The sequence below is a fragment of the Rhagoletis zephyria genome, unplaced genomic scaffold (genome assembly GCF_001687245.7).
Source record: "Rhagoletis zephyria isolate East Lansing unplaced genomic scaffold, Rhagoletis_zephyria_1.1 Rzeph_scaffold_00668, whole genome shotgun sequence".
Classification (NCBI taxonomy): Eukaryota; Metazoa; Arthropoda; class Insecta; order Diptera; family Tephritidae; genus Rhagoletis; species Rhagoletis zephyria.
This window is the reverse complement of record NW_016157752.1, coordinates 18,491-132,317: the sequence shown is the minus strand read 5'-3', so window position 1 is coordinate 132,317 and position 113,827 is coordinate 18,491. Positions and strand designations below refer to the sequence as shown.

Genomic DNA, 113,827 nt, shown 5'->3' with positions numbered 1-113,827 from the left:
CTTGAAACGTCAATATTTCGAAATTTAAGGACGCTAATTTATTCAAAATTGATACACCCCGGCTTACCATGTAGCGGTAGCTTTCGGAAAGGTGAAAAGGCATATATGTAATACTTGCGCCGGGTATTTAATGTTCGGCCCCGCCCGAACTTAAGACTTTCTTACTTGTTTTTTTTTCTTTTTGTGGCAATAACACCAAAGCGGCTTTGGTGATAAAGCTCAGCAGTTTCCTGGAACTGGAGCATTTGTGTACATTTGCTTTATAAAAACATAAAAATTATGTGTAGTCGTTGGATTGAATCCCAGTTGAAGAAGTCTGATGAGGAGATGTGGTGATCTCCGAAATAGCAGCTGTAACTTTTACGAAAATGCAAATTGTTTTTTCGCAAAATTTTAATTAAAAACGGAATGAATATTATTTTTTATAGAACTTAAAACTCTCTTTCAACGTGATTTTTATCTTTTAGTTGAACTTAAAAAATAACCGTTATTTGCGCTCCCTGTTTAGAACATTTTAACCAATTTTTTTATAACTTTTAACCCACTGTGCTTACCACAAACTGCCTTATTTCTGTTCTGTTTTTTTGTTTTTTGTTTTTATGACACGAGTGCGTGCCGTGTTGCATACGCCGACTGCCACCGCATTTACTATGAATACGATCATGTATGGCCACATTCATACCGACATACATACTTCATATTTGAGGTCTTTACTGAGTTACGGTGCTACTGCTGTTAGCGTTCGCTTGCATTTTTTATATGTAAATATATGTATATGTGTAAGTAAACTGTTATACATTTGTATGTATGTATGTATGTGTATATGTATTCACGTTTTTTTTATTTACAATATTTTTTTACAAGTAAATGTGACTTAGTTTAAATATGCCAAAGAAAACGGGAAGAATTATGCCAATAAATGTATGTATGTATGTAGATATGTAAAATGTTAACTATGATGTATGTATGTAAAAAGCAAATGGAAAAAAATAATATTGCATTGTGTAGTTATTATTACACCTTATTGTGAGTAGATAAATTAATAAATAAAATAATGATAATAAAATGTTTTGATCAAAAGTACAAGGTGGAATAAATTCAATATTAAAATTTTAAATTTGAATGTGGGTTACAAAGCAGGAAATGTGGTCATGGGAATCAGAGCAGCTTACCTACAATATAAAATTGAGTTCAATATTTTATTATTATTCTTTTTTTTTATTTAGAAACGTTTTAGCATTCAAGAATGTTTTAACTTCTGGTAACCTTTGTTTAATGGTAAATGTAAATCATGACCTTCCCTTTATTTTTTCTAGACCAATGTTTTACAGTTGGGCCACTGGGGAGGATTTCTTTACATACAGTCAACCACAAAAATTTTTATATTTCGCTAATTTTTTATACAAATATAGATAGTTCGTACCATAAAAAAAAACAAAATTCAAATTTTTTAAACCATCTGCAAAACTGTAAACTTTATATACGACAAAAAAAATTTATACAACAAATAATTCAACTTTGTCCAGAATAACTCGAAAAATTTTCAAAAAATGTTAAACTAAACAGAAAAAAAAAATTCATAAAAATTTAAAACCCTTTTGCCAGATTTTTTAGAACTCGTTGCTTTTGGTATTTTTTTTTTTTTGTTAACCGTGTTGCGCTACAAAACTGTATATAGGTACAATCCAAATTTTTTCTATAAAATCTGTGGAGTTTAAAATTTTTATTAAAATTTGTTGAGTTTTTCTGTTTAGTTTAAAACTTTTTTTTTTAATATTTAAATTTTTCTGCGTTTAGGTCAAAGTTTAATTATTTTCTATATAAATTTTTTTGTCGTAAAAATATAGTTCATAATATTTTTATAACGAATTTACAAAAAAACAAGTAAGAAAGTCTAAGTTCGGGCGGAGACGAACATTAAATACCCGGCGCAATTATTAAATATATGTTTTCCACCTTTCCGAAAGCTACCACTACACGATAAGCCGGGGTGTATAAATTTTAAGTAAATTAGCGTTCTTCAATTTCGAAATATGTCAGTTTCAAGCATTTTTGAAATATACCGTTATATGAAAAGCGGTCGTAATTTTAGTCCGATTTCAATAATTTTCAACGGTTTGCTTTTATGTGGCAAGCACAATAACCGTACCGAGTTTGGTTCAAATTGCTAGAACGGTTGGCGAGATACATATATGTGATCATAAGTGGGCGGTGCCACGCCCATTTTCCAAAATTGTATCATAAGCGTATTTCTTGGTAAAAATTGTTGCAACCATCAATTTTGAATNTGTGCCGAGACTTTTGTGGTTGACTGTGTGTTTAAAACAAAACATACATATAAACATACGTAGGGTGTGTTCGAAATGTTAGCGAAAAAAAAATTAAAAATCAACGCGAACTCTTAGCCACTTGAAACTTGCACTTTATTATACTAAAATTTAATGGTCGCTAAAACTGCATATTGAAAATTTTTCTAAAAACTAAAAAAAAAAATTTTATTTTTTTTTATTGTGGTGAAAATTTTTTTAACATTCTAATTTTTTTTTGTGAAATTTTGTTTAAATTTGGGGGAACCCCACAGTTGTTTTAAACTAGTTTTTATTATGTAACATTTATTAACTGGGACAGGAGAATCGATCTTCTTCAAAATTTACTCTTTTTCAGCATTCGCACTAAAAAATTTAATATAAGCAAATAAAAAATTAAAAATCGAGCTCAACTAGTCTCTTGCAAATTGTATAAGCTTTCATTAAAAAAAAATAATAATCAAGTTGGTTGAGAAATGAAGGCTCCAGTGAATTGTGAACATAAAATTCCATTTTTTAGCCACTGTGCGACGCCTCTAGCCACTGAGGGTCTCGCCTTTAAGCTATCGCTGAAGTTTTTTTTTCATTCCCCCACCCCTACGCGAAATCCTGGCTACGCTACTGCTAGTGACGATATGTAAGTATGTACGTAATTATGTCGTATGAATGCACATTTCTTTATTCACATCTCTAGCTGCTGCTCTGCATTTAATTCGTTTATTGAAATGTATTGTTGTATTTCATCAACTAAATAAAAAGCTTCAACTAAATCGTGATTTCATTAGTTAATTTGTAAAAAAGAAAATATGTGCATATAAAACTTATAATTACATATACACGTGCGCTAAATATTTAGTTACAAAAAACTTTGTGAAAGCAAAAAAATTATAAAAACCGTAAAATCGACGTAAATAAATATATACGAATGTATGTACATATGCATGTAAGCGTGTAGGTGTGTTTTATTTCCACATTCGTAGATAAGTAATTACCAGTAGTTTTCATTTTTCAATTTTCTTGTGCATTTTTCATTTTTATTACAGCGATGGTTATTGCTTTCGTTGTTTATGTTTTCTGTGTTTTTGTTTCTGTGTTTTTGTTTCTGTTTTTTCATCAAATTAGTCGCACTACTGTTCGCGGTCGGTTGTCGTTCTTTTTTCATACATTCGTACATATGTATGTATGAATATTAGGGTGGTACAAAGTAGAGTCGGAATTTAAATTTTCTCACCCCCTAGGATTCTTCTTTGTCGACAAAAACTTTGCCTTATTTTTTTTTTTATTTTGAAAAAAAAAATATTTGGAGGTCGCTCAAAGCGCTCAAAGCTTTCCATGTATTTTATATGGAAAAAAAACAAGTTTTCGTAGAAATAATATGGAATTCTTGGAAGTCTCCTGAAGAGAAATAAAGTTTTCTGAACGAAAAATATTGATTTTCAAGAATTCCATACAATTTCTACGAAAAGTGTTTTTTTTTCGCCATATAAAATACATGGAAAACTTTGAGCAACCGCTAAATATTTTTTTATTTACAAAAACAAAAAACAGGGGTATAATTTTTTTTCGGTATAGCACAATCCTAGGGGGTGAGAGCATTAAAATTTCGACTTTACTTTTTCACATGCATTTGTGGACCACCCTAATATGCATAGAGACATATCTCCGCATGGTTTTCTTCCATTTTTCGGTAGTTGATATCCCGCGCGGAAGCGATAAACACCGCTCATAAAGGTGGTAATGTGTGTATGTAAGCATAAATTTCAGCGTGAGCGTGTATGTGTGTAGGCGTCTAGCTGAAGTAATCGAAAGATTTACTGTGTCTTTGCAACCATGCTGACAGCTGAGAATATAAATACCTGGCTGGTAGCAAGCGAACCGGTGCGCAGACACAAATTCACGTGGGCTCTAGCGATCTGCCAGCGATCCTCGATGATGATCGCTAACGATCGGAGTTCAAACCGGGAGAGTTCAATCAGAAAGGCAGCAAGGTATGACAGAAAGGAGCAAATAAGAAGAGCCAAAGAAAAAATAAGAACGGAGTTGACGGACGCGCTGTCGAGAAAGTCGAAGAAGAGATAATTTCGTTTGCTACTCATTTTTTCACAGAAACACAAATACACACGCGCGCACCTTTGGAGGTGAAAAAATTATTCATATGAAAATATCTGCAAGATTCACCTATGTACATACATACATAGTATCTCTCGGCCGCCATAGCTGTCTCCAATGTATGTAGATAGCAGCCTTGCCACATTACTGTTGCATATTTTGGCAGTTGTGTTTTTGCACAGGCGACAGCACGCACAGGCACACACACCTACGACGCACACATATCGAAATTAGAGGGAGCGATCTGTCGCCCAGCTTCCTCACTGAGCCAGGCAGCCAGCTAGTGATGTCTGTGGAAGTAAGAAAGTAAATGTATATATGTATGTATATGTACATTAACCAGTTAGCACAAAATTTTCGAATCGCTATCGCACGCACTTTTTGGCGCACGATATAAATTTTTTTGTGTCAAAAAGTGCGATAGCGATTCGAAAATTGTCGCTTCCCCAGGTCCTGAACTTCTCCGATCTTTTGGGCAATCGTCACATTGCCTGGGGGATAAATTTGTTCAAACCATTAAAATCGCCAGGAACCGACTGCAAAGGACTCTGAAGGTGTCGTGCAATTGGTTAGATCCTATTTATGCGAACTGCGTGAGGACCGGGTACATCCCCAAGGCTTGGAGGGTAGTGAGTGTTGCGCGATTCCTCGTGACTGTTTTTCAAGAGCTCAATATGTATGTTGCAAGAAAAGGTCGGTGAATACTGATTACACTGATTACATTGGTAAAGTGGTCAGAGGAAGCCTTCACGCATGAAGATTATCACGGCGCCTGCGGATATTGCAGACAGAATTGTCGCAGCACGAACTGCTATTAGGCTAAGGGAAACCGGATCCTTTTTTGACATAAAAAGGAAAAGAAGACGTTTTTCTGATGCACCAAATGTTTTTATAGGACACTTTAAAACACGTTACCTCTTAAGGGCTAGTGATGGGTGTTCTGACAGGCCATTGTGCGATTGGTATTCTTGCGGTGAGACTAGGAATTTCAACTGATCCTTTTGTATCAGCTGTCAAGAGGAAGATGAAGTAGAATCATCTCCACACTTTCTCTTAGACTGTCCAACCTCCGCGAGGCTAAGATGGAAGCATTTTGGACGGTACTTCTGAACAAACACTGAGCTCTCAGGGATCGAAATTAGCCGCATTTGAAATTTCGTAATTGGCTCACTACGTTCACTTAACCCAACCTAACCTGTACTTCTTTGAGCTATGAAATAGTTGGTCACATTAGGCATTTCTTTAAATGAAATTAACTGCTGATATATGTATGTATGTACCTTTGGAATTTTTTTGACAAAAGTAGAGTATCCATTCTACATTGTTCATCATATCTTCGACATTAAGAGTCTTAACTTAAAGTACGATATATCTGCGTTTTTGTGTCAAGGAAGCAACTTCTTTGCTTCAAAGTTCATTGATCTCAAGTACCCCGTTTTAGTACTTACCCAGCACACTCAGTTCTTAACAGCCTAACGAGCCACCCTAATGTGAGTAAATTGAAGCTCTCCGAAAATCATAAAATCTTTGCTATGGAAGTATTTACATATATTATTCCTGTAAAACTATTTACAAAATATAAAAACAAATATGGCCGAATGGTCACCGTAAAGTGTAAATGGCGAACTTTTTTTTTTTAGTTGCTTGTGATGTGGTACGGTCTAATGTACATCCATACATTTATGTGGTAGCTCCACGTATCTTACATACATGGAGACCTCCAACGCTATCGCCGTCACCGCCATGTGCAAGGTAAGAACAAACTATTATGAACGCAATAATCATCGCACCAACAAAACGCAACTGATAATAGCCACGAAATATGCCAGTAATAATGTGTGCAACAACAGCAACAATAGCGACGCATATTGAGTGAAGTGACAACCGAACAGACAGTAATCAGCAGCAGCGAGTAGCAAAACGGCAGCCGCGGTAGGCAACTACAAAAAGACATACAACAACCACAAAAACACGACAGAAAAAAATTAACAGCAACAACAACACCTAAAAAAAAAAGGTAAAAAAGAGAAAAAATTACACAAACAATAGCAACATGTCGTATGTTTTTAACAAAAGTAACAACAAAAACTTCAATACCATTTCCAAAACAACAACATAGCCATCGTCAACCAACAGCCAAAACAGCAGCAATCGGCAGTTGGCAGCCAGCAGCAGCAACGGTCATAAAATGGTAGCAGTATCAAGTTTTATATACTGGAGGGTAGGTAATCCATGCAACCATGCAACCATGCAATGGAGCGACCGAGCAAACAGTGCACCACCGCGGCTCACAACGAGTCAAGCACACCACGCCACGGTCGCGCTACCTCGATGTGCCCCTCTCTCCATTCACCATTCACTCTACCGCCATGACCAACATCACCAACGTTCGTCAAGTAAAGCGTACGTACCTCCTCTTCGATCGAGCTGTCGAGGTGGTCGTAGAAAAACAAACAAACGACGAGCAATACAGTGGGCCAGCAATGGAGCTGGTGTTTTCTTTTATTATTTATTTTTCAAATTTAAGATCGGCTCACCACGAAGTTCTTTGAATTATGACCTTAAACAGGCGTTTAAATGATCAAACTGGCCCGTCAGTAACCTCAACAATACCTTCTCGGTCGCTACTTCCCCTCATCTTGAACATGGATTTAAGGAGTTATCCTTATATTTAGGTCAACTAAAGCCATCAATTGTCACTGATATAAAAATACTTTCGAAGAGTGTAGATGTTTGATATGCTTATAAGTACATACATATAAATAGCTACAGGCTTAGAAAAGCCTACTTAAAAATTTGGCCTGCTCAAATGTTCATAAACATGACTCATGCTCTGGAAGTTCTTTACCTGCCTTCCAGTGTGAAATAAGGCCGGATTCCGCGACCCGGTGACGTGACGAGTGCTTAATGCACCCCAATCAGCACTCAGAACGTGCCGTTATAAATCACATCTCGCAATTGAAACTACAACAACGGCCGCTCCAGAAGAGTTATCCGCTAATTTTTGTAATCCAGTCTCATCATAGCATCGTAGGTCCAGACATGTTGCTACCCAATTTAACCAGTGCCGGCCTTAAATACTCAGTAGCATAGCAAATATATGACGACAGTTTGAGAAATGAGTGACTTTTTAAATAAAAGATATATTTTTCGGCAACAAACCGTTTTATTTCTCAACATATATATGTGCATATGAGGTCTCCTTTTAGTTCGATACATTTAGTTCAGCTTTTTTTAAATTCCTACCATAGTAGTAGGGTTTTTTTCAAAGCCTTCAAAATAACCGTTTGTTTTGGTGATTGATTCGACCCAAATCTCTTACCACCCAACTATTTCCTAAGGGTTGCAAACAGGAAATTTTCGTTGGGGGCTAAATCTGGTGAATATGGTGGGTGAGATAAGCAGTTCGTAGCGGAATTGATGGGTAGATAAATGAAAGAGTGCCTAAACAATAAAATAAAATTTAGTGATGTGCTGAATTGCCAGTACCCAATACTCTGTGCCCAATAGTTCAAAAAGATTTGGGTGGTACCCAATACTTCCTTTTCAGTACCCAATACCGTCTATATATAATTGCTGCTTTTTGACATAATTTTCAACATTATATCTGTAAAGCAAGCTGCATCGACTTTTTTCCGATTAACAATTAGTACGAATAAGATGATCCTTTTCCAAAAGTTGACCAATATGGAAACCAATATTAATATATTGCCATCGGACCTTATGGCAACAGTAAAATACCATTTGATAGTTTCAACCTTCGTAAATCTAAAATGTAAAAAAAAAATGCTTTGACGGATGAAGAAGTCTTTCAGGCTTACAAAGATAACATTGTCCGATTTATCTAGAAAAAATTTTTCAAATAAGGAAGAGTTTTTCCGCATTTTGGCGATGAAAAATTTGTATATATTTTTCATTTAAATCAGCATTAACATCTCTATTAGCCCCTACACCATTGCCAATGATAGGCAAGGCAGGCTTCCCTGAACCGCTTTTATTTTATGGTCTACATGTGTTCTTATTGGAAGCCTAAACGTTTCGGTACCGAATATCGAAAGAATTGCATACTTCTCAAATCGGTACTGAGTATCGATCAATACTTGAAAGTATCGACTGAGCACATCACTAATAAAATTGTGCAACCAAAATTTCAATTGCTTAAGGCTAAAAGAATACAGTGAACTACTTAGTTACCTTGATAAAAAAAAAATCGAGTGGTAACAGATAACAGATCACGATTTTGGCGTTCTGCCATTTTTAGTGTTCGCAATGCTTCAAGAATAGTTCAATAAGTTAAAACTCTCTTGCAAAACTGAGCAAGCTTAAATTTCTGTTAGCACGGAGACGCTCTGATATTCAGGCAACGAACTGACTCATGAATTGACGAATTGGAATTGTTTGGAGCGTCCAATTGGACCAGAGCCAATTATAGGATCAAGCATAGCAGAAACCGTCATTTATATCATTGTTGCCATGAGTGAGTCTCATGAGGTCTGGACCAAACATAAGTTGTGGAGACTACTTGCAAGGGCATGGTTGACCTTACCGACGGTTCAAAGATGAAATTAGGGTTCATGCATTTTCTTGAGTAACTCAATTTCATCGTATACTTGCGCCTATCGGGTTACCGGGCCACGTATACTATGAAGGAGAGGGTGAGACACTTGAAACATCGCTCGCATGCGAGAAAGCAAATCCATATTTTCTCAGATAGACAAGTGGCAATCTCGAATCCAAATTTGATTTTGGCATCACGGTATTCGATAGCGAATGCGCAACTCATAATTAGTTATGGATTAGTTTACGTTAGGAAGGGAATTAAACATTTTCGCATTGCTTGGAATACGAGCTTACTTTCAAATTTCTTTCTTAAAACCTTATTACATATCGACGGCTGAGTGGAAGATCGTCCTAACTGGGCAGCCATTTTTCAAGAACGCCCTATTACAGAATTTGGTTGAACACCGCCTATCTACCTTATCCGTTCACACTAGGGTGGTCCTTAAAAAACCAGCATCTATATTTTGTATGGGGCACTTCTTTATTTTGTTCCAAGTACAAATTAAAAACATACAGGAAAATTAGAAAAATTTTAATAAAAGATTTAGAGGTCGCTACCTGGATTTGGATATTAAAAAGTGCAAGAATTTTTCAACATTTTGACGTGAAATCGGATAAATTTGACAAATTATTGAAACCTATTCATATAAATTAATAAACTTGCTATTTTTTAGCTGGTCAAAGTCAAAACTTTGTCGAAGTTTTCTCGATTTCACAACATAAAAAATTCAAACCCTTGCAAGGGCCCAAAATTTTTTATTTTTAATTTTGTAAATTTCTTGAATTGCTTTATTTCATAGGTAGAATAAAATAAAGGGATGCCGCCATGATATTAATATTTTAAGGACCACCCTAGTCCACACCACAGCATTTCAAGTAACAAAAAAAAAAAAATAAATACCAACGACTGGCAAGTTTCGTTCCCACTGTGCGTCAATGTCTGGTGGTAATATCTTAGAGTTATTTCCAGTTGCTGTTATTTTGTATCATTTTACTGGTTTATGTGTTTTCATATATTTCCAATGTGTGAGTGCATAGGTGTATGTGTTTTATCGTTACTCTCACAATTCGTTATACTGAATTCTTCTGGTTTTTAAGCCGTTTCCACGCCGCTAACGTATCGTATATGCGGTCGCAACCGACAAATAGACGCAAAGACTAACCAACTGACGGCCGAATAGATGAATCAACAGACGAACGAGCACACCAACCGACAAATGAATGGGGCTCCGTCCGACAAACGCTGAGACAGTCAGACAAAGTATATAGACTAATGGACACAGCGACAGACGGACAAACGCTGAGTACAAACAACCGAACTATAAACAAATAAGAGCTAACAAATTCATCACATATGCTGGCCAACGCGACGAGTAAAAGCAAACTCAAAACTTGTTTCTCTCCTACTAGCCAAGTTGTGAACAGACATTTTGCGCCATACGCTCAGCCACGGCTTGGCTTGTTGAACAGGTAACGGGCAGTTAAATTACCTTGTGGAGCGATTGCAGAACGCTAAGAGAGGAAGGAGCCCGACAATCGCATGAAACGAGATGAACGCGCAACTCAAACGTACAATGGCATCTCGGCTGCTCACATGAAACTCAAAGGAAAACAAGCAAAACAACCGATTGGAAAACCAGTAGATGACAACAACAAAAACAACGGCATTACGCTCCTACTCTCGTGTAGTGACGGTGGCAGTGTCAGTGGCAACAGCGGCACCACCAGTAGTCAAGTCAATCCAGTCAACCGGTGGCTCAGCGGTGCCTCTTTTGTCTTACGTTGCAACTGGTTTTTTTTTCGTTTTCTTTTGGCTTGTAACTTGGCTGAGTGTGCTTCGCTTTTGTGAGCGTGAATCTGACAAAGAGGCCACGCTATGAAGATCATATGGGCTGGTGAGTATGGGTGAGGTGAATAAAAAGTGAGCACTCTCTCGTTGGGTACAAAAGGTTTTGTGGGCTCGTTGCCCCCAACGGTGCGACTCTCGGATTAGTCTTGAAGAGTTGATCGTCGAAAACGCACCTGTAGAAAGTCGGAACGGTCGAACGACGTTGTGTTAAACCATACGGACGGATTGGTTTTTTTTGTTGGATTTTTTTCCGAACGTTTTTTGTTTTGTTTGCTTAATTATCTGTGTGCTCAGTGCAGTTGTGTGGAATACAATACGGTTACTAATATATATATAAGAGAGTCTACAACAACAACAACAACAACACCAACTATATACTGTGTATGTGTGAGAAACAACAACAACAAGAAATAGTATATTAGTGTGAGTTTAGGTTTAAGAAGATTAAAGTGCGCAGTAGCGGCAGCGGTGGCGGCGATGGAAAGGTGCAGAACCTGGACAAGGTTGTGTGTGCGACGGCTAAAGGGCAGGCCGTCGCACGAAAGGTTTGCTTCGCTAGCTTTAGCGCTTGGGAGGGGGGGGCGGAACCAGCCGCGTGTTAAACAGCAGCATGGTGGGATTTGTGGTGAAGTAGTACGGAGTTGTTGGGATGCCAGTGAGCGTATCTTATTTGAACTTGTTGCGCCGTCAAACGGCCAACTCTCCAACTCAATCAATTGCATCTCATCTCCGACAGACGTGCGGACGGACGAAGAGCGGGCGGGCGAACGGTGGAATGGTCTGCCGATTGGTGAGGCTGGTGAGCTCTGCTGCTTGGACGTTCATTTTTTCGTTTATGTCTCGACTTGCGAACTCGTGTAGCGAACTCACGTCTGTTGCACTCTGACAAGTAGACTAGTATGCGAAGTTGAATAGAAAATCACACATACATTGAAATAGTATGGTTTATGTGTCTGTTGTACTTAGAATACGTGCCTATGGCTATTTTTTTCTAGCAGTATCTATGTTAGCTACTATACAACTGTCTATATGTTTGCATGATCGAAGCGATTTCGACAATTTTCTAGCATCGTTCAACGTTTACCGTGTCAGCATAGTCGTTGTCGTTGTCGTTGTCGTTGTCGAAGTCGCTTTCGTCGGCGTTGTCGTCGTCTTGGCCGTACTCCATAGTCGTAGTCACAGTCGTGTGGGTAGAGATTGGGACTACTTGAGGAGCGATTTGGTAGCTGCACTGGCTTCAGCTCCTATTTCAAAACAGAATGTAGAAAAACACATTTCAACTGCCGTTTGGGCAGCACCACCAAGCGAGTTGGAGTTTCAACTTATAGCTTTTGTTTTTTCTAAGATTTTTTTTTTATGATTTTTTTTTTCATGGCTTTCTTGCTGATACCAGAGGGAGTATGCCAGGTTAGAGGAAAATGTGTGTGTGTGTGTGTGTGTGTGTGTGTGTGTTTATGCATGGTTGTATGTATGCAAGTATGTAGCTGTGCTGACTAGGCAACTAGGCGGCAGTATAGGCCATGGCAGACGGGGCGAGACGAGACCAAATACTTAGCGTTAGGGTTATAGAGCCAAGTTGTATGTACGAGTATAGCTGTTTGGAGAAAAAGCAAAGGGGTAAGACGTTGTACGAGCAAGTAGAGAATGTAGAGAATGTATTTACACTTGTATGAGTGTGTGTGTGTGTCGTGTATGTATGTATGTAAAGTAAATGCTGCAGTGGCTGGATTTATTTGAAACTCTATTAGATGGGTATTTTACGGTAGTGAAAAGGGTTGCAGTGGCGTAAAGGTATTGGAAAATTCCACAGCTATGAAAATAGTGAATCAGCGGTAGCAATAAAATGAAAACTGTGAAAACCGAATTAACCGAATTAAGTTTGAAGCATAAAAAATGTGCGTGCAATAAAGGATATACTGTAAAATTAAAACGAGCAATAAACATGAAAATTAAAAAAAAATCAACAAAAACTATTAAAATAAATTAAAGGAAAGTGAGTTAAAAATTCGGGAAAACAATTTAGAACCTTTAAGAAGTAAATTTAAGCAGAAATAAAATTTCTGAAATTTTTTCTTACTTAAAAAAAAAAAAAGATTCTCAAATATTTTAAACATATCTATGTATGTATTTTGACAACATAAAAAAGTTTGAAATCCAGATAAGTTTAATATTCTTGTTGTAGTGCTTAAAATTAATTAGAATAAATAATTAAAAATCATAGAAAAATTAACAGCGTTCATCTTTTTTATGAAAATTTTAAAACTTTCGAATGAGAGTGGGGAAACGTGAAGCAATCTATTAAAAAGTGGCGAGTAAAAATGGTTAAGAAAATTTTTTAATAAAAATAACATGTAAATTTTAAACAAAAATTAAAAACCGACTACAATTCTCATGTAAACATTTAAGAGTTGCGTTAATTTCTTCATTATCCAATGATCGTATCTAAACCAAATTAGTACGAGACCGCCCCTGAGGTACCACCTTACCTTTAAAAGAAGAATTATAGATAGATATAGATATGCAGTAACATATGCGGTAACATACATGAAAAAAAATCCACTGAATTGATAACCTCCTCTTTTTTTGAAGTCGGTTAATAACTAGTAAAGTAAATTAAAAAGGGTGACTTAAACATTCGCGGAAACACCTTAAAACTAATAAGAAGTAAATTCCGGCAGAAATAAAATGTATACAAATTTTGCTAAAATTAAAAAAGGTCTACAACTTTTTAAAAATATTTTTAGAATTAAAAAATTTTAAATCCAGATAAGCTGAATGTTTTTGTTGTGTGAATAACTAAAAAGTACTAAAGTAACCAAAAAGTACGGGAACACAAAAAACAATTGAAGGCAATCAATTAAAAGTTTAATGTTCGCCAGGTACATTAAATTGTAGACGAAACAGTAACACTACGGTAATATTTTTCGCTATCAACTCGACAACGTACAATTTTTTTGTAATTTTTGTGCAACAGCTGATTGCTTGACACTTTTCATGATTTTATGGGAACAGGCGAATAATCGAATCGTCAAAATTTGACTTCCGTTTTCTCCGATTAAATTTGACTGTTAGTTTAGGATTCTCTTTTTTTGATTGTACCTTAACCGTTATTTCAAGGTTTAATATTTCCGATCATAAAAGATTTTAAACGATCATAAAAATGCAGTCCACATTATAATGGTTAAAAAGAAAAAAAAAAGAAAAATTAATAAAATAACGACTATATTTGATCGAAAAATTCAAAATAACAAATTAAAGATTAAATTTCACCTAAAAAAAAAAGACCCAACTGAGCGATTATTTCTTTAATGAAAAAAATACAATTTTGCAATGATCTAAAAATAAAAATCACTATTTTCGGTCCCTCCAAAAAATAAAAACTCAGGACTTACTTTATTTTTAATAACAAAAATAAAGTAGTAAATTGTGAAAACCTTAATTTTAATAAAAACGCGGAAAATAAAAACTATAAATTAATATTAAAAAATTTATTTAATTTTAATAAAAAAAAAAAATCAACTTTTTAATTCCAAAAAAAAACAAAAAAACATCATACACTTAAAAAGGTATAAGGAGTGTCCTAAAGCTGGGTAAATTAGGTTAGGTCGTATTAGCCAACCTCAACCAAATTATATATAGTTACACACTGGGATCAATTTGGCAGTTGTAATATCGTTTTTGCTCGTAAATAATTCCCTCAGTATAGAAATAAGACTAATTGAAAAGTTTTAAGAAGCGTTTTAAATATTTATTGCACCGAAGAAATTTCCTAATGTAGCTTATACATATACGGCGCCATGCTGGGCTTCGAAGGTCCTTATACTAGAAATCGACTCCCAAGTTAGGTCAAGGTTGGAAAATGAACCAATTGTTTGGATAAACCGATTTAATCCACGCAATCCCACATAATCGAAGGATTTCAACGTCAATTAATTCATTTCGCTCTTCAGTCGCTTAAGTTAGTAGAACCTCTATTGTTTTACGGTTCACGGTACTAACTTCAAGGCGCACTATGTATACTGTCCGTAATGTTTAACTACGACATGGTCTGTGGTCTCGTCAATTGTCCAGATCTTCTTGAGCAGATAAGCTTCAACATTCCTTACAGTACCACTGCGTTTCATCCTTCGTTTTATGAAAAGTTGCCAAATCAAATTATTTTCACTTTGCTTCCATTACAAGAGGCCTTAGTGAGCTAAACACAATCTCCAGAAGCATAGATCTAGACTTCGTTCACCACAGATTGCGAAAATCTGTTCAATGGTGAGTTTGATATGATAGGTCTGATGCCACAATGTTGCGGTTGAATCATCTGGTTCATGAAGGGTTTCTGCCTTTCATATGTTAACGCTTATCCCGCGTAAATGCCGCAAACAGCAAGATCATCCTACTTGTGAGTTGGCCAACTAGTTATTCGTCGCCGGCTTCAAGAGCTCAGCTGGCATATCGTCGGCCCTGAGCCTTTGCTGATTTTAAGTTGCATTATTGCTGTTTTCGCTTCGCCTGAAGGGACGTGAGCCTCGGCTCTCTATATGGGTTGGGTTCCTTTTCGTCAAATGCGCAATCTGTCCGGGTCCACTACTTAAGGCGCTGAGAAATTATACCTCGAATGTGCTCTGAAAATCGGTTACCAGATTCCCAGCTTCGCCCTTACAGCAGCTTAAACCAGTCTTAAAACCGTTTAACCTGACAGAATTTTCGGCTTCCTGGCCGCCAGCATTTCAAGCTCGCAACACTCACATATTTCTGCCTATCTTTTCTTCTGTCTATGTTTCTTCCGCTTCTCCACGCGCTACTCCATGTCACACCGAGCTTTTTTTGCTGCAGTACGAAGTGATTGGCAGATGGAGTCCCACTGCTCATTTATATCCAGCGGTGAGGATTGGTTTTTTAGACTGAGCTGAGACTACAGCTTTTGGATATCGAACTATCGTCTCCCTAAGTCACGTACGTTCTACGTACGATATCTGGTACCAATAACCACCATGTGTCGTGCCGTAGTGAAGCCGATCAGCCTCCCTAAATCGACGGAAATGTTGTCGGGAACGCTAAAATTTCGCACTGCTCATGGGGGTGAACCTGGAGATAAGGTGTCGCAGTCCCCGCGCTTGAATTTTATGTAACCACACTCCGTTCATTACATTAAATCTGCACTGCGACGGCATCCGCCTTGTATTTCTTTATAACATAGAAGCACCTACCTTATAGAGGGCTCAAGCATTTCGGGTAAATCGAGAGATCACTATTTGAAATTATATTAATCCTTTCAGTAGATTTGTCGTTTTACGTAGCGGGTCCCAGCGCGCCACAAACACAACCACATGGGTGAGGCGTGGCAGTAAAGAATAGCTTTTCGAAACCAAATCAAACAAATAAATAATGTTGCCTAGTGATATAAAAATCTAAAACTAAAATTTTAGCAAACTAAATTTCGAAACCTAAAACGAAACCAAATCCAACGAAATGAGGCGAAAGATGAAAGAAATACTTTCACACACATAAGCATGTATTCATATACCCCGTAGGAAATATGAAGGAGCACGTAATAATGCCTTACCAGGATCTGATACTTCGCCTGGAGGTCGTTACTACTTACTTCCCCGCCGAATCTCTCTTACTTTAACAAAGACGCGGAAGGCGCCTTATGGAAGTAGAAATTTAGAATTTACATTTGGTACCAGACATACATAACTACATACTTCTGAGCTGCTTTACCAAGTAAGATATGTAGAATGTAGAGCAGTCGCTGGGAGTAGTTCAGCGATCGGAAATAGCTACGGCGTAATCGGAGCTGTTCATTTTATGCTTTACCAATACATTACATTGGTAATGATGACAATTTTTGGTACTAAAAGCTGAAAGAAAACATGGATTACCTATTTTCCCTTTTCCCAGTGGGATGTAGAAAACATACTGACGATTCCACACATTTATAGGAGGTGAATTTGCTTGTGTACGAACAGGTTTCTTTCGTCGACGTTCGCTTGAAAAAAATGAAGTATTATTTGCCTCTCTACAGTAGAGTTGTGGCCAAGAAGAACGCTGTTCAAGTGTGTGGAAAGGTGAAGGAAGGCGCAAGTAAAGAGTGACGATTTTTTTGTTGTAGACACAAACAGACACACAAACGAACAGACACTAAATTGGAATTGATTAAACAAAAAAAAAGAAGAAAAAAAACGGTACATAAATACTTGCACAAGTGAGGCTGTGTCTTGTCTTGCCTTTGGCTTCGTGGAAGTTTGGCTACAAGTGTTTGGCTATGTATACGAGTATAGTATATGTGTGTGTGTGTGTGTGTGTGTGTGTGTGTGTGTGCATGCGGCGGTATGCAATGTGGCTTGTCTCCTGGCTATAATTTTCTTCCTCGACCGTCAATGCAGCCGGACTTGGAGTTAATTTTCGTGTTTCTTTCGTCTGTTTTTGTGTTTTGTGGCTGAAGTCAAAAGTGAAGGCTGAAACAATTGTTAATTTTTGTGTTTTTCTTTTTTTGGTTGCTGGCATAGTGACGCTGAAGGTGGACAGAGTGAATTAAAAAATTTAATTTTGAAATAAAAACAATATGAACAGGTGGATTAAAAAATGATTTAAGAACTATTGTACATACACCCACCAGAATAAGTCTCGGTGCAGTGTTTTTTTTTTAATATTTGCAATGTTTTTCGTAATAAATTTTTTTCGTTGATTTTTAATAGAAATATAGTTCATTTTACATCAAATGGCATATAAATTAATGTTTCTAAGTTTTTACAAAATTTTGGAAAATTCGACAAATTTTAACCAAAATTTTCAACTTCAAAAAAAAATTATATGCAGTTTTGTAGTTCACTCAATTTTAAGTTTTTACAAAATTTTTAAAAGTTCGACAAATTTTCACCAAAATTTTCAACTTTAAAAAAAAATTTTTAATTTTTTTTGCGTATGTAGTTGTGTATTGCCAGTTTTAACTGGCTATAAGCTAGCGTTAATTTCTGAGAATTTTTTTACTGGCGCTCTCCGGCATTTTTCCTCATACAAAAAAAATTTTAACAAATTCGTTATATGGAGAAAAATGTGTAACATAATCAGCGAAAAAAGCTCTCAAAAATCAAGGGTAGCTTATAGCCACAAAATGCAAGACTGCATACTCAAAAATATGTAAAAACAAAAAATTTTGTTTAAAATCTTGCAGAAAATTTGTCGAATTTTTAAAAATTTTGTAAAAACCTTGAATTTATATGCCATGCAGCATGAACTATGTATATTTCTATAAAAAATTAACGAAACAAATTTATTATGGAAAACATTGGAAATGTTAAAAAATACACTGTACGGAGACTTATTCTGAACTGATTAAAATTACAATGCAAGAGATACAAAATCAGTTCAAAAATGGGTAAAAAAAGAACAGAGCTAAATATGAAGTAAAAAACCTAAAGTAATACATGTTATCAAAAAAAAAGTACCTAACTCAATTTATCGAAAAAATTAAGTTTTTTAATACTTTTAAATAAGCATAACCATGACGATCCAGATATTTCTGTATATTTTTTGACTGTCACTCAAATAGGATTTCTTTGCAGTCTCGGGGTCATATTTCAAGCTTGTATAACAAAAAAGTTGCGAAATTTTTTTGCTTGTGAATGTGCACACAAATGAACATATATCTGCATACATATGTACGTACATACATACATATATCATTATGTACCCACCTTTATGGTAATCGGATTACTTGGGTATTAAAAAATAGCTGTTTTTTTGGGGGGAAAAAAATTAAATACATACCTACATATATCTTAAACCAATAACCTTTTGCAATAAATGCAGCTAAAAATAATCTACAAATCGCGAAAATTTAATTGTGTGCTGAATTTAAATCTGTGTTAATCAAAATGGAGATTTGTTTTATGAAATATTTGTGCAATAATAATAAAACTGTGCTCGAGTCGAAAACTGTTTTTTTAACACTGCGGCAAATATAATTCGAGTACGCTGAATTCAGTTGTCATAGTAATTTATCTTTTCGCATCTAGTTTTCGAGTTATTCGAGTTTGAGAATTTCACCAAAAATACCTAAACGTACATCGGCAAATCCGAATAGCTTGCGCTAACTTCCTATAGCAAATAATTGCGGAAATCGAGAAGACCTAGCTGGTGAAACCACTGCGAGGAAATAAAAAGCCTCTCAGAGGCAGTAGGCCCCAAACGGCTCTAAATAGGGAACGCAAAAATACGATTGACCCTCTAAAGAAATCAGATGGTAACCGGGCTGCAAAGCAGGCTATTATTTACGGAAATTGGGTGTCCCAACACACAGTGGTAGAGAAGAAAGCGTTGCAACTAAACTCACTACGGTAGATAGATTGCAATGGGTGGTATTTACCTTTAGCGCATATAAATCATCAGGACCACAAGGGGTCTACCTTTGTATATAGCCCCAGTCCTATGCAGACTATACAGCGCGTCGCTCTTGTACTGTGCGAGTAGATGGACAAAGGCTATGGTCGTATTTTTGCAGATGCCTTCATTCTACAGACCAATTAGCCTCAGCTCCTTTCTCCTAAAAGGCATGGAGATAATCGTGGATAAACATATCAGAGGAGTCAACGTAAGTGGGAACTACCATTGAATAAGAACCAATTTGCCTATCAACCATGGTAATACACTCACACTGTCATTCATGGACTTATGTGCTTTCATTGACATTTCAGAGATGCCCTGATATGCAAGGCAGTAAGCCCCATCAAAAATTGAGTGCTTTCTATGCTAAAAACAAGGATGGTCAGTATGGAGCTAGGACACACGAAATAATCTATTACAACCACAATGGGGTTACCCTCAAGGGGGTGCACTCACTCCTCTGCTGTGGACTGCGGTTATAGACGAACTCCTCTTCCTACTGAACGACCATGGCTTCCAAACAAAAGGCTATGCACACGATCTGGTGATCTGCGTAACAGTGCTGCATGGCGAAACGATCTTCAACCGCATGCAAGAAGCCCTTCGCATTACGCAAAGATGGTGTGACAGCAAAGGATTATCCATTAATCCAACTAAAACTACTCTGGTTCCGTTTACCCGGAGGAAAAAGTTTTCCATGACTGAATTTACTCTGCGCAGCAGTTGAATAGCTATTTTAAATAAAGCAAAATAGCTGGGATTGAGGCTGGCTAAGCCACTCACATGGAACGTGCATTTGGATGCAACCGTCAACAAGGCAATGAGAGCCTTCTTCGCATTGCACGCGACTTTTTGGGAAAACCTTGAGGACTCTCCCCCAAAATGATTTACTGGTCCTTTAACACGGTTGGGCGGCTTATAGTCACATGAAGGTCCTAATGAAATTCACAAGTAACCCCATTATGCACTTGAGGCACGCTGATACATATATGTATTTGGGCCGAATTTTAAAAGATCGATACCAATGAACAGCTACCCCACGATTTTCCAAGCAGTGATTCATGCGGCGGAGAATGCCTCAGAAGAGGCACAGCGTATAAATTAACATCTGCATTATGTCGTACAGTCAGGCTGCCTTGCTAACGCTGAAGCCCCACACGATAACATCAAAACTAGTGTACGACTGCCTCAAATGCCCTAAATGCTCTTGGAATCAAAAACACCGTATGACTGGACTGGGTGCCACGATGGCAATGAAACGGCGGACCGCCTAGCAAAACACGGAGCTACCACAATATTCCATGGCTCGGAACCCTTTTCTGCGCTCACCAAAGCACACTTAAGGGAGGTAATAAAGAAGTGACTGGACCAAAAATTCAATAGCCACTGGAGTGAATTTTCAGGGCAAAGACAAGCTAAGCGGTTCATCTGTCAATCACAAGATGCTTCAAAAGAGCTCATAAATCTAGGCACGGAAGACCTTCGAACTCTCACTGGGTATTTCACAGGACGCTGTTCGCTGCGTTATCACCTCAGTAAAATGAATTGTTCAGACACGAGCGTCGGTCGCTTACATGAGATGGACGAAGAAACGCCACAACATATGCTTTGTGTATGCTTTGCTCTCGCTAGACGCAGACTTGCTCACCCAGATGGTAATCTATTCGAAATATGGAACAAAAGCCCACGGAAGTGCTAGCCTATATTTTAAAAACCGGAGATCCAGAATAATAATTATTAAATATATTTTAAGACTTATATAATAAAAGTCTTTTCATAATAATTATCAGCGAGATAAATATTTTTAAGTCTTCAAAGACTTTTATTTTGGGACTTTTATTATAAAAGTCTTTTCATAATAATTATGAGTGCGAAAAAAATTGTTTAGGTCTAAAATGACGGGGCTTGTTCAGGTCCATTTCGGGATTAGTTCGGGACCATTTCGGGACCAGTTAGGTCCAAAGTAAGCCCCAACTGGTCGCCAACTATCCCCAAGCTGGTCTCCAAGTAATCCCGAAATGGTCCTGAACAAGCCCCGTCTTTTAAGACATAAAAAATTTGTTCACATTCATAATTATTATGAAACGACTTTTATAATACAAGTCTCAAAATAAAAGTCTTCGAAGACTAAAAAATATTTAACTCAATGATAATCATTAACAAAAGACTTTTATAATATACGTCTTAAAATAAAAGTCTTTGAAAACTTACAAATATTTATCTCTCTGATAATTATTACCAAAGGACTTTTATAATTATTATCTTAATATAAGAATTATTGTTTGACTTTTATAAATTTATGTGTGTGATATTCTAAAATGCAAAACATTAAAATCGGCCCAGTAATTTGGAAGTATATCGCGAACAAAGAATTTGCGGGTAATTTTCATATAAAAAAATTCGAGTTGTACACATTTCCAAAAGCAATATTCAAACAATAAATGCAATAAATTTTAATAATACAAATGCATTAAAAATAACATTTTCTCATTAAAAAACAAAATGTGTTCGCTACACGCCGTTGACCCAAACAAAGGCAGCAACTTGAATGCAAATGAATTGGCCAATAAATTACAATAAAACATTCAAACAAGTGTAATTAATATGCGAAAACCACCATTTCAAGCGCGCTACTTGCGCATTGATGAGACGTATTAAGAAAATATATATAAATATATGTTTTTTTTTGCAAATGAGATTTATGCACGAATGTACAAAACTATGACTCAAATCGAGTTTTGCATAAAATTTACAATTCAATCACCAGCTACGATATACCGCCAACTAAGTAAGCTCATCAAATCGCTGCGCAAAACAGCAGCGAACGCATTTAGTAGCCGACTAACTGCTGCTACTTTACTTTAGCTGTTGGGTGCACCACGCAAAGCTCAGGAATTCAGCGAAGCGACACGGCTCAGCTCGGCGCAACGCAACGCAACCACAGCACAGCAACAAAGTACCAGCGAGTTCGCGCTGCACGGGAGCCGTTTTTTTACTTCTCGCTTAATTACTTTAAAGTGCTACCAACTTAAATTCAAATTCCAAAGTGTGGCTAATTAATTTCGCCGCAGCGCCGCAGCACCGCACGCCGCTCGCCATGCCACGCTACCAGTTTTGCAGCAGCAACAGCAGTCACAAAACAAGTTTTATGCGCTGACGAGTTGCTCCATTCTCATTGTTGTCGTTGTTGCTTTTGCTGGCATAGCTGCTGTTACCCAGCTACTCGTTGCTTCCGTTGCTGCTGTCGACCCGCCGCGCGCCGAAGACACGAACAAGCACACCGGCGGTTACGGACAAGTCAAAAAACCAGAAATGAGGGAGAAAAAGCAGCGACCAAGCAAAAAAGAACCACCATAACAGAATAAGGAAAAAAAGAGATTCACCATGCGCCATACAAAACGTTTAGAGCAGCGCGCTCACCACTCGCTTCTGCGGGTATGTATGTGCGCGTGCGCGCGCGCTTGCCACTGTGTTGGTGTAAAATGTGGTCATGGTAGCAAGCGCCGCTCTACACCGTGCCGCACCACGATTCCGATTCACTCCATACACCGAATTCACTGCTGTGCCCCAATGGCTCCACTCTATAGCGTTTGCTTGCAACGCTTGCCGCCCCATTCAGTTCAGTTGGGTCGGTCGGTTGTGGCACGCCACCACAGCTACTATTACGACTTCTTCGACTGCTGGCACTACTACCAATACAACAACCAACAACTGCAGCTGCCACTGTCATTGCCACCGAACACAGTGTGGTGCCGCGTTGTGCAACCACCAGCCACATGTGAGCAAAGGGCGCACGGCGGCGGCGGCGGCGTCCATGCAGTGTGCGGCATCCACAAGCCATTCGATGCGCCTGACGTACAATGGCCAGTAAAGTAAGCGGCAACAACGACCGATCGTCCCTGCAACCAAGAAACGAACTCTAAGCGCAGTTGTGGCATAATATGTTTTATTCATAGCCATGCTAAGCGCATCTCTGGCGGGTCTCTAAGTCAGTCCACGGCATGGCATGGCTTAGCATGCAACTTCAGTGCCTTTATTCTTTTTCCTTGGGCTCCGTTGCCTTAGCTGTTCTGCATTGCAGCTGGGGTATGCGTTTTGGTTTTGTTCGTTCACCTTCACTGGCCGCGGCGGTTCACTGCGCTAGAACACGTCTTTAGCAGCAGCAGCAGCATCTGAGTGCGCGCGCGCCGTAGCTGCAGCAGCTCAGACACGTCTTGGCATCTTCATTCGTGTTGTCGTCCTCACAATCTTCAGTGTCAGCGTCATTATTTCTGCTGCATTGCCTCTCACATAGATTAGTGGTTATTGGTCCAACCGTTGTTTAAACAGTTTGCAGTGGATCTTATTTTGCAAAGATTGCGTTTTTTTATTACTTTTATCGCTGGAAGTTGTATCATGCACTGGTGTGCTTAGTCGCCGCCGATGCGCGATGTGCGCGGAAGAAAACTCAAACTCAAATGAGTTGAATAGTAGACGTGAGTTATTTCAAGTTCAGCTATATAGCTGTATAGCTCTGAATGCTGTCCACGTTCCCTACGTAACAAAAAGCTGGCGTTTTAGGTCAATCGCGTCAACCCACCCTTTTAGCGAATTTAACTAGGCTGTGTCTTCCAAAGAGACTGAATCGTGATAATACAGATTTTTCAGCAGCATTCTCCAGAACTATTGATATCATTATTGTTTTCTTCGCTCTCATAACCGGTTCTGCAAGATAATCGCTAATTGGAATTTCCACGCGCCTTCAGTAACTTTTCCGACAGGCATATCTTCGCTTCTTCAGAGTTTTAGCAAGCTCCCGCGGTACTAAGCAGCTGAGCAGATAAATGCTGGGGCGTTTTCATCACTACCTTCCTAATGAACAGTGTCCTTCGAAACGTCTGTGGCCGTTTAGAAAGTTGCAGAAGCTTCTATGTCCGCCCGCGATTGACCATCGGCCAGAGGGACTTTTCCACTTTGGTTCTAGAGATTTTCGCCCAGCCCTCGCTGAGTTGATTAAAAACCCCTTTGTCCAGGAGCAGTCCACAGGTTGCCATGTGAACTCTTGTGCACTACCTGTTGAGAGAGATTACCCATTCAGCAAATTCAGCAGTCATTGTTCACTGGGGTCCAAACCAACTTGATTTGAAAGTAAACCGATCCGATCGCGCGAGGTTAGGCCTTTCGGGACGCATTAGGATCGCACCATAAATGATCTTAGGGGTCTCTTTGCCGCTTGTATGTTAAAGTAGATCAGCCTTAACATTACACCGACGGAGAATTTCTGACAAAACAAACCTCCTCCAACTTCGACCCACCAGAAGGTGTTAATTGGAGCTCCATTACAGAAGCTTCCAATATCTCATTTACCCTCTCTAGGCAGGCGCGGGATCAAACCGCGGCCACTCTCGGTATGCACCGATTAGTTTTTTCCAGTTTGAAGTTTCCAAAATGTGCTGTGTGCTCCTACGCTGAGTTGTGGTAGAAACCAATGTTTCTTAGCCCGACGATGGATCGCACTGCGGAAAAGATACCCACAATAATCATAACTTTAAGCGCTGCAGTATGAGTTTCCGGACATCCCGGTGATTCCGACAACGACGGCACTTCTTAACTAATGTATATGTACATACTTTCCTGGTAATTTCCTCCGGCCAAACTAATTCCTGGTTCCTCAATAGTTGGCTCAAAGAATAGTGTCCTCTCTGGGATCTCAGGAAAATGGTTGATCGTAGGCCATAATTCGACAGTCTCTCCTTTCCAGCTGATTTCATGTGAGTATCCCGATTACAAGTAGTTTAGTATATTTCTGACCTCATCAGGATCGGTTTAACTACGGAGTATGCTTTATAGGCCCTCTCAGAATAATCTATGCAGCTTCAGAGACTAAAACTTTTGATGACCGGCGTATTTTAGGATGAGACTTTTATTTGTTCCGGGACTACTGACTGCTTTGTGGCATTGATCTTTCTCGTTGGTCTACTCTAAAGACACGAATTTTCAATTTATAAGTAAATACGGAGCAAAGGATGAGCCATGCCATATCAGCTTTCCTTCAGTCATAGAGGTGTTCGGTTCGAATATTATCAGACGCTTATAATTTGTAATATTTGAAGAGAGCAGAGCTACTAAAGGGCAAGCTTGCAAAGTCGTAGAGATGCATAATGTTCTGGCTGAGCACAATACCCTCCATGCTATGGGTACCAGAGCACATGGAAGTCGAAGGCAACGAGGAAGCGGACCATCTGGACTGGAGCCCTTTCTTTCAATAGGTCCCAAGCGCTAAGGAAGGAAAACACCAGGCTAAGGGAACGGAATTGGGATAATACCATGGGACTTCGTCAATCCAAACGACGTCTTTACAGGTATTTTGAGGGGCCGCTGCAGTTTAGTAATGTATAATATAGTAATATCGTCTAGTGACCTATGCCGCTTCTGTAACGCTGTCAAGTAGACTCCATTACCACGCTTTCTGGAGTGTGAGGTTGTCGCACGTTGAAGGGAGAGTAGCATAGGACATTTATGGCCAAGAGTTAAGCACATACACCCTCTACCGTCGGGATCTATTCTGGAATTTCTAGAGCCTCTAGATTGCTAGTTGAGGTGCTATGCTTCCGAATTGCTGCTCCGTAGTCCTCACTCTCTGTACGGTTCTCTCTGTTTATAAGATCTTGAAGTTCATGCTCATCCTCCGATGGGTTACTCCCTCTTTCGCTGTTCGTCAATCCAACTCACAGTGCCCCGTACTTCGCTAGCCACCTTCTTCTTCTTCTCCTTCTTTGACAAACTTTGAAGGCAAGACAAGCAAAGTTAAACTGAAGCGGTCTTTTCTTTACACCAACGAACGACCGACACAGCCAAGTCGTTTTAGCCACCGCTTGCTACCTAAACTTTGCGCACAATAGTTACAGCCATACTAGGGGCTCGCGATCAACCAACAACCTAGCGTTGTCGGCTCATGTGCTTCTTTCATATTTCTTTTCTTTTCCTGTGGCCTGCTTTTAGACTGTTTATTTTTTCGTCTTGCTGCTCTCCTCTGAAACTGCTGTTTGCTGAATCTTCTGATACCGGTTTTCGGCTTTAACTGCCATCACTTTACCCCTCGTCATGTAGAGAAACGTTTCTCAAACCCAAACCCAAACCCAACCCCATACGTTAATCGTTTAGAACGTGGCCGGGGAAACGAGCAATTGCCGCGAGCTTCTGTATCTGAGGTTGCTGCCGTGCTGGCTAACTTGACTTTTGTATGAGCTCGCGGAGGTTTATGTTCGTTTTTTTTTTTTGGTTTGAGTTTTGTTTTTTCTTTTAGATTTTGCTTTTAATTTCTTAGCTGTGCCGCCATCAGCCGTTTCGTCGCAGAGCCAGAGACGCATTTGTGTGCGCTAGTCAGCTGACTGGTTGACGGACTGGTGGCCGGTCGGTCGGTCGATCGGGTAGTCTGTCTAACCGTTGGTCGTCTTGCTAGCGCTCACTGTTTACTTGCCAACGACCGCTTGCTTTTCGCTAGCTGTATGCTCTGTGCGTTTGTTTAGCCATTTGCCGCTTGTCCGTCCATCTTGTCCGTCTGACTACTGCCGGGCTATTAGCTGGATGTGGATCGTCGTTTGTTGGCTGCTACGCTGGTCGGTTGGTTGGTTGGTTGGTTGACTGGTCGGTTGGTTGGTTGCTTGCTTGCTTGGCTGCCGCCTGATGTCTTGTCTTTGAATTTTGTTTGTCTCAGCCATTTGTGTGTGTGTGCGCGCGTTTGTTCATTGCCCGGCTGGGTACGACTAGCTAGCTAGCTGGCTGGCTATTTTTATGTGACTTCGTTTGTAATTTTGTGCTTAACGTGATTTTTAATTAAAAAATTTTTAAACTTCAAGTAGGAAAGTGTACCTGAATAGCTCGTCGCCTGAAGGTTTGTACTCACATGTGTACGCACATTCGCTTGCAGATACTTGTTCGTATCTCTTCAGCACGTTAATGATACGTGTACACAATGACTATGGAGAAACTTAAGTGTAGACCCACAGAGGAGGCGCACTTTTTTCGACAGGTTCGCATATGAGATTCAATTTTGATAACCACTTGTCTGTATATTATTTGTACATAAAAAGGGTATATCTATCCGTGTACATACATGCATACATATGTATGTATCTCTAAGTGCCTGTGTGCGCTTCGAAACAAGTCAGCTATTACGAAGTGCAAGCGTGTTGGCCAAGCGCTTACTTATTTTATTCTTTCTTATTATTTTATTTTTTTTTGTATTATTTGTATGCATGGCCAATGGATATCGCTTCTTATGCACTTAGAGATATTATCAAAGTGCTCCAATAAGTATAACTCAGCTACAACAAAAATTTAAAAATAAAAAATAATAATGTATAACAACGATAGGCAGCTAAGCGTGTAGAAAAAAAAATAAATTAAGTAAGCCAAATACTTCGAAGCACGCAGCTTATGGCGGAACGTTTATGATCAAGTAAGAAATATAATTACATAGCCCCAACATAGAGAGCGCAAACGCTGCGGCTATAAACAAGAAAAAGCAATAAATTTTAGATATTCTTAAATTTGTATGCATTCAATGCAAAAAAAAAATTATTATGTATGTATATAAAAAGTCAGATAGGCGATCACACCCGCAGGCTTAGATGTAAATGATTTATTTTCTCGCAGATATTTTTTAAATGCGAAAAGCCCTTGAATCAGATTTGAACTGAGTAGTGGCAAAAATCAAAACAACGTAGTATTGGCCAATACATATTCCGTTGTAGGAGTACATCGCGCTAATACAGCTGTCGTCAAAGCCATCCAATTTTTTAGGCAAACTGGACTTATAGTCCTAACAGACACACATATATCGCAATAGTTGGTACTCCGGGTTTTGTAAGAAGCAGGGACCGTAACAGTTACAACTTTTATTAAAGAAAAATCGCTCTTAAAAAATTATTATTTTTTTCAATTTTATTTTATTACTTTTTAAATAACCGCTACTTTCATTTTATAAACCCAAAATAACAATTATTTTTGATTTTTAACTAAATAATCTGCAAATAACAGTTATTATTGATTTTTAAATTATATGTCTTAGATAACAGTTATCGAAGACTTTTATTTGTAAAAGTCATCAATAAAAATCAGTCAGTGACTTTTACTTTTAAAAGACGGAGTTGGAAAACAAAAGTTTACTACGACTTATACAAATGACTTTTATAAGTATGTTGTTTAGTCTTCAGTAACTGTTATCTAAGACATATAATATAAAAATCAAAATTAATTGTTATTTTATTTTAATTTTGCATAAAAGTTGCAAATAAAAATTTATTTTCAAATTTGAGTCCCGCTGAAAAAAGAAATCGATTGGTATGTATCACTTGGTCGTAGAACATTTCCTTCATAGTAAATTTTTCGATGACAGTTTTCATTAATAACTGTTATGTTCAGTGTTGCCAGAACTTTTTGGGCCGACCGGCTAGATTGGCAAAAAAAAGCGGCTAAAAACGGCTAAAATGTTTTAGTGAAATTTCACATAGACTCTGGCAAAAAACGGCTGAAATGTTTTAGTTAAAATTCACATGCTTTATTTAAATAAATCGCAAGAAACGAAAGACTAGTTAACACCATTAATTTATATCGAGTGTATATTCCTCATCATCAAATGAATCACTATTGTATATATCACCTGAATTCATTAATTTTAAGAGATCGTCATCTACAGTAAAATTATGGCAGCATTTTTCTTCACGTTTTAAACCGTATCTTATATATAAAATAGCGTTTAACGTTTTAACGCACATTGGATTTCTTTGCTTAGTTTTTATTATATTCATTGAACTAAATATTCGCTCTACTTCTGCATTACTTATAGGCAAAACAAGAAAACTAAAAACTAGGTTGCAAAGGTCAGCAAAAGGGTTTTCTCCTAGGGCATTTCGAAATTGATAAACTTCGGCCCAAAATTTTACAGTTGAGTCTAAATTACTCCAGGTATGTAACGTTAACCGTTGCCATTGCATCTCTATGGATGTTATTTCGTCGGCATTATATTTGTGTTTTTGTTGCTGTAGTTGAACAAATACTTTTGGTTTAATTACTCTTAATGCATTTCCAACCGAAAAAAGTCAATTTTTTTTAGTGTGGCAATATTTGTAGGGAGGCGTTGGCGTAATTCCTTTATTAAAGTGATAATAAAATAGCGACCATTTTCTCGAATTATTTTCTCGGCTTCGTGGTCAAAAGCGTTTGTGCTTACTTTTGTTTTTAAATACTCTTCAAAACTGTGATAAAACTGAGGAAATGGAGCAAGGTATGGTTCCAACGGGGAGCATATAGGATCAAATGTGTCCGCGCTAATAACCACTAGGGAGCATAGATACGAAAGTAAAACATTGAGTTCATCAAAAATTTTCATTGGGTCTGCATTATTGCTTTCGAACAACTTGTTTACTTTTTGCACCTGAAAATTAGGCAAACAGTAAAATCGGCTAAAAACGGCTAACTTTTTTTTACAAACCGGCTAACAAATCGGCTCCCGGCTAGATCGAATTTTCTCCGGCTAGTTGCTATCAAAACCGGCTAAATCTAGCCGGAAAACGGCTAAAATGGCAACGCTGGTTATGTTCGGTTCCTGGTAGGAAGTCATGGAACACTCTACTGCCCTACACAACATTTTAGTAATTTTCATACTATGAACTATTTAGGTAATGGGTATTACAAAAAAGCTTGTACGAACACTTGGAACTCGTTCTACAAAATTTCTTCCTCTTCGCTATAGAAAATTAGGTTGCCTTATAAAGGCTCTTAATTTTGTGGCGACTAACTCGAAATATCTTCACAACCGTAATCTGCGTATACTGTCTACCTGTACACACAATTTTGTACGAAGAAACGAGAAAGCAGACTTGTTGGCGAGGAAATAATCTCAAGTAGAATGTGAAGAACAACCATGGCGACCTAGTGACTGATGTCCAAAACGTACTGAAATTATAGAGGGAACAATTTTTTGCACTAGTAAATTGCAGCAGAACTGATAGTTGTTGAGAAAAGAAACCCTTCGTCTGGAAGTTAAGTGTGCTCTGCCTGATCGACAAGAAGGCGACCCCACCATACGTATTGTGTAAAAGACTAAAGCCCACCGTTAACGAACTGATTGAGCCTTATCAGTGTGGCTTAAGACCTGGCAAATCCACCATACACCTGGTATTCACAATACGCCAAATCTTGGAAAAGACCCGCGAGAAAAGGATCGACACATAGATTTTCTGCAAAGTCTTAGAGATTGAAAACTTATAGTAAGGGTCCTTTCCACCCTTATACGCAGAAGTTAACTAAAACTTACATTTACAGGGATAAAGGCTCTCTACAAAAATGATAAGCATAAAAGATGATTAGATTTCAAAGAATATAAAAAATTATGCTCATATACATTTTTTTGTTCGGTTGAGGGCCTAACCTTCGAGAGCTCTGTCATACACATCAATATCGGCTCGTAGGCTTGTTGTTTTTTTCTGCCAAAGAAATCTAATTTAATCTGGAACCAAAGACTGTTTGGCACATGTTGCCTTATCATTTCACACGAATTAAGTAGTTATTAGAAGAAGTCAATCCCTCAAATATTATTTTTTAGCGATTAGATGAGATTCGGATGATTTTTTATTTATATTGGCTTATCGTGGTTTGTTTTTTTTTTTATTAGTAACTATTTAAGGCGCAAGTTTTTTCTCGTAATCATAAAAACTTCATTTCAAGCAATTAAACTAAGAGGCCAAGTTTTTATTATACGCAAATAAAATAACCTTTTTATAGTCGGGTGATAACATAAAAAGTGTTTAGTGATATAAATCATCTGCCAGCCAATTATGGTTAAGTCGCACTGAAAGGAAGTAAACAGCTTAAATATATGTACTATTTACTTAGTTTAATTATTCATATTCATATTTAAACGCTTGTGCTTGTGTTTTTGTGATAAATATAAAAAGTAGAGGAGGTGTCGTAAATATATTTGTGCCTACACATTAGGGTGCGCCCTATATTTCAACTTTAACCCACAAAGCAAGACTCCCTCTTTCATTATACCCGAGCGCACTTGTGCACAAGGGTATATTAATTTTGNATGAAATTGTGCTCTGCGAAAAATTTACAAAATGGGATAAGGGAGGGACGCGCCTCAAGAGCCCTAAAGTTACGCAAAAACGGCTCTATAATTCCAACCCTGACGAGCTATGAGTTATGGCAAATCAAGTTCAATTAACGTCTTAATCAAGAAACATACTTTAGGGAAAAAAGCGTTTCTCCATTTAAATAAGGCGCTCCCTAGTGTACATGCAATGTTGCCAGATGCACAGATTTAATTTATATACCTACAGTTTTTTTTCGAATTTTCTGAATTGAACGAATAAATGAAAAATTCTCTTTCGGTTTTTTGTAAGTAAATTTTTATGATAAAAGTGGATGATGATGAAGCTGCGTTTCCTCATTTGCCACATATATAGTTTCAGCTGTCCTTTTCCGTCTAGTCGCTACAGATAATGTGGAAAGTATTTTTTCCTAAATCAATTTGAATAAAACAAGAAATAATCTAGAAATTTCACCATTATCTGGTACTTTAAGAACAAAAGATTTGTTAAAAAAAGATGCAAAAAAATTAACAAAGCCAAAATTTGTTATTTTTTCTTATTTTATTTTAAATGAATCGTTTTTTGTCATTTATGTTTAATAAAATTAATCAACCTTATTTCTTAATTCTCTTCGTTTTTGAAGGTAATAGTTTTTTGGACGAAAATACATTTTTTCCGGAAATTTACAGCTTTGGAAAAAACAATCTGGCAACACTGTGCACATTTATAATTTTTTTTGTATGTATGCTCATAGTTATATGTATACATACAATCCACACACTCTAAAGTATTTTTGCAAGGCCATTTCGAATATTTTTTTTGCGAACCCAAGAGCCGCATTTTATACTTTTCAGTGACACTATATTCGGCAATAAAAAAATCATTATTCTGTAGTGTATTTTATTGTTTTAAACTGAATAAAAAATATAACGACATAACCGGATAACCTGATAACCAACCAGGTAAGTGTGAACAACCACCCTTATTTGATTGCCGAATATAAGTGTCACCGAAAAATGTATAAAATACGACTCTTAGATTTTTTAATATAGTTCTACTAGAATTAATCTAAATAAGTACTTGCTTAGCAAAAATCTAATAATTTTGGGTGAGCTTTAATTTATTGACATTAGGGTGGTACTTGATGTGTCAGTACTAGGACGGGGGGGTACTTGAGGTCTGTGTATTTTGAAACAGATGCAAGTGCCTAACCGCCAAAAAGACGAAAGCGATTATTAAAAAAAAAATTTTTTTTGATGCATTCAAAAGAAAATTTTATAAAAAAAAATTGTCGCTTGGCTACTTTTTGTTTGGGTCCGATGTCTTAAAATCGATTAACCAATTCACTTCTTCTTGCATTGATATTTAAATAAATTACCTTTGTGTCTAATAGCGTCTCAAAAAAGTTTTATTTTTCAGTTAATAAAAGCAAAAAAAAAAAGACCATAGGTCAATTCGTCTAAACACGTAAATGCCTCGCAACGACGTAAAAGTCGTAATCTTACTTAATTTTGTATGGAAAACCGGTTTATTTACGATGTTTAAGCGGTTACGAGGCATTTTGGGCGTTTAGATGAATACCCTTAATGAATTAAATAAAAAATTTTAATAATCTTTTTAAAAGCGAAATCTCATTGTTCGCCTCTTTTCTGCCATTCGTCTTTTTATTCTTCTGAGATGTCTTAATGACTCTGCTGGCACGCTACTGTTTGGACACTTTAGTAGAGTGCTCAGCGTTGTATCTTCATTTACCATGAATCTAGGTGCTCATGCCTTTACAAAAATATATATGTATATACATATGTATATACTTATGTATGTAACTTAGCGCAACATTCTCAAGTCATTTGTGAAGCATTAGTCGAGTTATTAGAAACTCTTTCAGGCAATTGTTTGTTGTTGTATTTTTAGTATTTATCAGTTAATAAGTTAAGGCTGATAATGTGAAAATATTTCAGTGATGTGTTAACACTTAACCACAGAGACGAGCGTACATACATACACAGAGATATATATATATATATATATGTACCTAACTATGTTTATATACATACATACATATTTACCTACCTGCACACAGCCACGTACATACATACGTCTCTATCATAAAGTCATAGATTAATGTCACATCATTTGTACTAATACTTGAAGTTATAGCCATTAAAATGAGCTTATAAAAAAGCAGCTAGACGCTGTTCAAAACTGCTGTACAACTTTAGCTAAAGCGTTTTTTTATTACAGCAATTAAATGAGCAGAGAGTTGCGTGAAATTTGGGTTTCTTTTTTTCATACCAATTATATTTCTTCATATTTACGGTAGCATTGTTAAAGCTTTGAAATACAATTTCGATTAGCAAAGAAATTTAAAATAAATAACTGCTTTATGATAATGGTTATAAAAGAAAACTTTCATCGGCAGGAAAATTTGCTGCAGTCTAATTTTTATGACTTGAATGTCTGCAACTCGAATTTTCTATACAAAACTATTTGTTTTTTTTTTTTATATAAGCGATAAACATATCGATATTCTAAGCGATAGTTAAAAAAATCGATATCGATAATTTTTTATCATTAAGTGCGTACGATAGATTAATCAGGCACGATGTCAAATTACTAATTGATAAACCTTTTATTGAACGAAAGTGTTCATAGAGCTAAGAAATAAAAAAATAATAATTTTTCAATATTAAAATATTAAAAAATGGGAAAAAATTATGACGGACAGTTTTATTTTTTTTTAAGTAACAAAACTTGTACTTAGGGAAAGGGGCTCCACTAGAACAAAAAATTTTGCAATAAGCAGCCCATAAGGACTCGTAAAATTCGATCATCACCTGGTACCGTAGAAACGAAATGGTAGGTATATGTGTGGCACACAGCCGGTCAGATTAACCTAAGCTAGCGAGAAGTAATACACTGGCTTCGTGACACTTGAAATCCTCTCGATTGGGTATCCGAAAAAATAGGCTTAGATATCGGTCAGGTACAGAGGACCGCTTCTATGCTCGTGACAGGAGCGTTACCACCCACACCAACCAAATCTCTGAAAATAATTTTAAATCTCCCGCCCGTGCAACTCTAAGCCAAATTTAGGGCTGGCTCTCCCCTTACTCTGTTTAGAAAACAAGCTCTTCATAAGAATACGAGAGAGGAAAGAATGGAAAGTGGCCATAGACTTACATCCAGCGTCGATGGCCATGTATAGAGATGGCGCAAAACTTAACGAAAAAGTGGGTAGCGGAATTCACTCTAGAACGAAGTTTTGCTAGGGTGCACCTAGGGTCTCTCTCGGTAGTTCTGTTTCCTCCAAATTTATGGGCGGCTGTCGACCGCCTAAGACGACGTTGTCTTTGAGCGTGCTGAGGCTCGTTCTGACCGCATCGCTGTGTAGCCTGTTGACCGCCGCTCTGTATCTTCCTGCGTCGAATGGATGGTCTACGTACGGCTCAATGTCCACCTTTCAGTCGTGCAGGTGTCGTCTTACGTGTCGTGGGGGCGGTTCGTTTCGAAGCAAGGCATTGTCGGGGTGGTTCCCTCGGTGACAACACACGAGGTATTGCTTCGACAGCATGGTGTTGTGTTCTTCCACCGCCAGCATCTGGCTTTCTTCATGTAGGTGATGCTCGGAGACGACATGAGATGACAACCTGTAGCCGCATGTAAAGCTCCGTTCTGGCAGGTTTGGAGATTCCTCCACTGAGTGTCGCTTGGGCCCACCCTCCACACTGGTGCCGCGTAGTTTGCCACTGAGCGCCCAATTGCCTTGTAGGTCGCGAGCAGAATTTTTTGAGGACATGTTCCTCGATTAGAATTGATTTTCCGATTTTGATATTTAACGGGGTAAGTTATTCCCACCAAGCCTTCTCGCTCACTTTGGTTCATTTGAGGTCTGCTAACCACGAAAACAACGTAAACAAAAATTTTTCTTTTTGATGCAGAAATGTGTCTATTTGCTTTAAGAGCAATTCTGCATAAAAAGAAAAATTTTGAAAAAATGTCGCTAACGTTATTGTGGTGTTTAATGCGGGATATATCGCCAGCTACCTACATAAATAAACATAAAACTCCATAATATTATGTCAAAAGAACAAAAAAAAAATACCTTATTTGGGAGCATATTGACGACCTTGATAACGAAAATAAATTTTTCGAAAAAAATAACGACTAACCTTAACTTTGAAAAAAATCAGTATCTTTCCGAAGCTAACCACACACTAAATTGTGGTAAATAGGGCCACAGCCACTTGTCGAGAAGCGATTACACACATTTTGAAGTTATCGGTGACTTAAATGACTTACAAAGTGATTCGCTATCAAAACTACCCATATGCATTAGGGCGTGTACAATTTTTTTTTACTATGCGCGCATAGCATAGGTGGATTCTACGTGTAATTCTAAGTAAATTTTCCCCAAGGAGCCATGGGTCTAAAAGTAATTCAAGAGTTGGCCAAATTGCAAAAATTTGTTAAAAAAAAAAAAAAAATTAAAAATTTTCACTGTTTCGCCCTATGGTGGAAGTTTTAGGAAAAATTTAAGTGCAGAAATTGATTCCTCATGCCAAAAAGAAACCACTTTTAGCACATGTTTTTTACAAAATTTAGGCACTTTTCTACCACACTATTTTCAAATTTGGCAAGCTCCGAATTTATTTTAGACCGCTGGTTTCTTCGGAAAATTTGCCTAGAATTATACGTAGAGTCCACGTATGCTAAACGGGCTTAGTCGAAAAAATCTCCCATACAAAGTGACCCGCCCTAATATGCATATATAAACACATATATGTACATATGTATGTATCTATTGATATCTGTATGTATGTATGCATAAAAACCCTGTATATTTAATTAATCCTATATCCATACATGTATGCATGCATGTATGTATGTATATAATTTAAAGTCGAAATGTTTGAAAGTGTCTTTTTGTCAACGCTGTCACATTTAAGAGTTGTTCATCTGATAAGCTTCACATCACAAAAGTGCTTATTTCTTCAACAAATTTTTTCACGCAACCATTTGTTTTTGTTTTCATTGCTTGTTTCGAAAAATAAAACAAAAAAAAAAACAAAAAAATTATCCACTATCGAACAGTGTTCGAAAATCGCTTATTTTCTTAGCCATTTAAGAAAGCATTTTCGCTGCATGCTTGAAGGCACATTTGTGTACAAACATACCAACTATATCAATGTGAGTCTGCATAGCTGTTTACTTAAGCCACTAAAACCACATCGTCATCAATGGTATTTGCTGCCTCCAAGGGGTTCATTAATTCTTAGGTTTTTCGTTTTTTTTTTTTTTGCCTGAAGCAATTTTTTCTTTCTGTTGCACGCATACCTTTTTTTTACGNTTTGTCTTAGCCGCTTTGTTGCAACCTTCAGTTGCGGCGGCACTCACGGCACTTATCCACCAAAATGGAAAAACAAAATTGAAGTTATATGTAGACTCACACATACACACAAACAAAAAAATTCCAATGTCCACTAGCCGCTGGCATTTGGGTTTTGAAAACTAAAAACAGGAAAAAAAGCAAAAAAAAAGAAAAAAAATATCCAATAAACGTAAACATATGTGTGTATGTGTGTAATAGCTGCGAAATGTGTCGGCGGTGTCCATAAGCCGGCAACCAGCAACCAACCGCTGGCATCAGTGTCCAAGATGAGCTCACTTCTTGGCTGCTCTTAAGGGCAAAGGAGGTTACTAATGTCACACAATGCCTCTTTTTTGGGCTTACAATTTTTTTTTATACCACATAGTCGATTCTTTTGGAAATCACATATTTACCACGTCGCCTAAGAAAATTTCTAGTCCAAATAAATGCTCCATACGGAAGCGGTTAATGCCAAAATATATTATTAGGAATTTTTATGGAATACCTACTTCGAGTAAGTTTCAGCGGTAATAACGACCTGTGTTCCATAATTCTGTTCCAAGTTGCTTATTAAGTGCTTAACATAGGCACGAAGAGCTCGTTTCCGTCTGACAATGAGAGGAGTCACACCCTTGGGTGATTGCTATCAAACCGCATTTTGTTCAATTTTGTTTCAGACAATCATTGTTGGAAAGCCAAAAATTGGCGACATGTTTACATAGCCGTCACTGCCGATCTAGTTAATATGGCAAATATTTCTACCAGATTGCGTATCCACTCATATGGGTCACTGCGGCGGCAATGAAAATACATACATATGACTGTACATTAGGGCGGTCCAAAATAATTAGAGTCGCAATTTAAATGTTCTCACCATCTGGCATTGTTCAATACCAAAAAAATATAAACCTCTATTTTTTATATTTTGAAATCAAAAAATATTTAGAAATCGCTCAAAGCGCCCAAAATTTTCCATGTACCTAAATACTATATTTTATATAAGGAAAAAACAACTCGTACAAATGCTACATATTATTTTTGAAAATCTATATTTTTTGATCGGAAAACTCTGGTTCTCTTCAGGCGACTTCCAATAACAATACCCAATTGTTTTACCAAGATTTTTTATTTATTCCCCCTATTGCATTTTCTGGGGGCTTTGGCGGACCTATAAAATATAGTTAATATGAAGAAGTGGTTAAATAAATAATAAATCCGATCGAAAAATATTGATTTTCAAGAATTCCATACCGTTTCAACGAAAATTTTTTTTTCCATATAAAATATAGTACATGAAAAACTTTGAGCGCTTTGAGCGACCTCTAAATAATTTTTCGGTTTCAAAATAAAAAAGGAGGGGTTTATTTCTTTCGGTATAGAACAATCCTAGGGCGTGAGAGCATAAATATTCGACTTTACTTTTTGACATGCATTTTTGAACCACCTTACCGTGCATACGCATCACTCTCTATAAAAAAAAAAAATCAGTACTGTTTTTCCCATCGGAAATATAAAATCTATTTTATTTTAAGACGCCCGCTAAAATATTTTGAAAAAATATTAACCTTTTCAGTACAAAAAATCAACCGTTGGAGCTAAAAATCTGAAAATTGGTATACCGGCTAATTTTAGGTCATCCATTTCAAAAAAAAAAACAATCAAAAAAAATTTATAAAACTGATAGTTTACCGCTAATAAGCGTCAATTATTTTGGACCGTGAATAATACTTAATTTTTTTTCAAATTTCAATTCCACCGAAAAATAGTCAGTGTTTTCGAATATATGTATATATAACACTGTTCACTATCGACTTTTCGGACACTTTTCACTTTTGTGAAAAAAACACAGTCAACTGTATCAAGAAAATGCAATTAAAGAAACGCGGAAAGGGAGAATCACACAATTTTCTCAAAACAACCCCTTTTTTAAGCTCAAAAAAAGTTTGTACTATATATTGGGCGCTTGTACTGAAAGGATTAGGATTCACGTGAGCTGAACCCATTTGAAAATACCGCCAAAAATAGTTTGAAAAAAAATTCTAAAAAATCGCCCCAGATGATAGAAGAATTTAAGCTTTAAAGTTTAAGCAAACGTTCTGCATAAAAATGTTTAAAAATTTTATCAACGGAATAAAAATACTTTTGGAGTTATTTTCAAATCGGTAAGTTTTAATTTTTTTCCGAAACAGTATAATAAAAACCTCAATATTTTTTGGTGATACACCCTAATGTAGTATACAGAAATATATGTACTGCAAAAATAAACAGTCCAGTGAGCGCTTGGTAAGACAGACAGACAATACCATCAAATAGATATCCATGGCAAGACAAATATTTATTTACAAACATACATACCGTATGTTTTGCATTGTAACTCAAATGCATTGCGTGTTATAAGTACTTTCGAAAAGAATAATTTCACACTAAGCGCTTGATGAGGCACAGTCATACATACGTATTTGGACCAGGTTTTGTAACATCTCCATTTTTACATTGTCGGAAGAGAATAAAGACCGCCGAATCTTCGCTGATGAGTTGAGACTAACTGACTTCACCGAAGCCCGAAACATGCCCGTTTTTGTTTCAAAATGAGCCACGAAGACTGTTTGCATATCCGATCGAGAGCGTTGTGTGAAAGTCTGAAATAAACTAACTTATCCTACTTTAGGTCTGATAAATCAGGCATGGAATATATTCACGTTTTCGTTTAAAGATCCATGTATAGGGGATTGAACGCATGTTTTCATATCCAATTTTGAAGCCACCTACAAAGCTTTTGAAGCTTCCTTTGACTACCTTCGGATTAACTCTTGGAAAGTGGGGTTACAATTGGACTAAGAAATCCTTGCCCGTTTTCTTTTAAGCTTTCTGTACATTTGGCATAGACGCGCACTGCTTCTATTCAGGGAAGCAGCAAGCATAGCTGTGTGCTTCCATATAAAACACTCACTTCCCAAACGAGTCCCGTTTAAGTTAAAAGCTCTTCTTTGTCTAAGTTGACAGAATAAAAGTTCTCTTTAATCGCCACTGCTCTAACGGGGAAATTGTGGCAAAAGTCTTTCGTAAGACAATTGTCAGTTCTGGCAACTATCTTGAAAGCTCTTTTCTAGTATCTTTCGAAATACTAATTGAAAAATCTGCGAACGAAGAGGCCTTAGCGTTATTCTGTAAAAACCAAAAACTAAAAGAAAGCAAAAATAAAAAACGAAATCAATTCAATAAAAAAACATTTTTCTTAAAAAAATTAAATCGAAAAATTAAAAGAAAATTATTTAAAAACAGGAACGAATTTAATTGAAAAAGTAAAGTTTCTAAAATATACATGCAATTTACACATGTTTTTTCTTAGAAAAAAAAAAAATAAATTAAATTAAAAATAAAAAAAAATGGATACAACTTTTTAAAAATTTAAAAAAATTCCAACTACCTTAGTCTGAATTGCACTGTAAATCGGTTATCAGTGCAATCAGGACGAACTTTTATATATACTAAAAGAAAGTCTTAAAACAGACGGCAGCGTTGATCCGGATAAACTCGGAAATCAATTGCAGTTGATCCGGGTTAAGTCCGAGTTAATCCGGATCAACGCTGCCGTCTGTTTAAGCTTTTATGCCACTTTTCGGAGTAAGTTTGTGTGATGGACACTGCCTTGCCTGCGCGCAAAGCTCTTTTACGCTTTCCATACAATTTGCATAGGCGCGTGCAGAGTAAAAGCTCTCTCTGCCCATCGCTGATATAAAGCGTTAAAAAGCTGCTCACGTGGGATATGTTTTTGTCGTGACGGTAGAATAAGCTTTGTAGAGCTTTCTATATATTTGCAAGGTCAAGCAACGAGTAAATGCTCGCTCTGATCGTCAACGCGGTTAGTAGACTATGTGAAGCTTTTTTTTTTGATAGCTATATGGGGCAATGAACTGGAATCAGTGCAATGCGCTGGAAGTTAGTGTCAGCCGTCTGCAGGCCAAGTTCTTTCTCAGTATTCAGGAATGAGTCTCCGGACCAAAATAACTTTCCAGAAGTGAGTGAATCTCCATAGACGTAAGCTAGACTTTACTATCTACTAAGACCGTGCCTTTATTGCGCGCTAAGCTTTGGCACGAATACATTTTCGAGTCTGTATGTAGACAATTACAAGATAATTCAGTTTTATTGCGCACTGCTGAAGAAGATTACTGCCAGTTGTGTGGCTTAGAATGTTCGAAAGTGTGTGACTGTGTTGTAAATTTGTGTGTGCAACGCTGCTTGTGGTAATAATATGACAGCAATACTAAGAGTAAGAATGGATGGACATGGAAAGAAACAGTGGCTATAAGTAGTTTTAACGGCCGATAAAGTCACGTCTACGACTGCGCCAGCAATTTCAAGCGGTGGCGGCTGCTGCGCTCGCACTACAATGTAGATGATTATAGCTGGCGCTGCAGCTGCCACAGTTGGCTGCTGTGCGGCAACAATCACAATATGTGCTTGATTGGCTTTTGTTTTACTCGTAAGTTGTTGGAGATTACGCAGGGCGGGGGAGGAGATGGATGTATGGGTCTGCTCTACAACGGCACTTGCTTTACGATTTGCTTCATGCAGTTTTTGTTTATAACTTCGTTTTGATTGCAGTGCGAAAAAACTGCAAACTCAGCGAAATTAGTGAAAGAAATTTTAAGATTTCGCAATTAAGTAGAAAAGCGAAAAATCATAAGTAAACAAGCGTTTCTCAAAGGCAGCAACAGAAAAAGCGTTCGCTGTCTGCTTAATTCTGGCGTTCGCGCTGTTTCCATGTCGCTCATAAGCTCATAGCGCGTACGCGAAATCAGTCGAACTAAAATTTAGTATTTGACTTTCGTTAGCACCGCGCGCGCGCGCGCTCTACTTGCCTTCGCTTCACAATTTTAGTTCAACTACTGCGCGCAGTGTTTGTGTTTACAGTAAGCTTATCAAAGCCATAAATTGCAGCTTATCATTATTGTTCTAGAATAAAGAATTTTTATATTTATGTCTGCGAAAGGTAACAATGAGCATTTTATTATGCCATCATTTAGATAAATACTAGAGGCACACAAATTTCGCAACCGCGACGCGCCGCGCCGCGAACGTTTATAGCAATAAGTGAAAAACTTCACCGAAAAAGCCAAAAAGTAGCAGCCAAAAACAATGCGCCGCTTATCAGCTGCCCTCACCGCCTACTGTTGTTTGAATCGTGCACATTTTTTTTAAATATATTTTCGCAACTAATTTTCCTTATTTTTTCTTCATTCTCATTCCAGTAACAACTTAGCCATGTCAGTGTTGCGACAGTGAGCTCCACAGCTATACACGCGCGCAAGATCGTCAATTGCTCCCCCCCCCCGAAATGCCTACCGAAAACACATTGCTGGAGGAGCGCGCTGGCGGCGGATCCATCTCCATGGTACGCCCTACGCGCCTGGAACAATTTTTGCAAGCGCCTGGTGCAGGCGGTGCCTCCGAACAACGCAGCGCTTCCAACGGTCGTGTACCCAGTGGCGCTGCAGCCGCCGCTGCAGCTGCGGCCGCGTACGAAACACAACTCGCTTACCAGCATCATTTGGTAGCGGCGGGTTTGATGAGCGCTACTGGTGGCGCCACCAATGCGCAGACTGCGCATTCTGCCTTCGTACCGGTGTTGCCCTCGCGAAATGCTTTGCGCGCACAAGGCGCTGCCGCCATCTATGGTGGCATGCTCGATGCCGCTGAGGTGGCGAAGGAGGCGAGCAAGCGCCATGGCAGCAATTCCAATTTTGAGATCATTTCCATGATGGCGGATAAGCGCAAGGAGTTGGCTTTGCGGGAGGCAGCTGCTGCTGCGATGTTGATGCAACGACCGCCTGGGCAGGGACCGCCACCGGGTGTACCGACGGCTGTAATGTATCCACCACCGCCACCGCCGTATTTGGGCGGTCCGGGACCGTCACCAACCGGCGCTGGCACCTTTGCATTTCCCTCGGCGGCTGCAACAGCGGCGCTCTTTCCTGCTGGGCTACCACCATCAATGCATGCCGGGCTGGATCGTCGTTTACTGCGCGCACCGGGACGTGCATCGCGTCCAAAGAAACAGTTTATTTGCAAATTTTGCAATCGTCAATTCACCAAGTCCTACAATCTGCTCATACACGAGCGCACGCACACCGATGAGCGGCCGTACTCGTGCGACATCTGTGGTAAGGCATTCCGCCGGCAGGATCATTTGCGCGATCACAGGTGAGTTGAGGGTCCCAGAGGCTCTACACTTTTTCTGCGCTGTCATTTATTTTTTAAACATAAGTTCTTTTGTATTTTTTTGATGTTGTTGTTTTTGTTGTTGCTGTGGTGAGCATCCATCATAAACTGTCAACCGCGCAAAAAAAAAACAAAGTTGAAACAAAAAAATCATACACGCGCGGTACGTGATTGTCTTGCCAACGACGAAATCAAGTTACCTTCGTAGAAAGAATGAGACATGAAAACAAATTATAAAAAAAAATACATATATAAAAGCTCATTAAGCGCTCTGCGGTCGAGCTTAACGACAAGGGCACATCGAAAACCCTACGCAACCGCAAAAAAAACCGCCGACCGTTGCGCACAACACAACAAAGCGGCAATGCAGTGCAGTGCAGCAAAACAACAAAAACAAAAACAAAAAAAGAGTACTGAAAAATTACCAGCCAGCAAAGGCATTTATCTTACGCGCATACCATGGCCCGTAATCAGCTTGCACGCGGGCGCGCTCGGTTACGACTCGTTGGATGTGCTTCCCGCGCCCAGAACCTGTTTCCATCTTGTGGCTTGAATGCCGTTTTTTTTCGCTCGGTACGCGCACCGGCCGTTTTTTGTCTGCCATTAGACTGTCGACTGTGGCTTGGATGGACTATTTGGCAAGCAATCACTGATACTCTGTGATAGAGCCAGCCATCTTAAGGTGGCTGTTGCGTGGCGATTCACAGCGGCGCTGAAGTGATTCTATTTATGTACTCAGTAATCTACTAGTTTTTTTCGGCTGACGCGCACAGGTTGCGTAGATGGCATTAATCATTCTTGGGCAGTAGTGCTTTTTATCTTAGCACTATCGGCGAAGTAATTAGGACTTCCTTTGAATTGAAGTGAAGTGTACAGTGACGCGTTTAGGACGAGCTTGTCGCATGCAATCATACAGTAAGATTTTTTTTTTTATCAGTATAGTTCGCAGAACTGACAAATGTCGCTTTCGTGGAAGCAATCTTTTCAGACGAAGATTTCACTACAATAAGCACTCCAACTACCTGGATTGGGCGTTGTTTAGAAGGCGTAAATAAAGTCTTTATATTTTTAACCGTTTTTCACATTCTAAGTTCTATCTACAAGCGCAAATTTCTCTGATATTCTTTACTTTGCTGATCTGCTTCACTTTCAAAGCAGCTCTTCCTGCTGAATAAAAAAGCTCAACTTACAGCTCTGCTATACGTTCGTTGTGTTCGCGAGCCCTTACTTTAGTACTATTAATATGAGCCATCCCAGCAATAAAATAGCCCGTGTAACATCAGTGAACAGTTTTCGATTTCAATACTTCCGAGTACCATTTACTCGTAAGCTTTCAAAGAAGCTTGATTACAAACAAATTATCCTTTAAAAGAGTCCTCCTACTCTATATTCGACAGCCTGCTGTTGTCTTAAACATTTTTTTGCAGAACAATCGAAAAGAGGCAGAACTCCGGTCCTTTCTCATTCTCATGGCATGGAATTGTGGATGGCTGGAGAAATCAAAAACAACATTTGCATACAAAGCCTTGTGTTTTTAACGTCTATTTATTGAAATACAGTATTTTATTTGTTCAAAGAAGTTGGCTATCGCTCGCCGCTGAATGGGATGAGCATTATCCCAGCCGTCAACAAACCCACCTTATAATGAAAGAAAGATTTAAATCAGTCCCATCCCGTCAGTTGCTTCTGACTATCTCGGAGGAGATTAATAAACCTCTTAGTACTTATCCACTCTTCTAAATAATGCGATATTTATGTCGTCTCTTCTAACTGAGGAAAACCCGAGAACGCCGTTAGTTAAGCAAAAACAAAAAAAAAAAGAAAATGCGTCAGTAGGCACTCATAAAAATGCCCATTTCGATGATGAGATAGCCATTACTAGTCAAATTTGGAAAATTGGAAACCCGACGCTGTAGTAAACCGTCAGGAGGTTGGCGCGCGACTGAGCTACAGGGCAGCTAATTCAGCCTGAAAGAACTATAGTATACCGAAAGCCGTAGACTGAGGCTTTGAGCCGTCAGTAAAAATGGCGATAGACCCTGGATACCTTCCGGAATTCTAGTAGAAAACCTGTTTTCAAAGCTGAATACTGGTCTGGTGTTATCAATTAAGCGAAGATAAGGTCACCACGATTAGCGTGGATGCAGCTCACCCGGCTAACATACGGTAACCGCGTAGAAAAGGCAGCGGTAAAGTTCGCTTAATATTTACTACAAAGTTCCAGAGCGGACTCCTCCCGAAGGGATACCTATCGTTACTTACCAATTTATGGACAAACCCCCCAATCTTAAGGCGATAGTTTTTCTCTCAAAAAGATGCCTTACGAATGAGCGTCATGGTTTAAAGCCTCCTTTATGTAAAAAATTGTTTATGCTAGATTATTTAAAGGCAATATATTTTCAATTTCAAGCACCATTGTGTCCTTTGATTTGTCTTTAGAGAGAAAATATGTCCGCACTGCTAGAAGAAAGATTATTGGGTTTGACATGCGAAGCCCTGTATTCCTTAGATATAAATACTATCCTTGTCTTACTTCTAGGAATAAGGTAAAGTTTAGAACATAACCTATAGATATGAGTGAGCAGCATTTGTTTGCTAGTTCGAGGAAGTTTTCCCTTGGAGAGAGTGCTTAAGGAAGATAGGGACGTACCATAGTGCCAAACAACTTATCTCATTCTAAGCACATTTGACGAAGTAACTGAATCATTGAGCGGATTCCTTTACCGTTAGATGTACATAGACAGTGGGAGAGATCGAGGGGATGAAATAGTTCACAAGACTTTAGTCGGCACCAGATGAAGGCTTCAAATAAGATCTTTAGTTAGGCTAAGTAACTCACTATCGCAATGGAGAAACCACTATCGCAATGGTAAAACAAAGCTGCCTTGAAAATTTTTATTAATGACGGTTGCAAAAGTTTGCGGGAGTGTTGAGGGCGCCGCGCACAAGCATCTACCCTGACTACACCAACCACCTTTGCTTTTGCGCCACACTTAATGAGCGCTGCTCGCCCAGCAACAACAAAACTCCAGACACAATGCAATTATTTTAGACTATGCGCATTCATAGATACTCTTTTTGTTACAACTTCATTAGCATTTTCCTTTTTGCTGTTATTTATATTACTAGCCCGAAGGCAGACTCATAAACACATTTCATTTCTTTTCCGCACACAGATATATACACTCCAAGGAGAAGCCATTCAAATGCACCGAATGCGGCAAAGGTTTCTGCCAGTCGCGTACGCTGGCCGTTCACAAGATCCTACACATGGAAGAATCGCCACACAAGTGTCCCGTTTGCAGTCGCAGCTTCAATCAGCGCTCCAATTTGAAAACGCACCTGCTCACGCACACCGATCACAAGCCCTACGAGTGCTCTTCCTGCGGCAAAGTCTTTCGCCGTAATTGTGATCTGCGTCGTCATGCGCTCACGCACGCCGTCGGTGATGTGCCTTCCGAGTATGTAGATGTGGGCGAGGAAGATGAGGGCCGACACCTGAGCGGTGATGAAGAGGATACTTTGTTGGAAGTAGATTCACCACGACAATCACCGATACATCGATTGCATAGCAGCACACCAACGCATGCGCTCGACGATGGCAGCGCAGCGGATGCAGAGACGGCAAGTGAAAATGCGCGCGCAGCTGCACGTATGCGCCTAAAGCGCAAAGCCTGTTACGATGCGGCGGAAATCTCAGATGAGTCAGACGAAGAGTTAGACGAAGATGATGAATTGGATGAGACCGAACTGGAGGATGCAGAGCTGGACGACGAAGAGGATGAAGTGCAAGCGGAACGCAATAATCCGAACGAAGGTTTGCTGGAGCCCAGACCTACTGGGCAGGGTGTGACGCATTGCCATCATGAAGGTGGTGAAACGTATACAATGCGTCCAACACACGAAATGCGTGATTCATACGATCCCATACAGGCGGCTAACTCACCGCACGCATTATGCGCGCCACCACCACCCGGTTCCGCTTTCATGCCGTCGTCACCAAGCGCGCGCTACAATCCGATGCGCGCGCTACCTGGCGCCGGCGAGTCCATACATTCGCCGTCAACATCGAATGGACCGGAACCTTACATACCAATGTTGCACGTACGCAGAGATCTCCATCCTAAAGCGCTGCTCTTGGTAGGCGCTGAAATGAAGGGCGGCGCTAGTATGTTGCCGCCTGGTGTGATGGTAGCAACGGCAGCGGCAGGCACACCGCCACCACCACAACAACCACTGCCACCACCACCGCTAGCTGCGCCCGCAATCGCGCTACCGCCTGGCCCAACAGGCGCCCCACCAGCAGTAGTGCAGCCGTCGCCGCCGCCCTTGCCGCCGCTTGTCGAACCCGGAAAGAATTTACAGCAGCCGCTACATTCACCGCTCGAGTCAATGCCCAGTTTTCTTGGCTCCATACCCATACGAAAGCGCATTGTGGGCCTCGAGCAAATGGTAGATGCGCAACGCGCTTACAGCGTAACAACTAATGCCGGCTTGTTGGCGCTCAACATGTCACGTTCGCATGCCGCCATGAAAGGGCTGCCGCTACCGCCACCGCCGCATGCACAACCTCCACCTACACACACGCTACTGCCCAGCAAGGCATATCTGGCCAGTCAACCGCCGCTGTTAGGGGAGAAATCTGTGGGAAATGGCGCCGGCGGCGATGCTACGAACAACGCGCCCACAGACGTCTTAACGCATAGGGGCAGAGAAAACGCAGGTGCTGGCGGCACGTCAGCAGTAGGGGCGTCTCACTTGCCGAGTGGCAGCGGTGAACGGCATTTTTTGCTGCCGCCAGCCAGCGCAGTGAATTTGAATACTCAGGAGTCTTTAGCTGGTGGCAGTGGTGCGCGTTCAATAATATCGGCAGCGTCTGCAACGATAACAACGCGACAACAACAACAGCCGGCGCCGCAGCCGCAGCAGCAGCAACCACCAGCTCCTACGCGTCGCACTGGTTTCAGCATAGAGGATATTATGCGGCGCTGAATTGACTACGATTGAGATCACATGTTCTCCTTGGTTCAGGACAGTGGTTGTTTCCTATGATTTACTTGCTTTTTCATGCAGTTCTTGCATTTTGCAATGATTTCTCTAAGAAAAATAATATATTTGACTAAGAAGTAGCTTAAAATTGAATTGAAAATCCTCAAGTGCCTTCTCATGTATTGATGTACACATGTATGTATGTATACTTATTCTAGTGTCTTAAAGCTAATCGTATACATGTTTATTTGTACGAGTTTACTATACTATGTACTTTCAGTTAAGATTTCTATAAAACTTAATTAAAATTTAAATTATATAGCCCATAATGTAAATATAAGTTCAATATCATCGTGAGATATGTATGTATGTTGTATACCTATTTGCCGGGCACTTAGTGCTCTATTAAAATGATTTCAATATTTTTAACATAAATACTACGTAACTATATATAATATTATGATAATTGGCAAAGGATATCTGAATATAAATTTGAAAGAAATTAACGCCGGCATGAGTGGCTTATTTGTTATGTAATAATTTAGATACACTTTTATGGCAGTGGATCTCTAAATGATGAGCAAAAGACAACTTCATTTCACTCTTTAGACCGGTGATGGGCACTGTCTTGCCCGCGGGCAAAGCTAAACATTTTAAGCTTTCTATAAATTTTGTATAGGCGCGTGCAGAGTAAAAGCTCTCTCTGCTTATCGCTTATTTAGACCGACAATCTCGTTTAATCTTTCTATAAATTTCGCATAGACGCATGCAGAGTAAAAGCTCTCTCTGCTCGTCGCTACTTTAGACTATAACTGCTCAACATAGATGGCCAACGAAAGCTTTTGCCCTTTTTCGAAAGCTCTAATAAGCGTGTACCGCATCCATACAATACATATAGAAGGCTTTAAAAAGCTATAAACACGGGCAAGGCCTTTTATAGACATGCGTCAAGAGCTTTTTTAAGCTTTCTACGAACGAACTAATTCCAGTTTATTTCCGGGCTCATAATTCGCTACAGAATGGCCTTATATCGTGCAGCGCCTGGATGAAGTGTCAGAACAAATTTCCTTAGCTAAGATCTGTCTCAACAGAGCCTAGATCGGTCTCAGTAGACAAGCCCTGGAATGCAAAATCTTGGCTCGGCTTGGTAAATAGCAAGGTTTTCCTTAGAATGTTATGTATCAGTTCATTTCCTGACGGGTTTTGCTTGACAATTCAAAGATGAATGTAGGTAATGCCATAGCGACCAGCAGAAGGTGGTTCGAAATAGTCGAACTGGTCCAAGTAGTAGACCTACTGGAATGCTTACTGACTTGTTTCACTTGTCACTGCAGCAGCCAACATATAACACCCGAACAGATACGTGCTGCAACAGAACCTTCGCCTAGGCACATCAGAAGACACCTATACGAACTGACGGACGAAGTCCAGAGGTTCATAAAACCACCTCTGGATGGACCGGACAGCATTTCGAAAGGCCATAAACGGCATCACAGAGAGTCGGTATCGACTTACATCGACCGGTTTGGGAACCCATAGCACCCGAGGTGGACGAGACAGGGCTTTGTCTGCCTAGGGATTCTTGCATGACCATAGCCCTGCAACAGGCTAAACTCGTACCTGTGTAGAATAAACTCAGTTGTGCCTAACGAATACGCGGCATGCGGATAGTCATTTCATGAATCACGGCACCTCTTCGCATGCCCCCAAAACCCCACTTAAATAACGCCCCTACCCTAGTGGACCAACCCAGTCGGAGTTGCTCAGTTCCTGTATCTTCAGTTAGTTGAACATAACGACACGATTGAGGGACAAACCGATCTAGGCAGGATTGAGTAGCCGTTACAAAAACCACAACAACGCGAGCAAAACTTTTCAAAACTTGTTGTAGATTTTAAATGGACAGCAATAAGGTAAAAGCGTTCTCTGGTTAACACAGACTTAAACTTTAAATCACTAACTGGCCGTGCATTCTCTTCAGGCTCTTCGCTGTAGCGCGTGTCTACTCTGAGCACAGGTTCAATGGCTTCCTCTTTGACAGTGAAAAGGTACGATGATGGGCAGCAAAGTCTTTCCAACCATTTTAATCCGCGGCTGTTGATAAGTTTTTTTCCATTTTTTCTAAAAATAAGATTTAAATTTATACTGAACTCTTTATTTTTCGATTACCTAATTGAAATTCCCTTTTTTGAAATCTGGAGTAAGGCCTTAGATCTAGCATTTCGTAACTTCTCTACAACAATTTATCATTAAAAAGTCAGAGGCCTCCGAAAATTTTCTTCAGAAACCTCAAAAGAGTAAAAAGAGATGAAATTATCTGTTTTAGATTTTTATTAAATAAATACGAATGTGGAACCTCCATCATTCAAAAGCCTTCTAGAGGAAAACTTAATGAATTTTAAATCATTTAGTGGCTTCACAAATCTACAGTTTCGACTATAACGGTCGAATTATTATAAGCTTAAATTCAGGATAGCCTCTAAAAAAATACAAGTATTACACAGAAGTAATTTAAAATTTAGTAATTGAAAGTATAAATAAAAGATTACATATTTTAATATGAAATAAAAAACTGAATAAAAGAAAATTAAAAAATTAAATAAAATTAAATTATATAAAAAGAAAATAAATAAAAAACCAAATAAAACAAAATAAAATAAAATAAATTAAAATAAAATAAAATAAAATAAAATAAAATAAAATAAAATAAAATAAAATAAAATAAAGTAAAGTAAAGTAAAGTAAAATGAAATTAAGTAAAATAAAATAAAATTAAATTAAATCAAAGTAGCAAAATAAAAAATTTCATCAAAAAATAATAAAAAAGAAAAACCAAATTACTTCAAATCAAAGAAGTAAAAAAGTATACGAAAATACATTGCAATATATTCAAAAATCATAAATAAAAAATAAAAACAGAATAACAAGTTACAAATTACAAATTAAAAGTTTGAAGCAAAACAAAATGGTCCAGTAATAAATGTTTTAAGGAAAACCTTTCCATGAAACATTAAAAATTTGAATATTTAAAAGCCAGCTGTAAAACGAGCAGCTTCATATTTCGGGCCAGTAAAGGGTGGGGACCTCGTTTAAATATGAATAAAAAAAAATAAAATTTTACAAAAAAGTAAATAAAGGGCTTTAAAGATTGAAATCTATAAAAAAAATAAACCAAGGAAAATTTTAAATCTAAGAGTAGAAATAAATGAAAAATTAGATGGAAAACTAAAGAAGAAAAATTGGGAACTCATAACAATGTGGGAATTATATTGAAATTAACATAATTAATTTAAGAATTCGAGAAATAATGGTAAAATAAAATAAAAAAATAATTAACAAATAAAGAATTAGAAATGAATAAATAAAAGATTTAAGTTATATAAAAGACAGCTTTAAAAATAAATACATAGATAAAAAAGATAAATAAAAATATAAAAAATAAAATAAAAACTTAAAAGACAACACTAATAGACAGCAACTGCATTTTCAAAAATTTAAAAACTGTTTTGCAAAAAAAATTAATTTAAGATAATTTAAATTTGATATAACATTAAATATATACATATATGCGTTCTAACCTAAAGGGAGCTACATTTATATTAATGAATGAAATTACATTTAAGGTACATAATTAATTAAAGTTTAAGAAGTTTTTAAGAAAAAATTGATTTTATTTAAGAAATTGAAAAAAAGACGCTGTCCTCTTGACAAAATACTTACCTACAATTGTATACAACTATGGAAAATGTATTTGTGCGTTCATAGAGCACATAAAAAAAAAAATATATTTTATAGACTATTTTAAACTAAGCTTAGCATTCCATGTGTCTTCCTCTAAAGTAACTTATAAGCACTTCTTTAAATATGATAAATAAATTTCATGCTGAAAATTATAATTTGAAATTGAATGGGGTTTTTTTTAAAGAGTTATAAGATTAGTGTGCGTATAGAAATTCCTCAAGTACCAAGTACTTTACATTCTTAGTATTCATTATTGAAATATGTATTTACAGTGGTCCACAAAATAATAGGAGTGCGTTATTTTGGTCAGTTTTTGCTATTTGTCTTTTGTTTATTTAATGTTTATTATTTTTATACAAAAGTCAAGCTGGGTATACAACAAACAACGAATAAATTCAGATTTCAACCTTTGTACAAAAATTATTAAAATTCTGTAAATTTTCACCAAAATATCAAACTTTTTAATCAGAATCTTCAGAGAAAATTCTGGTATGCAGTTTTATAGCCCATTCAATTCTAGTCTGAAGAAGTGCAAGTTTAAAGCTGCTAAAAAATTCCGTTGATTTTTGGCAATTTTTTTTGCTGGCACTGTCCCCATATAAAAGAAAATTGTCGAACATACTTTGTATGGAAAAAACGTGAAACACCTTCAACCGAAAAAATTCTCAAAAATCAACGGAATTTTTTAGCAGCTTGAAACTTGCACTTCTTCAGACTAGAATTGAATGGGCTACAAAACTGCATACCAACATATTTTCTAAAGATTCTGGTTAAATAGTTTGAAATTTTGGTGAAAATTTGCAGAATTTTTATAATTTTTGTACAAACTTGAAAATGTAAATTTATATGGTGTTTGTTGTATTACCAGCTAGGCTTTTACAAAAAAATACGAAACATTAAATAAACTAAAGACAAATAGCCAAAACAGGTTAAAATATCCCACTCCTATTATTTTGTGGACAACTGTATGTCGACGTATTTATTTATTACAAAAAGTCACCCAACACTTTGCAAACACTTACTTAAGCACGTACTTTTTTAAAGTATGTACATACAAACATCCACCTATTTGCAACTCCTCCCCATTTACATACGTACATATGTATGTATGTACTTCAAGTACTGGCGCAAAAAGGCACGTATTAATGCCATCATCGCGCAATTAAAGTGAATTTAATAAAATAAAATTGCAATGCCTTGAAAATATGCGAAAATCACTCACTGACACTGAAGGCGACAGTCCATGAAGCGCAACAGTCAGTCAGTCAGCTGCTTAGTTATTTGATTATTTATACACTTTTGTTAAAAGACAAATTTGCTGCCATTATTGGCGGTTTTCACCCGCAATGCAAAGATAGCATCTGCCACATGCAACAATGGATTCAAAAGTGTTTGTGTGTGTGTGTTTGTGTGTTTAATCAAAATCAACAATGATGAGCAGCATAGCATTGACTGAGAAATACGTGTCATGCATTACAATTAATTTTATAGTGGTACTTAGCAATTGCTTTCGTGAATTAGGGCGGGTCGTCGAAAATTGGATTTTCCCAAATCTCTTGGAACAACAACTACAAGCCTGTAAAAAGCACATTATCGATATTTTATCGATTTTGTAATCGAAATTTTTAGCGACTTTGTTACCGATATTGTCATTGGTTTGTTATCGATATTTTTAATCCAATTTGTTATCGGTATTTTTATCGACTTTGTTATCTACTTTGTTATCAATGATTTATCGATTTTGTTATCAATTATTTATCGATTTTTTTATAGATTTTATTATCGATATTTCCATCGATTTTGTTATCGATATTTCTTGTCGTATTTGTTTTCAATATTTCTATCGATTTTGCCATTGATTTTGTTATCGATATGTTTCTATCGATTTTGTTATAGATATTTTTATTGGTTTTGTTATCGGTATTTTTATCGATTTTCTAATCGATTTCGTTACCAGTATTATTATCGATTTTGCTATTGAAATTTTTTCGAATTTTCATCGATTTTGTTATCGATATTTTATGGACTTTTTTATAGATTATTTATCGATCTTGTTATCGATTTTGTTACCGATTTTGAGATCGACATTTTTAACGAATTTGTTATCGATATTGTCATTGGTTTTGTTATCAACTTTGTTATCCATATTTTTATCGATTTTGCTACTAATATAATTATCGAATCTGTCATCGATTTTGTTATCGATATTTTTATCGCTTTTGTTATTGATATTTTGTTGGATGTTACTATCGATTTTGTTGTCGATAGAGTATGAAGATAAAGGAAAATAGAATAACATAAATGTAATTAGAACGAACCGGGGTAGAGGTAGGGATCTGCATAGAAAAAAGACATAAAGTATATCCTTAAGCAAAAGCAGATGTTTGTATGTATGTACATATGTATGTATATTGGCTATGGGACAAAATAGATATGTAACGTAAGTTTCACTTCTCCAGTGTGGCATTTACTCTTTTTTTGCAAATCTACATATATCATGAACTTAACCGGCATCTCTCCCATCTCTTAGCAACATAAGACCCAAATATGCATTAAAGGGACTTTCTATGCGCGCTGTTCTCTTGTTGGGTTTTGTGTACTTTCATGTTCTTGACAATGGTTTCACGAATAATGAGCATGAGCATGTTGTGGGTACAGCAGACCAAATTGTTTCACCTTTTCCAGTTTCCTAGGTTTCACCTGGTAAATCATCATGTTCTTCATCATCTTCGAATTTCATCTTCCGGATCGTATTCTGATAACTGGATTGCTTCTATATCGGAGTCATCTGGAGTCGTTAATTAATTAATTAATCTCCGTTATCGTTCACAATCTGTTCAGTTGCCAAGGGCTCATCGTCACTATTCGCCTTTCGTAAATCTTTAATTTCTGACGAGGAACAAGGGCACACACTTTTTTTATAGCATTTCAAATTATTACTTATTAATTTTTTTTTGGTTTTAGGAGAACCCTACAATTGTTTTTAACTAATTTTTATTATGAAACTTTTATTAGCTGGAACAGGAGAATCGGTCTTCTTCAAAATTGGCGCAATTTCTGCACTTTGCACTAAAAAATTTAATACAAACAAATAAAAATTCGAAAATTGGGCTCAACTAGTCTCTGGCAAATTTTATTAGCTTTCATTTAAAAAAATAATTAATCAAATCGGTTGAGAACGGAAGGCTCCAGTGAATTGTGAACATTAAATTCCATTTATTGACCACTGTGCATCGTCACTATTTTCCTTTCGTAACTCTCGAATTTCTGACAAAGGTATTCTTGCGGCTCCTCAGGAACAAGGACACTAATTTGTCGTGGAGTGAGCCATTCACCATCTGCCTGATACTAAATTTAATAATGTTTTGTATTATTTATAACAATTCACGTATTCCCCAAATATTACCAGCCAAAGTTTCAGTTTCAAAATTCGTACACTTTGAATCAATTGGGCAGGTTAAAGATATGTTTTATATTAAACTTTTATGACCAATTATTATTGGCTTAGACCTGGGCCAACATAATATTACTATTAAAATACAATATCTTTTATTTTTCCCCAAACAAAATCGACCCTGCCTAATGTACATATATGCTAGCCTAGACTTTCTTGAAACTTGATGAATAATCCAGCCAGCCAGGCAATGGCCTCATTCAACTCATCAATGCCCCGACAAGACACAAACTTTGTCAGTAGTAAGCAATATTTTTATTTTATTTTTTGTTCACTTTATTGCAATTATGTGCGGCTAAAAGTTGTAAAGAAAGTATTTATAGGGAAATAAGAAGAGATACGTTGCATGTAAAGTGCTTACGTTTGAAAAGCACAAGTGCATGGAAGCGTATCTATCATAAATAAAATTTACATTAATGCACTGCAATACAATTGTCTGTAGCTATGTATGTATATTCACACGTCCCTACACGCATACTTATGTATCTATCCAAGTATGCCTGTGTACATACATATATCAACAAAGTTACGCATTCACCTGTAGTTTTAAGTGCCTCCATAAGCTTTTTTTCCCCAAGTACTGTAGCAGTAAAGTATCCGCCGCACGTTCCAGTACTTACCCGAACAAGTACGTTTTGCGGTTACTCCTTTCATAGATTTTGAAAAATTCCGATTAAAAGTTGTAAATGAAGAAATAATTATGCATGACTTGTTACGGTAATAAACAATTGGGAAATGACTCCGCGCAATAATTTTGATTATGTGTCATCCACTAAATACAACAGCAAGAAATTCCAAAAGTCAAAGCTCATCAGAGCTTAGGTTTTTTCCTGTAGAAAATCGCCTGGAATTGTTTATCACCTGCTCCTTAGACCCATTTCAATACCACAGATTGGCGTGGTTTTCCGAAAAATGAAGCGAAAGCATTGGTTAGGTCAAGCTGGCAGGTTGATAGGCCAATTGGATCCCTACTGTAATCACTCAATACGTGAAGTGGTAGTATTTTTTTGCCCATATGATTTACTAGGCTCTTTGGTTCCTTTTCGTGGCAAATTCAAATTTTCCGACCCGTACCTGGGGGGGAGTAAGACGAGAGGGCGTGACACCACCCATACGAACGGAATTTTTCATAGGTATATCTGAAAATATTTGTGATATTTGTGAAAATCAATTCCAGACTGATGGAGGAGAGCTGCCATATCTTCAAAAAAATGAATTTCAAATTGAATTAAGGGAATGCTTTACTTGAAAATTGTATTAAAAAATAGATGTCAAAAGGCATGAAAAAGTTGTAGTTTGAAGATATTTTAAAAATGGTTGCCACCTGTTTGAAAAGTCAAATTTAAATTAATTTTTCGCAATCTATCCGAAAAATTTAAATATCGGTGTCAAACGAATGATTGTTAAGAAACTTACAGATTGAACATTTAGAATATTATTGAAGTATTTTATAAGCGTTACCAACTGTTTAAAAAGTTAAATTCAAACTATCCAATAATTTCAATGAATTATTACAAAATGGGTATCAATGTAAATGGTTTTGAAAGGGCCTCATTAGTAAACTACATTTAAGTAACATAAAGTATCGCAGGAGAGATGTTAAAAAATTCAAAATCTCCTATTATTGGCATAGTTTATGTATTTTGAATTTTACTCAAATAAATTACACCTAATGTAACACGCACAAATTTCATATACTCAACGAATCGGGTAGCGATCTATGTAGTAAAAAAGAAATTTGGTTCATGCGTTGAGCAAATGCGCACATCCTCGAGAAAAAAATCGAAAAAATCTACGGTAATTTTTAGTGACTTCAAATTTGCACTTTATTGTACTAAAATTGAATGGGCTACAAAATTTCATACTCAAAATCTTTCTAAAAAATCGAAATTTTGATGAAAATTTTTTTATGTTAAATTAATTTTTTTTTTTGAAAATTGCGCAAGCTTTGAAACCTATATTTATGCGGGCTCTGTTACAGATCGATCCATATTGTAAATTAAAATTATTAACAATAAATAAATAAACATAAATTGCCAGCAGTATCATTTTGAATTTTACTGCTATTAGTTTTACTCGCAACTGTACACACGTAAATATGGATATCTATTTTCTCGACCCTATTAAGCTGGCATTTCAGGGTACTATTTTATATATATATAAAGAAAATTTGAAAGTTAGGGGGGGGAGGCTCGAGCACCCCCTGCCCCTACCTGGCTACGCCCATGCATGTTCCACATATGAATCAATCGTGACGTCTCAGCTTTCTTTACTTTTTGGCAGCAACCACAAAACGTATTTAATTTTTTTATTGAAAAACCTTCCACACAGCAAGTCCAAAAAAGTACTTTTTACAAAATCGAAATCGGTTACGCCGTTTGGTCAGGCATCGCCATTATACGAAAGATATTTCATTTTTATATGTATAAATTTTATTAGACCGAGCCACGGCAAGGCTCTAATAATACCGTTCGAAAAAAACCAAAAAAAAAATTCCTAACACACGAAAGAATCGATATACTACATACACGAAACGAAACACGAAACACGAAACTATGGCCAAATATAGTAAAACTGCGTTCAGTTTTTCACTCTAACGTCAGGATTTTTTTTCAAAGGACTTTAAAATTTTAAAGACATGATTAATTCAAAAAATTATTTTAAAAAACAGTGCAATGTAGAATAACAATATGGGTACCATGAGAGATAAAATTCCGTAGAATTTAAAAACAATAAAGTTTTTTGGTTTAAAGGGACGAATAGTTATTGAAAATACGCTTTTATTAAATTTTATCCTTTTAAGTTAAAAAAGTTTTCAGGACGAAATTCGATGATGAGGTCGTGCGTATATTAATCTTCAAACAATATTTAAGGCCAAATTTGTAAAGGACATTTTCCATAACCAGTCGTCCTAATGCACCAAAAAATGTATTCTGTTATAATTCTACAGATTTTTTTTTTATATGATACCCTTATTGTTGCACTGAATTTTCAAAATAATTTTTTGAAGCAATCATATTTTTTAAATTTCAAAGTCCTTTAAAAAAAAAAATCCTGACGTCAGAGAGAAAAACTAAGTACGCAGTTTTATTATAATTTGCCCATAGTCTCGCGAATATATTACTTTTTTTTTGTGTGTAAAATTTACTGTCGCACGGTGTACACAATAACTGATAATTATTGAAGTGAAACTTCTTTAGCGGCGGTTGGTTGGTTGGGAATAAATTGGCAAATTCAACGGAAATTGCACACGGAAATGGTGCAACGGAAATGGTTGGGGCTGAAACAAGTGCTTCTTGTGTGTGTGGATATGGTATTAATTTCACACAAATTTTGTAATAAAAGGTTAAAGTATAACACTTAGAAAAAGACCAATACAATGAAAGTAAAGGTAAAGGCAAAGGTAAAAATAAAAACATTAACAAAGATGCGTAAAGATAAAGGCAAAAATGAAGACCAAGGTAATTTTAAACACTTTACTTACACATAAGGACAAGGATATTTATCGATTTTGTTATCTACATTTATCGATTTTGTTATCCATATTTATCGGTTTTGTTATGGACATTTTTACCGATTTTGTTATCGAATTCAATATTGATATTTTTATCGATATATTTATCGATTTCGTTAGCGAAACATCGATTTTGTTAGCGAACCATCGATTTTGTTGTCGATATTTATCGATTTTGATATCGATATTTAACGATTTTTTATCGATTTTGTTATCGGTAATTATGGATTTAGTTATCGATATTTATCGATTTTGTTATGGATATTTTTATCGATTTTGTTATCGATATTTTCATCGATTCTGTTATGGATGTTTTTATCAATATTTTTATGGATTTTGGTATGGATATTTTTTCGAAATTTTTATCGAGTTTGTAATAGATTCTGCAACCAATATTATTATCGAATTTTTCATCGAATTGTAATAAAAATTAAGATAAAGGAAAACAGAATAACATAAATGTAATTAGAACGAACAGGGGCATAGGTAGGGATCCAGATAGAAAAAAGAAAAAAAAATATAACCCTAAGCAAAAGCAGATGTATGTATGTATGCACATATGTATGTATGTATATATATTGGTTATGAGACAAAATAGATATGCCAGTAACGTAAGTTTCACTTCTCCAGTGTGGCCCAGGCGCAGTTACTTTTTTAATTTGGTGCAAGATATGTGCAAATGCATTCAAATAAAATGTGAACCGTAGGGTACTTAAGCGAAACAATAATACGACTCGTTCACAATTTCGACGAAATTACAAGCCTCTTTAAGATCATGTGAATGCAGCAGCAAACCCAAAAGTCACAAGTTAAATTTAAACCAATGAAACACAGCACAGAAAGCTTGAAAGCCAACTCGAGTGTTGCCAACAAGAAAGCGCCAAAGAAACAGGTTAAGACAACGCTGAGGTAAACAAAGCAATGAATTCAAAAGAAAACTTGTAGGAGGTGCAAAATCCGTTAGCGGCATGCGAGGCTCACATACGTACGTATGTATGTACACACCAAAGTGCAAGTGGCAAAAAAAAAACTTTAAATGAGCGGGCGCGCATAATAAAGCTCAGCAAAAGCTACTTACGTACGTTGCCCATAAGGAATGTGTGCGCAAGATACAGTGGTGGCAATTGGACGCGACTGTCACCGCTACCAACACAACCAGCCAATATAGCTAACCGTCCAGATAGCCGTATCGCCTTACCAGGTGTATGCGCGCAACACTCACAGACCGCCAGTTAGTTTGATTCTTGGTGCTGAGCGGATTGGAAGCGATTTGGTGGAACGACGGTCGGTTGAACGGCTAAATTGTTGCTTATATATACATACATATATGTAGGTACTTATTGTGGTCAAGTTGAGGGGCCGCGCCTATTTTGGCAATTAAATTGCTCGAAAGCGTGCGAATTTTGCATTGCAGGTGCGTGAAAAGTGCGGAAGCCGATGAATGAAAGTGAAAATTGTGTGAAAAGTCATGGAATTTGTATGGAAATTTAAGTTTTTTAGCAAAGAAATGTGTGAAAAATTGTGAAAAATATGCAAGTGTGTGTGAGTGTGTGTGTGTGTGCAGTTTTGCAAAAGTATTTGTGAGTTGTTGGTAGAAACAACTTGTCAGCCAACTGACATCTCTATGGAGCGCAGACTACTTAAGATGGCTTGAAGAGAGGAGCTTATTGCCAAGACTTACAAGTCTTTGGGAAAACAGACGTTAATAACAACAACAACATAAACAACTGCAACAAAATTAAGAAATATAAGGGAAACAACAAAAGTGTGAAGAAATATTGAAGTTGGTGTATGTATAAAAATGTGACAAAAAATATGTAACGAAGTTGGTGGAAGTGGAAATAGACGAATATGAAATAGCTGAAAATGTAGAAGTTGGTGGCAAGAGGTGTTAAATAAAGTTCTGCTAGCCAACTTTATGCGTGCAAAAACAAAAACAAAAAAATACATACATTGAAATATAAAGTGTATTATGCAACAACAACAACAAAAATACAATAAATGAGTAACACCCGCATATGTATGTGATACAACAAATATAACAACAAAACAATGAGCGTTGCTTTAGTGTCGCGCGCATTAAAAACTGATTCATTTATTGAGATCGTCGATAGAAAAAAAAATTTAAAAAAAAAAACTGCTAATAATAACTGAAACGAGTTTCTTTCAGCATGAAAATAAAATAAATGGCAATAAAATGATATAATGATTTAAAGAATGAAGTGGAAAAGGAAACGAGTGAAAAGAGGTTCGGGTTAGGTTAGGTTGGAGCAGCAGCAGGGAGAGAGAGGTTGCTCCTATACTTGGGCTAAAGGTAGGCCCATTGTGATGTCATATTTATTTTTTATTTTTTTAAAGGTCACGTAAGTACAAATATTTCATAAAAGCAGCGTTTAAAAGTACCTATTGGTATGTATACGTATAATGCCTTATTCGGGATATGTGTGACAGTCGGGACCATTGTTGCCCACGCAAGTATATAGAGCTTTCAGGGCAGCTTTACTGTCAGAGAAGATAAAGACGTACCTGTTTTTCTTTGGGCCATCTTAACAAGCGCCATTTGGCATCCTAGAAAGCCAGCACCTCCGCATCTGCATTGATGGAGAAGCCAAAGATTTCCTTAGTTCCAGTTCGGAGAGAAACCTCCTCCTCCTAACTTTCCGTAGAGTTTGGAGTCATGAGTATATTTTTATCATGTTGGTATGGTAGTTTCATAGTTTTTGTGAGTGGAATTTGATGATAGGCGGTGGTCAGTACTTGCACGTATCGGTATGGGCTCCATCATTCCTACAATTTTCGTATGGCCGTACCGTAACGTGAGTCCAGGACCCTGCTCATCTGAATCATAAGGGTTAGCCCTCGAGCTATTACGTCAAACGGGGCCGATGTAAAATCGCAATCAGGTAGATGAGCGGCATACAGCTCTGCTTGTGTAAAGCTCCGCCCTCCTTGGTACCCTTTGGAGTTGTTTAAGCATTGCTGACTTATTGTGAGTTGGCCACCAGACCTAGGATTCGTAGACTAAAATAGGATGCACAAAACCATCGATTTATGCCCTCCGATGTATCGAAAAATATCGATGTACATTTCGATGCATGGAATCAAAGAAATACCTCGATGTATTTTTGCCACTGTATCTCATACCTTTGTCGTTTTCAAAGCACTATAAATAGTGGGAGTAGAGATATTCAATAAGGAAGCTGTATCTTAGACATTATTTGGATCGTTGTCATTCACAACGTTCTGGAGGTGTTGGCAAGAAGGTGCTAGCAGGCTACCGACGACGAAACGTGAGAAAAGTTTCTGGGCACTCTACAGGAGTTCTTAAACTTTGGCGCAGATACCAGCTGTTTACTTTCTCTTCACACTGAAAATACGAAGCTCGTCTTGTTTACCCGGAGATAAAGAGCGCCTAATGCGCAACTTCCCTAGCTCAGTGGTATTCTACTTACGCTCCCGCTTGACTAGTTTAGGTGTGATACTGACAGGAACCTATCTTGCAAGCAAAGCGTTGGGCAGCAAGTAAAATAGCATGCAGCATTTGCTCTATACTGCCGTAACAGCGCCAAAGTAAAGATATAGGAACTCTCCCCAAAGGTAATTTACTTGCTGTATGAAACCATAATCAAGCCAATTATTTGGTACACTGAGAAAAAAAAATTAACCATATCTTCTTTGTTTCAAACAAAAACACATATGATTTTGCGCCAAACAAGCTTTTGTTTACTTTGAACAGATTGCGCCGTATTAATAAAAAATAAGCAATTGCTTTTTCTTAAAATTTCTTACACTTTACTCGATTTATTCAAACAAAATTGAAGTAAGAGGTATGCAATTTTAAGAAAAAGCAATTGCTTTGTTTTTATTCATTCGGCCCATTAATTTTTTCGTTTGAGCCCGATTTTGTTGTGCACTTCATAGATGCTTTTTCATGATTAAGAAAAACCGAAAATTAAAATTCAAAATTATGTGTTCCGCCCAATGAGATTTGAACCTGGACATTCTTGACAGCAACCAACTGTAGCAAGCATCTCTGCGCAGTCAGCTACAGTTTTTGCTATTTACAAAGTGGCGTTGTTTAACATTTTATCATTGGGCTGAACTGATTCTTGAAGAAAATTTCTAGACAACACCACTCTGTGATCGATAAAATAAACTTATGTTGAAGTTTGTTTAAAAAATACTTTTTCTGTTCAAAAATTTCGAATGGCTAATATTGAAAAATCAAAAATGACGCTGTTCGAAGAAACCATGTTACTTTTTTCTTAGTGTATGAAGCCAATGTCTGATGGACTGCGAGTTAGTGCACATTGCCGACCTTCTTTTTCAATCGGCGAGGTGTTCCCAACCACTCCTAGTCTTTAAAGCTATGCTTAGCATCGTATCTGCAGACATTTGAAGTAAGGCTGCCGCAGCCCGGTCTGCGGTCGGGCTAAGATGTACTAGTGTCTCCTACAACTCGCAGTAGCAGCTCACAACAAACTTGACGTCTCTCTCGGTTTCCTGGGATTTTGAAATATATAGAAAGACTCTTGAGGTTATCTCTCTTGACAAGAAGAGTATAGGAGTTCCTGTGTACTTTTCTGATTTGGTCATGCCGTTCAAATAGAGGCAAATATGTAGTCCAGCACTGAAGGTATTCAAATTAGAAGTCTATGAAATGGAAATACCTCTCGCAGAAGGACTTGGCTTTACCTGGCATTTCCAATTGGCGCCAGTTGGCACAGAAAAAAAACTACTGGCGTGCTTTATTAAGCTTGGAAAAAAAAGTGCAATGTTCGCAACAATATTCTTATATAATTATGTACTTCATACACCGATGTACCGATTAGGGCAGTCCTTAAAAATATAAACATCGTAATTTTTTAGGAGCATCCCTTTATTTTATTCCACGCACAAATTAAAGGCATCGACGAAAATTTCGAAATTTCAAATACTTTTTAGTAGTTTAAAAAAATGTATGTTTTTTTTAATCGTAAAATTTTGTCTTTGACCAGCTACAGTGGCGAAAATATAAATAGGAAAGAGGCATTTTAGCATTCAAAGCTTGTACAAAAATTAGAAAAATTCGACCAACTTTCACCATTCATTTTGAGCTTTTTAATTAGGTTTCTTAGAAACATTTTGAGAATGTAGTTTTATAGCCCAATTAAATTTTAGTATGGTACAAAGTGCAACTTTTAGTTATCGAACATAATTTGTATGGAAGAAAATGCATTCATGCTTATGAGCAAAAGATTTCGAAAAATCAATTATTTTGATAAAATTTTGTTGGATATAAAACTGCATACACAAAAAAATTTTAAACAATTTGTTAAAAGTTTAAAATTTTTATGATCATTTTTTAAAACCCGTCGAATGTAAAAAAAACAACAAAAGCCTTCCAAAAAAAAATCTGAAAAATGAACGCGATTTTTTAGCCGGCTGAAACAGGCACTTCATTAGACTAAAACTTAATGGGCTACAAAACAGCATACTCGACAATTTTCTAGGAATTCTAAAAAATTGTTCATGAAAATAGTTGTGAACATTATATTAGAACAAGGTGTGCACTTTTATTTGTCGCCTAGTGTATAAGTGAGCAAGTTTTGGTCCGAAGTGGTGACTCATTTGACCCTATGTAGGCGTCTCTTGGTATTTTTTTTTTTAAGATTATCAGTTGAAAACCATTTATAAAGAACTTTTGACGATGACAATGAACGACTCACATAAACATTATAAATTATATATTATTCATTTTCTTCAAACCCTGCTGGCGAGCTTTAAAAATTAGTTTAAAATTTTAAACAAAATAAAAGGGCGCCCCATACAAAACGTAGATGTTGATATTCTTAAGTACCACCCTAATGTACATAAATGCATTTATGTATACAAATAAGTGCAACTATTTTCATACATAATTATGAGTCTATGCATAGTTTCATGGTTATGTACAGATGCAACGCAAGTTCATTAGCTTAGAAATCTACTGGCGCTCGTGCCTTATGGGGAGTATAAGAAATCTGAAAAAAAGAAAAAACTATATAATTATATGCGAACAGAAAATATATATGAAAACAGATAAATCTGATTGCAATCGTGTTCCGCTTTACTTTCAAGTCAATGCCTCGTTCGTCGCAAGGTTCAGTTGCTCCAGAAGCGCTTTTTCTCCCGAGTGGTTTTAGGCCACAAGCAACGTTGCGCGAAAAATGCCACAGGCAATCATGTCTACATACGTTTATGACAGTGACTATGTATGTACAGATATGTATAAAAAAGTAGACATACATATTTACTTAAATGCATGCAAGTGCCTGCCTATTCATATTGCAATTTACTTAGCGCGTAAGCATTTGTTGTGTGCACCGCTATTGTTTCTGCTACTTATGATTCAATGAATTCATAAAAAAAAGAAATAAAAATAAAGACAACATTTCCGCGCGTTCGGTGCGCTTTTACCAGCGCTTACCGCCACTAAATATTTACTTATACTAAAGCTGATGACTATGTTGACGACAACGACGCGTGGCGCGGAGCAATGGCACTGCAACGACAACAAATGGTTGCACACGCGGTCGTGCGCAACCGCAGCTACTATGTACTATGTGGTGCAACACATCGCTGCTGGCGGTGTCGTTTGGCGCGCCGTGCAGAAAATGGGTGGGCGACAAAGACTTCGCGGCGCGTAACAGGTGTTTTGCGCGATTTAATTGCGCGCAACTAACTGTAACCAATAAACCAACTGTCGATGAGGGAGTGAAAATTAAGAGGAGACATAAAATGCTTGAGTAGAAATTTTGGTAACGGCACAGCGTCAACTGAGGCTGGTACTGAGCACACTTACTTGCACTGAAAGGAGTTTTGGGGAGAATTTATTTTGAATTTTCTGTGGGTGCATATAAGCTTCGACTCTTGGCATATGGATTATCGAAAATTGTAGCGTTAGAAGCTATATAGTTAGAAGCTATGAAGGAAGCCGCTTTCCGGATAAGTGGTGACCCTATTTTGATACATCTCACCAAATCGCTATCCACGAAGTTGTATGCCTAGAAACTGTGTCGCAGCAAAGGAAGGAATTTTTGAATTTACTGATATCGAACTCCGCCGAAAGTGGCATTTTTCCAATGTGCAGCCGCTGGTCTATTTTTCGACCATCAACTTTGAAAGCCCATATCTCTGGAGTTAAGTGTAATTTTTTTAATCTTGTCTCACCAAAATTAAATTTTGCATTTCCTTCACGCGTGAAGTATAGTTTTTAGTAAATTTTTTTTAAGTGTTTTTTTTTAATTATTTAAAAAATGGGTAATGAAAAAAATGGCTTTTATTATTATTAATTGTATAAATGACAAAATAAAAATCAAAAAAAAAAAAAAATTTAAAATTGAAAGTCTTCTAAGATATAAACAAACGTCCTTTTTGGCGGTCAACCGAAACCGTTAAGTACGGTAAAATTTTTTTAAGTGTAATTTTTTGTACTTTCTTTAAAATATGGAACACGTAAAGATTTTGGCTTTATAATTTTTAAATGTACTCATTTTACTATTTTAGGCCTGGCAACACCTGTCCTTTTGCCCACTTTTTGTACTATATTGTTACGGTTATCCTTACATTCATCGAGGATTTCCCAAATCCTTCCAGTTCGTTTCACTGGAATGTTAAAAAGCTTGATCAAATTAACAAAATTTCATAACCTTGTACAGTCCATCCCGGTTAAATATATCGCGGTTTAGAGATAAAGCCTTCTTCCGCCTCGGTGAGGGCGTCCGGAACTCTTGTCTTTGGAACAACCATTAACCAACCGGCAATTTGAAATTTTGTTCTTCGCTGACACTTCCTTCCTGGTTGGACGTTTATTTATTTTTTAACAATTTGGGCATCAAGACGACTGAGGTGGTAGTTCACATAAGTCTGCACAATAACCATATCTAAGGTCACCCTTACGAGCTACAATAGAACGGATTCTTCTAAAGACCCTTCGGCGAATATTCTACCCGATGGAACGTTAAACCAGTTAGGTAGAACTAGACGGGAATCTCTAGTTAAAGCGTTCACTCGGAGGTCGCACTGGCTCACGAATAATTTTTGAAGGCCTGTCGCTAAATTTCTTTAAACCATCTTGATTTTCTTGTGAATCCGAGCATGCCTTCTAATGAAGTTCTTCCTAGGCTTACTGAGTGCACGAAGAAGCGGGCGCCCTATAAATATGAGGGGCTTGGGGGAGTTCGGGGCAGTCGCACTCGTCGTACAGCTTCAGCAGAAACCATTATGCGTGTGTACGAACCTGACAGGTATGCGAACACTGGTTTAGTGTACCATTGCGATACCGATGAGAAGCCAAAATTTTGATTTTGAGAACCTCAGCTAGCTCCGTGTACTTCATTCATCGAGCAGTGACTAGAGAATTGTGTACCTACTGATGCTAGTTGCTCTGGTCATCTCCTCAATTCGTGACTGTGTTCGAGAATTAAATAATGAAGGACTACATATAAGCCGCAGAATATATTTAAGAGATCTTCGGAATTTCTGAAGGCATATAGAATTAGTCGTTACCGACACAACGAAGGCAAGTTTAGATGGTACAAGTTAAATAATGGTTACCAGCTTCGCCGCTGCAGTAATATGGGAGATTATAGGCCCCTCTTAAAGATCGTTTGTGAGAAAAGACACCGCATCTTGTTCTAATCCCCAAATCAATTGCCCAGGGCTACTTCATCTCAACTGGTCGATAGCCGTCAATCTATCTTGCCGTGAAGGTCGTGCGAAAGACAAGCGTCAGTGCTGTCAAACAAACCATCCTATTTCAGATTTATCTGATAAAATATCCTATCGTCTGGGGTGCGCCTCTTGCTTGTGTCTTAACTCCATAGTTTAACATACGACACAAAAAATAGGCGCATCTGAGTTGAGATATTTCGTCAATTTAAGGAATTTTTTCGCGCAGGCTTCAAGATATATTATATATTGACGGCTATGTACCAGTTGATATTTACGCAGGTCATCGTTTAAAACGATACTAAGTTTTCTGTTACTTCTGTGTGGGTGAGACTCGCATCCTGTGCGATACCCTAGCTCTCAGGGCGTTCTTAGCTGAAGAGTATTTCAAGTATGTTTGTGCATGTCTATGCGTGGGATGTCCAGAAGTATATCGTATGCCCCTTGGGTAGTCGAGCCAATTGCTCCCGTTTTTAAACCCGTTTGTCGTTGTGCCTTTTTCACCTTTATTATATAGGATTTGGTGTCAACTGCCTCCTACCAAACCAAGGCAGAATAGGACAAAATAGGTTTAACTATCGTTGGGTATGTCTACCCAATATATTATCTGCGGTCGTAGCACCATTTAAGATCATATATAGCTTCATGAGCAGAACCAGTTTAGTATTTGAGAGTTTAAGCCGAAGACCGCTCTTTTCTGCCAGCATGAAAATCAATCGTTGAGTGCAAATTTGAGATGAACTACCCTACGGCCAGGACGACCTATCTTTGCTGTATGATATTGAACATCGTTGAAATAATCGTAAGTAAGGCAACGCGTGATCTACAGACTCAAAAGTCTCTAAATCACCTTGAGGAGAGGGTAAGAGATACTGAAAGGTCGAAAATCGTTTGCAGTGTTGTAGCCACTAGCACCTCCCTCCATTACGCTTGGATACAGACCTGTTTTTAATGTGGTACCTGTGTGTAATACCAAAGTAGAGAGGTCGCTCCTTTCAAATGGTGCAATCAATGGTATAAGTTGAAATGACAATCAATAACCAACAAATCGAGCTCTTGGCAAAATTATACTCTTAGCTTTGCCGTTGTCTACCGTTTTAATTGCAATGTGCAAAGAAATGTGTGAGCGCCAATTATTTTTTTTTTTTTAAGCGTACGTTACGCCTAAACTTCAGCGTTGCTCTTGACTCTCGTTGCTAATTAAATAATTGATATCACCTCGAAATTAAAAGAATTGTGTATAATAAATGCCCTATTTAAGTACTTGTTCTTATCGAATCAATCATTGCGATATTTTTCAAGGTTTCAAAATTTTTGTTTGGTTTTTAAACTTAGGCCTAGTGAACTTGCTTGAGCATTCATCTGTAAATAAATACATAAATATGTACCTATACTACATATGTATGTATATAAATATGAGTTTGTACAGACAAATCTCTGCAATTACGAAGCTTCTAAACTAAGCGTCACGCACCAAAAAACAAATTGCATATTATTCATTTATGTAATGGAGATTGCGAAATTGCAGAATATAAAGATTGGAGTATAAATGTGTATGGGAATGTAGTAGAAACTTCTCTAACAAAAAAAGATATGAGGTATGTACAAATTTAGATGCATGAAGAACATACATACGTACATATGTAGTTATATGATTGTTGAATTAGGGTGGTCCAAAAACAGTAAAATCGGAATTATAATGCTCTCACCTCCTAGGATTGTTCTATATCGAAAACCAGTATACCCCTGTTTTTTTATTTTGAAATCAAAAAATATATAGAGGTCGCTCAAAGCGCTCAAAGTTTTCCATGTATTTTTATAAGGGAAAAATAAAAATTTTCGTAGAAATGGTATAGAATTCTTGAAAACGAATATTCTTGATCGGAAAACTCTCGTTCTCTTCCGGAGACTTTCAATAATAATACCCAATTGTTTATTTAATAATTTTTTAATATTAACGATTTTTTATTGGTCGCCCACTTGCATTTTCGGGGTTTTTGGCGGACCCATAAATTATAGTTGGGATGAAAAAATGGTAAAATAAACAGTTGGGTGTTATTATTGGGAATCTCCAACAGATAAACAGAGTTTTATGGTAGAAAAACATTGATTTTTAACTATTCTATACCATTTCTACGAAAAGATGTTTTTTCCCCATATAAAATACATGGACAACTTTAGGCGCTTTGAGCGACCTCTAAATATTTTTTTTTTTTTCAAAATAAATAAATAGGGCTATATTTTTTCGGTATAGAACAACCCTAGAGGGTGAGAGCATAAAAACTCCGACTTTACTTTTTCACATGCATTTTTGGACCACCCTATTGTGCATACATATATGCATTTATGTATGTACAAATATGAAAACAGTAGATTGAAGAATATTTAAAGACATGCAAGAAAGTTTACTAATGAGCTTTCTTACCTAAGTAATCAAATGCAGTTAACAAAATAATTTCTAGTATTAAAAAAATAAAAAATAAAATTAATAGCACATTTTTTAAGACATGACATCAATATAGAAAGTTCAAAAATGTGTGCTATAACTTTTGGTCACATTTTTGACAATTCGAAATTGGACATACATTTTTGGTCATTTAAAAGCTGGACAAAATTTTTCGCTGGGGATACATTTTTCGCAATTTAAGAAGTGGACATCATTGTTTTTTTGTTCAATTTATAAGCTGCACATAACTTTTTGGTAGACAGAAATTTTGTAATTTAAAGATTAATCTCATTTAAAGACTGGACATAAATTATTAGTTATTTGAAAAGTGCACACACAAAAATTTATAAACTTTACATAATTTTTTTTAGTTCACATATATTTTTTCTAGTGTTAAATCGTGTTATAAAAAGTTGCAATTAATTTATCGCTTTAAAGTAATAATTGGACATAAATTCTTAGACTTTAAAAACTGGGCATACATTTTTAAAACTATATAAACTGGACATAAATTTTGGAAATTAAAAAACCGGACACAAATTGTTTATAAAAATTGGACACACAGTTTTGGTCACTAAAACTTTGGTTCGAAATTTTTGGTAATTTGAAAACTGAACACGCAATTTTGGCAATTTGTTAGTTGAACATGACTTTTAGAATTTGTACTTACATATCTATTTAGAAATTGGACATACTTGCATACATATTTTTTGTTTTTACTGAAAATTATAAATTTTCGAATTTGATTTTTTTGAAATTTACTGTTGACTTGGAATTTTTAAAGCATTCCTTTGCAGAAGAATCGTTCGATAATAAGGCTGTAAATATAGAATTTTCATATGTGCAGCTTAGGAAGCAAAATTTTTTTTAGTAAAATTTTTTTAGTAAAATTTTTTTTTCTATTTCGGAGTTCCCCGTGGGAACTTTTTGTACCAAATTTAGACAAACGCGTTATTTTCGTTGGTCTCTCAATATCCCTTGTCCTCTCTTCCTAGGTACTTTTAATTAAAAAAGTCAAATGCCTAATGTAGTTACATACGTACATACTCTTGTGCTCAACTACATAATTAAGCCAGCAACATACATACATACATACTTCCACATTCCTACATTTGCGATATCAATAGCACTACGATTAATCATATTGCAAATAAACGCGCATTAGCAAAAACAAAATCAGCGTCACCATGGCAACAGTGGTACTAGCACCAGTACATACGTATGTATGTATATAACGGAAGTGAGGAAATCACTCTCACACACACAGATCGGTCCCACGGGATGCATAGCGGAAGTGTAAATTGACCACGCAACAACTTCCAGCGGAAGCTGGCTAATGTCTGTCCATGCGCTTTAAGTGTGTGAAGAAGTAAAAAAAAATTATTGAGAGAAAAGTGTGGCTAATAAGAAAAAATCCATAAAAAAAGATGCAAGAAAATTTTCTTTCGCCAGGCAGCAGTCAATGTTTCTTGAAATATTCGATTTTTTTATTGTATTGCATTTGCATACGGTTGCATTCCTGAGCGTACACACGAGCACAACACATAAACCATTTGCGGTCATTCACACAATACATATATACTAAAAACTTGAAATAACTATTTACAACGTTTAACTATCAGCGCATAAATTTTATGTAAAACATTTGAAAGACGTCACTTTAAACAATAAAAATAAAGTTTAGGTTAGTGCGCCTTGTTGTTGTTGTTGTTGGGCTTAGTCATACTTTTTCTTACTAATATCGAGTGTCTGCTCATCAGCGCTTTGGGTGCTTATTTATTAACTTGGAAGTATGTATTACAAACCTGCATGTGAATGTAAGCATGTACATACATACATACATACATATATATAGCTGCGAGCAAAATAGTAGCAGTAAAATTCAAAATACAGCTGCTGGTAAATTTATTTATTTTTAATAATTTTCATTTAAAATATGGGTCGATCTGTATCAGTAACCGCATAAACAAAACTTTCAAAGCTCGTACAAAGTTCATAAAAATGAACTAAACTTAAAAAAAATTTCTTAAAAATTTCGATTTTTTAAATTGGATTTCGTAGAAAGATTTTGAGTATGCAGTTTTGTAGCCCAACCAAATTTATTTTCATATGGAAGAAAATGCGCACACCCTCAACAAAAAAAAAAAAATCTAAAAAATTCAAAAAAATTAATGGTATTTTTTAGCGACTTGAAACTTGCACTTTATTATACTAAAATGGGCTATAAAACTGCATACTCCAAATCTTTCTAAAGTTCTAAGTTTAATTAACTTTTGTGAATTTTGTGCAAGCTTTGAAACTTTTATTTATGCGGTTTCTGATACATATTTACCCATATTTTAAATTAACAATAAATAAATAAACAAAAGCTACCAGCAGCATCTATTGAATTTTACTGCTATTATTTTGCCCCCAACTGTATATTAAGATACTTGTATATAAACATGTCCACTCGCTCATATACTAAGTATAGTATACACTCTCTTACATTCTCCAAAAATGGTTATTATGAGTATACTCTGTACGTATTTCATCGCTACGTTGTATACTTTTTGTTATTTGTACTTTGTCGTTATCACTTTCATAACGGTATTCTATTCTATACTGACCGTGGCCACACATTCACCTTTGTTCTAATGGCTTTGGCTAGCCATATATACACACAAACGCAGTAGCTGTTAGATTTTTACTAATTTATGTAATACATAAATACATACATGTGTGCTTACTAACTAGAGATGACAATACCGCAATTTTCCAAAAGAACTTTTTTCTACTTCACGTAACAACTTCTATAATTTGAAGAAAACTTTGACTGCTTGCTATTAGTCGAAAAAATATATCTAATACGGTCGCTTCTACTTTATATCATTGTTTCTCTTAACAAGAATAAAAAATTCAGCAAAGTGAAAATCTTAAGCTTCTGCTATTCGACATTGAAAGACCATATTAGCTAGTTGTAAATCAGCGATCATTTTCGGCGCAAAAAGCTTGATAAAACTGTTTAATCCCGAATTAGGATTATAGAAATTCTAATATAATACTAGATAGACATCAGCTATATTTTATAGCATACCATATTTCATACTACATTTCGTAGCATACTTTATCTTAAAGTATATGATATTTAATGGCATACCATATTTTATAGCATGCCATATTTTATTGCATTCAATATTTCATAGCATACTATATTTCAAGACATACCACAGCTATTTCACAGCAAACTATATTTTACTGCTTGTCATATACACACATAGGTATACAATTCTCAGCAAAATATATTTCATATTTTATAGCATACCATATTTCATGGCATGAGAAAGCTAACCACATAGCGGAGCGGAGAAAGAAAGCCGAGAAACACTTGTCATACCTACTTATACAGAAATTGCCCGTCGAATTGTACAAACCTAAGCGGAGTATTTTGCTGCACGGCCACTGCCCAGGGCAAAGGTCTTCAGAGAGGAAACAAGACAGAACAGACAGCTCAAAATTTTTAGACTCTCACATTAGTTCCGGGTGCCTGGACTCCTTCATATTGATGGTAATTGCAAAGCTGATGACGTTGTTGCTGTTTAGTTTAAACTAAGGAGCAGATGCTTTCCTTATAGGAACCACTAATGCCAATTTGGCTTACACGCCAAAAGATTCGGGTGGAAACACCGATCCATTATCTTAAATAGTTGCAAGAACATATGCAGATGTAAAAGGTAGACAAAACCTTTTATGCCATTGCACGGCTTTAAGTAGTAGCTTGAGGGCTGTTAAAGAGAATCCAGATCCTTAAATCATCCGAAAATTCGGGCTTGACATTCAGCACAGCAGTTGACATTCCACCACTACTTTAAACTCGCATCAGTACACACAAAACGTTCCGATGCATTCAATATGCCCAAATTCGTTGGGTTATTGAATTTTATTTATTGTTTGTTGTGCAATGACTTTGAGGCGGCGCCCACACAGACATACTTAATGCTGCGATATATGGCAGTGTGACTATTTTGTAATTTCATTAACAAAAAAGTGGTTAATGGTTAGAAAGAGTTTTGAATTCGATTTCTGCCATGAGTAACCATTGGATATAACTACTACAGAAAATGGGGGGTAACTTTAGATGGCTTTCTGTTTTAGGTATAATGACAACGGGTTTTCAATCGCAAATCTTTGAGGTAACTTAAGGTAGCAGAATGAATAATTGGCAAAAGGTAGTAGTGACACCAAATCAGGTTCTGCAGTGATAGATAGAAATCCGGATCTGCAGTGAGCAACCATACTTGAGTGTTCTGAATAAATTTTGCCTTTTCCGGTCTACCACAATTCCATTCCATTCAAACTATTGAATAATTATTTCATTAAAGGCAAAATATAGTATCGATTTCGAGAAGGATTCGGGAAGCAATGGATGTCGAAATGACATGACTCGATACCGGCATAGGCACACCTAGGCGATCCGCGGACTTAAAAATATTCATGCCAATCAGTTAAATCAAAACCTAGTGGCCATTCTCGCGGAGATGAAAATTTATCTCCAGGATTGTACTCAACGCAACGAAGGATTAATACCACTTCTGATATCATTCCTTCAACCGGGCTAAGTGTACCATTTTAATCCCGAACGAGTACGGAAATGTTATGTACATTTATATGTCTGGTTTGTTTCAAAGAGGGTTTACTCAACCGTTTCTTTTTTGTAACTGAGAGAAGCTTGTCGGCCGACGGAACTCGAAGCAGCTCGCTTTTGTTAGCTAGGTTTTATTTGTGCCCTACGGATACTATTTCATGAGAGTCTGCACTCTTTAGAGTTGTCGAAAATATTATCTTGCCACACCCATAGTGATAAATTACTGATAACAATGTTATCGTTACTTCATCGATAAGTTAGTGCTGCTGCGTGAGTCCTCCGTTGACGCTGTTTTTATCAAATTCTATATTTCTTAACGGAACAAAACTTTTGGTTTGGTGAACTATTGGAAGGTTGACGGTTATGTGCTTAAAATGATGTTGCACTTTCACTTGGAAGCGCGACTACACAGTAGGAAATTAATGAGTTTAGGCTACTAGCCTAAACGGTTATCATTAATAATAGCCGAAAAATTTTCGCGACGTCTTTAGCAATTTTATGATTAACTTATCTCTATATTTATCGATAACAAAAAATTTGTGATAATAAAAACGTTAACTATTCACAGTTTAATCATACCGATAACGATAAATTATCGATAAAAATTATGTCCTTAATATTTTCGATAATTTATTGATATGTTATCGTTATCTATCAGCACTTTGATGGTATCGATATCGTTACTACCGATAATTTATCGTTATCGTTGTGGTTAGCATCACTGATATCGAAATTTTTTTGCAATCGATAAATTATACCTAATGCCAACTATATGTTGAGTGTTGCACTCGCTATCGTAATCGATACTTATGTGTAATACATTTCTCTACAATTGTGCAGAAGCGTTGACATAAAACTATCGATAGTGATAACGATATCGATAGAAAAAAATAAACAAACTGTGAAAGCGCACCCACATACATATGTATGAACATATGAATGTTTGTATGCATCAACATATGTATTTTTGTTTACCTCTTTAATCGAATAAACCCACCGTTGTTTACATCCGACTTTTAGAGGTAACCAAAATGTGTTACATACATACATACATATGTACATATGTATGCCTACTTGCATTGCTCACCATGCGTGAGCATACATTTGCATACGATCGTAGAAATACAGGGTGGGCCAACTAAGACCTACCAAAATCAATATGTGTGGCTAATTGTGTAGGAGGAGATTAACTATAACATGCAGAAAGAAAATAACAATAATATTAAAAAATAAAGAAGCTATACGTGTTTAACATTGGTAGGTCTTATTTGTCCCACCCTGTACATACATACTAGACTCCTGCGCAATTCCATTTAAACGGCCCAACAAGACATCCGATCGCCGCGCAAATACTTTCCATCCCCTACTTTCATCGTTCGGGTCAATTGTGAGTAAGCATAAACCAGTTTCAGCAAGCGNATCACAGTACTGCCTCTTTGTTGTTGATATGCATTCGTGCAACAACAACCAGTCGTTCAGCCAATCGGTCAACCAGATAGCGACGATTACCGGCTAAATGCAACGTCACATTGTGTTGCAACAGTTGGCTTGCCCCTTTTACGTGTTTCACTCTTTCTGTGTGTGACACACCTTCCCCAGCTACAATGGCAACAATGTACTTATGTATGTTTGTATGTAGAATGACCGTCGATGACCGGTTATGAGCGCTGACTATTGACACAAGCAAGCGGTCGGTCGGTCATGCAGCCCACAACTTTACAGTTATTCAAATCGCAGCACAAGAACAACAACAACAACAAAAACAACGGTAATAGCAGTTACCAAAGAAACCGCTTTAAAAGCATAAATTTCCCAAAACAAACAAAAACACAAGAAAGTCCAAAGAAGACTGCATAAAAAAATTACATGGAAAACATACAAATTAGATGAGAAGGTAAGGAAAATGACATGACAAAGATAGGGGAAAACAACAAAAAACAAAACTAAAAAAGGAAAGCTTGGAAAAATAAATACATTATGCGATCGTTAAATGGTCAGATACTGAAATACATATGTACATAAATATGTACCTACAAATGGACAGATTTATGAAGATGTGGGTTAGTTGTTTCTGGAACCGTTATTTTTTTGGTTTTGCTTTTATTTTCAGTTACAGTTTACGTTCCCCTCATAAGAATGTATGTGTGTGTACAGCTGTAAGCCCGCCGCGTCCTTCTACCAACGCATTTTCGGAAGAGCTATGCGGAATAGTATTCCGATCATTTTTGGGCGAAATGTCTAACAAACACGATATGGAATATACTAAAGATTATACATATGTAGATGACTAGCCTTTGGCCGCAGCTCCCTTCGCGTTAACATTATGATTTCAAATGTACCAGAAAAGGAAATAAACTTTATCACCGAAAATAGTAATGTGAATAAAAGCATATAATAACCCTTTTTTTCAAAATAGGAGTGCCGCCGACTCTTTATTAAATGGGGATTTTCAAAACTGATTACATGGCAACTCTGGCTAAGTTTTAAGAAAGTATTTTGTAAGACAATTGAAAGACAGTACGCCAGCTGGTTTCAAAGATTTTGTTTATTCTGGCACAAACGTCTTACCAAAATAACTCCCTTAACAACTTTCATGGTGAAAAGCTCCAACAGTCGCAATGGCGGAGTGAGCGGAGCACTGGCGTACCATTCGAGAGTTCGAGTTAAAATTCTAGGACAGCGGAAACCTTTTTTTTGTTTTTTTTTAAATCGATCTTTTTCGTTTTCAATTAAATATTCATTAAAATTTTAGATTTAACTGTTTTAAGGAAGAAAATTATTTTGTTTAATTTCAAATAATTTTTAGAAACTTATTTTCTTATTTTTAATTATTTTTTTCTTTTCTTAATTTAACTTTTAGGTTTTTTTGTTTAAGAAAAACGTTCATTTAAATTTTCTTTAACTTTTAGAAACTTTTTTTTTTCTTTTCAATTTACTTTTTTTAATTTCATTTCCTTTTCATATCGAAATTTTATTGTTTTAAAAAGAAAAGTATTTTTTTTTGTATAATTTCGTTTAATTTGAGGATGTTATTTTGTTTTTGTTCCTTTTTTTAATTTTTTTAATTTAATTTTCGTTTAATTTTAAGAATATGTATATTATTAAAAAAGATTATTTCATTTAATTTTTGGAAACTTATTTGTTAATAATTGTGTTTTATTGAAATTTTATTTAATTTTTCGATTTTATTGTTAAAAACAAAATATTTTATTAAACTTAACTTCATTTTTTAGGAATTATTTTAAATATTTTTTTGTTTTAAATTAATTTTTTTAAATTTACATTTTATCTAATTTTATTGTTTTAAAGGTCAACATTATTTTTTTTAATTTTATTTAACTTTAGTGAGCTCATTTTCGTTATTTTTGTTATTTATTGCCTTATTACAATTATATTCAACAAATTTATCGTGCCTAAGGCCGTTTTTAATGAAAAAGTTTAGTCAAAAAGACGACAATCTACATTTTTGGTAGAAGTTATAGCTATTTCGAATCCCACATCTCCTCATAAGACTTCTTCAAATGGGCTTCGATCCAGCAGCCTACCCACTGAGCTAAGTTCATCATGTAAACTGTTGTTGCCTTTTTCACATTTTCATTTTGTTAAGCCAACTATAAAAATGTAAATTGGCGTTTTGTTCACAAAATTTTTTCATTAAAAACGGCCTCAAGCTCAATAAAAATTTTTAATGTGAACTTATTTTCTCATTTTTATTATTTTTTTCTTTTTTTTACTTAATTTTAAAATTTTATTGTTTAAGGTTTAAGGAAAACATTTATTTTGATTTTCTTTAATTTATAGAAATTAATTTCTTCCGTTCGTTTCATTAATTATTTTGGAATTAATTTTATTGTTATTCCTTTTTTGATTTTTTTCTATTTATTTTTCATTCAGTCTTTAGATTGTATTATTTTAAAAAGAAAATTATTTTGATTTAATTTCGTATAATTTTAGGAACTTATTTAATAGTTTTTGGTTTTAAGTTGTTTTTTTAATTTGAGTTTTATTTAATTTTTAGATTTCACAGTTATAAAAAAGAAAATGAGTTTGTTTAGTTTCATTTAATTTTTAGGAACTTATTTTTTGATTTTATTTTTTTTTTGTTAATTTAATTTTTAAAAAGAAAAATATTTTGTTTAATTCCATACAATTTTTTTAAACTTATTGTGTTTATATTTTTTATAATTCATTTTCTTTTGAATTTAGAATATCCATACGTAGTATTTTAAAAAGAAAAAAATACGCACTTGCTTTATATTTATTAGTATTCGCTGATTTTTTCGACATGGTGGTAACGTTATTTGTTTTGGAACGAATTTCCGAAGGAACGAAAAGTTACAATGAAGATGGCACAACGCCGAAACCGGTATGTCTCCAAACCAAATTTGACAAGGGATGACGGAAGATCGCTCCACAATACATCATACACAACACAAACAACCAAATAGAAACTTATTTTGATTTTTTTTTGTTTTTAACTTATTTTTATTTATTTAAGATCTTATTGTATCAAAACGATGCATATTTTCTAAATTCATTTAATTTTTGGTAAATTATTATTATTTTTTTAATTCAATTTTTACCCTGTTTTTAATCTCGTTTTTCTTTTAATTTTTAGATTTTTTTCTATGTAGTAAAAAAATTATCGAGTTCATTGAATTTTAAGAAAGTTATTTTTTATATTATTTCCGCGTTTTAAGTTATTGAATTTAATTTTTAGTTTTTATTGTTTTAAAAATATTTTTTTTTCATTTAAATTTTAGAAAACTTATTGCTAAAAGACAAACCAAATTACGCTAGACCTGGAAGCAGCCGGATTCCTACCTTCGCTATCGCTTATTTTGGTCGCCAAAAATCTACAAAACTTGCGACGTCTGGTTAAATGCTCCTAATTATTTTAGGCCTCACTGCTTTTTTATTTAGAACACTTTTGGCGACGGAAACTTAGCGTAGCGTTTATCAGAATTCGAAAAGGTAAATTAAAATTTCAACTTCACTGATTTTCGGACCACTCTACTGCTGATCTTTCAAATAGTCTTGCGAAAGACTGTGGTGAGTTGAAGACAGTTGCCAGAATTTCCTTTTTACTAATTTTGGTTTACTTTTGTCAATGTTTCCTTCTTTTCGATTTCCTTCTTTTCGATTTATCGATAATCCGTTTACTTATATTCACTGCCATCCTTAGTACCATGCAATTTACTGCGTTGGGTACACGTACATATGTACATACATACATATGCTGTCTCTCATTGACATTTGCTCCACTTGCAAAGCTTACGACTTGCCGTTGTTGTTATTTTTGTTATTGCAAGCACTTAGTTACTTTCAGTTATTACTATTACTTACTACTCCGGTTTGGTTAATGTTGTTTTCTATTTTTGTTTTTTTCTTGTACTGAAGGCATTAGCATTAATAAGTTCTTGCACTAGTTGGTGTTCTCCTTTGACTTCTTTGTCTGCTTCTTCTTATGGAGAGTCGTCAACTTACATACTTACATACATACATATGCCAGCGCCGCTTGTTATTGTTCTTACATTTCGCCATCAACTTTGCTGCGTTCTGTTGTTAAGTGACTTTTGGGGCCAACTACTAGTCAACAATGAAAGTATTTAAATGGGAGTAGTATTCCCGCGTACTCAAATTACGCTCTCCAAAGCCAAAATCAAGCCAAACTGCCGCCCAAGCAAGCACACACGCAGACCGACCAGCCACCGAACACCGACCGAATGGGCCACCACTGGCTGCCACCACCAGTTGGGGAGTTGATTTCGTTGATTGTCGTTGTTTGGTTTCGACGTTTGGTTGTTTGGCTTAGCAGTGCTGCGCGCTTCGTTGGGTTTAGTCGCTCGTAACGGTTCTTTGCGTATAGACGTGTTTTCTGAATATTTGGGCCTAGTCGTATCCAAACAAAGTAGGCTAACGCTTGATGGTTGCCTTTGTTTTTGTTTTTGTTTTTTTTTACTGCATATTTCGATAGTGAATGAATGAATGGCGGCGTTTATATTGGCCGACACGGTAAAGGGGAGTACAGAGTGTGCGGCATAAAGTTGGTAAAACTGGTAGTGGTGCAGGTAATGTGGACTTGTGTGTGTGTGTGTGTGTGTGTGAGCGTTTCGCTAGCTAGGGAATTTCAATGCTTGGTCGACGATGACTAAATACAACAGCTGATAAGCTGAGTTATCAAATTACAAAAAAAAATATATATATATAATTGTGTAAAAATGTATACTTAATGCGGCTATGACGAAATTTTCACCAAGGTTAAAAATAAAGTGAATGGAAATTAATAGAAAATTAATTATTTTTTTCTGGCTAATGGAAAATTTTACAAATTTAAAACCAAAGTGATTAAAATTAAAAAAAAAAGTGGAGTAAGAAATAATGAAAAACCAACACCAAAAATAATTATCTTAAATTTTAATTTCTAAATTGCAGCAGAGCTAATGATTTTTGGAGAGTTGAGAGTGCCAACCGCCGTGCAAGCTAAGTTAGAATGCAAAAACTGACTTAAAAAAAAATAAAAACAAAAAAAATAGGTGCAAAATGTGCGCTAAAGTGAATTATAAAACCATAAAGAGAACAATTTGTTCAAACAAGTGCAAAAACGTATAAAAAAATTTAATAAATTTCACAAAAAAATTAATGTTGTGAGACAAAAAAATTTTTCGTGCAAGAAAGTGCCCCGAAATTCCGGAGCTAGTTGTAGGAAAAACTGCAAATTTCCAAGCTCTTAACAACAAAACCTACTCCCAAAACAAATAAACAACACCAACAAACACAACAAATAATGCCAGCTGCTAAGCGCAGCAAACACAAAGGCGCCACTACAGCGCCCACTCCACAACACAATGCGCGCCCACCTGGGACGCCAATGGTCGGCCATAGACTGCATCAAGTACTGCCTAGCCGCCTCCACCTTCACCTTCGCCACAGCGGCTACACATTCCTTTGGCTTGCTGCGCTCTGTTGTGTAGCACCAACCTCAACCTACGCGCAGTTGCAAGGCAACACACTTGTTGGTGGTGGCGGTGTTGGCAGTCCTGCAGAAAGCAGCAGCGAAATCGAGTTCGCCAGTCTAGATGGCGCCGGCACACAACTACTCACACCTTTGTTGCCAGCGCCGAGCACTGTGGCGCCACCACTATTGGAGGTGGTGGAATTCGTGGAACCTGCGCCAGCGCAACCAGTGATGTCATCGCCAACATTGTCGTCGTCATCGCTATCGGCAGCGGCGGCGGCATTAAGTTACACCGAATTGCAGGGTGGCGAAATTAATGGCGAGCGGACGTTGCGTTTCAGTGAAAGTCCTTTTTTGGCGCGCCACCACATCGAAGTGGCCAGGGGCGCTCGGTTGATCATCGAACCGGGTGTGCGTGTGGAATTTGCACCCACTGTGGGCATAACTGTGCGCGGCGTACTGCATGCGGTGGTGAGTAGAAAATTGTTTGTACATATATTTTACGAAATTATTTTCTTAATATTTTTTTTTTAAACTGCGCTTTGCCTTTTACTTGGTATTTTTATAATGTAAGAATGAGCTACTATTTTGTAGTGTTACAAGGCAAGTGAGTGATAAGAAAATTGCAATATTTACTTAAGGTGTTGTTTTATTTGTTGTAGCTGAGTCATAATTATGACTGGCATTCCGCAGACAGCTTCTCTGACACATAAACAAAAATGATGCCATTTCCATTAACGAGCATAAACTTTATTCTATTTTACCGTATTGACAGAGTTCCTATTTTAGGTTGTAGTCAGTGTTGCTAATACGTTTTTTTTTGGGTCGGGTATGACGTTTTTTTTTTAACCAAAACCTCAACTTTAAAAATGGAAAGCTTTCGGAAGACAAATTTCTAGTACCAGGCGGGTGTTTCCGGTTATTTCATTATTTAACGAATGATGAATTTACCGAATATTTCGGCAAACGTTGAAAGAATTTTATCATTTCTGTATGTATACATTAGGGTGAGTGAGCCGTATTTTTTAAATCGGCTTAAAACAGTTTTATTTGATGTTTTACGGCGGTTTTTTGTTTTGAAATCTCGATTTTTTGAGCATCAAATAATCCGGTTTTTTGTTATCGAATGCACTAGGTATGAATAACGCCGTGCGACAGTAAATTTTACACACAAAAACAATTAATATATTCGCGAAACTATGGGTAAATTATAGTAAGACTGCGTACTTAGTTTTTCTCTCTGACGTTAGGATTTTTTTAAAGGACATAGAAATTTTAAAAATACGATTATTTCAAAAGATTATTTAAAAAATTCAGTGCGATGTAGCATAACAATAAGGGTATCATATTAATGAAACAATTCTGTAGAATTATAACAAAATAAATTTTTTGATACGAATGGGTGTGGAAAATGTCCTTTACAAATTTTTTGCTTAAATATCCTTCAACATTTGCAATATTTTTTTTTTTGAAAAAACGATTGGTTGAGGACTAATATACGCACTACCTTATCATCGATTTTCGTCCTGCAAACTATGTTAACTTAAAAAGATTAAATTTATTAAAAGCACATTTTAAATACATATTCGTTCTCTCTTATTTTGTACCCATATTGTTATTCTACATTGCACTGATTTTTTTTCAAATAAATAAAATAAAAAATAATAATAATAAAAACACAGTTTTAATATATTTGGCCCATAGTTTCGTGATTATATTGATTTTTTCGTGTTTTGAATTTTTTTTGTCTTTGTGGCAAGGTGTAATATTAAAAAAAAAATGCGGTGTATCCGGTTTTTTCTTAATTTCAAAAATAGGGGCCTTTTTATTTAAAACTGCCACTTTTGAAATAATTTATGTGAAAAACGATTTTTTAATAGATTTTAATATGAAAATTCACAGAAATGGAAAACTCATTTTTCAGTTAATTTGCTGTCGAAACTGGCAATTACAGTACTGTATGAATAATATGTAAAAAAACCCGGTTTATCCGTGGATATATACATATACATTTTCGATAAATGACGATTTTTGGAAGTAAATGACGTTTTTTTTTCCAAAATAAGTGGGGAATTTTTTATGCCGAGCACCTGGCAACATTGGTTGTAGTGGTTGCCTTCATCCAGGTCCTGATATAAACATACTCAGAACCGCAGAGCCCATGGTCTTACGTCGACTTCCCAGCTTTGATAGAGCTAAAAGCTGTACTGTACCTTATTCAGCTTTATTATTTGTTATATCATAAAACGCCTTTGAAATCAACGAAATATGGTGTGGGGGTCTACTATTACTAGATTTGACGCTCTGTAAAAGTGATATACCAGGTCCGAAGCCACACTTATGAAATCTTCCCTGGCCTGACCAATAAAGAATAATTATTGCAAAATGATTTTGTAGTGAACCAGGGGCGACAAATTAAGATTAATCGATGAACTAGTTTTCGATAAATCATCCTCACTCATAATGCATCATCTTGCTAATCTGATGATTCTATTCCAATCGCTTTTATTGTTTTAGCATTTTGCCAAATTTTTGGTAGAACTGCAGTAATTACAATGCATATACATATGTATGAATCCACCTGCCATTTCACCTGTTGCCACACAATTTTTATCAACGCATACAAACAAGTAATTCCACTGTCAATACACTGCCTGTACAAAAACGTTAAAAATTACTATATAGCAAATAAATGATTTAATAATCGCAAAAGTAAGCAAACGATATCGAAACTTGCTTATCAATCGAGCGATAAGGCAATAAGGCTTACATATTTATATATGTACATATATGAAAATGAATAACTGTGTGTAAAAAGCAAAGCTTAGGGTGGTGTCACAGCTGTTTATATCATACACGTTTGAAGAAAGAGGTGCTCCGAGGCTGCGCCACGAAATATAGGAGCTTATTTCAAAGAAATAAATCGAGAGAACTTCATTTCACAAATTTTTAGAGATTAAATCCAGTTTCTTGAGTATTTTGAAGATTTCAACCTCCAATATTTATAAGAGTTCAAACGTGATCGGTATCTGAAAGGCCTGTTCCTAGATGCCTAGGGTCATAGATTAAAATTTAATCATTAAATATTATGCTTTTGCCATGCATTACAGCACTGAGCTTCTGTATGGACTCTTCATTCCATTCTGCTTTAAAGTGCCTCTGGCATAAATCCATGCCTACTAAAACTTTATAAGCTGTTAATAATTAAAGTTTTTCTAGGCTATGTTTTCTCACGGTGGAAGACACCTCTGGCGCATTTTCTATGTATTTCAAATTTACAGTCACATTTGTATTCGTATTCTGATTCATATGGCCGCCGTGTCGTAAGACAATTGTCAATTCTGTCAACTATCTCGAAAACTCTTTACTGTCTTCCAAAAGGGTAATTTAAAGATCGGCTAACGAGAGGGTATAAGCGTTATGCTGTTCACCTTTCAGCAATAAGCTTTTTAAAAAGAAAATTATTTTTTTTGTAAATATGCACACATATTTTTTTAAATAATAAATAAAAAAAATTTAAGTAAAAAAATAAATAAAGTAAAACTAATTAAAAATACTTTTAAAAACTAAATGAAAACAGTAGAATTCAAAAAGAAAGTAAAAAGCAAAGAAAATAATAATTAAGAACTAGAAAAAAGTGAAAAAGTTATATATTTTTATTTTAAAAAGGAAAATCGCAGTCGTGGCAAAAAAGAGATTTCGTAACCCTGAACTCCAGGCATTGAGATTTATGCATACAAATCGTAAAGTCCTTAATAAAACAACAGATTTTTAAAATAATAGCTAGAAAAAATACCGCCTATCAAGACAATGCCTTCAAAGAAAACCTGTTTTTTCGGCTTTGCAATTGGTCGATGGGCGGTTTTGCAAAAAAATCGACGATCTAAAAATTAAAAGAAAACCAAAGTAAGAAAGAAAATGTACATAAAATGAGTTTCTAAAAACTATGTGAAATTTAAAAAAAAAAATATTATTTTAAAACGAACAGCATCTTAAAAATAAAAGAAAGAAAAAACTTAATTTAAGAAACTAAGTTTTAAATAGTTAAATTGGATTTTAAAGATATATTTATTTTTCTTTTTTAAAAAGAAAATCAAATTGAAAAAAGCAAAAATAAATAAAATTAAAATAAAGCAAAAAAAATAAAAAATAAAAATATTTTTAAAGGTTAATGAAATAAAAAAAATATAACTGTTTTTTAAAGAATAACTTCTAAAATTTTAAAGATAATTAAATTAAAAAATAAGCATAAATTGTTATTAAGAAAACAAAAGTATATAAATCGGCTGACCGAGGACCCGAACTCGGATCTCTCGATCGGAACGCCTGTGATTTACTCAATCGGTCATTGCGACTGTTGCAGCGACGCGAGCTAAACAAGTACTTTCTCTCAAAATAGCTCTTTTAAGCTTTCTATATATTTTGTATAGACGCGAGCAGAGTAAAAGCTCTCTCTGCTCGTAAAAGTTTTTACTATCCTAGCCAGAATTGCCATGTTAATTTCATAAATTGTTTATAATGACTAAAATTTTCAAATCAAAACTTATCGAGACAATTTCTATGGGTCTAGGAAAAATTATCTTCTTTCCCTTTAAAGAAATCTCTTTTATTTGATTCCTTAAAAGTATTTTGGCACATATAGTATGCTGCTAATAAGACCCCTCTTAGCTCTCTACTCTGCATTTCTTTTCCAGTTAAGTTTAGAATAAAGAAATATACCGAGGTATTTTGCCTTGGAGCATAGATTCAAAGTAAAAAGTGGGAGCTTTTGTTTTCCTGGTAAACAAGAGCAGCTCTGTCTTGGTTCTGATTAGCCCACCTAGAGATACTACCCAGTGCACCCGACATTGTTCACAATACTAATTTGCCTGTGTAGCTTTGAATATCTACAGAATTTCGTTCACCAACATGAGTCAGATCTGTCCGGACATTTTTGAAAGCTCCTTGAACAGTACACACCATTTCGGGAAGCGCGCTTTCAACAGATCCATCGTTACGGTAGACGTATTGTGCTTGGATGGCAATATTTTCCTTGGTATACATTCATTCATATCCGAATTCTTTAGCACTAGCAAAAAGCTCCAAATTAATACTAAATCGAAGTTATCAAACAGACCGTCGAATCGAACTCAATTTATATGTGCGAATGTATAGATAAGGGCTCTAAATGTGGGGTAAACTGATTTAGTTATTATTTATGTGTGTACGAATACAAGGTGGAGTGATAGATAATGAAATACAAATAAACATGAAATACAAACATAACAGGTGCATTGCGATAAAAGCGATATTACACACACATTTTATACACAGAAATATTCCAGTAATTTGCACTGCCCCGTTATTGTATGATATGACGGAAAAAGTAAACAAAGCCTTTAATATGTGTACATACATATGCGCATTAGGGTGGTCAAAAATGCATGTGAAAGAAGTAAACGCGGCATTTTAATGCTCTCACTTCCTGGGATTGCTCTCTGCCAAAAAAATATAAACCTGTTTTTCGTATGAAAAAATAAACAGAATTCGTAAACAGTATAGAGTTCTTGAAAAGCATATTTTTTCTCGGAAAACTCTGTTTCTCTTCAGGAGACTGCCAATAATAATACCCATTTTTTTATTTTTTTTATGGGTCCCCCTCATTGCCTCTGCTGGTTTTTTTTGGCGGATCTATAAAAAGTTGTCACTATTCAAAAGTGGTAAAATAAACAATTGAGTATTATTATTGGAAGTCTCCTGAAGAGAAACATAGTTTTCTGATCGAAAAATATTGATTTTAAAGAATTCTATGGCATTTCTATGAAATATTGTTTTTCCCCATATAAAATACATGGAAAACTTTAAACGACCTCTAACTATTTTTTTTTATTTCAAAATAAAAAGGGAGTATATTTTTTTGGTATAGAACAATCCTCGGGGGTGAGAGCGTTAAAAATCCGACTTCACTTTTTTTCGGACCACCGTAATGTACATACCTATGTACATACATATCTGCTCTATACTTAACAGCTTGCGCACTTGCGCGCACGCTGCGCCGATGTCAAAAGACCAACTTTTTGGGTGGGGTAGGGCAAAAATAGTCAAAGTGCCAAATGAACTCAAACGCAAAGTGGGCAGTTGTGCGACAGACAAACCGCATAAAGGCATAACAGCCAAACAGCCCAACATATGTAGGCATTGACTAGCCGTAGCTTAGGTTAGGGTCAATGGCTATTTGACGCAAGCGCAATTTCAGAGCTGTTGTCCAATTAAAAAGTCGCAAATGTCGACTTTGGCTTTGAGTCACGGCGTTGACTTTGTTGTTTTTATTTTTTTCCGCTATTATTATTTTTTTGCCGTTATTACTTTCTGGCCTTTCCACGAACGGAAGTTGCTTTGATTCACAGCTGTGGCGATGGATGCGGCGGCGTTTGTGACACGCCCCTGCTTTACGTCGCCGTTCGGCCGTTTTGTGGCTTTACAACGCGCGCCTATTTTTTATTGCCCATTTCGTGGCCTATTAGCGCGCATATCTTCACTCACTTAACATCACTCTTTACTTAATTCGCTACATATTTGTGTACATGACTTGATGTGTGTCGTTTGATGATGGCTTTTTCTTTATTAATTTTTGCTTTTGTTGTTTGATTTGTTGGAGATTGTCTTGACAGACAGACGGCGGCCACTGGGTCGCGTTGGGTTAATTAGATTAGTTGGTTGCTCGGTTTTGATGTTGTTGTTGTTTCTGTGTGCTTACGTATGGCAAGTATGCATGGACGGATGTAGGAGTTGATGTGTCAAATTATTTGGCGCTTTCATTTAATGAGTAACTAAATGAAGGAAAGAATGAATGAATTAATGGTGGAAAGGCAAATTAACGTCACTTATTATTGTTTTTATTTATTGTTATTGTTATTAGTTGCTGTTGTTGCGATGGCTCATGTAATATTATTTAAATTAGCAAACAATTTAAATGAAAGAAAAAGGCAATTTCTGAGCATTGAGGAAAAAGAGAAGAAGGCGTCAGTGGTTCTCTACTGCTGGTGGAGGTAATTGATAAGAAACGGGAGCCCATTTTTTTATCGAATCCTCATCTGGGGCATGGCGTTAGTGAAGTGTACGCTTGTCAGAAATCCGGAGCGGGTAGAACGGGCCGCTATCATCGGAATCAATGGGCCATTCAAACCACTCTCTCTCTAGCCCAAACTGCTGCAACTAGGACTTAGGAGCACTGGACGCTTTGATTGTCTCAAGATTTTAATATCTTGATATTCTTAGACCCCTCGGCTTTACCCCTTATAGCATGGGACACTACATGGCTTGACTGTCACCGATTAGCTATTTTTGCTCTAACATTTCCCTAGGGTTGAGTGGAAGGCAGGCAGTAGTTTGGTAGAACCACCGTTGAACATTTACACGGCTACGTTGCAGCTTCATTAAAGTCAGTATGAGGGTATTTTGCGAGGAACCCTTGACCAACTTTTAATTTAGGTTTGTTGTTGGGAAAGCCTAAACTCTCAATGGGTTGCGTCTGAGTATTTTATTTTAAGACTTAGGTAGTTATATGCTTCTCAGCTGAGCGACTACTCTCTTGTTCAAAGAAGGCTTAGTCTTGGTTTTAATATTAATCCCTCTATGACCGCCATCGTCCCTTTTAACAGGGAATTAGTTCCTAAGGGAATGAGGAAGTTAGCCTTGGATAGGGTCACGGTGAATTTCGTAAAAGAAGTGAAGTATCTGAGTCTTAGATTGGACCCCAAAGGGTACGGGAACGCTGATGTTGTGCCAAACGTCTAGCGGACAAATCCGGGGACGCAGGGCCAAAGATCCTTAAACGGATTTGCACCTTCCCTTCATAGTACGATCAATAGTAACCTATAGGGTAGTGGGTGGGGTATCCAGGACTACTCTGGCAACTGTAAGTCCGTTTCTCACCAAGATTAGTCGTCTAGCGTTGGAGGTAAATCGTGAAGTCGAACCACCTCTTCCTATAGTTGAACACGCGACAAATCGAGCTCTTTTAAATTTCGCGAGAGAGGATTTTGCTAAGGTATTATTATCGCAGAACAAGGACTAGCTAGACTCCCAGCTCACATTAGCTCTGTTCCCCAGAGACGATATGCATAGAAAAGTAGTTTTCAAATAAAGCTACAAAGGGAAAATTACCTATCAAGAGATAAGTTGTTTTAATAAAATGGCACAGATATATTCAACAAGGTGGCCTTGAAGGTGAAATCCTTATTGGAGAGAATAAAGGAACTTACTGCCCTTGCTGAGGACAATGATATCCCACTTAGATGGATAAGAGGCCCAAAGGGAGGCGCAGAAAATGAGGAAGCCAGTCAGTGAGTCAGAATAGCTGCTGCCTCAACCCCATGGGGTTTCGTCAAGCTAAGTGCCTACTGGAGTGGTACAATCTAAAGAGATACAGGCCACTCATAAACCTACCAAAGAAGATATTAAGAATTATAATAGGTATTTTGCGGGTCATTGTAGGCTAAGAGGTCACCTTGCATACCTAGGAATTTGGGCACAATTGCACCGACGGCTTATCACTTATCCCTTTCAACTTTTGGATAAGCCTTTTTTTTTAAGTTGATTAGTGTTGCACTTTTTGCTTATCTAAAAAAAAATTGCTTTTCAAATATAGGAATAATGTGCTTAGCTAAAATGATAACCGTTTCTTAATCGAAAACTAAGGCTTAGCAAGCCCCTTGTGCGATTTGATAAACATTTTCAACTTCTCTTTTTTTCTTACTATTTATGTTGCGCGCACAAAGCACATTCAGTAACAAAAACACAAAAACCACATATCATTAATTGAATGATTTCCGTACCGATTAACAAATTGGTAACAGTAACCTTAGGGGCGTCTATGTTTATCACAGTTCCATCAATGCACGCTGCGACTTAAGGAAATCCACCAATGTTGAAAAATTGTGTGGAAATATTTTGCGTGAATTCCGGCCAACAAATAGTTTCATCCATCAATTTGTTTATCACGACATTTGCCACTCGATGGATTACTCTACATAGCGCTGATTTGTGGACCCCATGCATGTGACCATGCTATTATTATAGTTCGCTGCAATTTTGTAATAAAATTTGTTCAATTTGGCTATAAGATAACCGAAATTTTTCTACTGTAAACTGTAGTTGATTTGTTCTTTTATGACACGCCTTTTATTATTTGCAGACTGTCCTCCTCTAACAGCCAGTTTCACCAAACTATTTAAGTGGAAATTAACTTTAATTTTCGAATTTTCGGTTTCACCAATCAATTTTAATTTTGATTTAAGTGACCTATGCTCTGCACTTAAATAAAAGTTAAATCAGAATAACCACACTCAGAGGTGTTACACGTTTAATCACCTGATCATTGTGTAACTGCTGCTTACTTGTATACCAGCCCTGCTTTTACAACACAGCGTGCCAAAGCTTTCAAAAGCTCTCAGTACAAATGAAAGCGAAAGCTAGTCCTAGTCTGTTTTACAACCACTTTTTACTCACTTAAATAAATAGTTTATTGAAACTGAAAATTATTTAAATGAGAATTAAATACAAAATTAAATTAAAGTTAATTTCCACTTAAATAGTTTGGTGAAACTGGCTGTAAATAAACAAATTGAATATTTCGAATCGAAGCATTTAATTTGCATAACTTATCACCTATCCGCTAAAATCTTTTCGCTAAACATTTCAAATTTTGGTGCAACGCTTATCTATGATTTTGAGTGATAGTTTACTTATCAATACTCATTTGACTGACTTTTCCTTAGCATGTTGGTGAAACACAAAACTTTGCGCAAGTTCGATAATTTGCTAAAATGCTAATGATAATTCGTTGGTGCAATAGGGCCTTGGTCAAGCGATTTCTTTCGGTTTCGTGACTACGTCGTATCGACACTTCCTCCGGGAGTGTGCGGACATTTTACAGAGCCACACAGACGACACCTAAGGCCAAGACAGATTATTTATCGATTTCGTTATCGATCATTTACCGGTTTTGTTATCAATATTTTTATCGATTTTGTTATCGATATTTTTATCGATATTTGTATCGATTTGATAATCGATTTTGCTACCTATGTTATCGGTATGTATCGATTTGGTCATCGATTATTTATCAAATTTGTTATCGATTTTGTTATCGATATTTTTATCGATTTTGCTATCGCTATTTTTATCGATTTTATTATCGATATTTTTATCAATATTTTTACCGATATTTTATCGGTTTTCTAATCGATTTTGTTATCGATTATTTATCGTTTTTGCTATCGATATTTTTATCAATTTTGTTATCGATATTTTTTATCGAAAATCCTCTCCTTTTGAAGGTCACTTGAAAGGTCGAGCAACGTTTTTTATCCAACGAAACTATTTTTTCTGAATTTTCTATATCAAAAGCCTTGAAACGCTATTCGTTTTTTTTTAGCTGTTCTTATTCTCAAGATATTAGGATTTGTCACGTAAAAAGTTCAATTTCCACACCGTGTGACAGAAGGGGGTTAGTTTGAGCTCCATTAGATTATTTAGATTATATCAGATTTATCTTCTGTTGAGATACTCATTAAAGGGAGAGAGCTATAAGCTTAGGCTAACAATGAAGCTAAAATTACTTTCAAAGCGTCAGCGATAAAAAAATTCACGCTCCTTATACATATTTATAATTAGTATTTTATATATACATACATACATAAGCATATTATTCTTTTCGTATTCTACCTTGCCTTTTCTTCAATTCACTTCATGGTTTCTTTTCTACATCTTTTGCAGGGTACTCCCACTTCACGCATCACTTTAACAGCGCAGGCGCTACCAATAGCCACCCAAACAGATATCGTGGATGCAGAGGTGCGTGGCGCACGTTTGGTGGACGGACCCACGCCATTAGAAGGTCGTCTGCAACTTTATCACAAGGGCGCGTGGCGCGATGTCTGCACGAACTCCAGAAAGTGAGTAGCTTCAAGTTATTCATAGTCAAGTTTTTCATACATTTTTTTCTACCACCCTTATAGTTGGACGCTCGTGGACTACGCGGTCGCCTGTCGTCAAATGGGCTTTACTGGTGGCCGCTTTTGGAATTGGGTCGAACGCACGCCAGGCTATCATCCACGCCTACTATTTGAGCAACCGCGCTGCAAGGGTGGCGAGAGCACTTTGTTGAGTTGCGCATGGGCGACGCGTCAGCTGGGATCTGGCGTGTGTGACTACCACAACGACATTGGCGTGCAATGCCAAGCAGTGCACAATGCACCGATGAGTTATTGGCGCGGCCTATACTTCGAGAATGCGCCTGCCACCAAGACGCTCGGTAATGATAATATTGTCTACACAGCGCTCTCACGATCTACGTTGCGTTATGTGGATATTACACGCGCTGGTGTGGGACGAGAAAATAGCGTCAAGTCCGCAGTAGAAGCGATCGGTCTGCCACCCGTTATGCAACATGTTGTAATCAGCCACTCCGCCTACACCGGCTTCAATGCAACGCTGCCGCGCGGCGGGTTTGTCATGCAGAATGTGACTGTGCGGAAGAATAATGGAATTGGCGTGTTTGTGAATTCCAGTCAGGGTATGGTGCAACTGGAGGGTTGCAACATTTTAGAGAATGTAGCCGATGGCGTCAAGTATGTGGGACACGATTTGCGTGCCAATGAGCGCATGGATCGCGCTGCTATCTATGACTTCTGCACGCTGCCAACCACCTCCGGACAAACGTATCCGATCACGCTGTCCTTCACGCAAAAGTATTATGCCGGTTCGGAGAAGCTGTGTGGCAAATACTTTTTCACGCGCCCTGGCTACCTGCTGACGGTGCACTTCGAGTCCTTTGACTTGCGTAACAACGAGACGGCCACAGTAGAGATCTTCGACGGCACATCGGACAGTGATCGCGTGCTCTTCGCTTGGAAAGCGCGCAACTATACGCGTCCACAGAGTGTGACTAGCAATCGCGAGAAGCTTTTCATACGCATACGTGCAGATGCGCGCCAGGAAGTGAATGGCTTTCTACGACTCACTTCGGATGATACACGCGCCTATGACTTGCGCGTCGCAAACTCTGTGGTGGAGGATAATGGTGGACGCGGTATTGCGATCGATAACATACGCTCCAAGCTGCATGTGCACGGCAGCTACGTTTCGGGCAATGGACATGTGTCGGGCGTGCATGTGACTAGCGGCGCGGGGGATGTGAACATCACGAGCAGCAATATCACTTTCAATCAGGGTGGCGGCGTCAATATCACTTACTATGGCGGTAATCGTAATATCTCGCGGAGCGCCATACAAGCCAACAAGGGTTACGGTATTGCAGTGTGGCTGAATGACACCAGCGCGCCAGAACGCATTGAGTACATACCCTTCAATCAAACAACGACGGTAGAGTATTCACAAATAGGCGGCAACTTGGAGACGGGCGTCTTTCACGGCAACTACTGTCAGCCCATTTGGGTGAACATCACCGGCAACAGCTTCAACGGCAGTCTGCACAATGATGTGTTCGTCGAATCTTGTTGGCGCTTCACGGCGAATAAGGAGCCGAACATGCAGCTGCAGATTGGACACAACACTTTCGACTTCAGTCAAAAAAACTCAATATTTCTAAGTCCCGCGCTCAACTTGCAAGGGAAAATCGAGTTTAATCACTTTCGTCTCGGCACTTATGGCGCTATATATATACGCAACGACTACATTTACCAAGAGTTCAATTTCATGCCCGTACGCATGCTAATACAGAGCAACCATTTTCGACGCAACAGTGGCGTTTACGTCGTCTCGCTGGGACTGTCACCGTACAGCACACGCGAGCTGCAGTCGCTACTCTTCACGCGCAACTTTGTGCGCGACAACAAGATCTCCGAACCCTTTGGGCCGCTGATAGAGGGCAGTGAAGGCAGCGATGGCTCGGGTCGTCTCAATCCACGTTGCCGTGTCGCTGCTGCGGTGGTTGTGGCCTCAAGCAATGTAGATATATACCGCAACATTCTTCACAACTTGGACTCCGCCTACGAGGTGGGCTCACAGCTGAGCGATCAGAGTCAGATAATCAATGCAACCTACAATTGGTTGGGCCACTCAGATGAGTATAAGATTTTCGCGCGCCTTTTTCACCGCAACAATCGCTACAATCTGGCCAAGATACAGTACATACCTTATCTGCTGCACAGCTCGAATCCCGGCTCGACGACAATAATCACAATGTCGACGCTAGTGCCGCGCTTCTCGCAGGAAGGTTCTGATCTGATTGGCGGCGAAATTGATGGGCAGGAGATTCTATCCTCCGGCACTTATCGCGTCACCAAAGATATCAACATACGACCGGGTGGCAAGCTAACGTTGCAGCCTGGTGTGACGCTGCGGTTCGAGCCGAGCGTGGGTATGATGGTCGCAGGTAAGCTGGAGGCACGCGGACGCCGACCGGATGACATATTTTTTACGCTGAAGCGTGAGACAGTCATTACCATGGATAATACCACCGACGTGGATCAGTTGGATGTCGATATTATAGACATTGAGACGGAGTCGATAATCGAAAAGAATGAGCCGCCGCGTATGCCGGTGCGTCTCGTTGGTGGTGCTGGCGATTATGAGGGCCGCTTGCAGGTCTACTTGGATGGACGCTGGGGCACGGTCTGCGACTACGGCTGGACGGTGTTGAATGCGGCGCTGGTGTGCCATCATCTCGGCTATACGCTCAATCCGCGCGACTGGCGGCTACACCGCTCACAAATGCCTACAGTGGGCGTCACAGAAGATGTGATCGTTTCGAATATGCGTTGCACTGAGCACGATACAGATATCACCAAGTGTCGTGCGGAGTATGCAACGCGTGGTGAGTTTGAGAACTCGTGTTCGCATGACAATGATGTGGGCATGCGTTGCTATGAAGGCGCTTGGGCGGGTTTGCGTTTCAGTATGCTGGCCGAGCGCGCAGATCTCCAATATCTGACTATCGAAAAGGCGGGGCTGTTCGACTACACCACAAACGTCTTTAAGCCAGCAATACAAATGGACTTTGCGCGCCACAATCTGGAGAATGTGCGCGTGGTGGATAACTTGCAGGACGGGTTGGGTGTGGTATATGCAGACATTTACGGTGGCAAGTCGGTTAATAATATCAAGAATTGTGAATTCGTGGGCAATCGTGGCAACGGCATCAGCCTGAAGCAGCTGGATTTGCGTATACAAGGCTCCATAATCAAAAACAATCGGGATAGCGGCATCTCACACGACCCTGTAATTTCGGCGGTCGAGCAGAATGAGCTCGGCGGTTGGTTTAAAATGGCCGTAGATTTTAACTCGTTCGAAGCGGACTACGATCCGTATGTATTGCCGCGCGATGAGGGTCAGCTTGACTTGGATACTTGGCAAAATAAGTACATACGCACCGAGCCAGTGCGCGGTGAGTCGGTTAGCCGCAAAATAGTTGTGCGCTGTCCGGCTGGATATGTGCTGGGCATACAGCTGCTGAATCCCATACAAAACTTGTCCACGGAGCACATAGCCATACTCGACTCGCAAACTGAGAATAGGCGTTCCGAGCTGTGGCAGCTCAAACGTGATCTTAATGTTTTCCCTACGACTAGCAGCAGTTACGGCATCATCATCTACTACGAGAGTGGGGAAAATGCGCTGGGTGGCACCGTGCTGCGACTCTCCACTGTCACTGCACCCGTGCAGAATATACGCAACAGAGTGGTAAGTGGACCGGTGCCCACGCTCAGCATACGCTCGACGAAGATACAGAAGAACTTTCGCGGCATTGCGGCCTACTACTATAATCGATATGTTGGCGATAATGGCGAGTATTATTTGCGCAAAGCGAATGAGTCTATGAAAATTGTGAATTCGGAGATCAGCTCGAACCTACGCGAGGCTATTCTAGTTAAGTCACCCTTCTGGGATGTGCAGTACAGCAATATTTCTGAGGTCACCATACATGTGAATAGCTCAATGATAACGCAGAATGGGCATGGCATACGACAGCTGTCGAAAGACTTGCGTTCCTCGAACAATCTCTTTCACTACGTGGTGCAGGACACGACGGTCGAGGACAATGCCTTCGGCGGTTTTCAGGTCGCGCTGCCCTACGTTTGGCAATATAACGAGAACTTTACGCACAGTGTCTACTTTGGCAATAGCACTTGGCAGCGCAATCGTAACTTCTTCATAGACGTTAGCGGCCATTACACCGTGTTCAATATAACCTCAAACGTCTTCCTTAGCAACCAGTGTCCGCGTAGCTTAATAACACTCGACGGCATGGAGAAGCGCATCAAATTCGACTATAACCGCATAGAGAGCAATAATGCCAAGTTTATCATGGAGCTGCGCGCGGACAGTTTGAGCGAGATCCTCGGCGAGGTACCAGCGCTAATAGCCTACAATACGATCAAGGGCAATAGCATCGACACAATGGCGGGCAATTTCCGCAATGCGCCCATGCGACGATATCGTCCGCGCAAAGTGCGTCCACAGAATCGGTTACCCAGCGCAGTTATCCGACTAGATGGCATACAAAATGTGAAGCTGTATCGCAATCTCATTGCAGAGAATCAAATGGACTATAACTTGGTGGCGGGTGTGCGCTCTGCGCGCTTAAACAACTACTTCCACGCGACAGAGAACTGGTGGGGCTCGAATGACGCCAAGTTCATTGAGTCGAAAATATTCGACTTCGATACCTGGAATGATCACGCGGATGTCATTTACCAGCCGTTCCTCATTGAGGACAGCTTCGATGCGAGCGTCTCGCTAGTCGATGAGCACGATGCGGCTATCGACCTCGATTTCTGGACGGGTGGGCGCGTGTACAAGGATCTAACGCTGCGCAAGCGTGCCGAGCCGTATCGCATACTCGCCGACATTACAGTGATGCCAGGTGTCACACTCTCCATACAACATGGCGTGCAGCTGGAGTTTGAGCCCAATGTGGGCATTTTAGTGTTGGGTACGCTCTTGGCTGTGGGCTATCGCGAGTCGGAAATTATAATGCGTCCCTTCTTCAACACATCACATGAGGCTTACACACTATTCACTAGGCGCGCCATTGAGGATCTGAGTCAAACACAGGCATACGATTCGATTAGACTCTGCACTAGCGCGCAAAATTGCACCGCGAACCCACAGCTCTCATTGGACGGCATTAGCGAAGGATTTCTCGAGTACTTCAATCACACCACGCTGCAGTGGGTGCCCATTTGCGATAGCCGTTTCACCGAACGTAACGCGCAAGTAGTCTGTCGTGAGCTGGGCTTTGATCCGCTGAATGTCTATTATGGACACGATCGCCGCATTGAGTACCACACTAACTCGTTGACGCGTATTTGGACGTGGGTGCAGCCGCTCGAGTGTCGCGGCGATGAACTGCGCATGGAAGATTGCGCCGAACGCTTAAATGGACAAGTCTATGGGCGCCGACACGAATGCCGTTGGGATGATGTCTTTGTTTTCGTATCGTGCAACAGCGCGCCGGAAGATCAAGTCTACTGGGGTGGCATACGATTTGCCAATGCAGACTTTGAAGAGAATCAGTATGGCCATCGCTTCCACGATACTCTCTCGCATGGACCGATCAATAATCGCGAGAGCAACTTGGAGTATGTGCGCATTGAGAATGCGGGCATATTGCATAATCAGAAATCGGCAGCCATACAAGCGATACACAAGAATCCGACCATACGCTCGGTGACCATTGTCAATTCCGCGCATCACGGCGTCAACTATATAGCGCCTAGCGGCACCATGAATTTGAATTTGTTAAATATCAGCAATGCCTTTGGTGCGGGCATCAACATACTCTCGCTAACGGGCGAAGGACGTGAAAGTGATGAGTCGAGTTTCACGCCACTCAAAGACTTGGATATACCAAACAAACTCTTCTCGTTGGTCGACATCTGTGATCCACAAAAGGTGCTGACCGTGGAAGAACGAATGCTGGTGTACTACAAGTACGACAACAATGCTGTGAACTGCGTGAAGATATTCACCTCATTGTATCGAGCCAAGCCGATCGGCTTCCGCTTACTACAATCGAATTTGTTCAATCACTCGAAGGAATATGGACGCATGGATGTAATACGACTCTTCGATGGCGATATCTACAACGTGACAGCGCATTTCTTGGGCAAAATTGAATGGGATAGCGGCAATCAGCGCAAGTTCTTCAAGACGGAGAGTCCGACGCTGAGTCTTCAGTTAATTGCGAGTGGCGCGCCTGAGTATCACGGCTTCATAGCGGAAATTGTAACCGTACCCATATCGTCTTTGGGGCAATGTAAGTAGACGAATGTGATGCCAACAGAGGCAGTCGAGTATTGATTTAGGTCACCAAATGCTAATTGATTTTCATCTTTCAGTCCGCGATGCACTTCACAACATCACTTACTCGCACATCTCGGGCGCTGTAAAAGGTGCAGTCACTTACGCCTCCGCCGGTGAGGTATCTCCTACGCTAACGCTCACCTCCAATCGCATACAGCGTAACTGTCACCAATTGTATGGCAATTTCTCAACATGCAAGTCAGCGCTGAGCATCGATGTGCAGAATATGCATTCGCTTTACTTTATGGTGAGTCTTCTAAGTAGAATTTCATCTAACTCATTCTGCACGCTTTCAATTCTTCCCCCTCCTCGTCACAGAACAACTTAGTCATGGATAACCAGGGCGGTCTGAGCATACGCGCTGATTCTCGCGGTTCAGCCACATCGCTACGCGGTTTCATACATCACAATTTATTCTTCCGCAATCGTAATCGTCCGGCGTTGTATGTGGAGGGTCGTCAGTCGTCACCGTATCAAGAGATCGAGCTGTATCGCAATTATTTTGCACAGAACAAAGCTGGCTTTGAGGATATTATTAAACTGCGTCAGGTGGTTTCCAACTTTAGCTACAATTTTGTGCACAGCAATGTGGGTGGTCGTATTGTGGAAATTTCAGGCTTTGAGAAAGTACGTCTGCCCATCTATCAGACGACATCGCATAATGGGTTTTATAGGTAAGTACATGGTGTTGTTTATAAAGCGCTGAATATCGAAAATACTTGATGAGTTTGAGTCTGAAAGACAATCAAAATAATATTGCAGAGAACGTACTCGACGCTTCGATTGTCATGTATTTATATTAGGTAATGACCAGCAAATGCCTGTTCCAACAACTATCCTAAAGTTAAGGGGCTTCCCACGAGAATGAGGGTGCCTGAGCTATATTTGTCTAAGCTGAACGAGATTTGATATGCTTTTCCACTCGCTCTTGAAACAGTTCCAAAATGGTCCTTTATGAGTCTCAAAATTAGCCCAAAATGGTCCAAAAATAGGCCAGGACTAGTCCCGAAATGTCACACTTACAAAGCCACAGCTTTCACTTTTCGTGTCGGTTTTAACGGGTCACTGTACAATCGGTATTCACACAGTGATGCTAAACATATTTATTACCTGATACCGTATGTCGCAGTTGACTAGAAGATGTCGAGGTGGACTCAACACTACCCTTTTAGGCGCCCAGCGTTTGCGAGGCTAAGGTTGACGTACCTTGGCTCTCGCAACCTTAATAGCCCCGAGCAGTTCTGGGGTATTGAGATTAACCGAATTCGTAATTACATAATCGTCACGAGGGGCTTATTATCGATTATATATTGGGTGCCGTTCAGAATGTGGTATCACAAAGGCCAATCTCCTAACTGTATAAGTGAGTCCTTAACCTCACTTGAATACCGCAATGATCCTCATCTCGTCCCAAACTGATCCCGAACTAATCGGAAAGTGTTCCTGAATAGTACTAAAGTACAGGCGAAATGGTTCAGCACTTGTCCCGAAAAAAGTCCCAAAATGAATTCGAAGAAATCCCGATATGTTCCTTAATTAGAAATAGTCTTGAACAGGTCCCGAAATGGCCCCAAACTAGTCCCAAAGGGGTCCTAAAGCAGCCGCGAACTAGCCCGGAAATGAAATAGTGTGGAAATATTCATATGTACACACAAGTAGCAATTACAAATTTTCTGCTGAGTTGACGCAAATTTCACCCACACCGAGAGCTAAGATGCTTCAATATCAAAAAGAGCGCAAAAACTTTTCCCGCGAAATGTGTTTCAATCGCGACGGTCTTAGACATGTGGAAATTTGTTAGCCAGCCTAGAAACAATTTAGATCAGTAACGATCGGAGAGAGCTCCTACTCTATGTATAATTTATAAAATGCTTTAAAAAGCATATCCTGCGGAATATAGTTTGGTCATCAGCTAAAAAGCTAACTCGTTTGTCTAGCTTATCAGTCAGCTTAAAGTTTATTTATGGAAGATAAAAAGCTTTTAGCCTTAGAAAACTATCGTTGTTTTCCGCCAAAAATTTTTCATTACCACATAACAAATTTTCTTACTTATTTTCCAACAGCAATGTCGCTACAAATTGGATGGGTCGCGCGACAATTGTGGCCGGCACAGCGGGTCAGCAATATGTTGACAATATTTTTGAGAATCCTGAGAATGATTACGAAATGATAACTGTGAATAATTCCATGTAAGTACAATAAAGGGAATATTTGACTCCATTTTAGGGAACTCAACTCACTCATTATTACAAAATCATCTCCGAGCAATCTCGGCTACACTAAACATTTTTCATCTTTCATCGCTCGTAATATTTATAATCCTACCTTAAACTGATGTCACTTCTATTTTTAAACACTTTTCCATAATAACTATCTACTGTAAACTACGTGCCTGAACTATGCATGTGAAACGTTTACTTACACGCTCGCCAATCTTAAATGTAGTTTGAATGTTGATTATGTGATCAATAGGTAAGTGAAAAACAAATGAAAGAAATTTGTATAAAAGCAGAGTATAAAGCTGAATATCAATTTGCAAATACATATATAAGTTTCCTAAATCCTGCTCATCAATTGTTTACCAATTTCCTTTCCCAGCACCATTGAACTCTGGCGCTCGAAGATCGATGCTAGACACAACTATTGGAGCTATAACAATACGATATCGGTGCAGTCGCGCATACGCGATAAATCAGGTAGGTGTGACTAAAATTTTTAAGAATAAAAAAGTCTTCTTATAAAATTCCATTTATCCCACACCACAGACGATCCGCTTTTGCTCGAGGTGCAAGCGGTGCCCTTCCAAATGAACAATCTCACCATACTCGATGGCAAATGTCCGCCCGGTTGGGCGCTGCTACAGGATACCTGCTTCATTTATGTAGGCGCACCTTTGACATTCCATGAAGCGCGCGCCTTCTGCCGCAGCGAAAACTCGACGATGCCTTTCATACGCACCGACAGCACAACGCTGTGGAAGTATTTGCAAGCACAAATGCGGCACTTGAAGTGAGTTTCAAAATAAATTACGAATATTTAACGAAATTAGTTAATTACTTGACCGACCAAAAAAAAAACAAAAACACTTTTTCAGATACCCCGAAAAGGTGTGGATCCAAGACTTCAATCACATCGATCGCTGTACGAGCTTTGCCTTTACCACAACCGAGGTGGAAGATTGCGGCAATGAGTTCGGTTTCATTTGTGAAACGGATCCAAGGGTTAGCTTGGCGTATTTTCACAAATTTATTTACCTTTCAACTTATATTTCTCCCTTCTCACTTCTAGGTCGTCATCGATCCGCTCTCTTGGCGCGCCGATATTTTTGCGATCAGCATAATTTCCGCCTTCATTTTGGCCATAATTTTGCTACTAATGGTCGCTTTCTGTTGGTATGCCAAATCGAAGCAGCGACACGCTCAACGTTTGCAGCGCCGTAATAGCATACGCCAGAGCTTGCGCAGCTTGAATAGCATTGATCCGCAGGGCTCGTTGCGGCGACGAAACTTTGTATGATTATACGTTTATTAATTTCTATTTTTGGAATATTTAGTTTAGTTAATTTATTTATATTTTACTTGTTTTAATTTTTTTTTGGTAATTTATTAGTTTAGTTAAATTTGACTAACACAAACTGAACTGAATCGCATTGCAGTAATGTGGAAACTTTCTTTTTTACTAAGTAAATTTTCAACGCACACTCTTAGCCACTTGTAACTTGCTCTTTATTATACTAAAATTTAATGGTCTATAAAACTGCGTACCCATAAATTTTATAAAAACCAAAAACAAAAAAAAATGTTTATAACATTTTAAATTATTATTTTTTTTTGTTTTTTTTTTTTGTTTGAGCCAACCCTACTATTGTTTTCAACTAGTTTTTATTATGTAAAATTTATTAACTGGAACAGAAGAATCGATCCTCTTCAACACTTCCACTTTTTCTGCACTTTGCACAAAAAAATTTTATATAATTAAAAAAAAACAAAAATCGGGCTCAACTTCTTGCAAATCTTGCAAATTTTACAAGCTTTTATTTAAAAAAAAAAGTAATCAAATTGGTTGAGAACTGAAGGCTCCAGTGTATTATGACCATTAAATTCCACTTATTGACCACTGTGCATCGGTGTCTATGGCAGTATAGTTAGATTAAGCTTTCAATACTGTATCTACTACACATTCATTCCTCGAGGGAATCTGGGGTGGTAAAGTCTTTTTCCAAAACAGAGACATCGCTGTCATTTAGTCTGGCAACTTAAATTTAACAGGAAAGATGTCCAGTACTATTTTTTAAATTACCAAATCTTGCCTCCCCCGCAATTTTGTCCGCCTTGTGGTTTGTCTCTGTGACTCGTGACTGACACTTCCCTCCCCTCTTCGCGCATATGATCAAATCTCACGATTTGTTAAACTTTTCGATAAAAAATGTATTTTTGGTCGACAAGGGTGGCACACTTACCTTAGATAGTGCATTATTTTCAATTATGCATAAAGAACAAGATTTCATTGAGAAATTGTATTTAAATGAAAACTTAAAAAAATCACATATATTTATACCCGTAGTTGTGTATGTAGCGTATACGCCCCGTGGAACTATACACATTGATTGAAATTAATGCAAGAAGAATGCTTTAGCGTTTTTTTCTGGTCGTAGGTATTGAAGGTCTTTGTGTTGAGTGAAGGGTTTACAAGTACATCTTTGTGCATGCATGGGCGATATTAAATGTCTCTTCTATATCCAGAAAAACTCCTGAGCTCGTTTCCTTGACGTCTAGGATATTTTCTATAGATCTGCCCTTAGAGTAGACGTGTTAGCAGTTTGATAGCTTACTGGGATTTACATATGTATGTATGTATGTACCTAGAAGCTTTTCTAAGGTTTTCACAAATAGGAGGTAACACTTATAGACCCCGAAAGTCCCTTGATTTCACATAAGCGAATCTGCCTTCTTGTTGTATGAAACCCTTTCGCACCATTGTCCACATTTTGGTGATGTGGTGGGTTAGTTTAAGGAAACGTCAATAAAGGACTGAACAAAGCTGATGCTCGGCTGCTTAAAGCTCGGAGAGAGATATGTCGTACAAACCCAGGCACTTGTTAGGTTTGGAGCAATTGATAGTCCATCTATCTTTGTATGGCTGACAATATCTTCTGGTGCCATACTATATAGTCTAGAGACTCAAAAGCATTTGGGCTGGATAAATATGGTGTGTCTGAATCTTTCGTGAGCACTTCAAGTTAACGTTTAGCCCCAGAATTTTCTTCTGCATATTTATGTACATATATACAATTTTTCCAGCCAACCATCAGTTCGTTTTTCATTTTAATCCAAGAAAGAGCAGATACGTAAGATAGAAAATTTACCATCGATCGAGTTCCGACCTAAAATTCAGATTCGGCCTTGATATCACCAATAGTGCACCGATTTTAATTTATAAAATATTTACGTCCTTATTTCGCTTATTATACCCTAATTTATATTTAATTTTTGTTTTTATTTATCATTTTATTTTTCCACTTTTTTATTTTCTCGCCCCACCAATATCTTTGATCCAAAATAGAACATGTCCACATCGACTGGCACGCTCTCCAAACAGCTGGGTCAAGACTACAAAATGATGGGTAATGGCTCCATCGATTCCATGGACAAAAGCGTGCTTAGCTCCGAAGCGAGCTTTGAGGCATACGACAATCAAACGGCGCACCCGAGCGAGTATCAAAAACCGAGCTATAACGATTACGTTACTCAGCACTCGGTAAAGGGCGGAACAAATGGTGCTGCTAGCAAATCGAATGAACCCTATAAAATTGCAACAATCGGCTCCGTTTCGAAGGCATCCACCGCACGCGGCCGCACACCTAGACTGCCAGACTCATTCGAGCTTTCCTACCGCAATGAAGGTTTTCGTGACAACTCCACTTACGCTAGCACGCTAACAACTTCGGTGGCCACAAGCATTGCCGAAGATACGCCCATCATACATCAGACGGACATCGAGGATGCCAATTCAGATTACTACGGCAACGCGAGCACTTTGCCGCTACACAGTGGCGGCAATGAGAGCCTCTCTTTTCTGCGCGAGTTGAAGCAGAATCTGCCACCACCCGCCTACAATAAGCCGCATGGGCAAAGTCACAGCAGTTTTCTACCGGGCGCCAATGGGCGGACGACGCGTCCCACAAGCAGCTCACAATTGAGCAATGACTCGCATTCCAGTACGCTGCCGTACGAGCAGAAGATCGATAATTTACAGTTTACGCCTGTCGCGCAGCCGGTTGAAGAGATGCCACTATTCCGGCATGAATTGGCTGCTGGTGGACTGCCGACGCCGCCACCCGATATGCGACGGCCAGATTCGTATTACACAGCGGTGCGTAGTAGTAAGGCGCCACCGCCCAACGCAAAGCTGGGTGGGCTGGCATCGAAGCCGCAATCTATGGGCGTAACGAAGCCAATGACGGCGGCCGCCAAGAATCACGGTTACAGCCAAAATGGCAGCCAGAATGGTAGACGTCCAAAGACTGTTTATAAAACTGCCAGTCCCGAACCGACGGCATACCATCGCTCCAGATCGGAAGCTTTGCTGGAGACGGATTTCGACGATGAATCGCCGAGTATGGTGCCGCTAAGCACGAACAGTCGCAGCTATAGCCAGCCGTTGGAGACGGCAATGTAGATAGGGGCGAACTCGTACGAATCGTACTATGAAACGAAGCAAACACGAAGTAAGAACGACAGAACAGTATACACATGCATCATCACAAACATTATTGATATATCGACAACACTCATACACCTCTTTTTTTTATCATTACAATTAATTAATTTGTATTTATAATTTATTTAAGCGCTTCAGCTAATTAAATAATAATTTTTTTATAGCATAAATATTATTTAGGTTAAGTGATTTCGATCTACGATCAACGATTCTATATGCCTTAATGCTACTATAGCTAGCCGAATGTATTTAGCAAGTAAATAAAGTAAAGTAAGTAAAACGAAAGGAAAAGCAACAAATTTATACAAATAAAAAAATTTGTGTTATCAGTTAATTGATAAAAAAATCAAAATGTTTTCACTTCTTTAGTTCTAATTGCTCCATCCATTAGCCGTAAGTCAGCATATGATTAGTACACATAACTTTATATTAATTTGCATAAGTTCCATGTACATAAATGTATTAGACACTTGTAATAAATTTTATATCAAGTTGGACAAATAATTTGAAAAAAAAATGATCTTTTGTATGAATGTGCTTAGATATTTGTTTTTAATTTTGAAAGTGTTCAATAAATAAATACATATATTAGTTTTCAAAATAATAATTTTCTTTTAGTAAGAAGAAAGTTAGGCAAGCAAAAATTAGTTGAAGGAACAATCTAAATATATTTAGTACTTTCTCAAAAAAAAAAATCAATTAATCATTTCACCTTGAGACAAAAACCAAACAATTTCAAAACACACGAAACACGGGATCAAAAAGAGTAAAACACTTTTTGTAGTTTTCTGACGTCAGGATTTTTTTTAAAGACTTTGAGATTTTAAAGATATGATTACATAATTCAAAAACTTTTTTAAAAAATTCCGTGCAGTGTAGAATAACAAAGCTACAAATTGAAAGAAAAAATTCTGTAAAATTTAAAAAAATAAAGCCTCTTGGTTCACAATGACGATTAGGTTTTGGAAGGCATCCGTATGATATGAAATGTCGAAATCACGTCTTGCTGAAACGAAAAATGTCGAAATCTTTTCCTGCCGAAATGAAAAATGTCGAGATAAAATGCAAAACGTTGAAAAAACTTGGAAGCTTACTAGGAATCCGTACGATAAGTCGAAAATAAATATGTCGAAACAGAAATGTCGAAATTTAAAAATTTTTTAAATAATACTCCAAATAGTATTCTACCGAAACGGAAAATCTCGAAATCGTAACCTTTCGAAACGAAAAAGGTCGAAAAAATGCAAAACGTCGAAAATGACGAAAAAAAGTCGAAACAGTTGAGTTTTTGAAAAAAAAAATTTAAAACTGTTCTGAGTAGCTTTTCAAAAGTTCTAGAGTTCCTAAGAACGAAAAAGAAAGTTCTGCAAAATTACGCCAAAAAACTTTTTTTCGAAAAAGTTGAAAAGGTTAGATTAAAAAAAAAATAAAAATTATTTAAGTGATTGTTTCTTAATCATTTTCTATACAAAAATTTCAAGTTTTCGATTCGTACGAAAACCGGAATATGCCTTAATGTGTCATTTCGAATATTGTAAGTTCCCTTACATTTTAAGTTCTTTTAAATATGTTTTCAATGTAGTAAGAATTTTGAAAACTTAATTTACGTTCGTTAATACCAAGGGAATTGATTAAGTTATCTCTTTAATTATCAAACTAATAGCTACTAGCTTTTACCCACTATAAATGTAATAGAAAAGGAAAAACGCCGGTTTGTTCGATCAAAAAATCCGGTTTATTCGATATTCGAAAAATCAAGATTTCAAAAAACCGTCTAAAGATTAAAAAAAAAAATGGTGGAAACCAGTTTGGAAAAGCTGAATCAATTACCCTACTGCCTACACTTCTTTTTTCATGTCCAAGTCCCATTAGTATATTTCATTTAGCTTGAACAGAAGAAATAGATAGACATTTTTAAACAAAAAGCAACCACTTTAAAGTATTTTAAGTTATCAATTAATTGACTTTTACTTTTTTAACAGGTGGCAACACTCTTAAAAAATACTTTCGAAATATATAGTTTCTGAACCGCTTTCGTTTGACACCCAAATAGCCGTAACGTTTTGTTTATCTTGTTAATTAATTGATTTTAACTTTGCAACTCTCTACAAGAAAATATTTTACATATGCGTTAGAATTCGCAGGAATTATTTAGTACAAAGTCGTACCGGCACCCAAAAATTCTGTTTCTGGGAACACTCTCGTGCGAGTAACTGAGCAAGTGTTCCGAGAACGAAGTTAGAGGATTTAGTCTGGAGTTTTCTTCTGACAAATTCATGAAAAGTATGAAACCATATAGGCAGGGTTGCATTTGTCAAAGAAACCCAAAAGTAAAACCAAATAAATTTATATATTTCTTAAAAATAAAAGCAAACAACGAAATATTTTAAGACGAAGTAATTAGCCTTAATTGAACAGATTTTAATAATTGTTTAATGATCTTTCTGCCAAATCTGTGTTGTAACAATGGCATATAGACCAACCGACTGACGTTTTTGCTGGAAAAAGTGAATTTTGCGTTCCCGTACACAATTGCAATTGCTTTACCGTTACTAACACTTGATAGAGCAATTTTTTTTTTTTTTTGATAGTTCCGACGGTTTTATTTCGAAGAATACTGGAACCGACTATTTGTATAATTTCGCTATTTGACTGTTTCATGATGTTTTGAATATTGGATCGGGTAGTTTCGTGTAAAGTCAATGTTACATAAAAGTAAAAAAGTTGCACTAAAACCAATGTTACCAGAAAGTTATACCTCCGAATATATCTCTAGTTACTACCGTGAGTAGCTAAGTAACTAATGCATCTGTCATGATTCGCGAAGAGAGAACGATCAACGCAAAGAAAAAAAAAACAGCAATACAAAAAGGGGACGGGACAATGGTAGTCGAAACGAGACGAATATTTCTTTTGATGTCCATCTAGTGGGAAAGATCGTCTACCAAACCGGTATTGTATTAGCCTCCAATCCGACGGAGACGTTCTGTTCTCTCTGCGTACCAGCTTTCGTCCTAGTATAAAGGAATCTCGAAAGTGAGTACCAAGTATGGCGGCGTGCGCTCTTTCCTCTACGCAAATTTTGGAGACTACATTTTCAGCCTAGGTCATAAATTAGTTAATACCGCCCCCTTCGCGGCTAATCTTGGCCTTACTGAGAAGTGGTAGTAAGCAACGTCAATTACTCGCTTACGAAAAAGCACTAGGAAAAATAAAATGTTTGTATTGTAAGCATGAGGTCACCTAATTTGCCTTGCGTCAACATATGACAACAGAAATATATTTCCAAAGATAGCACCCTTAACTTTAGCGAATACTTTTGTAATAATTTCGATAGTTATTAATTACTTTCGCTAGTAAGTACCTAGCACTTTGCTGACAAAATGTAAGCTTACTATTTTTGGCAGCATTAAAAAAAGAGTAATTCCAATTAAGCGCACGAGCGCTCACCGTGTCGGCCGGTTTAAAAGCCATCTCAGCAGAGCTTTAGCTACTTGGCGTTGCAAGGCGCTGCAGTAAATATGGCTGTGTAACTACACAAAAATTATGGTTTTAGCGTAAAAATACGCTCAACGCTAGCTAGTGAATAGCCATTTATTGCAAAAAAAAAAAAAAAAAAAACAATGGAAGAGAGAGCGCGCTGAAAGCGTATATGAGTTGCAATCAGCTGAATCTGCGAGCTTGCCGCGCGGCAAGAGCGATGGTAATGCGCGCGAAAATGCAGCGCGTTGCCGTCAAGTACGCGCTGCTTGCTATTGCTGCGACTGCCGTAATTTTATGAGTAAAGTGTGTAATTTTTTTTATTTTCTTCTCATGCACATTCACTCTTTCTTGTGCAGCGCGAGAGCGCGTACGCTGTCTGCAGCGGCGCGCAGCGAAAGCTCCAAAGAGCGCTGCCGTGTTTTTCTCTTCCTGTATTCACAATTTTTTGGCTTGCCGTCGCTGCTGCTGACTACTTTTGGTTGGCAAAAAAATCTCCAACAATTCAGTATTAAATCTTCGATTTCGTGACCAGTCATCGGTAAATATAGAGCGGTAGCAGTTCGTACTATACTACTACTATAATACTACTACTACTACTCTACTACTACTACTGCTGCTGCTGCTGCTGCGGTCACTTCCATAAATACTACCGACCGTTGCGGGTTGCTTATTGGATGCGGTTGTGTTTTTTTTTTTTCGCTTACAACCCCCGCGCGCGTTTGGCAGAAAACTGGAAAGATTTTAAAACAATAAACAAAAACGACAGTTTGTCTGCAATTTCAGCTAAAACCAGTACGGTCCGGCAGCGCTGCGGCTGTCCGGTTACACTTTAGTCTATTTCGATTCTGCCCGTAGGCGTTAAAGTCTGAAATCAGCGTACGGTGTTCGGTGTTTGGTCGAAAAATTAGCGTGTGTAAAAGAAGTGAGTAACGTAAACGCAACAGCAACAACGAGTACACAAGTAGTGAACGTGATCATACATGCATACATACATACATACTAGTAGTGCCACTAGGCGAACAAGCAAGCAAAAGTACGAGCAGCCGACAAACGTCGACTCAGTGAAGACTGCGGCAGGCGAAGGTAAAAGCGGACAAACAAAGTAAAATAAAATCAAACTGGAATTTCTACTACCGCGCGGCGGTCACAACACACAGAACCAACAACAAGAAATTTACGTGTAGTAAGTAGCGACAAACGCTAGGGCAGCGACGCAGCAGTCGCGTCGACACCACAAATCCAATTGTAATACTACATACACACACTTACATACAGACATGGTAGTGCTAGTTAAAGCGGAGGGGGAAGAAGATACTTGAAACGGAAGGCTACAGAGCAGAGAAGCTGATCGTCTTCGTGACCAGTACAAGACGCGTCACCGCGCCGCCACCAACCAACCTCTGCAAAGCACAGCGCAAGTGAAAAGAAAAGTCAAAGTCGAAGCAAACGAGAAGGTAGAAGTAGTAAGGAAATAAGCTGTGAAAATAATTGCAATAAAAAGTGCGTCAAACCAACAAAAAAACGCCAACGGCGCGGCGCGGCGAAAAACTAAGCAGCGCGCAGCACCAAATAGGTGAATTCTGTCAGCCCAGGCAGAAACTACAAGCCAAAAAAAGATAAGCGCTTAACAGCAGAACACATAACGAACCGACATAGTAAAGCGGCAAAGTCAAAAACAAAGGCAAGAGGTGGCAGCGTCAGCAGAACGCCTAACAGCAGGGAGGCGCAAAGCTAGTGGCGGGTAAGTAAACGAAAAATCATGTAGATAGGCATAAACTAAGATGCGGCGCGGCGCGTTAGGAGGCGGTGCGCGGTGCGCGATGCTTGTTATACGGTTTTACTAAAACCAACGTTCTCGGTTTTTTTTTCAACTGTATGTACATATAAATGTATTATTTGCTCAGCCTTTTTTGTTATGTTTTTTCTTGTTCTCTTTGTATGGCTCAATCTTCGAGTTATTGTCGTTGGTACGTGCGCATATTTTTTATTTTTTTTATTTTTTTATAGCACAGCACTCAATGCCGCGCCGGCAGCGCTAGCTTTGTGAGGAGACATAGCGGCGTTAAGGAAAGAGTTAAAGCGCTGCAGCGCGCTGTACCAAAAAAAAATGAGAACCCTACGTAAAGCGACTGCTTTTGCATGCGCGTACACGTATATGCAAGTATATATACAATTATGTATCCAAGTGTTTTTTTTTTGTCTTGTGTGCAATTGTGCAGCAACGCGCAGCCTTTGTATGCATTGTAAGCTTTTTGAAAAGGGACACATCTTCCGCTTAGTTATTTGCAGCAGCGCTGCCGATGCTGTGTTCGTCGTTTCTCTATTACTATTGTTTTCACTGTGCGCGCTCTATTCATTTTCTTCTGCCTACCTTCGGTCCTCAGCAGTGTTGCCATTTGGGATATTTTCCAGTTAGATTTAGCTGTTTTTTCGCCGTTTTGCTAGAAAAATTCGAATTTAGCTGCTAGCTTTTTTTTAGCTTTTATCTGAAAACTGTTTAGCTCTTTCTAGCTTTTTTTCTAAATTTACCAAAATCCAAATAAAAAATATTGTACGAATAAACAATTATGGCCTTATTTATAAAAAATAAAATAGTTTTAAAGAGCTTTATAAAGTGATATTTTCATAAAAATTTTCGATTTATAAAGCAGTTAAAGTGTTCTTTATTTTTTATGAATTTTATGAATTAAATTATTAACATTTACAATTCAATACTTATTCAAGAAAGTTGATATTTCCGCACCCCCAAGAAAGTATTATTATCGTGGCAGACAATACAAGCTCAAGCAGTTCCACGGAAGAGCAGCCACCGCCCAGAATTTTTCACAATCGAGCAATTGTCAAAAATCTGATGATTAAATCAAAACGTTGTTTATTAAAACTGCATTATTTTTTTTATCATGTAAATAATCTTAAATTTGTTATTGATTTTTTCTTAGCCTACATTTCTTTTTTACTTAGCTGTTTTTAGCTCTACTTTTTTGCCCATTTAGCTGGATTGCTGAAAAAATTCTGGCAACACTGGCCCTCAGTCTCGTTGTAGCTTCGAAATTATTATTATCGCTTTGCTTTAGTATTCCCTATTTATTTATTGTTTCTTTCAAATTATATTCTCTCAACTTGTCTACACCCAAACCGCCTCACCGCCTTGGTCATAGTCATTATCGTCATCATCATCACACTCTTAACTAAAAAGCTGGGCAATGAAATGTGTGGGCACGTACGCGTTTATACTTATACACATTTATTAGGGTGGGTCGATTTTGTATTAAGGGGAAAATAAAAGCCATTAAACGGTATTGTTATAGTAATATTATGTTGTCTTAGGTCTAAGCTAATTATTATTGGCTACAAAAGATTAATTTTAAACTTATCTTAAGCCCGCGCGATTGATTCAAAGTGTGTGAATTTTGAAAATTAAATTTTGGTTGGTAATATCTAACGTCTAACGTGCAATAAGTTTTTAGATATGTATAAATATTTTAGTTAATTCCATTATGTAAAAAAGTGTCTGTAGGTAAATGCAATAGTCTTTAACATTTCCTGTGAAATCCTTTTGAGGACTCGCCAATTGGACGATATTGCTTTGCATCCAGCTTGAACGAAAAAAGTCACTCCCTGGGACACTTTTCTGTTATCTTTTCTTCTTCTCTCTTTTCTCGTTCTCGTTCTTTTATTTAAAAGTTCTTTATACCAGTGAAAATAAATTTTTGTAGAAAAAAACTAGAGATCCACCTAAGTTTTTCGATATAACTTTAGTAAATGTTACTCGATCGGCGCGTGAGAATTACCAACTTGAAGGTGAGACTTACTGTTACTGATTTATGATAATAATATGATGAAAATCGTTCAAATTATGAAAAAATTATTTAAAAAAAGTGTTGAACAAAAATTGCTGTCCACTTCCTATATTTGCAATTTTTGTATTGTATTCATAAACATAAGTAAACTACTTAGTGTTTCTAGAAGTTGTGCCTGTTCAGTGTTTCCATACTCATTTGCATAGACAAAATTTTTCCACGATGATAAATAGTAAATAATGGCTTTTCTATTAGAGCAACCGAAATTGTTCCTAAATTTGCAAAAAATCGCAAACTATAACTAATACTAAAAAAAGATAAGAGTATTTGGAACCAGCGATCTAAATGCACCCCAGCAATATCTATTATTGCTGTTCTTTACATCTTTTGACTATCGGCCAGTGTAATTATCAAGCGTACAACTAAAACTAAAAAAAAAACAAGTGAGCAGCGCTGTCTTCGGCTATGCCGAAGGCTTCATACCTTTCATGAACATCTGCAAATTTTAGTTTGACAGATTACTGATTTTGATACATCGATAGAGGAGTTACATACTTATATAAAAAATCGCATCTAAACAATCAGAGGTATGGAAGATATACTTTATATGGCACCAATCTAAGTGATTTTCACTGCTATGTGATCGGTATGTAAACCGGTAACACAATTTGTTGGGTTTAGTTTCCTACATAAGGGCGCGAACAGAGTGGCCGCTTGTTGCCGAGCCGAGCCGACTGACGCTTATTGCGAGAACCAATGCGAGAAAACTGGTACTATACAAATTAGTACAAATAAGCGCGAACAGGTCATAGTGGGCGCCGAGCTGGTCAGAGCGCAAAGCTGATTGAATGCGAGAAAACAGTTCCAAAGCGTATTTCAGCGCCGAAAACATTGTTTATTCTGCGAAAAGCTAGTTTCGAACGCACAGCAACATGCAACAATTTTTTTTTTCTCTTTTTGTCTATTGCATTTCGGTTGTTGTAATTTTGGGCATAAAATTCTTTGGAAAAAGTGAAATCAAAAATTATATGCTGTCATTCATCATTTAATGGCATTCTTGTTGAACTTTTCTTGAGTACAGTAGCCGAAGCTAAATAGTCATCATCTGACGAATCCATATCTTTTCACTTCAATTTCACAAACACGAATGAACAACAAACCCAAATGCATACAAACATACATAAAACACAAATAATAGATAAAATATCAGCGCTGATATTTTAT

General features: G+C 37.5%; 2 protein-coding genes and 1 long non-coding RNA gene across 11 annotated transcripts; 2 read left to right on the top strand and 1 right to left on the bottom strand.

Annotated features, from left to right (window-relative positions):
- The first annotated feature begins 41,268 nt into the window (after positions 1-41,268).
- bowl (brother of odd with entrails limited) lies at positions 41,269-48,540 on the top strand. Of its 3 annotated transcripts, none has more exons than XM_017613469.1 (3): positions 41,269-41,564; positions 41,904-42,855; positions 46,050-48,540. In XM_017613469.1, exons 2-3 carry the CDS (start codon positions 41,990-41,992, stop codon positions 47,863-47,865), a joined length of 2,682 nt encoding a protein of 893 aa, XP_017468958.1. In that variant the 5' UTR covers positions 41,269-41,564; positions 41,904-41,989; the 3' UTR covers positions 47,866-48,540. The 3 variants fall into 3 exon arrangements, with proteins under 3 accessions (XP_017468958.1, XP_017468957.1, XP_017468956.1); XM_017613468.1 differs by having other exon boundaries at positions 41,269-41,774; XM_017613467.1 differs by having other exon boundaries at positions 41,269-41,824.
- Positions 48,541-48,581: 41 nt separating this feature from the next.
- On the bottom strand, positions 48,582-54,476 carry LOC108360964 (uncharacterized). Its single transcript, XR_001847208.1, has 3 exons — positions 54,466-54,476; positions 49,421-49,424; positions 48,582-48,793 (listed from the first exon to the last, which is right to left on the bottom strand). It is a non-coding gene; the product is annotated as an uncharacterized LOC108360964 (long non-coding RNA).
- A 5,348-nt stretch (positions 54,477-59,824) lies between these two features.
- bark (C-type lectin domain-containing protein bark beetle) lies at positions 59,825-106,070 on the top strand. Of its 7 annotated transcripts, none has more exons than XM_017613463.1 (13): positions 59,825-59,855; positions 80,768-81,761; positions 92,049-92,227; positions 92,291-98,553; positions 98,636-98,847; positions 98,919-99,274; positions 100,664-100,789; positions 101,046-101,072; positions 101,199-101,296; positions 101,366-101,609; positions 101,695-101,821; positions 101,889-102,110; positions 104,163-106,070. In XM_017613463.1, the coding sequence occupies exons 2-13, from the start codon at positions 81,120-81,122 to the stop codon at positions 105,276-105,278; spliced, it is 9,612 nt and encodes a 3,203-aa protein (XP_017468952.1). In that variant the 5' UTR covers positions 59,825-59,855; positions 80,768-81,119; the 3' UTR covers positions 105,279-106,070. The 7 variants fall into 7 exon arrangements, with proteins under 7 accessions (XP_017468952.1, XP_017468948.1, XP_017468950.1 ...); XM_017613459.1 differs by having other exon boundaries at positions 59,826-59,985; XM_017613461.1 differs by having other exon boundaries at positions 59,826-60,048.
- Positions 106,071-113,827: the final 7,757 nt, after the last annotated feature.

Coding starts and splice junctions, on each gene's coding strand:
- bowl (XM_017613469.1), top strand. CDS start 41,990: ATGCCTACCGAAAACACATTGCTGGAGGAGCGCGCTGGCGGCGGATCC. Junction 42,856..46,049: donor GATCATTTGCGCGATCACAG/GTGAGTTGAGGG, acceptor TTCCGCACACAG/ATATATACACTCCAAGGAGA.
- bark (XM_017613463.1), top strand. CDS start 81,120: ATGCCAGCTGCTAAGCGCAGCAAACACAAAGGCGCCACTACAGCGCCC. Junction 81,762..92,048: donor GCGGCGTACTGCATGCGGTG/GTGAGTAGAAAA, acceptor CATCTTTTGCAG/GGTACTCCCACTTCACGCAT. Junction 99,275..100,663: donor TCGCATAATGGGTTTTATAG/GTAAGTACATGG, acceptor ATTTTCCAACAG/CAATGTCGCTACAAATTGGA.